Source organism: Punica granatum, chromosome 2 (genome assembly GCF_007655135.1).
Source record: "Punica granatum isolate Tunisia-2019 chromosome 2, ASM765513v2, whole genome shotgun sequence".
Taxonomy (NCBI): Eukaryota; Viridiplantae; Streptophyta; class Magnoliopsida; order Myrtales; family Lythraceae; genus Punica; species Punica granatum.
This window is the reverse complement of record NC_045128.1, coordinates 23,297,208-23,441,386: the sequence shown is the minus strand read 5'-3', so window position 1 is coordinate 23,441,386 and position 144,179 is coordinate 23,297,208. Positions and strand designations below refer to the sequence as shown.

At 38.8% G+C, this 144,179-nt stretch overlaps 6 protein-coding genes and 3 long non-coding RNA genes across 17 annotated transcripts; 3 read left to right on the top strand and 6 right to left on the bottom strand.

Annotated features, from left to right (window-relative positions):
* Positions 1-10,734: 10,734 nt before the first annotated feature.
* LOC116194399 lies at positions 10,735-13,239 on the bottom strand. The gene is made up of 2 exons (XR_004154424.1): positions 12,883-13,239; positions 10,735-11,114 (listed from the first exon to the last, which is right to left on the bottom strand). It is a non-coding gene; the product is annotated as an uncharacterized LOC116194399 (long non-coding RNA).
* Positions 13,240-15,405: 2,166 nt separating this feature from the next.
* LOC116194397 (probable LRR receptor-like serine/threonine-protein kinase At3g47570) lies at positions 15,406-16,749 on the bottom strand. The gene is made up of 2 exons (XM_031523213.1): positions 16,055-16,749; positions 15,406-15,955 (listed from the first exon to the last, which is right to left on the bottom strand). Exons 1-2 carry the CDS (start codon positions 16,680-16,682, stop codon positions 15,555-15,557), a joined length of 1,029 nt encoding a protein of 342 aa, XP_031379073.1. The 5' UTR covers positions 16,683-16,749; the 3' UTR covers positions 15,406-15,554.
* A 3,639-nt stretch (positions 16,750-20,388) lies between these two features.
* LOC116194398 lies at positions 20,389-22,705 on the top strand. Its single transcript, XR_004154423.1, has 2 exons — positions 20,389-20,568; positions 20,751-22,705. It is a non-coding gene; the product is annotated as an uncharacterized LOC116194398 (long non-coding RNA).
* Positions 22,706-65,199: 42,494 nt separating this feature from the next.
* On the bottom strand, positions 65,200-71,716 carry LOC116196869 (endonuclease V). Of its 5 annotated transcripts, none has more exons than XR_004154909.1 (9): positions 71,455-71,716; positions 71,094-71,373; positions 70,492-70,554; positions 70,357-70,423; positions 68,551-68,615; positions 67,894-68,007; positions 66,781-66,909; positions 66,062-66,517; positions 65,642-65,782 (listed from the first exon to the last, which is right to left on the bottom strand). XR_004154909.1 is itself a non-coding variant. In XM_031526783.1 (8 exons), exons 1-8 carry the CDS (start codon positions 71,502-71,504, stop codon positions 65,732-65,734), a joined length of 819 nt encoding a protein of 272 aa, XP_031382643.1. In that variant the 5' UTR covers positions 71,505-71,712; the 3' UTR covers positions 65,200-65,731. The 5 variants fall into 5 exon arrangements, 3 of the variants coding, with proteins under 3 accessions (XP_031382643.1, XP_031382644.1, XP_031382645.1); XR_004154910.1 differs by having other exon boundaries at positions 70,357-70,396; positions 71,455-71,714; XM_031526783.1 differs by lacking the exon at positions 66,062-66,517 and having other exon boundaries at positions 65,200-65,782; positions 71,455-71,712.
* An 11,317-nt stretch (positions 71,717-83,033) lies between these two features.
* Positions 83,034-83,895, top strand: LOC116194897 (alpha-amylase/subtilisin inhibitor-like). The gene has a single exon (XM_031523805.1). It carries the CDS (start codon positions 83,131-83,133, stop codon positions 83,713-83,715), a length of 585 nt encoding a protein of 194 aa, XP_031379665.1. The 5' UTR covers positions 83,034-83,130; the 3' UTR covers positions 83,716-83,895.
* An 8,614-nt stretch (positions 83,896-92,509) lies between these two features.
* Positions 92,510-94,025, top strand: LOC116195882. Its single transcript, XR_004154722.1, has 2 exons — positions 92,510-92,780; positions 93,779-94,025. It is a non-coding gene; the product is annotated as an uncharacterized LOC116195882 (long non-coding RNA).
* A 341-nt stretch (positions 94,026-94,366) lies between these two features.
* LOC116195881 (DNA topoisomerase 3-beta) lies at positions 94,367-108,704 on the bottom strand. 2 transcript variants are annotated; one of them, XM_031525275.1, is made up of 15 exons: positions 108,565-108,704; positions 108,412-108,468; positions 107,503-107,609; positions 106,596-106,689; positions 104,863-104,962; positions 102,013-102,259; positions 101,587-101,749; positions 101,305-101,424; positions 100,810-100,889; positions 100,004-100,282; positions 96,962-97,130; positions 96,468-96,596; positions 95,970-96,182; positions 95,386-95,565; positions 94,367-95,192 (listed from the first exon to the last, which is right to left on the bottom strand). In XM_031525275.1, the coding sequence occupies exons 1-15, from the start codon at positions 108,586-108,588 to the stop codon at positions 94,581-94,583; spliced, it is 2,574 nt and encodes an 857-aa protein (XP_031381135.1). In that variant the 5' UTR covers positions 108,589-108,704; the 3' UTR covers positions 94,367-94,580. The 2 variants fall into 2 exon arrangements, with proteins under 2 accessions (XP_031381135.1, XP_031381136.1); XM_031525276.1 differs by lacking the exon at positions 108,565-108,704 and having other exon boundaries at positions 106,596-106,684; positions 108,412-108,474.
* A 5,981-nt stretch (positions 108,705-114,685) lies between these two features.
* On the bottom strand, positions 114,686-116,032 carry LOC116197623 (S-protein homolog 18-like). Its single transcript, XM_031527803.1, has 2 exons — positions 115,895-116,032; positions 114,686-115,222 (listed from the first exon to the last, which is right to left on the bottom strand). The coding sequence occupies exons 1-2, from the start codon at positions 115,971-115,973 to the stop codon at positions 114,876-114,878; spliced, it is 426 nt and encodes a 141-aa protein (XP_031383663.1). The 5' UTR covers positions 115,974-116,032; the 3' UTR covers positions 114,686-114,875.
* Positions 116,033-124,436: 8,404 nt separating this feature from the next.
* LOC116196600 lies at positions 124,437-130,651 on the bottom strand. Of its 4 annotated transcripts, none has more exons than XM_031526399.1 (7): positions 130,498-130,651; positions 129,928-130,020; positions 128,687-128,821; positions 128,419-128,508; positions 128,010-128,159; positions 126,039-127,630; positions 124,437-125,449 (listed from the first exon to the last, which is right to left on the bottom strand). In XM_031526399.1, exons 1-7 carry the CDS (start codon positions 130,561-130,563, stop codon positions 124,546-124,548), a joined length of 3,030 nt encoding a protein of 1,009 aa, XP_031382259.1. In that variant the 5' UTR covers positions 130,564-130,651; the 3' UTR covers positions 124,437-124,545. The 4 variants fall into 4 exon arrangements, with proteins under 4 accessions (XP_031382259.1, XP_031382262.1, XP_031382261.1 ...); XM_031526402.1 differs by having other exon boundaries at positions 128,687-128,755; positions 129,960-130,020; positions 130,498-130,576; XM_031526401.1 differs by lacking the exon at positions 130,498-130,651 and having other exon boundaries at positions 128,687-128,825.
* Positions 130,652-144,179: the final 13,528 nt, after the last annotated feature.

Here is a 144,179-nt window from a genome sequence, read left to right as displayed (position 1 = left end):
AAAAATTTTGGTTGCCCAAATATGAAAAAAAGATAAAAATAAAAAAAAATAAAAAAAATAAAAAAAATAAAAAAAAATAAAAAGAAAAACCCTAAGATCCAGTATGAGGAGGAAGGATAAAAATTTAAGTTTTTACAATTAAAATTTTTTTTCTATATTTTTTACTATTTTTCTGTATTTTTTATTATTTTCTATATTTTTATTGGACTTTTTCAGATTTTATATCATCTTAAATGATGTAGCTCACTATGATTGGTCCCACGTAACAAAAGTGACACATAATATCTGCCACGTCAGCAGTAACTGACGGCGTCAAGCGCAAGATGATGGAATGTACTACATTGAAACGATTTTGAAACTTAATGTACCAACAAGTTATCAAAAAAATATTTTGGATCAACTGAAACATTTATGAAACTTTTTGGACCACCTGTGCAATTAACCCTTCAATAAAAGAAGTTAAGTACTACAACAACGGGACATGGATATCCACGACAAATCACATCATTAGATGATCTAGCCCAACCAGGCATAGATTCAACTAATGAACCCCAATCACAACGACAAAGCATAATTAGACAATCAATTCACACATGAGTTTTCCTAAGTATGACGTTCTACTACCTACCAATGTCTCGCAACATAAGCCTGCGAATGTCTTGAACAATAGCACCATTGCACCGATAAGTCTTGTGTCGAAGATAACATCTGCACAATCACTTTAGAATCTACCTCAAGGACAATTCTGCGATAGTCTCTATGCAAATTCGAGGCCAGGTTTCGCTACCCATAACTCAGCCAACATCGAGGTCGCAATCCCAACATTCTGAATGAACCTGCCAAGTCAATGTGCCCACCCATTCCGGAAAACACCTCCCACTCCTTCCAAACTCGGATTTCCCTTCCACTACTAAAAATACTAGGATTACGGAGGGAACTACAAAGAGATTGCGTCCCTCGGTAAAATTTCTTTGGTAATACCTCGGAAAATTTACCAAGGGATTACCATGGGATTTTTCCCTAGGTAATTATCGAGGTAAAATCCATCGAGAATTCCCTCGGTAAAATAAAAAAATTCAAAAAAAAATTACCGAGGGAAAAATCCCTCTGTAAAATTTTAAAAACTTATTTTTTAAAAATAATTTACAGAGGGAAAATTAATTAAAAAGTATAATTTTTAATAAAAAGTTTAAAAAATAAAATATCAAATGAGAAATTTAATATTTGTTTTACAATAATAATTGTAGAGATATATACCACATATAAATTATATTTCTTGAAGAGAATATTATATTGTAAAGTAAATATAAATTAATTTAATTTAGAATTGAAAGTGTTAAATATTATAGTAAATATGAAATTAAATAATTTGAATATTTAAAATTTTGAGTTTTTGAAATAAAAAATATAGATATTAGTATATAAATATAATGTTTACGCTTGGAGCGCGAGTCATAAATAGATGCATTTTATAGTCACTTACCATTTTAATTTTACATTAATTTTTTTTTAAAAAAAGGAAAGATTGAAATAAATAGTATTAGAAATAAAATGTCAAATAGATAGTAGTGGAAAGCATGTTCAAACTCATAAGGGAGAGTCTATAAAATTCTCGATTATGTTACGTAAAATATATTTAGATCGGTCAAATAAACTATGTGGTTATTTTCAATTAAGTATCACATGCAGTGTATAGATAAATAATGTTGAATTTATTACTAAATGTATATATTATCAATACAAATTTATTAATATTACAAGTTTTTGGTTTTTTAAAAATAAAAATATAAAGACAAATAATACAAATATAATTAAGTGTAGAGAAATAATAAGAACAATGTTCGTACCTCAACGGTTAAGGAGATGGCAAGAGGGGTGGGAGGTCTTGGTTCGAGACTTCAAAACTGCATCAAGAAATCGAGAGAGGTGGGAGGGGTTCGTACCATTTTAAAAAATCCGGTATTTTTAGTAGACTTCAAAGCTTTGTTGATTTTGCGTGGCAGGGAAGGTGTATTCTATTTTTCGGAAGTCTGCCAACCATCACATATCAATCTCTTTTCTTCTTTCAATGATTCTCCCCAACTCTGACTTACAGAACTACATTACGCATGTTCCGAGCATATTAAATTGAATATGAATAGAGAATTCTTAAGGTCTCGGATTCAAATATTATGAATAAAGAAAATCCTTAATTGAAAGAATTTCACCCACAAATGAGCCGATTCAGTTCAAATTGGCTTAGTTAGGATCCAAAAAAAAAAATCATATTCTGGATGTAATGGTCATTTTTTATGCCTTGTGGCTATGCAATTTGGATCAAGTTTTGCCAAGCGGCATAACTGCGACCTAGTTCACGACAACCCAACTTACATTGGTGTGTCGATTGCCCACAAGCATACAAGGTAGTTGCTTTCTGATTTAAAGTTGAAAGAAAGCATTTATATCTATGTATCCAGTCACTTATCTCGCATGGCAGACTTTGAGTGAACTTACCTTGATGTATGTCGTCCACTATCTAATTCTGTCACTTGCAAGGGAGAATCTCATGACATTATCCTTTCAAAATGGAAAAACGTTTTACTTTGTAGTCCGATTATCTGATTTTGTCCGCAAGCCCGATTGCGGATGCAAAATACTAAATGTGATCGCTGGCCACTAACCTTGGAACTGATAATCAAAAGACCAATATATATATATATATATATATTATTGAAACTAGACAAAGTGTACGGAAATCTTCGTTCCGAAGTTGTTAACTGAAGGCAAGAATTGGAAAGGGTGCAAGGGAGCATCATGGCAGGAAGGCCTTTTTAGTACCTTATCAAGCAGGAATTGATTCTTGTGACTCAATTGAATGAAGAGAGTAAGGCTGACGAAGCTAACTTTCAAGTCAGTGCAAGCGAGAAATGCTTGAAATTCCATTCGAGTGTTATATACAACTCAGTGGGGAAAAAGCTGAACAAGATCAAGGGAAGCTAACTTTCAAGTCAGTGCAAGCGAGAAATGCTTGAAATTCCATTCGAGTGTTATATACAACTCAGTGGGGAAAAAGCTGAACAAGATCAAGGGAATTAAGGCTCAAGCGGTGCAATTCTACAAATGCCAATTGAAGACTGCTGCATCAAATGCATATCATGATATCAAGCATCGAGCCCGTGCTTCTCATAATATTGGATTTCTAACTGTTGATATATTTCTTAAAGGGAGTATAGGAGTTCAAACTCAGGAGATGTACTTGTTGGGAGGGGGAGAGTAACCGTTAATGCTCCATCCCCCGAAATTATTTTCTATGAATGGCAATAAGGCACCTGGGCCTGAGGGTTGCTCTTCTGCCCATTTTCTCAAAGCATGTTGGAGCACAGTAAGGCATGATTTCGTTGCTGCTATAATCTATAAGAGGCTAATTCTACAATAATCAATATATATATAACAACAAATAATTTGTTCATATCTCACGTAGTCACCTCTAAAAAATGAAACGTGGGAAAGCCATGTCATCTTTTACAGTTTCTCTCACGAAACCACGTTGTCGTCTTAATTATGTAAATATCATATACATGAAATATTTTTTTTTTTTTGGATAAATGATGAAACTTCATTGATAACAGATGAATTTACATCAGAAACCAATACCATTTTCCTCTATACGGAGTAAAATAAAAAATACCCAAGAGCTACTCCCAAGTCAACTAGTTGCAGTATCAAAATGGTGAAACATATGCCTCGCAATGATAGAGTGTGCAATTTTGCATGAGAATCGAGGGAGAACAGACAACTTTGCTTTCACATCCGAGAAGATCCTTCGTATTATAATTGTTGGAGGCGAGACTTGATTCCGGTAGAGCCTGGCGTTCCTCTCCCTCCAGATGCAGTAAATGTAGTGAGTCCAGAGAAGTTTAAGACAAATAATATCCAGCTTCTTTCCACGGAGAGAGGAGACCCAGCAAAGTTCCGTATTCCAGTCGACATTGTGTTTGTTCATTCCAACACGGTCTAATAAACTTCTCCAAATCCCTTGGGTGATAGGGCATTCAAAAAAGAGGTGATTTCGGGTCTCCAATTCCAAACTACAGAATTCGCATTCGGGTGCAGTAATCGAGATTCTCCAACTCATAAGCCTATCTTTTGTACTCAATCTATTATGAATACAAAGCCAGCTAATGAAAGAGGATCGAGGAAACTGCCCCTCAAACCAGATTGCGTTCCTCCATTCCATCTTCTGGCTTCTGGGACTAAAGCATTTCCACGCACTAGCAACAGAAAATGTCTCGGATTTGTGAGCCGTCCATGTGACCCTATCACGATCAGAGAGTTGAATTGCATTAGCGAGATCACGGAGCAGGCCAGCTTGCAGATCCGAGCTTCTAGGCCAATGCCAGCATCCATCAACCAGAATCGAACTAACTGTTGCGTGCTCCCTAATCGACGGAAAGCACTGGAGCCCCCTGGTGCAATAGTTTATTAAAGAACCGACCGGTAACCACTTGTCATACCAAAAAGATACATTCGTACCAGGGCCAACACAATAGCGGATATAGGGAGACATCAAAGTCCTCAGCTGCAAAAGTTTTCTCCAGTTCCAAGAACAATCACCAGGTATCCTTAAAGACCAAATACTTCGGTCTTTGATTAAATATTTAGCAACCCAGGCCACCCAAAGAGACCCTGAACGCACGAGGAGAGACCAAAGGTTTTTGAGTACGCATACCTTATTCCACAGGGTTAGGTCCTTGATACCGAGTCCTCCATCAGACTTTGGAAGACATAGAGTTTCCCAGCCGAGCTTTCCTCCTCCTATATGCTGCTCAAGGCCTTTCCAGAGGAAGGATCTGCACTTCTGCTGCACCAACTTTATGACTTTCTTGGGAAGAATGAAGTGGATACACCAGTAGCTGGCCATGCTGAAAAGTACTGAATTGATCAACTGTACTCGTCCCGCGTAAGACAAGTGTTTCACAGACCAACTCCTTATACGCTTTAGGATTCTCTCAGTAAGAGCCTCGCAGTTCTTCGTGGAAAGCTTGCCCGAGACAAGAGGGAGCCCCAAGTATCTCACAGGAAGAGTACCTTTCTTAAAACCCGAGCTATTCACCAATATAGAGATGCCTTCCTCAGTGATGCCTCCCGTGAAGATTTCAGATTTCTCAGGGTTCAGCTTGAGCCCAGACCAGTTGTAAAAGGTGTTCAACACTTCCAGAATGGCAACAAGAGACTCTTTGGACCCGTTTGTGAACAAGAATAGATCATCAGCAAAGCAGAGATGGGTGAGCTTGATAGACTTACATCTAGGATGGAAGCCGATTCTGCCTTCGTCTGCAGCAGTGTCCAAAAGCTTTGAGAAGACCTCCATGGCAATAACAAACAAATAGGGTGATAGGGGGTCACCTTGTCGCAATCCCCTTTGGCCGGCAAAGTAACCACATAAGGAGCCATTGACAGCCACTGAAAAGTAAGGAGAGGTAATACATCCCTTGATCCATCTGAGAAATGATAGGGGAAATCCCATGACCTTCAAACAGTTAAGAATAAAATCCCAGTTCAAGGAGTCAAAGGCTTTCATTAGGTCAATTTTGATAGCACAACGGGGGGTTATTCCTTGTCTATGGTAGTTTCTTACAAGCTCATGAGCAAGCAAGACATTGTCAGATATTCTCCTGCCCTGCACAAAAGCTGTCTGGTTTAGGCTTATAACATCAGGAAGGACCCCTTTCATTCTGTTGGTGATCACCTTGGTAATGCATTTATACACCACATTGCAGCATGAGATAGGGCGGAAGTCCTTCATGCGATCAGCTTTCTCCTTCTTAGGGACAAGTGCTAATATTGTAGAATTCACCTCTCTGCGCAGCTCGCCTGTCGAAAAGTAATGTTGTACAGCAGCAAAGAAGTCTTTATGAACAATTCTCCAAGCATGCTTATAAAAATACACCGTGAAGCCGTCTGGGCCAGGTGATTTATCATTTCCCATTGAGAACAGAGCTGATTTGATTTCCTCTTCTGTGATAGGAGACACAAGCAGTTGTTGTTGAGCCTGAGAGATCTTCTTTTTGAGAATAGAAGAAAGTTGCGTCGTAGAGGTGCCCGCTACGCTTACATCCTTTTCTCCTAGAAGGCTTTGGTAAAAGTTGACTGCTTCCGCTTTTATTTGATGTATATCTTCCAGCTTGGAACCTGAGTTAGTGTAGAGTACTCGAATGGAGGTTCTTGCATTTCTTATCTTCACTGCCTTATGAAAGAAAGAAGTGTTCTGATCCCCCGCTTTTAACCATGCCACCCTTGACTTTTGTCTCAGTAGCTTCTCCTCTTTATCCATGGCTTCTAATAGCTCAACCCTTATAGCGATTTCCTTTTCCATAATTTCAGAAGACATGCAATTACTTTCAAGAATTTCAGTTTGGATCTGAGCGAGTTGAGTTTGCAAGGCGTCAACTTTAGCATGCACATCCCCAAAGTAAGATCTATTGAAATCTTTCAGATGTCTCTTTAGATTCCTCAATTTCTTGTAAAGCACTGCCATAGGATTACCTTCCTGGACCTCCATCCACACACGTTCCACAAGTTTCAAGTACTCTGGATGCTCAGTCCAGAAATGGAAAAACTTAAAAGGCTTTGGGCCCGCATTCTCTTTGGCACCAAATCTCAACATGATAGGACTATGATCAGAAATTCCGGGAGAAAGAAATTCCACTGTTGAGGCAATATCTCGTTGAAACCATAAGTCATTAACCAACGCTCTGTCAATCTTCCTAGCTTGAAACCCCTCCTGTCTTTTGTTGCTCCATGTGAAAAAACAGCCGGTATAGGGGTGATCCTTAAGCTCCGATGTGCTAATGAAGTCTGCAAATTCTCTTATACTTTGATCAACAACAATTTCCCTCCCAACTACTTTGGCCTCTTCTAATTCTTTAATTGCATTGAAATCACCCATCAACATCCAACTATACCTCATACCCACTGTTAAAGTCTGCAGATCATGCCATAACACCCTTCTTTCCGACAAGTCATTTGAAGCATAAACAAAAGTCAAAGCAACCCAACCAACTCCTTTGGGAACATTTACCAATAAATGGATATATTGACTAGTTTTGCTAAGGAATTGCACCTGCAAGTCCTCTCGTATCAGAATCCACAATCTGCCATTATGGGCATGCTGATAATTTTCCATCAACAACCAGCCCTTCCATTTATTCACTATCTTTAGACAATTGTTTTCCTTTACCCGTGTCTCAATGAGAGCAAAAATCCCTATATCGTGTTCCTTCGCAAACTTAAAGACCATTTTCTGTTTCAGAGGGTCATTTATCCCTCTAACATTCCAAGAGGTAATTATCATGATAGTAATTTAGGAGGTTTACCTCCCTTGCCCGTTCTAGGTTTCCTTTTGCCTTGAACTTTCTGGGTTGATTTCACCTCCTCCACTGTAATGCTCTGATTCTGTGTTGTAACTCCCCGATGCGAGGATACCTCCAGCTCATCATCTGAGCTGATCGCATCAGAACGAGACTTCACATCTTCTAAGAGAACTTGCTTGCTATTCACCTGTGAGGACTCTCCTTTGGAAGGGACTTCGATATTGTCCCCGTGCAAGTCACTCCATTCAGCCACTTTTCCTTGCTCTGATGCAAGGGGGGGAGTGGGAGTAATAGAGTTGGGGACCTCCAACTCGCAAACTCCCTGTCCAGCGAGCATTCCAGCATCAGGAGGGGACAGTTCAGCACGTTCAGCATCAGCTTTTTCACCAGCCCGAGGAGAACTCCCTTCCACAGGGGTTGGTGTCAGTATTGCTGGAGTGGCTGCAGATGGGTTGCTGCAACTGTGACCGAAAACTTTGCATTTGTCACACTTCTCAGGCAGCCATGGGGTGTCCACAAGAACCTCTACTGTGTGTTCATTTCCCAAATCAACATTCAAAACACTTGGAATTTTCTTCCCAAAGTCAATTTCTATACATACTTTAGCATAATCCAGTCTCGAGCGTAGGGCAGTAGCTCTATCCATGTAGAGTGGTTTACCAATCGCACTTGCTAAAAAGCTGATGCCTTTAGGATGGAAGTACTGAAGGGGAATTCTCCGCAATTGGGCCCACATCGGCATCTTCTTCAAACTCAGTTCCTCTTCAGTGAAAGTCGGACTCCATTTTTGCAAGATCAGAAAATTGCGCTCTACATGCCACGGTCCTGTTTCTAGAACCCATGTCATGACATCCTCATTAGGAAACTGGAAAATAAATAGGGAGCCCATGGTGCTAACCGTAACCTTCCCTTGTTTACCCCATAAACCGTTTACAACAGCAGCAATCTTTCCAAATTCGGGAGTCTTGCCCAAGAATCGACCAACAAGAGTGTAGCACCATTGGTCGAGTCCCATCTGCAGGATCTCCGATGGAGGTTTTACATTACAGTGGTCGACTCCTTCAAAGTACTCAAGATTTTGGTTTACCTTTGGAAAAACTTTTCTCCAGTTTAATGGCCCTTTCGGTGCCAATTTCTCACCGGAGATGGGTTGCGGAAGACTCTGGACACCATTTGTTACTGATTGAGGAGCCGATTCCGCCATTGCTGGTGAAGATTTGGCCTCCCATAGGCCTCTCAGCGGCGGAACCAGGAATCAGGCAGGCAGGAAGCAAGCAAGCAGGAATCAGGGGACGACTATTCCACAAGTGCACACTTCTCATGAGCATATCATCGAACACCTTACTTGCACGCAGAAGCAGCAAAATCGAGCTCCCGAACACTGGAAAGAGAACGACCAGACTAAAGCAGAGACGGAACCACCGACAGGAAGACAACACTGGAGACTGAACGACCAGACTGGAGACGACCGGAGAAAGAAACTTCGGATTGTACTCAGTGAGGCATTTCGTCGAACAGGTTGTCGGCAGTGGCTATGGGTTTCTCCTGACTCGTCATGTTTGGCTATTATTTGGTCCAACGTTTGCAAGGCTTTGAAATATTTTTTTGATGTTCAATGAAATGTACAATCTTCCTTTATAGGAATATATATATATATATATATATATATATATTTAATACAATGGAATATATAATGTAATTTTTTATTTTGACAATCAATTTTAAAAAGCAAGGAAAAGTCTTTCCGAAAAGTACATTCCAGCAAATTTTTAAGTCAATATATATATAATCTAAAAAAATACGTACTTTTTCATTTTTATTTTTAATTTAGCACGAATTTAAAAAAAATTTAATAGCACTTTATTTTAAAATTATCTCAAATCTAGCACGCCATACATTCCATCAATAAAACTGCCTTATTTGCTGATGTGGCAGTAAAAGTTTGTTCAAACTAGCCTTCCTTTTCCACGTGACGGCCATTAAAACCTATTAGTGTGCCCGGGCTGCATTTCCCTCCAAAATCTCTTCCTTTTCTCATGTTCTCTCTCTTCCCTATTGTTAGCCGAGAAGGTGACTGCTATTAGGGCAAAAAACCGATACTCCCTTGTTGCATAAATTGAACCAATTAGGGTAGATTGGAGCTACGATTCTCTTGCTTCCTTCAATCTAGGTAATTTTAACCCTGCTGTCCTCTAGTAAAATAACCTAGACGTGCTTCGATCTGGCCATTGGAGTTTCAGCCAAATGAAGATGAGCATGACCGTTTTGGCCTTTTATGTTCTAAGTGAGAACGTGCACAAAAGTCACTAGGCTGGTCCTCAGAGAATGTCGGTTTTTCACTTGGGAGTTTTGTTGCTTGCTTTTTTGGTTGTTGAAGCTGCAAGCTTTGTGAAGGGAGGAAGAATTGGAAACATAAGCCATGACTGTTCCTGTTCAAAGGATAAGATATGGCGTTTTTCTTCCAAAGATTTATGTTGGCTTTCTTATGCTCAACCCATACTTCATTTCTGACCAAGATGATAAGAAGCAGGAGAACATTCTTCAAATTTTATAGATAAACAAATCACATCTTATGCCTCTGCACTTTTTGTCAGCTAAAGAGATGGGCAGCCTCAATTTCCATAACTCTCCTCAATACAAAATTGCTCAGATGCAGACTGAAAATGAATGGTATTTTCTTTAGTTTCACAGGAAATTGCACGCAATATTATCACAAATTGAGTAAAAATTTTCAGACCATAGAAGCGACAAAAGACAATTATGATGCACAAGTAATAGGACAGATATATGGAACAAGAAAAGATGATATATCAATTTCATAGTTTCAATTATATTGTCAAATTAATGCAAAAGTGTAGGCTTCAGAACACGGTTTGGAGCAACACAACACGGTTCGCCCCAAGAGTGAAGGCTTCCATCCGGAGACTGCAATTGTAGGTTTGGAGCAATAGCACGCTCTTGATATTGTGGAAAGCTCGAGTCAGTTAGTCGATGAAGGAAGCGAGAGAATCGCAGCTCCATTATACCGTATTTGGTTCAATTTGTGTGACAAGGGGTGTCTATGTTTTTGCCCTAATCGCAGGTCACCATCTCGGCTAACAACGGGGGAAGAGGGAGAACGGGGGAAGAGGAAGAGATTTTGGAGGGAGAACAGGGACAATCTGCTGTTTCTGGAAAAGATTGTGCACCAAAAATTTTCTATATTTGCTACCATTTCTCCTACATGAAGAATTTTATCGAGTTTCAAATCGTAATGAACCATTTGGCTTTCTGAGGTGACGATAATTGTGAATTTTGAGTCATATTTATATTCCGTCGGGTCCAGCGGTCCTATGGCTATAATTAAACAACAACATAAGCATAATCAATTGCAACCATACCATCTTACCTCATATATCATTATACACAACCATAACCTCAATCACATTACAATGGCAGCATGTTATTATAACATATCTCATACACAATTAGCATACACAATCATACTGCATATCTCAAATCAAAATGAAACATAAAAGAACAATATCTCTCAAATCAATTCATACAACATAGCAAGATCGATTTCTTAATCTCTAACTATCACAATATTTTTCTTAAATAATTTATATAACTATAATACATCATTTTATAAGGGAATAGAGTATTCACATAACGTGTATATATATATATATCATTTCACAATGAAATGAAGTACTCACATACAATTCCCAAAATAATAACGAATCGAGCCCTTTGGGTGCTTGCTTTCGGTTTCGTCAACTCCTATAAATCATAAAAGTAATAATAAAACAAATTATAAAGCATACGTATGTTGTATATATATTCCTTATAGTAAAACATGTCTCATTTGGTCCCGAAAGAAGGAACTTATTCATACTTAATTGCCCTTGAGAATCTCAAGAATTAATAAACTTCAATCGTTTACCATAAACAATGAATAAGTTATTCCAATCAAAGATAACTGAGGGCGGCAGTTAGCTTTCCTTTAACAAATAACCAACCTTATTCCAAAATCCATTGTTTTAAAATTCATAAATTTACCCAAACTAATATAGTAACTAAGACTTCTTAACATGCATTTGACTCAACTAGCAAGATTTAACCAACCAAATAATGTAGAATATTAGGCTGAATATCATTCATAAAAGGTTCCATGGCCAATCAATTACCTAGAGGTTGCGACCTTAACCAAATAAAAATCCAATTACTCGAACCTAACTATTGAACCAACAGAACAACCCTTAGACAAACTGAATTAACCAAGAATAAGCATAAATTTAGAGGTAACTCCAGTGAATAAGCATGCCAAAACCATAGATAACCAATTCACAAGAATACCGCACTCAAACTACGAAGCTGACAAGACTTAGGTTGAGCTGAATTGAATAGAAAATGGGCTCAGTTGGTACCGAACTTAGAGAATAGTTATGTTTAGGAGATGGAAAACCAACTTACTTCATCTTAGTCTCAAAAGAAAAGGATTATTTAGACTCAATTGCCCTTACAAATTATGGATACTCAAACACGCTATTTACCAATGATCTTCAATAAGAAAACTAAATCCAGTTGAAAACAATTCTTAGACTACCAGTAAGTTTCTCCTATCAATGGTGTGCATATCATTAAATAATAAACAACCAACTGCTTTAATCCATTGCTTACACAAACTCTCATTTCACCATTTATGCCAACTATGAAAAAAATTCCAATTCAGCTACTAACAAAGCATTTCAACAACAACAAAAAGAAATAATTTGAGCTATGACTCTATAAAATCAGCTTCCATATTCATGACTTCCACTCAAGAACCTTAATTAATTATCACCCTAGGCTTGTCAACCTAATTGTTTATTCAATTACGATTCCAAATCATCAAATGATATATACATACATACATACATATATATATATATATATATAAGCAAAATGACACTTAACCATTTGCAAAATCAATGTTATCTATCAAAGCATACACTGACCTAATCTAATGTACTAACTCTTCCTATTTGGTTATTTAATTAGCTCATACTTCCTAGTTCACAAAAGGAAAATGGAACTAGCTAGAAGAACCTCAAAAGAAGACGAGTTAAGCTATACCTACCCAAAACATCAATAATCTCAAAGAGTCTAAGCTTACCCAATTCCTTCACCATCAATCCAACTTACCCAAACTTCTATGCCTTGTTGGATTTTTAAATCCGATTTTAAGATTTTAACTCTACTCACTGCACAACAAAAGTCAACAACACAATTATTATTTTTTTCATTTTTCTTCAATTTTTTTAACCATTCAATTCAACTTTTAATAATAAATTCTCTCAACTATTCATTACTTTTTCACACTTTTTTTCATATTTCAACATTACAATCATTACAAACCAATTAAAATCAAAATTCAACTCAACTCAACTCTAAAACCAAATAGACAACTAATTTCACAAGAATAGCCACAATTTTTTAATAAGTAAAGCTTGAATAAAATCAGTTACATAACCTAACTAAGCTCAAAAGACTTTCCCACATGAATTACCTATAGCCCGACGCTCACTCTCCGTGTTTGCTCCTTCCTCCCATTTCCTCTCCCCTCTCCCTTTTTCTGAACCCCCTCCATTGAGCTCAATCCCGAGCTCCCTGCCACTCGCTCGCTCGCTCCCTCATCCTTGAGCTTAACCTCGAGCTTAGCCGCTTACCCTCTCTCTCTCTCTCTCTCTCTCTCTCTCTCTCTCTCTCTCTCTCTGTTTTCTTTCTTGCTCTGTTCCCTTGGTTCCCTCCGTCAACCGAGCAAAGAAGAAAAGAAAAAAAAATGAAATGAATGATAAGGCGGTGGAAGATGAGGGGAGGAATTATGGGCCACGTGGAGTCCATGCCTCCATGCTCTTCTTCTTTCTTCTTTCTTCTTTTTTTTCAGCAAAGTCCACTATATATATATATATATATATAAATAAAGCATATGTGTATGTATGCACATTTAAAAAAAAAAAAGATGTTGGGTCCTACAATCAGCGGGTCTATTACATCATCCTACTTCTCAGTCTCTTTGTCAATGGTTCTCTTGCAAGTTATTTCTATCTCCTTATCTTTTTTGTCAATGCAGTGGGAGGTACTGACTCAGATGCTCACCAAGCTAGCAGTTGAGGAGAGCTAGGTTATCACTCTATACGTATAGCTATCAAGTTTGCCCAGCTTTGCTTTGCAGACAACCTATTCATATTCACTAATGGTTCAAGAAACTTTGTTGATGATGCTTTGATAAGTACACTTTGAGAAGGGAAGGAGGCCTGGGGATTTGGAATCTAGAGGCATGGAATAAGGTTTATTAGATAATCAAATCAAGAATATAGGGATATCCTTTTGGGCCAATCTAGTTTGCCTGGGTCCGAAGATACTTGATTAAAAATGGATGTTTCTGGTCTTTCAAGACACCAAGCAATTGTCCTTGGAGTTGGAGAAAGTTACTGCAACTAAGGGGCCTCGCTACGCCACTGATCTTCAATGGGTATAGGGGATAGTAGCTCTAAATCTTTTTGGTATCATAATTAAATGTCGTTGGGTCCATTGGTTTCTTATTGCATAAGAGGTTTTAATTGTGTCTTCCTGCCATTGATTTCCCTGGACCATTCCTTTTTTTTTTTTTTTCCTTTTTGAAGAAATAGATCATCCTTTAAAGCTTGGTTGTGCGTCCTGGATTGATTGAGTACAAAATACGGATCAGTTTCCTGGGGTATTCAGGTAGCTGTGAAGAAATGTTGATTAGAGGAGAAACCACTTTCTTCCATATGATGCAGCATCTAGTTGGTATTCAGAAAGGAAGAAGCGTCTGCTGAAGGCAACTCTTTAAAGTTCCAAACTCTTATTTAGGCTTTTAACATTTTGTTTTCTGCTGTAATCTTTTGATTGGTAGTTACTCTGTATAAATGACAACCTCAGACAAACTAAAAATCTACTATTGTATATAATCATGAAAAGATGTAAATAACTGTATTTCATGGGAAAATTATTTATTCAAAATTCAAAATTCAAAATTTATTTGATAATATTATGAAAAAAAAAATTAAAAACAAGAGTTTACCTGGAGCAATAGCCTTAATTGTCAAACGAACTTGAGTGATTATTTTGCAGGGACAATATGCTGTTTCTAGAACAGATTGTGCACCCAAAATTGTCTATATTTGCTACCATTTCTCTTACATGAAGAATTTTATCGAGCTTCAAATCGTAATGAGCCATTTGGCTTTCTGAGTGACGACAATTGTGAATTTTGAGAGTACTATGAGGTAATCCAATATGTGATTTTTTATTATTTTTTTCCCTTTAACATTTCGAAGACAGACACAAACAGCTCACAACCAACGTGGAATGAAACGTTCAGTTTTTTTTAACAGACTTAGGTCTATTCATGTTATAGAGAATTTTATGAGAGTTTCCACATTGTGGAAGTAGCAAGTGTTTTCCGACATCGGTTTTCTTCACTTCTCTTGTTGTTGTGTTTTGTTTTATAGAAACATTATCAGTGGCCACAACATGAACTTTCAATTTGCAACTAAAATATTATTTCAAGAACATTTGGCATGAAAATATTACCTCGGGACAAGAATTGACCCAAAAGCTTGGCGTGGTCCAAAAGCTTTTGTGGCTGGGGTTGCTCAAACACACAGCGAAGGCATTGTCTATTCATAGTGTGCACTAACCATTATCTATTCATGGTGTGCACTAACCTCAACAGCTTCGCCCTTACAAGCTGAGGCCCAGGCTACACTCCTCGCCACTTCTTTGGCTCTTAGTTTTGGCTGGACAAGGATTTGGCTTATTTCCAATGCTTTAATTTTAGTTAATGCTCTGTCCAATTACCGGAATGCTCTGTGGTAGATTAGGAATTTTATTGTAGACATTATGAACTTTCTTTCTTGTTTCTCGACTTGGCGTTGTACTTGGGCTCCACGCTCTTCGAACCCGCATGCCCACGATCTATGCCAATAGGGCATTAGATTGAATTTTGTTTTGCTATGTATGTTTGTAGGATACCCTTGTACCGCTATTAACCCCTGATTAACAAATTGATGTTTGTATAGCATAAAAAAAAAAAGAGGACAATAATTGACCCTGAACCATGAAGTTCTTATTTCTCTCCACACAAATTCAACCAAAATAAGATTACGACTATTTAGTAATCAAAGACCATCTACAAAGAAACCTCCTCCTTAATCATGTCCGACCTCTCCTTGGCACAAGCTTGTTTCTGATTGAGCTCAGCTCAACCACTACATCACAGATATCCATTCGTTCCTTTGGTTGTTCATTGGAGCAAGCTAATCCGACTTGAAATACCGAGATCAAACACTCGATGACTCTGCCATTTCCACTGCTACTTGAGGCTCGAAAATGTGTCTTCACTCTCTGCTCTACTGCTTGTCCTTCCTCGAGAAGGATTGGATCTACAATTTCTTCAACTCCACCAAGCAAAGCTTTCTTCACATAATTGTGAAGGTTCAGATTTTCATCAAACATCTCATCAGTTGGCCTCTTCGCAGTAAACAGCTCTAGCAAGACAATACCGTAACTGTAGACATCGCCCCATGTTGACACTTCACTTCCCAGTCCATACTCTGGAGCACATTATTTTGAGTGAAAAGATAATTACAGTAAATTAATGGGCTGATAGTCAAAATAAGAATTACAACCAAAAAGAGATCAATGTCAATTACCTGGTGCAACATAACCTGTGGAACCTCTTACTCCCATAGAACTTGATTGATTGGTACAGAGTTCATCGATGCGTCTTGGAATAAATCTTGCGAGGCCAAAATCACTGACATGTGCAACCATTTGCTCGTCGAGAAGAATGTTGCTTGGCTTGAGATCACAGTGAACTATTGGGCATTCAAACTGATGATGAAGATAATCCAAAGAACAAGCAATATCAATCACGATATTCAGCCTCAGCAATAGACTTAGGTTCCTCTTTGTTTCAGTCACCCCATTTTCTTCGAGATGGGTTGGATGTAGCCAATTCTCTAGATTATCATTGACCATAAATTCGTAAACGAGGGCCTTGAAATCATTACCATTGCTATCGATCCCCGAACAAGCTGTCAGTACCTTGAGGAGATTGCGATGCCTGATGTTTTTCAGGGCCTCACACTCAGCCATGAAGCTCTTGATTGCTCCTCTCCTCATCATGTTCAGCACTTTCACTGCAATAATCTTTTGGTCCTCACCTTCTCCAATGATTCCTTTATACACGGAACCAAATGCACCAATACCGATCAGCCTTGCCTCTGAGAAGCCATCAGCAGTGTGCGCACCCGAATTTCGTCTCGTCGGGGCACACATGCGCGTGCCTAAATGCAACGCGGCTTGGGAGTGTCCACCTTCCCGGGGATGCGCGACGGACGCACGTGAGAAGGAGTCGCCACTACTTGTTTACGACTCGAAGGTCGAGGGCCGGTGAGTCGCCCGGGTCTAGGGGTACGGGGTACACCTAAAATGTTAAGGCAATGGTCTATACGGAACCGAAAATTCCGAATTCAGGGGTTCTATTACGTGTGGGCCTATATCCCACACGCCCTTTCGGTACTCTAGCTTGTCTAGGCTTGCCATTTTAATTTAATTACCGCATAATTAAGTTCCGCTTGTCTTATGCGTTTTGACACCGTAAATTCGAATAAACACTCTGACCGTCCACTCTCCGACCGGGATTTTACATGAATATATGTATAATATAAAACCTTACATTGTTCTCTCAAATAAATAAAAGGCAAGCTATAATGACTAAATCTCGGTCGGTTCGCATTCGGCCATGATTTCACTCATGCTCACCGTATAGTTTTGGAAAAGACCGAAAATTAAATTAAATGCGCACTCGGTATATGGGGGATATTGGACTCCGTGATCGACGGTTATGAGCGTTGGACCCAGTGTGAATCGAGTCCTAAAGGATCAGGCTCGATCCGCATAACAATCAAGTGCAAAAGATGTAACAAGCAAGCTCAAATAAACAATCAATGGGGTTTTGTTATCGCCGAATTTACGTGAATTAACTGATTATTACCCGAACTATCTTGGCATACAAATCCTACCTTAAAACAAGCAAAAAGGGGTGATGGATAGGGTATGTAGCATCCAGCATTATTTTAACGGACCCGACAGACGTGATGTCCATAGTCAAGTCTCGAATGTGTTTGTTGTTTTTTAGATTATTCTGTATCGTGACAATATGGCTTTTACAGATTAAAAGTATTTTCACCTAAAACCCAAAACCTAACCCTTCTACTTGACTATTTGCCCATGTTTGATTAAGCCGAGTTTGTGATTAATTTATTTTCCCATGTTTTGACCAATTCTATGCACAAACATATGCTAGGATCACGGCAGGACAAGAACCGGTAATCATGCCCTTAAATCGGTAAATATGTGTGTACATGAAAATCAAGATTACGTTGTACGTATCTCGGTGCTTTTGAAATTGTGAATTTTGAAAAGGGCATGACTAACAGTTTTTTGAACTGTCGACGCGATTACAAATTATTAGTCAATTCGTGCAATCCATTTAAAGAAATCAAGTGATTTAATTTAGCCAAATTTAAAGTCCCGATTATCCCGTATGTAGAATTTTAGGTTAATTAAAAAACTTGCCGAATGCTTTAGTCTACGGATTTCGAGCTATCGAGATAGCCATTAGTTGACCGCCCGATAAACTCTAATTTTCGACATGGTCACATAATTACAAAAATAAAATATTTAAATGGGGCACATACATTGTCGGTGGGTGATCCAAGTAGAAAAGGGCCGGATATTTTAGAAAGTGTCCAGGGGACTAATTTGAACGATTTTAAAAGAGCAGGGACTGATTTGAATATTCGGATGAAGTTTTAGGGACCAATTTGAAAATTATGAAAAATTGGGGACTGTGTAAAAATTACTGAAAATGTCCCAGGACTTGTTTGAAACGAATTTGAAAATCTGGACTGATCTGGAAACGAAAAAATGGCCCCAGGACTAAACTGAAATAACTTGGAAAGTTCCTTGGGATGCTTGAAAAATTCTGGGAATTCCAGGACTGATTGGAAAATAATAAAATGACTGGGACTTGATTGAAAAGAAATTTTGAAATTCGGGGCAGATCTGAAAAAGGTGAAAAATGGCTCCGGGACTAAACTGAAACAACTTGGAAAGTTCTTTGGGATGCTTAGAAAAAAATTCTGAAAAATCCAAGGACTGATTGGAAAATAGTAAAATGACTGGGACTTGATTGGAAAGAAATTTTAAAATTCGGGGCAGATCTAAAAAAAATAAAATGCGTCCTCTGGACTGAAATGTGACAAAATGAAAAGTTCGTAAAATCGAGTTCGGGACAAATCCGATCACCCACGCGACCCGTGAACACTCATTTCACATCATATCTATCAAGCAATTATTAATATTCAGGAAAGGACCCCTAATCATGCCACTAAGTCGAGAATTTACCTAATTCGGAAAGTTGAGTGGTGATTCTGTAAATAAAAAAAATCGCCGGATCTGTTGGGCTGCTGGGAGAGTGGGCCGAACTGGGCCGCTGGATTCGGATGCTGGTGGGCTGCTGGGCCGAACGGACTGCTGAACCGAATCGGGCTGTGATCCGGGCTGGATTGGGCCGAACTGAATGGGATCTGGGCCGAGTGCTACCTGATTTCGACAAAAAAAAGGAGATTATGGGAAGTCGGGTATCCGAATGGTCTAGACAGACCCGACTGGAATGGAAACGCCTGGAACGGGAGCTCGCTGGTTCGTGCGGCTCGAGCGGCTGGCCCAGACTGACGACAATGCTTCGGGCTTTCGAGAGGCGACCAAAGGTGGTCGAGGGTAGTTCTGATCCGGCGTGTATCTGCTTCGACCCGGCAAAGACAATCAGACCCGGTTAGAAATTTTTTTAAAAAAATGAAACGAAGCAGAGAGATGAAGATGGTCTTGGCGGCTCTGGTGGTTCGGGTGTCGCGACTTCAAATTCCGGGTAGTCGTTGGAGACGGCCTCGAGATCACCGGTTGACGTGCCAGTGGACGGAGGGAATGGCACGAGTCGAAGAGGGAGGATAAGCTGAGGAAATCCGGGCGTTATGGGCGTGGGAGTTATCGGGGAAAAAAATCCGGGTGAGTTGAGGGAGAAGCGGCCGAGCTGTGGGGTTTTCCGGAGTTCGAGCTTCCGTTTTTTTTTTTTTTGAGCGAGCTCCGGGCGAGAGAACTCGAGCTGAGGTTTTCTTTTTTTTTTTTTTTTCCGCGAGAATCCCCGAATCCAACTCAAGCTCCCCCCCGGTTTCCTCCTCGGCTCCCTCCTGAGCTAAGAGATAGCGGGATTCTTTTAACCGAAAATCGAACTGCGAGTTTTTTTCGAGCGTCCGTGAGCTCCGAGATTTTTTCTTTTCTGCCGTTTTCCAAATCCCGAGCCGCGGGTTTTTTTTGTTCCAGAAAATCGAGAGAGAGAGAGAGAGAGAGAGTCGGCGTGCACGAAATCCGTTGGCGTGTGTAGAGGAAGACGTTGGCGTGTGCAGATGGAAGTCAGGCTCGGGTTCAATCGGCGCCGGGGTCATGGGATCGCGTCCCTGCCAGAAGAAGAAAAAAGAAAAAAAGAAAGCAAAACGTGAAGAGAATAGAGGAAGAAGAAGAACAGGAAAAGGGGCAACAGGGTCAACCCCGTTTGACCATTCTTTTTTTTTTTTTCGAATTCCACGCGCGTACAAAATTAAAAATTATGTCTTTTTGATCGAACGTCGGAAAAATAATTCGAAACCGCCCTCGTGCTCAGAAAAATTCGTTGATCGATATTATGCAATGAATTTATTTTCAATCCCGAATTTTGTCCCGAATTTTGAAAATTGACGTCGATGTATGCGAAATTCGAAAACGTCCCAAATGGTATTCTTTTTGAAAAAATCATAAAATTGGAGTTAAATTAAGAAAATTTGCTATTTTCAAAAAGTCGTGAATACTCAAGTAATTAATTAGAAATACTTCCCTCACAGGTGGCAAAATGATAATTTTGTCTCTCTGGAGCCGGTGGATTAAAATTGGGTGCCGACAAGCAGCCTTCAGAAGGGTATGATATGAGACAGACAATAGGGACATATTAGTGGAGCTGCTTGAGGAAGGACCTCTTTCTTTCTTCTTGACCCAGTAAAGGAAAACAAAGAGGGCCAACATTGACACTCCCAAGAGCGCAGATACGATTGAGACGGCTAATCTCAAGGTCAGGTTTTTTGGATTTCGCTTCTTGTACTCGTTGAATCTGCATTTGGGTAGATGCAATTCATCTGTACCCCCACAAAGCTTGTTATTCCCTATCATAAAAATCGCACTTGCATTCTTGAAAACCCCATTGACTGGTGCCATGCCCTCGAAATGATTGTAAGACAGGTTCAATATTTGCAGGAGGTTCAGGTTCTCTAAGGATCTTGGGATGTCACCTGAAAGATTGTTCAAGGAAAGATCTAATTTTTCTAAACCCATCAATGAGCCTATAGACTGTGGAATTGTACCTTGAAATCTATTCCCCCTCATGCCGAGCTCCTCCAATCTTATACAAGCTCCTAGAGTGGCAGGAATATTGCCCAAAAATTGGTTGTCTGAGACATTAAGGACTTCCAAATTTATCAAATTTCCAACTTGAAAGGGCAGAATACCTACCAAATTATTTCCAGAAAAGTCCAATGCATACAACGATGGAAGGCCAAAAATCTCAATGGGTACGGGACCAGTAATGTTGTTATTTGAAAGATCAAGAACGACTAAACGTTGCAGCATGCCTAGACTTGTGGGTATTTTCCCCTCCATGAAGTTGGTACCTAGATACAAAATGCTCAGTTGGGTCAGATTATCGACGGATGATGGAATTCGACCAGTCAATTGATTTTGGTGGAGGTACCAATTGACGAGCTTTTGGAGCTTTCCTAAGCTCCTGGGAATTATACCCGAAATTTGATTGTTCGACAAAGAGAAGAGTTCCAAATTGACAAGATTGCCAATTGCGCAAGGGATCTCTCCATATATCTGATTGTTTGCCATAGAAAACTCTGTAAGGTCCATCGAAAAGTTGCCGATAGTTTCTGGTAATTTTCCACCGAAGTAATTTGCGCCTGCAGCGACAGATCGCAGCCCCGTTGCATTGACTAATGAACGGAGAAAGTTTAGGTCATTGGCTCCACCAGTTCCCAGACAGTTGGCCCCAATATATAATTGCTGAAGCTTATGCAACTTTGATAAGGAAGGAACCGACCCCGAGAACTGGTTGGTTGGAGCCTGAAAACTTAACAAGTTTGATGCGTTTGATATTGAAGTGGGGATCGGCCCAGAAAAATTATTACTACCAAGAACTATATGCTGAAGATTTGGGAGAGTGATGAACAGGTCAGGAGGCAGACTTCCTCGGAGTTCATTGTTTGCACCTAAATCAAGAATTGTCAGAGTCGATAAATTGAAAGTTGAGAGAGGAATTGTACCAAACAGATTGTTCGAGGAAAGCCCAAGGAAACGGATATGCTTGAGCCGACCAAGGGAATCTGGGATGCTTCCATACAGACCATTGTAAGCTGCGGAGAGCACGTTCAGAGAAGACAAATTGCCAATGGAAGCAGGTATTTTTCCAATGAAATGGTTTCGGTGAATACCGAGGTACTGAAGCTCTGTTAAAGAGCCCAACTCTTTTGGGATCTCTCCCACAAGCTGGTTACCACCAATACCGATGAAGATAAGGCCAGAGCAATTGGATAAGTAGGGCGGAATCGCACCATTCAGCGAGTTGTTAAACAGCTCTAACATCTGTAGTCTCTTCAAATACCCGATTACCAGTGGGATTTCACCGGTGAACTCGTTATTTGAAATATTAACAATTCTGAGGAAGCTTAAATTCCCTATGTGAGGTGCAATTGTGCCGGCGAGCTTGAGGGATTGAAGATCGAGAACGGTGACCCTCTGATGCCTTCTGCCGCAAGTGATCCCTCGCCACTCGCAAAAGTGGAGGGTGTCATTCCAAGAATCGAGTGCCCCAAATGGGTCATCCCTTATCAGGGATTTGCATGCAAGCAAGGAAAGCCTGTCGGTTTCATTTCCTCTCATCGAGCAAGTAGACAGCCCAATGACTGAAAAGAGAAGAATAAATCTCATATAAAAAGAAGATGATGAAAGCATTCTTGGAGAGAAAAAAGAGAACATGTCGAGGAAGTTTGATGGAAAGGGAAAGAGGCGGTATACTTTGTTGTATAGGAAGTACTTGTATAAATAGGCTTATTGACAGTACTGGGGATGGAGCTGACCTTTCATGAAGTTTCGATATTGTATTAGTTATTTCATTAGGAACAAAAAGAGAAAATATCAGATTTCATTATCCATATTGCATTGTCCAACCAAAACAAATGAGTAAGGACGGGGTCTTCCTTTTAGCAGATGACGATGAGAGAGCACGACAAATGGCGGAACAAGAACAGTGCTATTGGACAAATTATCTGGGAATGATATTCCATGATGTTACGACAACGTTTGCAGGCTTAATGCAGAAGCTTAATGACTCAATTAAAAATAATTTAAGTGCCAATTGGATTGCTATTATTGAATGTTCAGTTTGCTCTCCCCAATTAAATAAATCAAAGTAAAGTAATCAATTAATTAATTAATTAAAGATGATCCCAAAATATTTCTGGTTTAAAGAAAACCCAACATGCCTCCATTATCCAGAATTTCTCTCTAGTGGATTATGACCTTCTTAACGAGTACGTCAGCATCCCCAACTCCGCCTGCAACTTTTTTTTTTTTTTGTTGAAGGATATAATAATGTGATATACTTTGATGGTAAATATACCTCAAAGCACCACAATAATGAATAAATTTCTAGAGAAGGAAGCATGCCAACCAACTGGTGAAACTTAATTTGGTATAACCATATAGAAATGTTTCCCATGGTTTGAAAATGTTACAATTGCATCACCAATCTCAAGTTATTATTTTTTATGTAAAAGAATTTTATTGTTATAGCAAAACCAATCTCAACTTATTTCATAAGAGGACCAAGTGTAATCAGATCTTTCTTATTCTTTTAAAAAACTATTAAAAAATACCATCATGATTATTTTTCCTATCACAATTTATCTTGTTCATGATTTATAGTCTATTTAAATCACACCGGGTTAATCTTCACACCACGTCATTGATACTTTTATTCTCATATTTTCTGTTACAAAATTACCTCAAAAGTTTTCTTTAAGAAAAAATAGAAAAAGATCTTCGACTTTATAAGAATATTTTAGAATTTTATTATTTATATATATCTTTGACCAAAAAATCTATGATCAAATAAAAATTCATAAAATTTACCTCCACAAGATCAAAGTAGAAAACACGTATTGCCCGGCGAAGCGGGACTCTTGCACTAGTGTGTGTATATATATATATATATATATTAAAAGCCTATATTGTTGTCCACTTTTGGAGCATGTGGGGGAGAGTAGGGATCAAATTTCCTAATCTCACTGCGGCTCTCCACTATAAAATATTTTTCTTTTTTCTTTTTTCCTTTTTGGCTGAATTTATCAAACAACAATATAAGTCTGAATTTACAGAAGCCCATCTAAAAATGATTGTTGAGAATCTGCTTAAATCAATACTATTCTCTTCTGCAGAATTTTCGTAAAAAATCAAAGGCTTAAAGTTGAGAGAGACATACAAATAAGTTCTTCACTTTTGGTAATTTTTGTTGGAAGGATGGATCACTCACTGATCCATGTTAATGTCTGTCTGTATTTTTTCTTTCTGTTAGTTATGTTGTCTGTAGGTTGGTTATTGGAAGTCAGTTGGTCTCTTGTAGACAGTTAAGTGGATGTTGTGTTTTTTTTGAATTTTAAATGTAACTTGCCGAGAGCAGTTACTACCAAGTGTGTTATCTTTATATGTATGGGATATGTCAGACACTGTGTTATGTATGTTCTGTTCATGAATGAATCAGTGTTCATCATCTTCTGACTTTATCTCTCTCTCTCCTTCAGTATGTTGATCTGAGTTTCTGCAGATACCAAATCTGCAGAATTCTAGTGTGCATAGAGACCACAGATCTCTGAGTGCATTTGAGTGTGAGAAGTAGACTTATATTACACAAGAAGAGAGTTACCTGTTGAGGGAGAGTTAAAGTTCTTAACAGTGGTATCAGAGCATTAAGAGGATCTTAAGGGCAGGGTTGATGGATGCGACAGTGGCAATGCCCAGTTTCTCAAGTATTACTCCACCAGTTTTTGATGGAGAAAACTACCAAACATGGGAAGTGAAGATGAAGGCTTTCATGGAGGGTGCAGACCTATGGGATGCAGTGCTGGAAGATTACGAAGTTGCTCCCTTGCCTGCAAATCCTACTCTCAACCAGATCAAGATTCACAAGGAGAGAGTTACTAGAAAGGCCAAAGCTAAGTCATGCTTATACTCTTCTGTTTCTCCTGCCATTTTTACTCGCATCATGAGGCTTGAATCTGCAAAAGCCATATGGGATTATCTGAAGGATGAATATGAAGGAGACGAGAGAATAAGGGGCATGAAAGCACTGAATTTGCTGAGGGAGTTTGAGAAGTTGCAGATGCAGGAAGGGCAGGAAGTGAAGGAATATGTGGAAAAACTGGTGCAAATTGCGAACAAAGTGAGAATTCTGGGATCCAACATAAGTGATGAAAGGTTGGTCCAGAAAATCTTAGTGTCTGTGCCTGAGAAGTTTGAGGCAACAATTGCCTCACTTGAAAATACTAGAGAATTGTCAGATCTGAAGCTTTCTGAAGTTCTCAGTGCGTTGCAAGCACAGGAGCAGAGAAGAATAATGAGAAAGGAGGAGCCAGTTGAGGGTGCCCTGCAAGCAAAAGTGAACAGGAATGCTGTTGAGAAGCAAAAGAAGTGGCAGCAACAGAAGAAGTTTGGAAGTGAAGCTGGGAAGCAAGGAAACACCAGCAATTGGAATCAGGAGAGGAAGTGGAGTTCTGGTTCCTGCAGGCATTGTGGAAAGAAAGGTCATGCTCACTTTAGGTGTTGGAAAAGGCCGGATGTTAAGTGCAGGAAGTGTCACAAGATTGGACACATGGAAGCCATCTGCAAAGAAAAACACACTGAGCACCAGGGAGACAGTCACAATGCTGCAAGTACTGAGGTAGAGCAACTCTTTGTTGTGACTTGCTTTATCTCAAATGCTATAAAGGATGGGTGGTTGGTTGACAGTGGATGCACTAATCACATGACTAACAATGAAGCTTTGTTTAAAACTCTGGACAAGTCTGTAAAGTCCAGAGTAAGGATTGGAAATGGAGAGTTCATAGCTGTTGAAGGAAAGGGTGATGTGATGCTCGAGGGCCCAGCATGCACCAAATTGATTTCTGGTGTGCTACTTGTGCCAGAAATAGACCAAAACCTGCTAAGTGTAGGTCAGTTGGTCGAGAAAGGCTACAAAGTTGTGTTTGAGAATGAGAAATGTGTGATTGGTGATGCTGAAGGACAGGTTCTATTTGAGATCCCCATGAGGGAGAAGTGCTTCTCGTTCAACCCTCTAGAGGAGAGACAGGTTGCTATGTCAAGTCAGGAAGATGAGGAAGCGATTTGGCACAGGAGGCTTGGTCATTTCAACAGCAAAGGGGTGAAGTTTATGCAGCAACATGGAATGGTCGAGGGGCTGTCTTCACTGCACAGAGAACTGAAGAACTGTAAGGTGTGCATGGAAGGAAAGCAAACGAGATTGCCTTTCAGGAAGAACCACTGGAGGGCTACTGAGAGGCTTCAATTGGTTCACACTGATGTTTGTGGGCCAATGTCAGTCGAGTCTCTGAATGGCAGTAAGTACTTTGTTACTTTCATTGATGATAAAACCAGAATGTGTTGGATATTCTTCATGAAGGTAAAGTCAGAAGTTAGTATGGTATTTCTGAAGTTCAAAAGGCTCGTGGAGAAGGAAAGTGGATGCAAGATACTAGCTATAAGATCAGACAATGGAGGAGAGTACATCTCAGCCAGTTTCAAAGAAATCTGTGAACAGGCTGGTATCAAACACCAGCTCACAGTCCCATACTCACCACAACAAAATGGGGTGAGTGAAAGGAAGAATAGAAGCATCATGGACATGACCAGATGTCTACTGCAAGAAAAACATGTGACTAAGAGTTTTTGGGCTGAGGCTGCTAATACTGCAGTATTCCTGCAGAACAGGTTGCCAACCAAGGCAGTGGAGATGATGACACCACTGGAGGCTTGGAGTGGAGTTAAGCCAATTTTGAGCAACCTAAAGGTATTTGGCTGCATTTGCTATACTTACATTCCTTCTGTCAAACGAGATAAACTTGACCAGAAAGGAGAAATTGGAGTGTTCATTGGGTATAGTGAGCAGTCGAGAGCTTACAGAGTTTACCAGCCGACAAATGGGAGAGTGATCATCAGCAGAGATATAAAGTTTCTTGAAGATGAAGAGTGGAATTGGAATGCAGGTACTCAGTAGAAGTCAGTGCTGAAGAAAACTCAGTTGAGTGTGCCACAGATCACACCTACTGAGACTCAAACTGGAGAAGCATCAGTAGAAGAAACAGGTGATGATCCACCAGTAAGAGGAACAAGGTTGCTGGCTGATGTTTATCAAAGGTGCAATGTAGCTGTGCTTGAACCATCCTGTTTTGAGGAAGCTAATGCAGATAGGAGATGGGTTGCTGCAATGCAAGAGGAACTCAAAATGATTGAAAAGAACCAAACATGGGAGTTGGTAGAGAGACCTCAGAACAGGAAAGTCATTGGGGTAAAATGGGTTTATAAAACCAAATTCAACTCTGATGGCAGTGTAAACAAGTATAAAGCAAGGCTGGTAGTCAAGGGGTATGCTCAGATATGGGGAGTGGACTACTCAGAAACGTTTGCACCAGTTGCAAGACTTGACACAATAAGGCTTCTCTTGGCTATTGCTGCAGAAAAGAACTGGAAGATATACCAGTTGGATGTGAAGTCTGCTTTTCTGAATGGGGTGCTCGAGGAAGAAATTTATGTTGAGCAACCAGAGGGGTTTATAGTAAAAGGAGCAGAGGCAAGGGTCTATAAACACAAAAAGGCCCTTTATGGTTTGAAGCAGGCACCTAGAGCTTGGTATAACAAGATAGACACTTATCTGCAGGACTTGAAGTTTAAGAAGAGTCTGAGTGAATCCACACTGTATGTGAAGAAGGAAATGGACAGTAAAGTGATTCTCTCGTTGTATGTTGACGATCTTCTAGTGACTGGTGACAATGAGGATCAGCTGGTAAAACTGAAGAATGATCTGCAGAAGGTGTTTGAGATGACAGACTTAGGAGAGATGTCCTATTTTCTGGGAATGGAGGTTCAGCAAAAAAGGAATGGGGTGTTCATCTGTCAAAAGAAGTATCTAAGGGAGATTCTAAAGAAGTTTCAAATGGAAGAATGCAAGAGTGCCTCGACTCCCATGAACTTGAAAGAAAAACTTAAGAAGGATGATGGATCAGAAGCCACTGATGCAAACAGATACAGAAGTTTGATAGGGTGTCTGATGTACTTAACTGCCACAAGACCAGACATCCTGCATACAGTAAGTATGCTCTCGAGATATTTGAGTTGTGCAAGTGAAATTCATATGGTGGCAGCAAAAAGAGTGGTCAGGTACTTGAAGGGAACTCAATCATTGGGAGTGATGTTTTGCAAGAGTGACCAGTTTAACTTGCATGGTTACTCTGATAGTGACTGGGCTGGCTCAATAAATGATATGAAGAGCACATCGGGTTATTGTTTCTCTTTGGGATCAGCATGTTTCTCATGGAGTTCGAAGAAGCAAGACATCATTGCCCAATCCACTGCAGAAGCAGAATTTGTTGCAGCAACTACTGCTGCAAATCAGGCAATTTGGTTGAGAAAGTTATTGAATGATTTAGGTTGTGATGCAGAGGAGACTACTACATTGTATGTGGACAACCAAGCTGCCATTGCAATCTCACAAAACCCAGTATTTCATGGGAAGACAAAGCACTTCAAAGTCAAGTACTTTTACTTAAGGGAAGTACAGCAGGAAGGTGAAGTTAAGCTGGAGCATTGTAGCTCAGAGGACCAATTAGCAGATATGTTCACTAAGGCTTTTAGTGTTGGTCGATTTAATCATCTCAGACAGAGTATTGGTGTTTGTATCAGCTCCTGATCCAAGGAGGAGTGTTGGAAGGATGGATCACTCACTGATCCATGTTAATGTCTGTCTGTATTTTTTCTTTCTGTTAGTTATGTTGTCTGTAGGTTGGTTATTGGAAGTCAGTTGGTCTCTTGTAGACAGTTAAGTGGATGTTGTGTTTTTTTTGAATTTTAAATGTAACTTGCCGAGAGCAGTTACTACCAAGTGTGTTATCTTTATATGTATGGGATATGTCAGACACTGTGTTATGTATGTTCTGTTCATGAATGAATCAGTGTTCATCATCTTCTTACTTTATCTCTCTCTCTCCTTCAGTATGTTGATCTGAGTTTCTGCAGATACCAAATCTGCAGAATTCTAGTGTGCATAGAGACCACAGATCTCTGAGTGCATTTGAGTGTGAGAAGTAGACTTATATTACACAAGAAGAGAGTTACCTGTTGAGGGAGAGTTAAAGTTCTTAACAATTTTAGCGTACAACTAAAGAAAATTTGCTCAGAGAAGCTGATTAACGTCACCACTCCAGCAAAAGAGGCTGAAATAATAAGAGAACACATAGTCCCAGCAACTGAGATGAGAGATTTACTGGTAAGCTCTTAAGTTCTATAATTTCATTACAAAGCATTGCTCCAAGGAAAACGTTGTTACCTAATGTTATTGTTGCTTTTCTCTGCTAAACGTTTTTAGACACTTGGAGCTGGAGCAGAGGGTTAAGGCCGGAGAGATTCAACAATAATATCTCCAATTCAGTTACAATTTCAACCCCTTCTGTATAGATGAATACAAATGCATATTGCGAACACCGGCAAATACAAAAATTCCCAAAGAAACTGAAATGATAAAAGAAGAGACAACAATGAAGCCTTCGGGCTGAGAGAGATTTAAGGGTAAATTCCTCACTTCCGAAATTTTATTGCACAATATTGTATTTGTTTTTAAAAAAATGTTCATAGGTTAGCTGCTTGACTATTATTTTCTTCTCTGCAGAAATTTTAAAGAAGCTGGAAGTTTTACTACAAAAGCTTACAACTGGAGAGACTTACCAAGAAATTCTTAGTGTGCAGGATTTAGGAAGTTTTTGTGATATTTAGCCTACATGATAGTTTATTTATTATTCCCAGAGGCAGTGAAGCTCTTATATCTCGCGAATCTTTTTGGATTAACAGTGGTATGTAAGTTATAAAGCATGTAAAAGCTTTTGCATTCATGGAGAGCTTTAAGCTCTATAAATAAAAGTTTAAGCTTTGAGATAAACGTTATACTTACTCACTGTACAGCGAGAAACTTTTTATATGTCGCTCAGTTTACCTGATTGTTCATTATTTCCAGAGATTATAACAAATGGACTCAAAAACTCAGCACACAGTGAAAAACTGCACTATACCTAAGGAGAAATCGGAAGGAAAAAGGGGAAAGACAAAGGGAGTTCAGTTTGTGTGCGCCTGGGCGGAGGTGTTCTAGAAATAGGGATGGCAACGGTGCAGTTATAGTACAATTACTACAAAAACCATGACTGCACTGCGGAACAAAATCGCACACCGTAACCGCACCGTATTCGTGGCAGCATTCAAAAAAGCCAACCGTATCCGCACTGCCAAAAAATCGCAATTAACCTTACTGCACTGTACCACGAAAATACATTAAGAATTTAATTAAAACTAAAAACAAATGATGACACAGTGAAACCGAAGGAGGACATGGAACTCATAAATTCTTCACAACTCTCAAATTAATGAAGAAAACAAGAGATCTATCCTAGACAAGCTCGGACAACTAGTAAATCGATATGAAACAACCACAGCAGCTGAGCTCCGAGACGGCATTGCTTGTACGAGCTCGAGTGCTAATTCACCTCCCCACCTCTACACTCGCTCTTATGCCAGAATCACTGTGCACTTCCAAGCAACACTATCTCGGAGGCAGACAGTCAAGAACTTCCAGCGATTGCTTGTTAGTAGCTGGAGATGGCGAAGAACGAAGAAGGAATAGTCCATGTTGTGTTTTCTGTCAGAGATGGCGATTCCTAATTTTAGGGTTTGTCGAGAAAGAATGAGCGGTCGATCAGATTTCTACATCATTTTAAATTTATTTAATCTATTAAGGTAAAGTAAGAATGATCGGCTTGATGTGTGATGGACTGGATTGGGAAATGGGCTTAATAATCCAGTATAAAAATTATTGAGCCTCTATTAATAAATATATATATGTAGGTCTAATGCAGTTTTAATCCGTTGTGTTTTTGTGAAAAATCACAACCACACCATAGCCGTTTGGTGTAGTTATATGGTACAAAAATCAGTACGGTTATCCACGGATATGTTTTTTTTTCCGACACCGTTGCCATCCGTATCTAGAAAGATTAAGGAATTAATAATTGTTATATTAAAGAAATTTAATTGCTAATATTATTAGATTATAAAATGCGAGTCCCACATAGTGCTTGGGCTGCATGCCTTGATTGAGAGTGGAATATTTTATAGGCCCAATTAACTGCTTCAACCTATAGAAAGACTAAAATAAACGATGGGCCGGCACGCCATATTATATATTAGGATCAGAAAATTTTTTTTGGCTGAATATTACATGTTATGATGATTGATTCTATATTGTACATATTAATAACACCATTCCACGTGCATGCACGGGAATCCTGCTATATATATATATATATATATATATAAACATTAGTTTTCTTGGCCGCACATTGTGCGCTTTTTAAAAATTACTTTGTAACACGCTGCAGCATAATTCAAACAATTTCACCATATAGCATAGTAAACAAAAAAATTTCACGTTTTAGTACAAATCAAAACGATTTCACCATGTAGCACAAAAAAATAAAATTTTTTCACGAGACAAACGCCATCTATATTTCCTAAAAAAACGATAAACTAGGGTGATAGTTTCTCATGGATGAAAACTTGACGGCCTCAAAACAATATAAAATATATATACGACATTTAAAAAAAAAGATAGTAGAACGGTCTAAGGGCATCGCCACTAGCCACCACTCCGAAATCGACGTCGCCGACCGGTCCAGACACACCTGTGAGACTAGGATCTCTCGAATTGGGGGGTGGGGGCACCCCTTCCAGCCACTCTACCCCATATGGACATCGTCACCATGGTCTGAGCCAATCAACAACGTAGATCGAGGGATAGGTGGCAGGCTGGGATACCCTCACCTCCTTCTCCTATCACAGTCCGATTTTTTTAAAAAAAATTTATGTTAATTTATATTTGTTGTGACAAGATGTCCAAAGTACGAGATGAGATAATAGAGAAAATAAATCGATCACCGAATACTCTTGCTCTGTCCATGGATATTTTCCTCCGTCTGAGGGTTTTACCACGTATGTTTGGTGTCATTTATTTTTCAATTTCTCGTTATTCTAATCTTATTTGGATGTCTTTGGAACAATAAGTGGCATTAGAGCACAGGTCTCGAAGCTATTGAAGAGGTCAATAGCGAGATTCGAGGTGGACAAATTCGATGGGACGAACGACTTCAAATTGTGGCTGATAAAAATGAGGGCTTTGTTAGCACAGCATGGCCTAGAGGGGGCACTAGTAGGAGAGGACAAGCTGGATTTGACTTTGACAACAGATCAAAAGAAGTCGATCATGGCTAAGGCTCTTTGCACAATCCAATGAGCCTATCAAACAAAGTCCCACTAGAGGTGTGTGATCCGAGCTCGGCATCGAAAGTGTGGAAGAAACTAGAATAGTTATGTCTGCAGAAGTCCCTGACGAAAAGGTTGTACTTAAAGTAGCAGTTGTACCAGTTGAGATTGAGTCCGAAAACCTCATAGGTAATCACATGGATCTGTTCTATCAGATCGTGATAGATCTCACCAGCGTAGATGTCAAGATACAAAGAGGAAGAGTCGATCGAAGAAAAGGAAGGAACAATCAATTGTCATGAAATGTACCCAAATTGTTGCAACAATTTGTATAGGGGTGAATTCAGTAAGATTGTTGTGGCAATTGTTGCAATTTGTTGTAACAACGTTGGCCGAGAGAGAATCTCGCGATTCAATTTCCATTTTGGTTAGATTTCGTTGCACTGCAGAATCTATTTAAATGAGAAATCTTCTCATGTGGTTTGGGAATATTTTCGATATATTTTGGAGAGTATTTGGGACTTATATCTATATAAATGGAGTGTGTCTTGTACTCAAGAGAACAACGTTGCAAGGAATGGTAACAAAAGATGTGGGTAAGATCTTTCGAGAATTCTCTCAGGTTGATTACTCTAGGATTTTAGAGTGGGAGAATTGAGAGGTTAGGTAGACTCTTCTCGATGAGGAGCGTGTCAGTAAGGAGGCTTAAGAAATACGAGTGATATCTTTCTAGATTTTTCATTTAGTGGATACTCCAGCTCTATCCGTGAATGTTTCCCTTCCTTTGAGAGATTTGCCACGTTCATTTGATGTCAATTATTTTTCGATTTCCGGTTATTCTAATTTCGTTTGGACGTATTCAGAATAACAATATTTAATTTAATTTGTTTTGAGTCCCACAAGTTGCCATATATACGAAATTTCACGAAACAAAAAATACCATTTCATCTTTTCATTCATTATTTAACATAATATAAACCGCATGTTGTGCCGTAAAAGAATTTATTATTTTGTGCTATATGGTGAAATTATTTCAAATTGTGCTGCAACGTGAAAGAATTTTTCTTTTTCGTGCCATATAATTAAATTATTTTTACTCTAGGGTTTTAGAGTGGGAGAATTGAGAGGTCAGGTATACTCTTCTCAATGAGGATCGTGTCAGTAAGGGGGCTTGAGAAATACGAGTGATATCTTTTTAGATTTTTTATTTAGTGGATACTCCAGCTCTATCCTTGGATGTTTCCCTTCCTTTGAGGGTTTTACCACGTCTATTTGATGTCATTTATTTTTCGATTTCTGGTTATTCTAATTTCGTTTGGACATATTTAGAATAACAATATTTAATTTAATTTGTTTTGAGTCCCACAAGTTGCCATATATACGAAATTTCACGAAACAAAAAAAACCATTTCATCTTTTCATTCATTATTTAACATAATATAAACCGCATGTTGTGGTGTAAAAGAATTTATTATTTTGTGCTATATGGTGAAATTGTTTCAAATTGTGCTGCAACGTGAAATAATTTTGCTTTTTCGTGCCATATAATTAAATTATTTTTAATCTAGGGTTTTAGAGTGGGAGAATTGAGAGGTTAGGTAGACTCTTCTCAATGAGGATCGTGTCAGTAAGGGGGCTTGAGAAATACGAGTGATATCTTTTTAGATTTTTCATTTAGTGGATACTCCAGCTCTATCCGTGGATGTTTCCCTTCCTTTGAGGGTTTTACCACGTCTATTTGATGTCATTTATTTTACGATTTCTGGTTATTCTAATTTCGTTTGGACGTATTTAGAATAACCATATTTAATTTAATTTGTTTTGAGTCCCACAAATTGCCATATATACGAAATTTCACGAAACAAAAAATACCATTTCATCTTTTCATTCATTATTTAACATAATATAAACCGCATGTTGTGGCGTAAAAGAATTTATTATTTTGTGCTATATAGTGAAATTGTTTCAAATTGTGCTGCAACGTGAAATAATTTTGCTTTTTCGTGCCATATAATTAAATTATTTTTACTTTAGGGTTTTAGAGTGGGAGAATTGAGAGGTCAGGTAGACTCTCCTCGATGAGGATCGTGTCAGTAAGGGGGCTTGAGAAATACGAGTGATATCTTTTTAGATTTTCCATTTAGTGGATACTCCAGCTCTATCTGTGGATGTTTTCCTTCCTTTGAGGGTTTTACCACATATAGTTGATGTCATTTATTTTTCGATTTCTGGTTATTCTAATTTCGTTTGGACGTATTTAGAATAAAAATATTTAATTTAATTTGTTTTGAGTCCCACAAGTTGCCATATATACGAAATTTCACGAAAAAAAAAATACCATTTCATCTTTTCATTCATTATTTAACATAATATAAACCGCATGCTGTGGCGTAAAAGAATTTATTATTTTGTGCTATATGGTGAAATTGTTTCAAATTGTGCTGCAACGTGAAATAATTTTGCCTTTTCGTGCCATATAATTAAATTATTTTTACTCTTGGGTTTTAGAGTGGGAGAATTGAGAGGTCAGGTAGACTTTTCTCGATGAGGATCGTGTCAGTAAGGGGGCTTGAGAAATACGAGTGATATCTTTTTAGATTTTCCATTTAGTGGATACTCCAGCTCTATCCGTGGTTGTTTTCCTTCCTTCTGGTTATTCTAATTTCGTTTGGACGTATTTCAAATAACAATATTTAATTTAACTTGTTTTGAGTCCCACAAGTTGCCATATATACGAAATTTCCCGAAACAAAAAATATCATTTCATCTTTTCATTCATTATTTAACATAATATAAACCGCATGTTGTGGTGTAGAAGAATTTATTATTTTGTGCTATATGGTGAAATTGTTTCAAATTGTGCTGCAACGTGAAATAATTTTGCTTTTTCGTGCCATATAATTAAATTATTTTTACTCTAGGGTTTTAGAGTGGGAGAATTGAGAGGTCAGGTAGACTCTTCTCGATGAGGATCGTGTCAGTAAGGGGGCTTGAGAAATACGAGTGATATCTTTTTAGATTTTCCATTTAGTGGATACTCCAGCTCTATCCGTGGATGTTTTCCTTCGTTTGAGGGTTTTACCACATATATTTGATGTCATTTATTTTTCGATTTCTGGTTATTCTAATTTCGTTTGGACGTATTTAGAATAACAATATTTAATTTAATTTGTTTTGAGTCCCACAAATTGCCTTATATACGAAATTTCACGAAACAAAAAATACCATTTCATCTTTTCATTCATTATTTAACATAATATAAACCGCATGTTGTGGCGTAAAAGAATTTATTATTTTGTGCTATATAGTGAAATTGTTTCAAATTGTGCTGCAACGTGAAATAATTTTGCTTTTTCGTGCCATATAATTTAATTATTTTTACTCTAGGGTTTTAGAGTGGGAGAATTGAGAGGTCAGGTAGACTCTTTTCGATGAGGATCGTGTCAGTAAGGGGACTTGAGAAATACGAGTGATATCTTTTTAGATTTTCCATTTAGTGGATACTCCAGGTCTATCCGTGGATGTTTTTTCTCCTTTGAGGGTTTTACCACATATATTTGATGTCATTTATTTTTCGATTTCTGGTTATTCTAATTTCGTTTGGACGTATTTAGAATAACAATATTTAATTTAATTTGTTTTGAGTCCCACAAGTTGCCATATATACGAAATTTCCCGAAACAAAAAATACCATTTCATCTTTTCATTCATTATTTAACATAATATAAACCGCATGTTGTGGCGTAAAAGAATTTATTATTTTGTGCTATATAGTGAAATTGTTTCAAATTGTGCTGCAACGTGAAATAATTTTGCTTTTTCGTGCCATATAATTTAATTATTTTTACTCTAGGGTTTTAGAGTGGGAGAATTGAGAGGTCAGGTAGACTCTTTTCGATGAGGATCGTGTCAATAAGGGGACTTGAGAAATACGAGTGATATCTTTTTAGATTTTCCATTTAGTGGATACTCCAGCTCTATCCGTGGATGTTTTCCTTCCTTTGAGAGTTTTACCACATATATTTGATGTCATTTATTTTTCGATTTCTGGTTATTCTAATTTCGTTTGGACGTATTTAGAATAACAATATTTAATTTAATTTGTTTTGAGTCCCACAAGTTGCCATATATACGAAATTTCCTGAAACAAAAAATACCATTTCATCTTTTCATTCATTATTTAACATAATATAAATCGCATGTTGTGGCGTAGAAGAATTTATTATTTTGTGCTATATGGTGAAATTGTTTCAAATTGTGCTGCAACGTGAAATAATTTTGCTTTTTCATGCCATATAATTTAATTATTTTTACTCTAGGGTTTTAGAGTGGGAGAATTGAGAGGTCAGGTAGACTCTTCTCGATGAGGATCGTGTCAGTAAGGGGGCTTGAGAAATACGAGTGATATCTTTTTAGATTTTCCATTTAGTGGATACTCCAGCTCTATCTGTGGCTGTTTTCCTTCCTTTGAGGGTTTTACCACATATAGTTTATGTCATTTATTTTTCGATTTCTGGTTATTCTAATTTCGTTTGGACGTATTTAGAATAAAAATATTTAATTTAATTTGTTTTGAGTCCCACAAGTTGCCATATATACGAAATTTCACGAAAAAAAAAATACCATTTCATCTTTTCATTCATTATTTAACATAATATAAACCGCATGCTGTGGCGTAAAAGAATTTATTATTTTGTGCTATATGGTGAAATTGTTTCAAATTGTGCTGCAACGTGAAATAATTTTGCCTTTTCGTGCCATATAATTAAATTATTTTTACTCTTGGGTTTTAGAGTGGGAGAATTGAGAGGTCAGGTAGACTCTTCTCGATGAGGATCGTGTCAGTAAGGGGGCTTGAGAAATACGAGTGATATCTTTTTAGATTTTCCATTTAGTGGATACTCCAGCTCTATCCGTGGTTGTTTTCCTTCCTTCTGGTTATTCTAATTTCGTTTGAACGTATTTAAAATAACAATATTTAATTTAACTTGTTTTGAGTCCCACAAGTTGCCATATATACGAAATTTCCCGAAACAAAAAATATCATTTCATCTTTTCATTCATTATTTAACATAATATAAACCGCATGTTGTGGTGTAGAAGAATTTATTATTTTGTGCTATATGGTGAAATTGTTTCAAATTGTGCTGCAACGTGAAATAATTTTGCTTTTTCGTGCCATATAATTAAATTATTTTTACTCTAGGGTTTTAGAGTGGGAGAATTGAGAGGTCAGGTAGACTCTTCTCGATGAGGATCGTGTCAGTAAGGGGGCTTGAGAAATACGAGTGATATCTTTTTAGATTTTCCATTTAGTGGATACTCCAGCTCTATCCGTGGATGTTTTCCTTCGTTTGAGGGTTTTACCACATATATTTGATGTCATTTATTTTTCGATTTCTGGTTATTCTAATTTCGTTTGGACGTATTTAGAATAACAATATTTAATTTAATTTGTTTTGAGTCCCACAAATTGCCATATATACGAAATTTCACGAAACAAAAAATACCATTTCATCTTTTCATTCATTATTTAACATAATATAAACCGCATGTTGTGGCGTAAAAGAATTTATTATTTTGTGCTATATAGTGAAATTGTTTCAAATTGTGCTGCAACGTGAAATAATTTTGCTTTTTCGTGCCATATAATTTAATTATTTTTACTCTAGGGTTTTAGAGTGGGAGAATTGAGAGGTCAGGTAGACTCTTTTCGATGAGGATCGTGTCAGTAAGGGGACTTGAGAAATACGAGTGATATCTTTTTAGATTTTCCATTTAGTGGATACTCCAGCTCTATCCGTGGATGTTTTCCTTCCTTTGAGGGTTTTACCACATATATTTGATGTCATTTATTTTTCGATTTCTGGTTATTCTAATTTCGTTTGGACGTATTTAGAATAACAATATTTAATTTAATTTGTTTTGAGTCCCACAAGTTGCCATATATACGAAATTTCCCGAAACAAAAAATACCATTTCATCTTTTCATTCATTATTTAACATAATATAAATCGCATGTTGTGGCGTAGAAGAATTTATTATTTTGTGCTATATGGTGAAATTGTTTCAAATTGTGCTGCAACGTGAAATAATTTTGCTTTTTCATGCCATATAATTTAATTATTTTTACTCTAGGCTTTTAGAGTGGGAGAATTGAGAGGTCAGGTAGACTCTTTTCGATGAGGATCGTGTCAGTAAGGGGACTTGAGAAATACGAGTGATATCTTTTTAGATTTTCCATTTAGTGGATACTCCAGCTCTATCCGTGGATGTTTTCCTTCCTTTGAGGGTTTTACCACATATATTTGATGTCATTTATTTTTCGATTTCTGGTTATTCTAATTTCGTTTGGACGTATTTAGAATAACAATATTTAATTTAATTTGTTTTGAGTCCCACAAGTTGCCATATATACGAAATTTCCCGAAACAAAAAATACCATTTCATCTTTTCATTCATTATTTAACATAATATAAATCGCATGTTGTGGCGTAGAAGAATTTATTATTTTGTGCTATATGGTGAAATTGTTTCAAATTGTGCTGCAACGTGAAATAATTTTGCTTTTTCATGCCACATAATTTAATTATTTTTACTCTAGGGTTTTAGAGTGGGAGAATTGAGAGATCAGGTAGACTCTTTTCGATGAGGATCGTGTCAGTAAGGGGACTTGAGAATTACGAGTGATATCTTTTTAGATTTTCCATTTAGTGGATACTCCAGCTCTATCCGTGGATGTTTCCCTTCATTTGAGGGTTTTACCACATACATTTGATGTCATTTATTTTTCGATTTCTGGTTATTCTAATTTCGTTTGGACATATTTAGAATAACAATATTTAATTTAATTTATTTTGAGTCCCACAAGTTGCCATATATACGAAGTTTCACGAAATAAAAAATACCATTTCTTGTTTTCATTCATTATTTAACATAATATAAACCGCATGTTGTGGCGTAAAAGAATTTATTATTTTGTGCTATATGGTGAAATTGTTTCAAATTGTGCTGTAACGTGAAATAATTTTGCTTTTTCGTGCCATATAATTAAATTATTTTTATTTGGGTTGCAATGTGTAGAAGATCATCAGAGTATATTGTATGGTGTAATTTCTCCATTCTTTTATATGTTTTAGTTACTCCTTTGTAAATTATATTTTGAGATTTAATGAAAATGATCACTTATAATTTATTGGTTGATATTTTTAGATTTAATGAAAAGTGAGGACCTCTTTAGGTTGTCCATAACGTGCAAATGAGTCCTGTTACATCAAAGACCTGATTAATTAAGTCAATCAAAGGATTTTGAGCCACAAACTTTTATGGCCAACGCATTAATGTCGTGAGTCGAACAAGGATGGACCGAGGGGCAGTCACCTCTTTTAAAATTTTGACATTATAAAAAAATTATTATATATATATATTTATTTATTTATAAAGGGAAATTTACCTAAAATGGTTCATGGTTTACCCATTTCGTCAAATCTATCATATGTTTTTTTGTCAAAAAATCTATCACATGGTTTACTTTTTGCATCAAATCTATCCCGGCGTTATCTTTTCCGTCGACATGTAACGGCTATGCTGACGTGGCGCCCACGTGGCGAGTGTGACCCACTATCTTTCCACGTGCCACATCAGCACGGCCGTTAGATGTTGACGGAAAAGATAATGCCGGGATAGATTTGATGCAAAAAGTAATTCATGTGAGAGATTTGACCAAAAAAACATATGAGAGATTTGACAAAACGGGTAAACCATAGGCCATTTTAGATAGAAACCCTTTTTATAAAATACATATGTTCGCCCTCCCTTAACTTTGAAGATTGATCTTCTTATTCAGCCCCTAAGAACTTGCCCCACCCCCCCCCCCCCCCCAAACCGAGTGACAGTCAAGGACATATGCGACCGGCTTCCACCCAGAAATTAATTAGAAGCAATTCCCTAAGCTATGGAGAGATAACCTCATATCGCTCCTTTTCTGAATCGAATTTTCTTGGTGTTTTGAGTTTTTTTAAAATCAAATATACACTTTTTAAATTTATAGATATACATTTGTGGGATCATTCTTTAATTTCTTTATTTTTTAGATTTCTTTAAATTCTTCCTTTAAGTTTTTTTAAAGATATGAACACAGATTTATGAGACCAATCGTTATTTACTTGAGTTTTATGCTTTTATTAAAAAAAGATTTTCTTAATTTTATAAAAACACATAGATATATTGATTTATATTGAATTATTATTATTATTATTTTATTATTTTTTTAATTTTATCTTTCTTAGTTGTAAATTTTTTATGAGAAAATCTTGAGAAAGCAAATCATGTAATATGCTTTAGAAAAATTAACATTTTCATAGATATGATGTGTTATATATTTGTTTTTTAAAAAACAAATCAGATTGTATTCTTTTCAGATATAGTTATGATATGTTATTTATAATATATTATGTCCGATATGTTATAAATAGTGGAGGTATCATACGTAGACTGTGACCAATGCGCCTCTAAGAAATATTGCTACCAATAGGTTATATAATTTTTCGCATGTATGACGTGAGTTTATCTTGGTACATCTATAATTAAATTTTTGAATGTGCGTTCTTCAACTTTTTACTTTTTTTTCTCGCAGATAAACTTTTGTGAATTTTTTGGGTTCTCCAATTTTATGTATGTGTTAGCATAAGACAAGATGTAAGATCATATGAATCATGACAATATTGGAGACAAAAGATCATCTTTCTGTGATTGAAATTTTTCTTTTTAATTATCTATGCATAATCTTCACATTAATATTGGATATTTCAAGACTTATATGACTTTCTTCTTTTATATAATTTGTTTATTTATCTTATTCGTGAAATTAAATTGCCAATAGTATTATTGATATCTTATAGTATGATTCTTTTTTCAATGTGCAATTGTAAATTATGATTTTCACAGATTCATAACAAATATTTTATATAATAAAATTTGCAAAGAAAAAATAAAATTTTATCCCCTGCAATATACAGGCTCTATAACTAGTATATCTAGATATTATAGAACACAGTGGTAGTACACTCGACCAGATGATCTCAGAACGCTTAATTACTGAATGGAATTTTCTTTCATTTTTATTGAAAGACAAATTTTAAAAATTTTAAAATAGAGATATATAGTTTTGTGCAGACCGTTTTTTATTTTCTCGATTTTGAGGGTTTTTTTAAAATATTTTTTTGCTTTAAATTCTAAAAATTTTAGAGTGGGTCGAGTTATGGTTGTGAAAATCTATGCAAACCCTAAGTTGCCAAATCTTCCTGCGTACGTGAACAATATTAGACAGCCATTCTGTTAGAAATTATAGATTGCAAATTCATTGGATTTTATTAATGGGTCACTTAGTGTGATTCATCAGTACTTGGACGAATTCGGGTTACGAAGTGAAGGTTCATTCATTCAATGGATACATTTGAGTGCAATAAAAGTAATGTATATGGAAGTGTCTACATTAACTAAGTGTTCATGTAAGATCATTAATTGCTTATCCATGGGTGATGTTCCATCTAAGAGTCACGTCCAATACGAAAGGTTCTAACTCTTTGATAGTATCCATTGAGTGCATATAAATAGAGATATTATAGTGCTCAAATTATTATTAAGAAAATTCAAGAAATCAGAGTGAGAGTTAGGGAATTCCTTGATTTTGCTAGTTGAAGGAATTCATAAGGCTTCGTTGTATCCCGGGAGGACCTTTGCCTTAACCCTCTAGCAACTTTGTGTGGGGGCAAATAGTTCCCTTTGGAAAGCGTCATTCGCGTCTCGAATCCTATCATGTTAACCCCACATCGCCTCCGGATCGATCGTCTCCACCCACTTCCCCAACAATCAAAGAGAACTATTTTGAGATGGCGACGGAGGCTACCACCGCGTTCAAAGTGATGAACCAAGAGTTCGTGAAACTCAATCGATTTGATGGCACAAACTTCAACCGCTGGAAGGACAAGATGTTGTTCCTCCTTACCGTCTTAAATGTCGCGTACGTTTTGGACTCGAACCTGCAACCCTTGGAGGATCCCGCCCCCGATGCAACCCCCGAGGAAATCGCAAAGGTGGCCGAACTCAAGAAGAAGCGCAAGGAAGACAAATTCACATGTCGTGAACACATCCTCAACACTTTGTTCGATCGACTGTACGATCTCTACATGTCGATGCAGTCCCCGATGGAGATATGGAAAGCTCTTGAGGAGAAATACAACACCGAATGGCAAGGTACAGATAAATTTTTAATGATGAAGTATTTCGAATTCAAAATGCTCGATAGTATCCCTATCATGGATCAAGTCCATGAACTACAAATCCTTGTAAGCAGGCTTCGTGACCTAAAAGTTATTATTCCGGAATCGCTACAAGTCGGGGCTATCATCTCAAAGTTACCCTCGTCTTGGAACGATTACCGGAAGAAACTCCTGCATATGGTAGAGGACTTCACTGTGGAGAAAATACTTAGGCATTTGCGTATTGAAGAGGAAAATCGGAAGCGCGATGCGGTGTATCTTCCCCAAGGTTCTAAAGTGAACCATGTGAGTGAGTCCAAGAACTTTCGGAAAGGCAAGCGAAAGGCTACGTCCGAGACCGAGGACATGCAAGACAAGAAGAGAAAGTCTCGCAATTGCTATCATTGCAATAAGAAATGGCACTACATTAAGGATTGTAAACTTCCCAAATAGGAGAAAGATGCCACAACTTCCAAAGCCAATATGGTTGAGGACATGGACTTAGTGGCCATGGTTACGGGAGGAATCGAGAGCTTAGAGATTGGTATGATTACTGAACTCAACATAGCCATGACCGATGTGTGCACCTGAATTTCGTCTCGTCGGGACACGCATGCGCTCGCCTAAATGCAACACGGCTTGGGAGTGTCCACCTTCCTAGGGACGCGCGACGGACGCACGTGAGAAGGAGTCGCCACTTGCCATTTTACGACCCGAAGGTCGAGGGCCAGCAGGTTACCCAGGTCTAGGGGTACGGGGTACACCTAAAATGCTAAGGCAATGGTCTGTACGGAACCGAAAATTCCGAATTCGGGGGTTCTATTACGTGTGGGCCTACATCCCACACACCCTTTCGGTACTCTAGCTTGTCTAGGCTTGCCATTTTAATTTAATTATCGCTTAATTAAGTTCCGCTCATCTTATGCGTTTTGACACCGTAAATTCGAAGAAGCACTCTGACCGTCTACTCTCCGACCTGGATTTTACATAAATGTATGTATAATATAAAACCTTACATTGTTCTCTCGAATAAATAAAAGACATGCTACAATGACTAAATCCAGTCGGTTCGCATTCGGCCATGATTTCACTCGTGCTCACCGTATATTTTTGAAAAGACCGAAAATTAAATTAAATGCACACTCAGTGTATGGGGGCATTGGACCCCGTGATCGAAGGTTATGGGCATTGGACCCAGTGGATCGTATCCTAAAGGATCGGGCTCGACCCGCATAACAAATAAGTGTAAAAATGTAACAAGTAAGCGCAAATAAACAAACAATGAGATTTTGTTATCGTCAAATTTACGTGAGTTAATCAATTATTATCCGGGGTATCTTGGCATACAAATCCTACCCTAAAACAAACAAATAGGATGGTGGATAGGGTATGTAGCATTTGGCATTACTTTAACGGACCCGACAGACGTGATGTCCATAGTCAAGTCTCGAATGTGTGGGTTGTTTTTAGATTATTCTGTATCGTAACAATATGGCATTTACTGATTAAAAGTATTTTCACTTAAAACCCAAAAACCTAACCCTCTAATTGACTATTGCCCATGTTTGATTTAAGTTGAGTTTGTGATTAATTTATTTTCCCATGTTTTGACCAATTCTATGCACAAACCTACGCTAGGGTCACGGCAGAACAAGAACCGGTAATCATGCCCTTGAATCGGTAAATATGTGTGTGCATGAAAATCAAGATTACGTTGTACGTATCTCGGTGCTTTTGAAATTGTGAATTTTGAAAAGGGCATGACTAACAGTTCTTGAACTATCGACACAATTACAAATTATTAATCAATTCGTGCAACCCAATTAAAGAAATCAAGTGATTTAATTTAGCCAAATTTAACGTCCCGATTATCTCGTGTGTAGAATTTTAGGTTAATTAAAAAACTTGCCGAATGCTTTAGTCTACGGATTTCGAGCCGTCGAGATAGCCATTAGTTATCCGCCCGATAAACCCTAATTTCCGACAAGGTCACATAATTATAAAAATAAAATATTTAAATGGGGCACATACATTGTCGGTGGGTGATCCAAGTAGAAAAGGGCCGGATATTTTTAAAAAATGTCCAGGGGACTGAATTGAACGATTTTAAAAGAGCAGGGACTGATTTGAAATTTTGAAAAAAATTGGGGACTGATTTGAAAATTTTAAGAAATTGGGGACTGATCTGAAAATTTTTAAAAAATGGGGACTGCGTAAAACAATTTATTGAAACTGTCCTAGGACTTATTTGAAATGAAATTGAAAATCGGGACTGATCTGAAAACAAGAAAATGGCACCAGGACTAAACTGAAACAACTCGAAAAGTTCTTAGGGATTCTTGAAAACTTCTGGGAATTCCAGGGGGTGATTGAAAAATAGTAAAATGAATGGGACTTTATTGGAAAGAATTTTTGAAATTCGGGGAAGATCTGAAAAGGGTGAAAAATGGTCCCGAGACTAAATTGAAACAATTTGAAAAGTTCTTTGGGATTCTTGGAAAAATTCTAAAAAATTCAAGGACTGATTGGAAAATAATAAAATGACCGTGACTTGATTGAAAATAATTTTGAAATTCGGTGCAGATCTGAAAAGGGTGAAAAATGGTCCCGGGACTAAACTGAAACAATTTGAAAAGTTCTTTGGGATTCTTGGAAAAATTCTGAAAAATCCAAGGACTGATTGGAAAATAATAAAATGACCGGGCCTTGATTGAAAATAATTTTGAAATTCGGGGAAGATCTTAAAAAAAATAAAATACGTCCTCTGGACTGAAATGTGACAAAACAGAAAGTTCATAAAATCGAGTTCGGGACAAATTCGATCACCCACGCGACCCAAGCACACTCATTTCACATTATATTCATCAAGCAAGCAATAATATTCAGGAAAGGAACCCTAATCATGCCACTAAGTCGAGAATTTACCTAGTTCGGAAAGTTAAAGGGCTTCTCTGTAAAAATAAAAAAAATCGCCGGATGAATCGGACCGGATCGGATCGGACCGGACTGCCTGAAGGAAAACCGCCCGGAAGAGCGCTGGGCCGGACTGGGGAACCTTGGGCCTGAATGGGCCGAGCCGGCGCTTAATCAGTCTGAATCGGGGGGAAAAGGTTGTAGTTTTCCGGCGAAAACTCCGGAAACTCCAATTTCAAAATTCGCCAAATTGCATTTCCCCCGAATTGTATTTATGTCCATTTAATTGCAATTTCATCCCCTTTTCCGTTAAGATTTCGGTCGATTTGGCCAAAAATCGCGGAAATCGCGATTTGGGCGTTCTGGGCCGGCGGGAATCGCGGGCAGCCGGCGAGCGCTGCCCGGCCCCTGCCCGGCCTGCCCGAATCTCTCTTTTTTTTTCTTTTTTTTTTTTAAAAAAGGTGATAAATAGAAAAATGACAATTTTGCCCCCCTGGAGCCAATGGACCGAAATTGGGTGCTAACAGCTTGCCCCTCTTTGGTTGCGTGCTCGGATAGAGGATGTAGCCAAAGACTATGAGAAGCACCTCGTTTGATCCTAGCGATCGTTTGGCCTGTTGCAAAATAGTACAAACCATAGATTAGTAAATGTAGACGCATACTTGAAGGACATTAAATGCGGACACGAAGTCCGAAAAACAGTATATGCGGACACGAAATACGGAAAGCAGTAAATGAGGACACGAAGTCCGAAATGCAATAGACACGGACACGAAGTCCGGAATGCAATGAATGTGGACACGAAGTCTAAAATGCAATAGATGCGGACGCGAAGTCCAAAATGCAGTGAATGCGGACACGAAGTCCGGAAAGCGGTAAATGCGGACACGAAGTCCGGAAAGCAGTATATGCGGACACGAAATCCGGAATTGCAATGAATGTGGACACGAAGTCCAAAAAGCAGTAAATGAGGACACGAAGTCCGGAATGCAATGAATGTGGACACGAAGTCCAAAATGCAGTGAATGCGGACACGAAATCCGAAAATCAGTAAATGAGGACACGAAGTCCGGAATGCAGTAGACACGGACACGAAGTCCGAAATGCAATGAATGTGGATATGAAGTCCAAAATGCAGTAAAGATGTGGACGCGAAGTCCGAAAAGCAGTAAAGATGGACACGAAGTCCTGGACGCGAAGTCCGAAAAGCGGTAAAGATGGACACGAAGTCCTGGACGCGAAGTCCGAAAAGCGGTAAAGATGGACACGAAGTGCTGGACGCGAAGTCCGAAAAGCGGTAAAGATGGACACGAAGTGCTGGACGCGAAGCCCGAAAAGCGGTAAAGATGGACACGAAGTGCGGGACGCGAAGTTCGAAAAGCGGTAAAGATGGACACGAAGTCCCGGATGCGAAGTCCGAAAAGCGGTAAGGATGGACACGAAGTCCCGGACGCGAAGTCCGAAAAGCGGTAAAGATAGACGCGAAGTCCTGGACGCGAAGTCCGAAAAGCAGTAAACATGGACACGAAGTCCGGAAAGCAGTAAATGTGGACACGAAGTCCAGAATGCAGTAGATGCGGACACGAAGTCCGGAAAACAGTAAATGAGGACACGAAGTCCAAAGAACGGTGAATGCGAAAGTAAGAATCACTGTTATGGGGTAGTGTAGGGCTATCTGTTCGGTGTTAAGCCGGTATTGTGCTGAAATAATGCAGTGATAACCGCGCCCTGTCGCTAGTTGTGCGCCCATGGGTTTGTTTGGCGAAATTGACGTGTGCTCCTTTTTGGGTCCTTCACCCGAATAGGGACTGCGACTTGTCGAACGAGACAGACATATGCTCGCTCGGGGGGACACCTCTCGGGACCTGTACACTCAGACCTGTATGCAGGAAAACGATAACCAACGATCGTTGTCAGTCGCGCAGAACTTGCTAAAATTGCGATATGTAAAGAAATCTATGTAATGATATTCCGGGAATTTAAATTCAATGGCCGTTTGAGGGGTGGCCGCGTCCCCGAGTATGACATGTATTTGACTTGAAGGAATGGCCTTTGCAAGGCGGGCATGACCCGCAGAGTTTTTGTATGAAGGTAAAAGAAAGGATCTTTAGGAATCCTCTAAATTAAGGATATGACGATTCGAACTCATTTCGAGGCATGTCTTGAACCCGAAGAGTCGAAGAGAGTTTGCTTGCGTTGAAAACCGCTAAACCACTACTTGTCATAGCTCCACACGAGGTGTCGCAGCTCTTTCGTGGTTGAACCGACAATTTCCCTTAATTTTTGCCCAGGCCGCAAAACGCGTGACGACCTGACGGGGTATTTTATTTTGACTTTTCTCTCATGAATGCTCTCCTTTTGCTACGACCGCCCAAGATAGGGTCCGATCGCATCTCTCGGTTCCTTTAACTTTTGCCTAGACCGCCCTTTGTGGGTTTTCAGCCTAGCAAGGATATAATTCATGCTCTCATTTTGCCACGGCTCCCCTTTGCGGGATTTTAAGTCGTGCCCCTCATTCCCTAATTTTTGCCTAGGTCGCCTCGAGGAGGTTTTCGACCTAACGGGAAAATCATTCTTTTTCTCTCAGAGATGTCCTTATATGGAAAGATTGGATGGAGATGGCATAAATGCTGATAACAGAAAATGCGCTGAAGTAAAACGGGCGCGAAGCCTGAAGAATACGGAAGAAGACAAGTGTTGGAAGTGTGAGTTGTAGCTGCAGGGACATGCAACGGCTGTAGAACGACGAAGCACCCAATCAGGGATAGTACTTCTTAAGGGCATCGGCATTGACTGGGAGCGCATTTTCGGTCCCGTCCATGTTGCTTAAGATAATTGCCATTCCGGAAAAGACTTTCTTGACGACAAAAGGCCCTTCGTACTTGTATGCGAACTTGCCCCGAGAATCAAGTGTAATATGTAGGACTTTCCGCAGGACGAGGTCACCGGGTTTGAACTCGCGGTGGCGGACACTCGCGTTAAACGCTCGGGCCATTCTCTGTTGGTAGCATTGGCCATGACAGAGTGTTGTTAGCCGCTTCTCGTCAATGAGATTGAGCTGTTCACAACGTTGCTTCGCCCATTCTGGTTCTTCAAGTTCGGTCTCGGTGAGGACCCTCATGGAAGGAATCTCCACTTCGATCGGGAGGGCGGCCTCCATGCCGTAGACCAAAGAATACGGGGTTGCCCCGATTGAAGAGCGGATAGATGTTCGGTATGCCAAGAGCGCGAAAGGAAGCATCTTGTGCCAATCTTTGTAAGTCACCGTCATTTTCTCGATGATCTTCTTGATATTTTTGTTTGCAGCCTCCACTGCACCATTCATTTGGGGACGGTATGGAGTGGAGTTGCGGTGATGCACTTTGAATCGCTCACACAGCTCGTCAATGATCCTGTTGTTTAGGTTCTTGGCATTGTCAGTGATGATCGTCTCGGGGACTCCGTATCGGGCGATGATATCACGCTTGAGAAAACGTGCCACGGCATTTGCAGTGACTGCAGCAAGCGTTACGGCCTCGATCCACTTGGTAAAATAGTCTATCGCCACCAAAATGAATTGGTGTCCGTTGGATGCTTTGGGGTTGATAGGACCGATCACGTCGATACCCCACATTGAAAAGGGCCATGGGACTGTTATCGGGCGCAACTCGTTAGGCGGTGCTTTGATCTGGTCGGCGTACACCTGGCACAAGTGGCAATGCTTGACGTGTTTGACGCAATCGGCTTCCATGGTGGACCAAAAGTAACCCAAACGCATGAGTTTCTTGGCAAGCATAAGCCCGCTCATGTGGGGTCCGCAGCTCCCTTCGTGTATCTCTCCCATGAGACATTGTGCCTCGACTTCGTCAATACACCGGAGTAGTGTGGCGTCGAAAGAACGGCGATAGAGAGTTTCTCCACTCGGGAAATAATGTGCAACGAGTCGCCGAAGTGTTTTTCGATCACGACGGTTAGCGAATGTAGGGTATTGACCAGTTTGCAAGAAATGCTTAATGTCTTCGTACCATGGCTGCTCATAGGTCGCTTCAATTGCGTCGCAGTAAGCAGGGCCTTTGGCGATCTCGATCTCGAGTGGTTCAATGAGGTTTTCTTTCGTGATGCTCACCATGGATGCGAGCGTCGCAAGTGCATCTGCAAATTGGTTCTTGATGCGAGGTGTGTATGTGAATGAGATTTTCTCGAAGTTCTCCACTAACTCCTCAAGATACTCGTGATATGGCACTAGCTTTTCGTCCTTCGTCTTCTATTGCCCTAGAGTCTGGAAGATTGTAAGCATAGAATCTCCGAACACTTTTAGATCCTTCACCTTGAAGTCGATCGCCGCTTGCAGGCCAAGGATGCATGCCTCGTATTCAGCCACGTTGTTGGTGCAAGGAAAGTCGACTTTTGTTGCAATCGGATAATAGCATCCGTCGGGGGATATCAGCACTGCACCAATGCCGGAACCGGTGGAATTCACTGCGCCGTCGAAATACATCTTCCATGCGAATTTGTTCTCCTCACTATCCACTTGGAGAATCCCTTCGTCCGGAAAATTAGAGTTGATTGGTGTATCGTCTTCGATTGGGAACTCCGCTAAGTGATCTGCAATTGCCTGCCCCTTAACTGATGTGCGGGGCACATATTCAATGTCGTATTCCGTCAGCTGACATCGCCACTTTGAAATGTTCTTCATGGAAGATGGACTATCGAGCAAGTACTTCAGGGGATCCGCTTTTGACAATAAGCGGATAGTATGGTAGAGAGTGTATTGTCGAAGTCTCTGCATAACCCACACTAGCGCGCAACATATCTTCTCAATCTCCGGGTAGTTAGACTCCCCTTCGGTAAACTTCTTGCTCAAATAATAAATGGCGTGTTCTGCGCGCGTGGACTCGTCTTCCTGCCCTAACATGCATCATAGGGATTGCCGGCGCACTGTCAAGTAAAGGATCAGCGGACGATCTGGTGTCTGCGGAACTAGCACTGGTGGCTGAGCCAAATATGCCTTGATAGTATCGAAGGCCTTCTGACATTCCTCGTCCCACTCAATTGCCGCATTTTTACGAAGCAGACGAAAGAGTGGTTGACATTTGTCTGTCAAGTTTGCGATAAATCTTGCAATGTAGTTCAGCCGTCCCAAGAAACCTCGTACTTCGCGGGCCGTCGATGGCGGACGTAACTCCCTGATTGCCTTCACCTTGTCCGGATCAACCTCAATGCCTCGCTCACTGACCACAAATCCTAACAGTTTCCCTGACTTAGCGCCGAATGTGCACTTCGTCGGGTTGAGTCTGAGCTTGTACCTCTTGAGGCGGTCAAAAAGGCGTTTTAAATTAACCAAGTGGTCCTCTCCTTCTTTAGATTTGGCAATCATGTCATCAACGTAGACCTCGATCTCTTTGTGCATCATGTCGTGGAATAGCGTGACCATCGCCCTCTGATATGTTGCCCCGGCATTTTTGAGGCCGAAGGGCATGACTCGGTAACAGAAAGTGCCCCACATTGTGATGAACGTCGTCTTGATCTTGTCCTCTTCGGCCATCCGAATCTGGTTATACCCGGAGAAGCCATCCATGAAGGAAAACAACGTGTGGCGTGCTGTGTTGTGGACTAAGCTGTCAATGTGAGGCAGGGGGAAGTTATCTTTGGGGCTGGCTTTGTTGAGGTCTCGGTAGTCGACGCAGACTCTAACTCTTCCATCCTTCTTCTCCACGGGCACAATATTCACTACCCACTCAGAATAATTGCAAACTTCCAAGAACTCTACGTTGATTTGTTTGATAATCTCCTCTTTGATGCGGAGGAGAAGGCCGGCACGTTGCCGCCGTAAGTGCTGTCGCTTGGTTGGAAACCTCTCTGTATCAAGCGGTAGGAAGTGCTTAACTATCGATGGATCTAAGCCCGGCATGTCAGCGTAGGACCAAGCAAAGACCTCTTGGTAGTCTGTTAGAAATTCGATCATCCTGGCTCGTTGTGTAGGGTCGAGACCTGTCCCGATCTTCAGGATGCGAGGTTCTTCTTCGGTACCCACATTGATCTCCTATGTCGGCTCCACGGAAGTGAGTTGGCGGTTCTCAAGGCGGCGCAAACTCTCTTCTATCTCGGGCACTCGACCATCCTCGTTGAGTCCTTCCCCGAAGTATATGGGTCGGGACTCTTCAAGGAGCTCCTCGGATGGGTTCGAATCGACGCGTCGAAGACTCAGATTCGAGTAGAGCCTGGCGATTTAAATAAATTGTCTTAGAAAATTTAAAGTGCTGCAAATAAGTGAGAGAGAAAGAAAGAAGACGAGAGAATTCTGAAAAATGCATGTAGGGATTTTATTAATGATGAGGGCGCAATGCCATAACAAGAATCCCTCTTCCGTCGTGTGGCTTATGGCTATGCCGACACGCGGGGAATAACAAAACATAGATGGCCTTACACATCGGCGATTACAGCCAAGTAACGCGGGACTGAGGTCCAGTTGTTGAGTTCCTCATTTTCCTACGCGAGGCGGATGTAAGCCCCTGGAGTCGTCTCCTCGGTGACGGCGCATATGTTTGGCAGGTCAACAGGCTCGTTGTCTGAATCCAGGAGAGACCGTTAAGAGTACCTCCGACGATGTGTGGAGGCCCAAGAAAAAAATAGGAGAGCGGCTGAACCGGGATGCCCCTGTTGATCTTCCCATAGCGTGCAGTGAGACGGTGAAGGTGCTTGCCCCTGCGGGCCTCAATAATCTCGTGACAGGAAGGGCGAAAATCGAGTCCCCTCCTGTTCTTGTACTCTTCGACCTCGATAGGGCGGTTGATCCCCTGCCCATGTGCTTCGAGTCTGGTGCCGGGAATGTAATTGTGGCGCAGCAAAACCTTCCCCACCATGCGGTCAGCGCGGGTTGGACCGATCTCTCCGTAGTCTCGAATGACGGAGATTGTTTCAAATGAATGGAAGGGGAGGTTTTGATCGTCCCCGATACTGATGTAGGGGACAGTTGTCTCCTTGTAAATGGCGTAGTCCTCCTCACCCTTGACCATGATAAGTCGATCTTCTGCGATGAATTTGATCCTTTGGTGTAGGGACGAAGGAATGGCGCCAGCTGCATGGATCCACGGTCTCCCAAGCAACAAGCTGAAAGCATTCGGAATGTCTAGGACTTGGAACGTAACAGCGAATGAGCAGGGACCCACCTCGATCACCAGGTCGATCTCTCCATTTACTTCCCTCTGCGAGCCGTCGAAGGCTCAAACCGCAGTCTTGCTCGGACGGATGCGGTTAAAGTCCACGTTCATCTGCTTCAGCGTGGAAACCGGGCAAACATTGAGTGCCGAGCCATTGTCGATCATGACCCGACCGATGATAAAGTTATTGCACTTGCAGACAATGTATAGTGCCCGCGAGTGTGCCCACCCTTCTGAGGGAAGTTCATCATCTGAGAATGAAATGTTGTTGGAGAAGATCGAACTGATAGTCTCCTCAATCCGCTCCGGAACCGTCTCTTTGGGGATCTGCGCTGCTGTTAGGACCTTCAGAAGCGCTTCACAATGTGGCTCTGAACCCAAGAGGAGGGCGAGTAGCGAAATATGGGCCGGAGACTTGGCCATTTGCTCTACCACCTTATACTCGCTCGCCTTAATTATCTTCATGAAGGCCTCAGCTTCTTCTTCAATCACCTTCTTCTGGGGAATGGACGAGGCTTCCGGGGCGACTTCGGGCATCGCTAGGGCTTTCCCTTTGTTTGCGGCCTTCGGATTTTCATAGACTCGACCCGAGCGCGTCACGCCCATGACGCTAAATTGACGCTCGAGGTTCCCAACACTTCCTTCGTAGGTCCATGGGACCTTGCTGTCTTGATATGGCTCTCGTGTGGGGACTTCTATCACTAATGGGGCGGGCGTGGCATCGAACCCTGCGTACCCTACACCAGTTTCTGCAGGAACATATTCGATCACAAACGGGGCCGGTGCCTCCTGTCCGGTCTCGTACTCCCCTATAGCGCAAATACCGATCATGTTAATGCTTGGTCTCGAACTTGACCCGTGATCGGGAAGAGGATTTAATTGCACGTTCGGGGGTTTGACAGCGTTGAACGTGAGTTGCTTGTCATCAATCATCTGTTGGATCCTCTCCCGTAGTTTCCAACAATTGTCGGTGGTGTGACCGGGTGCGCCCTGATGGTACTCGCAGTGCCGACTCTGATCCTGGATGGTTGGGTCGAAATCCGGGTTAGGTGCTATTGATCGGATCTTGTTACCCGCGAAGAGTTGTCGGTATATGTGGGAGAGCGGAGCCGGCAGAGGTGTGAGCTGTTTACGCCACGTTTGTGTTGCGATGCCCTGTTGGTCCTGCGGAGCCGGAGCCCGTTGCACCGGCAAAGGAGTTCTCGAAGCCGGGGGCCTACTTTGTTGAATCGGAGGAGGAGCAGGGGCATAATTATTGGCGTATTGCTGCGGGACCGGCGACGGAAAGGAAGCCGGCGGAGCGGAATAGTAAGCTTGCTGCGTTGGGGGTTGTTATTGATAATGCATCAAAGGTGGGGCATACGCTTGAGTGGCCGGTGGTGCGGCGTGTAGCTTATGGAATATTGTTGGGGGGCCTGGCACCCTGAGTTGACAGCATTGACGGGCGTGTCTTTCCCTCTTCTGTTTCCCGCTGTCCCAGTGGCGGCCCTCTTCGAGGACTCTCCTTCCCTTTTCTCGGCCGGACCTTCTATCTTGCCGAGTTTAATGCCGATGTCGAGCTTCTTTCCGGCGTCGATAAGGTTGGAGAATGAAGACGTGTGGGCCAACAAGTGCAAGTAGTAGGCCCCTTTAAGAGTGGAGTAGAATAATTGGATCTGCTGTGCCTCACTGATCGGAGGGACGTGCTTCGCCGCTCTAGCCCGCCACTTCACTGCATAGGCCTCGAAGCCCTGGTCCTCGGTCATCTCCATCGTGCTGAGCTCCAGCAGAGTCGGGGGCATCTCCGCACAGTACCTGTACTGGTCGATGAATTTGCTTGAGAGGTCTGCCCACGTGGGGATATCCGCAGCTTTCAGTGACATGTACCAATCCAGAGCCGCTCCTACCAAACTATCCTGGAACGTATGGATGACAAACTCTTCGTAGTCCTAGTACTGCAACATTTTTCCCCTGTAGTGACGAAGATGGTGACGAGGGTCGGTCGTGCCGTAGTACCTCTAGAATTCAGGCACCTTAATCTTTGGGGGTAGCTGCATACTTGAGAAAAGACTCCAATCGCCGTCGCCGGCATCGAGGCGGGAACCGCCTGATTGTAGGGCTCGGATATTCTCTTCCAACTTCTCCAATCTCTGTTCCAGTTCAGTCCCCGTTTCCGGGAGAAAATTTGTGGGTGGAGCTCTAGGGGCCGCGTGGTTCGGCGTGCCCGGTTCAAGGTAGGCTATATTTATGGGAGGTAGAGCTTGGTAAGAAAGGCCGATATGGGGTTGTGGAGCTTGGTACGGGGGAGGTTCAGCAGTGTGAGCAGGAGCCTGGGCAGTTGTAGGCAGGAATATGATCGGCGGTGGGACAGCGGAAGTTGGAGCTGGGACCGACGCAGAGACCGGAACCGGGACTGATGTGGAGATCGGTGGAGGTACGAGCGTAGGTGGTTCCAACACTGTCGCTGAAGCAGGTGGTGCTGGAAGATTGTTAATCGGATGGACCGCCGGTGCGTTCACTATCGTTGGGGCAGACGTATCTCCATTATCGGGGATCAAGGTCGGCTGGGCTCATGGGCTTGGATCGACCGCTGGCCCGTACCCAGGAGGTGGGGTGAAGCTCGAAGAAGCGCGATTTGGGCCTTTGAGTAGGGCCATGAGCTCGGCCATATTGGTGGCCATGGTGGCAGCCAGTTGATTGACCGTGCTCTCAAGTACTGCAATACGTGCACGATCGTCAGTTGCGGAAGATGGCTGCCCTCCTGAATATGCTGGGTGTGGGCCCGAAGATACAGGTGGCGGAAGATGAGTCGGGGAAGTTCCCCGATGTGCTGGTGGCACGCCTGCAGGAGACACGTGTGGTGGCGGCGCATGCATAGTGGGTGCTTGAGAATGAATTGGGGTGATAGGCGTATCTTCCTCAAAGACAGATAATTGATTTTCTTCTGCCATTCTTTGCTGGAAACGAGTGGGATATCGATGAGGTGCCGCCAGTTGTTAACACCTGGATTCCATAAGTGCGTGAGTTTAATGTAAGAAATTATTTCTAAAATAACATGCAAAGCAGTGAATAAAAGAAGAAATGCATGAGATGCAAGAGATGCATGAATTTTCAAAAACTAATGCTGTCATTCATATTAACTCTGAATGGTTCAAAGTGCAATACAAATTTTGAAAAGATAGTCCTAAGTCGGTCTTCCAACGTGCCCGAGGTGCAAGCGACCGTCACCATGGAAAGCACCGGTGAGGGCCTGGTTGATGTGTCTATCCTAGGATGTGCGTGGACCTACACGGGCCCTCTTTCTGACCCTTTCCAAAGCAGCGTTCACTTGCGCCAACTCCTGGTCACGCTTCTGGAGTTGGGCGCGAGTCTGGGCAAGTTCTTTCTGTAGTTGGTGCTGATTGCCCAGCTGCTCATTCTTCTCGGCGATCTCTCGGCGGAGGCGATCCCTTTCAGCCCTGAGATTGGCGAGCTCGGCTTGGATGGTCATGTCCGGTACCGGTGCCCCGGATGATGTGCTACTTTCTACCGGAGGGGAATCTGTGAAATCATCATTCTCTGATGAACCCCATCGATAAAAGCGGAGGATATATTCCTCCGTGGCTTGAAAGTCCCATTCATCTTGGGTTGGGTGCTCGGGAAAGTAAAGATGTTCGATGACCGTAGTCCGCCACGCGGTCATAACCCGTTCGATTTCACTTAGGCGATCTATGGACGTCTGGTCCTCCCGCCAAGTATGTTCGAACTCGGTTCGCGCCGTACCTTTGGGAACTGTCTGTAAGCCACCTAACCACTACTCGCGCCGGAAAATAGGTGCTGGACCCCGCATGGCTCACGAGTGGTACTCCGTTAAAATCAGGACATTTAATGGTCATGGGTCCGGGTGGCATCCACGCGGCGCGCCATTTAAAGCCCTTTGGTGCTATTTCGTGAAAAATTTTGATCCACTCGGAGACCTTGCGTTCCTCCACACGCAACAGAGGTAGTAACCGCGAAATGATAGACTCCGGACGTGTGAAAAACATAACCGGACGAACAAGGCCGAAGGGGTTTGCATGGCTTTGGAGCCAAATTTGCAAAAGGATTGAGGATCCTCTCAACCTTCGATCGGTCTTTCTTGTAACGCGATCAAGGGACCGTATGGTCTCGGCCAACAAGGCCACCTCGTATTCGCGGCCTCCAACCACTTGGAGGACAACGCTAGCTAAGGCTGCGTCAATGTGACCGGCCGAGCGAGGGAATAATAGAGTCCCGAAAATTAAGATTAAGATTGCATGACAAAAATTCTTTTGTAAAAGATCCCCTTGAACATCGCGCGTTCGTATTTCAATAAAACAGAGTAGTTTCGCTGTGACTATCTCTGTGCCACCGAAATATGCAAGTTCGGCTTCTAGCTGAGAGCTATGCACCCCAAGTAGACGCGATACCAAAACAAGTCAGGTGGTGTGGAAGTTAGGTTCCACAATGCCGCGGGTGGCTGCAATTCTTCCGACGAGAGTGCGATATTCCTCGATGGTAGGTGTGAGCTCGGTACCTTGGATGTTGAAAACGGCGTGGACTAGGTCCCAAAATGTCACCGCTGCTCCCAAGAAGTTCCAATCCACTCGACACATGGCTAGCATTGGTATATCCCCAACAAAGGTATTGATGTAATCGCGGTTGACTTGATGTAGATGAGCCCAGATGTGACTGATTTCCTCGAGTGGTGGCGTGACCCTGTCGAGGTGTGGAAAGGAGACCGAGCGCGCCATCTCTTACCAAGATGAAAGGAAAACCGATTTAGGACTAGTTAATACAAATGACGCCTAATTTTGAAATTAGATGATGCATGGGTACAGAAAATAAATGCCCACGGCTTAATGTATACAACGTACATCTCTCTCAAAAACAGAAAAGGACTCAAATGGCGCGCAGGCCGACTTGATGTACTGTTACTGAAGTCGGGTTGAAATATGGCGTGGAGCTCCTGCAGTATGCATGGTTTTGGCACTACAAGGACCGTGCTACCTAAGGATGGGGGCCCCCGACTCAAGGGTGTCAATTCCTTGAAATCGAGCGGGATTCTTTTCAAGGCCTAAGCGACAGTTGAACTACGCGCCGTACCCCTACTTCGAACCCCTATCTAACCTATGCTCCTATTACCGGTCGTGGGACGCGACCCATAGGTACCTAGAAGCTAGTATAATATGCAATGTCTGTGCGGGAAATAAAAATGCATAAAGTAGATAAGCGAAAAATTGCAAAAAGCGATAAATAAACAAGCAAACAAAGCAAGCGGAAACGAGCCCGAACCCTCTAAGTGTCCCCAGTGGAGTCGCCAAGCTGTGCGCACCCGAATTTCGTCTCGTCGGGGCACGCATGCGCTCGCCTAAATGCAACGCGGCTTGGGAGTGTCCACCTTCCTAGAGACGCGCGACGGACACACGTGAGAAGGAGTCGCCACTTGCCATTTTACGACCCGAAGGTCAAGGGCCGGCAAGTTACCCAGGTCTAGGGGTACGGGGTACACCTAAAATGCTAAGGTAATGGTCTGTACAGAACCGAAAATTCCGAATTCGGGGGTTCTATTACGTGTGGGCCTATATCCCACACACCCTTTCGGTACTCTAGCTTGTCTAAGCTTGCCATTTTAATTTAATTAGCGCTTAATTAAGTTCCGCTCATCTTATGCGTTTTGACACCGTAAATTCGAAGAAGCACTCTGACCGTCTACTCTCCGACCGGGATTTTACATAAATGTATGTATAATATAAAACCTTATATTGTTCTCTCAAATAAATAAAAGACGTGCTACAATGACTAAATCTCAGTCGGTTCGCATTCGGCCATGATTTCACTCATGCTCACCGTATATTTTGGAAAAGACCGAAAATTAAATTAAATGCGCACTCAGTGTCTGGGGGCATTGGATCCCGTGATCGAAGGTTATGGGCATGGGATCCAGTAGATCGTATCCTAAAGGATCGGGCTCGACCCGCATAACAAATAAGTGTAAAAATGTAACAAGTAAGCGCAAATAAACAAACAATGAGATTTTGTTATCGTCAAATTTACGTGAGTTAATCAATTATTATCTGGGGTATCTTGGCATAAAAATCCTACCCTAAAACAAACAAATAGGATGGTGGATAGGGTATGTAGCATTTGGCATTACTTTAACGGACCGGACAGACGTGATGTCCATAGTCAAATCTCGAATGTGTGGGTTGTTTTTAGATTATTCTGTATCGTAACAATATGGCTTTTACAGATTAAAAGTATTTTCACCTAAAACCCAAAAACCTAACCCTCTAATTGACTATTGCCCATGTTTGATTTAAGCTGAGTTTGTGATTAATTTATTTGCCCATGTTTTGACCAATTCTATGCACAAACCTACGCTAGGGTCACGGCAGAACAAGAACCGGTAATCATACCCTTGAATCGGTAAATATGTGTGTGCATGAAAATCAAGATTACGTTGTACGTATCTCGGTGCTTTTGAAATTGTGAATTTTGAAAAGGGCATGACTAACAGTTCTTGAACTGTCGACACGATTACAAATTATTAATCAATTCGTGCAACCCAATTAAAGAAATCAAGTGATTTAATTTAGCCAAATTTAACGTCCCGATTATCCCGTGTGTAGAATTTTAGGTTAATTAAAAAACTTGCCGAATGCTTTAGTCTACGGATTTCGAGCCGTCGAGATAGCCATTAGTTTACCGCCCGATAAACCCTAATTTTCGACATGGCCACATAATTACAAAAATGAAATATTTAAATGTGGCACATACATTATCGGTGGGTGATCCAAGTGGAAAAGGGCCGGATATTTTTAGAAAATGTCCAGGGGACTGAATTGAACGATTTTAAAAGAGCAGGGACTGATTTGAAATTTTGAAAAAACATTGGGGACTGATTTGAAAATTCTAAGAAATTGGGGACTGATCTGCAAATTCTAAAAAAAATGGGGACTGCGTAAAAAAACTTATTGAAACTGTCCTAGGACTTATTTGAAATGAAATTGAAAATCGGGACTGATCTGAAAACAAGAAAATGACTTCAAGACTAAACTGAAACAACTCGAAAGTTCCTAGGGATTCTTGAAAAATTCTGGGAATTCCAGGGGGTGATTGGAAAATAGTAAAATGACTGGGAATTTATTGGAAAGAATTTTTGAAATTCGGGGCAGATCTGAAAAGGGTGAAAAATGGTCCCAGGTCTAAACTGAAACAATTTAAAAAGTTCTTTGGGATTCTTGGAAAAATTCTGAAAAATCCAAGGACTGATTGAAAAATAATAAAATGACCGGGACTCGATTGAAAATAATTATGAAATTCGGGGCAGATCTGAAAAGGGTGAAAAATGGTCTCGGGACTAAACTGAAACAATTTGAAAAGTTCTTTGGGATTCTTGGAAAAATTCTGAAAAATCCAAGGACTGATTGGAAAATAATAAAATGACCGGGACTTGATTGAAAATAATTTTGAAATTCGGGGCAGATCTTAAAAAAAATAAAATACGTCCTCTGGACTGAAATGTGACAAAACAGAAAGTTCGTAAAATCGAGTTCGGGACAAATCCGATCACCCACGCGACCCAAGAACACTCATTTCGCATTATATTCATCAAGCAAGCAATAATATTCAGGAAAGGAACCCTAATCATGCCACTAAGTCGAGAATTTACCTAGTTCGGAAAGTTGAAGGGCTTCTCTGTAAAAATAAAAAAAAATCGCCGGATGAATCGGACCAGATCGGATCGGACCGAACCGCCCGAAGGAAAACCGCCTGGAAGTGCGCTGGGCCGGACTGGGGAACCTTGGCCTGAATGGGCCGAGCCGGCGCTTAATCAGTCGGAATCGGGGGGAAAAGGTTGCGGTTTTCCGGCGAAAACTCCGGAAACTCCGATTTCAAAATTCGCCAAATCGAGAGCCAATTTTCTGATTTCGTTTTCTGGGTCATGTTCCTCCCCCCCCCCCCCCCCCCCCCCCCCCCCGAATTGTATTTACGTCCATTTAATTGCAATTCCATCCCCTTTTCCGTTAAGATTTCGGCCGATTTGGCCGAAAATCGCGGAAATCGCGATTTGGGCGTTTTGGGCCGGCTGGAATCGCGGGCAGCCGGCGAGCGCTGCCCGGCCTGCCCGAATCTCTCTCTGTTTTTTTTTTTTTAAAAGGTGATAAATAGAAAAATGACAATTTTGCCCCCTGGAGCCAATGGACCGAAATTGGTTGCTGACAACCGATAAGTCCTATAATTGATGGCTCGACTCCGGAGCTACTGTCCATGTGTGTAACGACTGGCAACAATTCAAGAGGTATGAACCAGTGGCAAACCATGAGGTGCTTATGGGCAACCATCAATTGGTCAAGGTGCTCGGTCAAGGGATGGTAGAACTCAACTTTACATCCGGGAAGAAATTGACCTTAATCAATGTGTTGCATGTTCCCGATGTAAGAAAGAATTTACTGTCCGCGAGTCTTTTGTGCAACAAGGGGTTTAAGGTTATATTAGAATCCGAAAAATTAGTCTTGCTTAAGGGTGATATGTATTTAGGAAAGGGATATTGTAGCGAGGGCATGTTTAAGTTGAGCATTGATATGAATAAAGCTAATTCTTCTGCTTATATTGTTGAATCTTATCCTTTATGGCATGTGCGTTTAGCACATTTTAATTTTAAAACTTTACAATATATGCAAAAGAATGGTTACATCAATCTAAGTGATAATAAACTTGTGGATAAATGTGAAATTTGTGTTCAATAAAAAATTACCAAGAAACCGTTTCTCAAAAAGTGTGAAAGAAATTCACAAGTGTTAGATTTGATCCATTCGGATGTTTGTGAATTAAATGGAATTCTAACAAGAAGTGGAAAACGATATTTTATCACTTTTATTGATGACTTCTCAAGATTCACTTATGTGTATCTCATGAGGAGTAAAGACGAGGCTTTTGTTATGTTTAAACGTTTTAAGAATGAGGTTGAAAATTTGTTTAACAAGAAAATCAAAGTGCTTCATAGTGATAGAGGTGGTGAATATCTTTCCAATAAATTTGATGTATTTTGTGAGGAACAAGGTGTGGTACATGAGTGTTCCGCGCCGCATACTCCGCAACAAAATGGTTTGGCGGAAAGAAAGAACGATGCCTTAGTGGATATGGTTACCTCGATGTTGTTAAATGCTAAACTTCTATATAACCTATGGGGTGAAGCATTATTGATTGCATGTCATATCCTTAATAGGATACCATCGAGAAAATTCAAGGTATCTCCATATGAGTTATGGAATGGTCGGAAGCCAAACTTAGATTATTTCAAAGTGTGGGGATGTTTGACTTACTATAGAGTTCCCGACCAACAGAGAACAAAATTAGGACCAAGAGCCATTAAGGGTGTATTCGTTGGATATGCCCAACATTCTAAGGCTTATCGTATTCTTGACTTGGTGTCAAATACGATAATTGAAATGAGAGATGTTGTATTCATTGAAAGCAAGTTTTCCAACGATTCAGTGGATTTGGAACAAAAATATGAACCAATGATCTCAAGTGATCAAAACAAGAGACGTTTTTGTGACAATAAGGATACGGAGCCGAGGAAAAGTAAAAGTATGAGAAAAGAAAAGGAGTTTGGTCTCGATTTCATTTTCTCGCAATTTCTAGCGTATCTCATTGAGAGAGATAGAGAATCCGTAATTAGGAAGATCCCCATAATGCTTAATGTGGAAGGTGATCCACAAACCTATGGTGAAGCCATGGCTTCTAGGGATGCGGCATTTTGGAAAGAGGCGATCAATGATGAAATGGATTCAATATTGTTCAACAATACTTGGGTCCTAGTTGATATTCCTCAAGGATCGAAACCTATCGAGTGTAAATGGGTGTTTAAAAGGACGAATAACCCAACCGGGGGTTCTTTGAATTTTAAGGCTAGATTGGTGGTAAAAGGATTTAGGCAAAATAAAGGCCTAAATTATTTTGACACCTATGCACCGGTGGCTAGGATGACTTCCATTCGAGTCCTTATGGCACTTGCATCTATCCATAAGTTACATGTGCATCAAATGGATGTTAAGACGGCCGTTTTGAATGGTGATCTCGAAGAGGAAGTCTACATGGAGCAACCAGAAGGCTTTGTGCTTCCCGGAAATGAACATAAGGTGTGTAAATTGAACAAGTCATTATATGGCTTGAAACAAGCGCCTAAACAGTGGCATGAGAAATTTGACTCGGTTATTTTGTCATATGGTTTTTCGCATAATTGTGTAGATAAGTGCATTTACACTAAATTCACCGATAGGTACGATGTAATTATTTGTCTCTATGTGGACGATTTGTTGATCTTTGGGACGGATTTGGAAGGTGTTCGTGAGACCAAAAAGTATCTAGCCTCGAATTTTAAGATGAAAGATCTCAACGATGTAGATACAATCATAGGTATAAAGGTGCAAAAGCATGAAAGGGGCTTTGCACTAAGCCAATCTCACTACATCGAGAAAGTATTGGAGAAGTTCAAACACTTGAATATCAAGGATTCAAACATTCCATTCGATCCAAACTTCAAGTTAAGTGAGAATAATGACAGGGCTATAGCGCAATTAGAGTACGCTAGCGCAATTGGAAGTCTAATGTATGCAATACATTGCACCAAACCCGATATCGCATTTGCTGTGTGCAAATTAGCGAGATTTACAAGTTGTCCTAGTACCGATCATTGGAAAGGAATTTGTAGGATTCTTGGTTATATTAGGAAGACCAAAAATTTGGGATTATTTTATGGTGATTATCCCGCAGTACTAGAAGGTTACTTAGATGCAAGTTGGATTACGAGTCTAAGTGACAATAAATCCACATTGGGATGGATTTTTACGATTGGAGGTGGAGCCATTAGTTGGGCCTCTAAGAAACAAACTTGTATCTCACATTCAACCATGGAGGTTAAATTTATAGCCTTGGCGGCTGCCGGCAAGGAAGCGGAATGGTTAAGAGATCTCTTGCTAGATATAAAGTTGTGGCCACAACGTAGGTTCGCCATTTTCGTATATTGTGATAGTGAATCCACCATGTCTCGAGTATACAATAAGGTATATAATGGAAAGTCTAGACATATAAGTTTGAGACATGAGTATGTGAGACAATTGATTATGGACGGTGTGATAACTGTTACCTATGTTAGGTCAATTGACAATTTAGCGGACCCATTGACGAAAGGTTTGTCAAGGGATTTGGTTAAGAGTACCATCGCTAAGATAGATTTAAAACCATTCTAATCGTGTCATTGATAATGGGAACCCTACCTCATTCTAGCCAAAAGTTACTTTTGAGGTTCAAAGGGTAATAACAAGTTATCGAATGACACCGTGCACTAAGAATTAGGATTTAGTGCTTGAGTTTTAGGAGGATGAGTTTTTCTCTTAATGGATGGACATTAGTTGTCATGAAATCCACCTATATGGACATGAAGTGGTGCCACTTCAACGAGAGTTTTCTTTATGGTTTTTTCTCTCGTACATGTTCATGAAATGGGATGAGCACATGGCTATAACGGTGTTAAAGCAAATAAACTCTTACTCGAATACTTTACGATTATGTGTGCAACTTTTCCGATACTGACTTTAAGAGTGATGGTTCAAGCGACTAGCCACCAATCACTTTGTTGATACTTTGAGAGTTTGCACTAAGGAAGGGTTCAATCTGCGGACACCACTTCTTTATGCATGATCTTTGTGTACTTGTGTTCTGGAATTAACAATCTAGTGGGGGATTGTTGGAAATTATAGATTGTAAATTCATTGGATTTTATTAATGGGTCACTTAATGTGATTCATCAGGTACTTGAACGAATTTGGATTACGAAGTGAAGGTTCATTCATTCAATGAATACATTTGAGTGCAAGACAAGTAATGTATATGGAAGTGTCTACATTAACTAAGTGTTCATGTAAGATCATTAATTGCTTATCTATGGGTGATGTTCCATCTAAGAGTTTCGTCCAATACGAAGGGTTCTGACTCTTCGATAGTGTCCATTGAGTGCATATAAATAGAGATACTATAGTGCTCAAATTATTGTTAAGAAAATTCCAGAAATCAGAGTGAGAGTTAGGGAATTCCTTGATTTTGCTAGTTGAAGGAATTTATAAGGCTTCGTTGTATCTCGGGAGGACCTTTGACTTAACCCTCTAGCAACTTTGTGTGGGGACAAATAGTTCTCTTTGGAAAGCATCATTCGCGCCTCGAATCCTATCGTGTTAACCCCACATTGCCTCCGGATCGATCATCTCCACCCACTTCCCCAACACATTCAACATACTTGGCCGTTCTAATGAAGCCGGCTAGCATGAGCTGCTTGAATTCTACTTTTACTTTATGAACGTTTCTACTTGTATATTTGCGAGGTTGTTGTTTAAAAGGCGGAAATTCTGGTTTAATTGTTAGCCGATGTTCAACAATGTCACCGCTGAAACATGCATCTCAAAATAAAACCAAGCAAAGCAGCCTTTGTTCTCTTGCGATATTTCAATAATCCATTGCTTTAATTTTGGATCGAGAAGTTGGCTTTAAAAAGTTATTCAAGGCTACTTGGTTGTGCCTAAGTTGATTTCTTGTAAATGATCTTCCTACATCGTGATCATAATACCTAGCTTCTGCTTTAATGGAGTCTATAACAAAAGGCGTAGGGTCTCCGAACTTTCGGTACATCTTAGCTCCGAAGGAGCAGTTTTTTATGGAGCGAGGATGGAACACACCCTACATGAATCCAATCTCTGTCAAGTAAAGCATTGTAACTAGCTGCCTTGTCACTGACGAAGAATGCTATCAGATGATTTCATAAATCCACTTTGAGTTGACAAAGTCTTGCCGTAGTGGAGGTCGACAGGATGTGAACGGCTGCTCCAGTATCAAAATACAGGGAACATGAACATATGAATAGTAATACGCAAAGGCCTGATGCGATGAGACACGATTTCAAACACATAAATGTCGTCAGGCAACTCTCTGCTTTTGCCATCTTAAGAGTTCTCTTTTTGGACGCTAATTCCTTTTCCTCTAGGGCCTTTGGCGTATAAATCACATTTGCCTTCTACACATCTTCAACTTTAGGCACTGCCTACCTTGCCATAAAAGTTACTGGCAAAGTCAACATAGACACGTTCAGGTTGACCACCATGGTTCCAAAGGTAATTGTACTTACCGATTCGCCTGGAACCAACTGGCCTTCTTCTGTGGCGGTGGATACTTCCTCTAACAGCAATGTTGACCATCTAACGTCCATAACGACCAGCCATTGATGATCGCTAGATAGTGAAGCTGAACTTACCACGATCATACACTCCTAACACTTGATTTGGTGCTTCCGCAAGTATTCCCGTGATCTTATATCTGCCTATAAAACATTATGCAAAAATAATATAAGAATGAAGAATACCCACTGCTGGCCGTCCCAGGTCAGCATACAATTGGGAAAGAAAAAATGAACCGGACAGGGGGAGAGATTTTCTGAAATCCGTACAATGCTTGTTGACTCCGACATACTTTTAAAATGAGAGAAATACAGATTGCAATAATGATTGGGGTCAAGAATCTAAGGATGTGTTTGGTATCTCGAAATGAGAATTATGATTTCTGTATCAGAGTGAGGCTATATAGGAGGTGCAGCTACTACCTCAAGTCAATGCTCAGAGGCAGATCAACAGAGATTGACTGAGTCTTATACGAGGTGTTGAGACCCTTCAGATCACTGTATAGAGGCAGCAAGCTCCCTCTAGGTGATAATTGAATCAGAGGTGGTGCCCTTAACAGAGCCTCCGCCTCAAATTGATGTTTAAAAGTGGTGTCATCTAAGGTGTTCAACATGCCTTGCATCAGATTGACAATGCCTGTAAACCGTCTCCTAGGCAGCACTGAGAACTCCTTTAGCTTGATCTATAGCCAGTGAAGGAGTTGGTAGATAGCACCAGTAATTAGAAGGGCACCAAAACAGCCACGAGGCAATCAAGTTAAAGGCAACACAGTGCAGCTGTTTGTGGCCTTAACAATCTGACTGCTGGAGGGGCTTGTCACAGCCTCCATAATGTTTATTTATGAGCCAAGGTTACATCAAATGCCTTGTAGGTCTCTTCTGTAAGAATATACAAAAAATTTCAAAAGTAGATTAGTATTAATTCTTTCCAACTTTTGTTAGAGTACATCTCTGCCATGATTTTATTGATCCATCCACATCTCCTACCCAAATCTTATTCTCTTGACATCTGCTTGGGCATTAATTATGAAGGCAGAATTATCCAATACCAGAGAATAAAAATTAAATGCATTCTTAATGACTTTGAATATTGCTTTTTATTTATTTTTCTTTTTTTGCAATTTCTTAAAATATCTAATCACCTGTCTTACTGGCTCTGGAACACGGTATTTGCACGTCATCTGGACAATTGCAACAGCAGTATCAAGTGATATACGGTGTCCAGTTGATATAAACATAGGCTTCACTGATATTGGCGAAGATCTCAGCCCCTGCAAAAAGCCACAAGCCAAATGACACAACTCTTTGAACAAAATCTCAACATAAACATCATATCTGCGCAACTTTGCATGTGCATGTAACAAACCATGGGCATCAGTATTACAAAAGGCAGAACCTCATTTCTTCCATCAGACCTAGCCGCTTATAAGGAAAACAGGAAGCATGTTGATAATACTGCTGACATACATCTTACATATTAAAGTGCCTACTTTATTAAATTTCCTCCCTTTTCCTTGTTCAGGTGTATCATGTTGACGAATAGACTTACATGACAGGATAGTTTCACTTGCAGATACCACATCTCTCAAAATAAACATTGTATTTAGTTGATCTATATTAGGCTGGATACAAATTTTCTTGGCAGCATGGTCACATGTATAATGGCCACAAATGAAAGAGAATATTCTTGCAACAACAGCCGTTTAGCTAAAGTACTAAAATGCCAAACTCCTATATGAAACATATACTTCCAAGAGCAGATAAACAACAACAAAGTCAACTCACAATTATCCATATAGTAAGTCACTCGGTGAAAGCAAAATGGACTCGACATTGTGAATTTGCCAACTGACTAGATCCAAATATCAATTATTTTTAAGTAAGAAATGAGAATCTACCATAATATTGTTTGGATAAGTGTTGATCCTACTGTAACTTTAATATGCCTTACTCCATCTTTTTAGTTTTTTGCTCCATGTACATTTGGTTGTTCATCAAACTTGAAAAAGTACGCAAAGAATGTGACAAATTTAGCATTATTAATTAAAAGATGTTAGGAAAAAAAAATGAAAAATAGACCATATCCAATGAAGTTCGGATTATTAGCAAAGAGAACAGTACAAAGGAGACGCAAAAAGAATACTGACGCTCCAAATCTGTCAGAAGATTATAGGCCAACTAGGGGAGCAGATCTGATTAATGCACCAGAGAAACAATGCTATCTTGATAGAGCTGCAAATTTCTCAAGTTCTTACCGCTCCCCATATGATCCCAGAAGAACCCATCAATGTCACAAGATTAGTAAGATCCTGCTTGGCTCCAAGAAGTTGCTTTACACTAGATAGCGTGAGACCATCCACATGATGTAGCTGATAAACCAAATGTTTATTGTTTGCACAATTGTTACACATCATTAAATATGACAAAGCAAATAATCAAAGCCAATACTACCAGGGAAATTAGCTTCCGCAAATGGGTGGAGATTGAACCATCCAAGCTATAAGTTCAATTGGTCCAACCAGATTTCAAAAGTTATGCAAGAAGTGATTATTAAATATAAATTCAATGATTTTAAGGAATAAAAAGAACTCAAAAACAAGAACTAAATACATATAGGTAGAAAGGTTCAGTTCAGGAGCAAGAACTCTTAGGTTCATCTAGTTAAGTTGCATATCGGATCTTGTGCGGAGAGAGCCAGGTTCTGGTCCTGGTTGAACCTGTCTGACTGGCTTGTCTGGTTTGGTCTTAAAAGCTATGTGCATAATAACAAAGAAATTTAAGTGGCTCATTTTGGCAAAAGAATCCTTAAAGTTTTGTAACTCGCACAGTGTCCAGCTACAAACCTAGTGAAACCATGATTTTTTAAAGACTATCATTTTTGTTTCACATGAGAAGAAGGTGAGTCAACTCACATTTTTTCCGACTCCAATTGTAGGACAATTAGCCAAAACACCAAGATGGCAGGCAAGACCAAAACCTGCTCAAGAAAGCTCAATTATATTATAAATTAAGCTATGCGGTGATCTTGTATCAGTAAAACACATGAAAGATAGATAATATTCGTTGTAATGTATATCTCTTTCAATGACAGGTCATATAGTTTAAATAGCACATAAATTGAAATGTCTCATTTGTAGACATTGACATTAATAATGAACATAATCTAGCCCCTATATAGATTGCATCTTTAGAAAACCCAATAAGAACAAGCATAGTTTCCAGCTATGAGGAGTCATTCAAATAATTCAAACAGTTTATTAACAGAAACCAACTAGTATCTCCAGTGATCTGCCAAGCAATATAGTGTATAAAACCTTAACATACCAAGTCATCAATACATTAACACTATCTTTAGGTTGGGTTGTGCTCATTAGTAGGAGGGGTGGGATTGGGTGCAGAAGTAATCTTCTGTCCCCTTGTTTAGACAGCACTGTTAATGGATGGGATGGACAGACCCTTTTCCAGCTAAAAGACAATTATATCCTTTGCCACTTTGTTTTTCAAAAGGATTCGGTGAAAAGGAAAAGAATTTCAAACAACATGCTTCTATACATCCGAAATCCTTCATTGTCCCAATTCCAACACTTTGGTGGAATTGAAAATATCAGCACGATGCTAGTTGTACTCCTCTATAAAAGTTTTCTTCCTAAAAAATGGCAAAGTATCTGCCCTGCCTGCCCCTCCAACTCTCGAACTGCGAGGTGTAAGGCTCTACTAATTCAGAAATGGTATTGATTGTTACATAACTCACAAGACAAGCACAAAGTTTGCCTAAGCTATATAAAAGAAACGGGAAGCCCCTCTCTTAACAATTTAGCCATTTCCAAACTATCTGAATGGTACCAGAGCTACTCCCTGTGCACTACCAACCAGAGTTAGTCCTTGTGCCCTACCAAGTCTATGTCACCCAACTCAGTAAATCTAAGCTACATACTCAAGCCACTAAGTACACCCAAGTCTAGATTCCTCCAAGTTTAGCAAAAATGCGCTGGTATACCTCAGGCCACTAGGTATACCCACATCAATTTCTCAAGTTCAGAATATCTAGACCATGCAGCTGAGGCCAATCGGTAAAGGTGCGCAGTATCTTCAAACCACCAAATTTCAACTGTGGGTAGTGGAGGCCATGGGCACTATGTGAAGGGTCCTACTATGTATCCTATAACAAATAGGCAGTAAGTTTACTTAGGATAGTCGAGAGATATGGATAAACTGTCTTAATAGGTTTGCATTTCAAGTAAAAAGCAAATATCTACAGCTATATCTGGATCAAGTTTCCTCTAGCTTATTCAGAAAATTTTGGCAAAAGCTTCAATAACCTCATATTTTATCCAACTACAGTTTCGTAAACTGTTACCTATCCAACCTAGATTCATTAATCTCTCCTTGTTGCACTCATAATTTGCTCCCCACCTGAAAGTTAGAAGTCCATTAATGTAGTTGGGCTACGTTATATATATATATATATATATATATATATGAGTAAAAAAAAACAAAATAGCTCTGAAACTAAAACAAAATAGCTCTGAAACTAAAGGGGACAGAATAACATCCTATTCTGCATGAAAGGGAAATTTGCAATTATGCTCTGCAACTAAGCATGTGAATCAACATAATATCTTCCCCCAAGAGGTATCATATCCATATAGTAGCCTTATTACCTCTATAAGCTTTTTGTGGCATTCATAGGGAAAAGATAGACACTTGATAGCACTTGCCTCGAGGATGAAGGATACCATTTCCATCAACCATTATCAACTGAGCATGCACTAAAATCTGGTGCAACTGAAGTTATGAGAGTATAAAAACATCTACTATAATCACTAGAAAGTATATCGAAATGCAATTATCACCTGTGGGTAGAAATGTGGAGCATTTTCTTTCACCTTTCCAAAGAGTTCTAGAAGTACCGGAGCCTAGGAAAGGTCAAAAAGCAAAATATTTTTCTGTCACTGTCAAATTACAAACTATATTAATAAAAACGTGATTCAGATTAGTAATTAGAATCTTAATATTGTTGAGAGAGAACTATGAATCCAATCAACCTTAAGATAGTGAAGCAAATGAAAAATAAAATAAAATGTTTGGTAGCTAATGTACATACTAAAGGGTCAGCCGGTGTTCTGTCTTGTTGACTGGGAAGATCTTTTATGCCAAACAAACTTAAGCTAAACATTGCAAAAGATGCTACAGTTTCTATCGAAAACCATACACGTTACAGGTAGATTCGGCAAATTAATCAAATAGAATATTCCATGATACAAACATGTTCAGAATGGTCTAACACCAATGCCGCCAAAAGCCCCATTAGTCAATAAATTCACACGATCCACTCGACAGTTCGAATAAAATCGACTCAGCCAAACTTATCAACTAAGAGTCCGTAGTCGAAATCAAACAAGCAAGCTTTAGCCTTCAATATCTTTAAAAAATGGCCAGATAAAGGTGCGCTCACCTCTCGAAAGGCGAGGAAGCCCGGTATGTAGGGGACACGAGGACGGGCCAGAGTGTATTCCTCATGAACCACTTCAAGAGTGGGAAGGTTCAAAACGACAACAGCCCCACAGGCGAGAGAAGGGTCATCTTTGCAGTAGCTCATGTCGACTCCTCCCACATACTTCAGCACCTCTCCTTCCTCCTCAGCTCCGTCAGCCGCTGCTTCTGCTCCTTGTCTGGGCAGCTTCCATGTGAAGTCGTCCACCGTGATCAACCTCTGCTTCAGCAGATCCTGAACCCTGAAACCGGAAGAGGAAGAGCCCGTAATTTTCTACTCCAGAATTAGTCAAATGAATGAAGCATCCAGGGAAGATACATACTCTACCCATTTCGCTTGAGCCTCGGCTTCGCTGCCGCCGGTGCTTTCCATGATCCTTGCCGGAAATTGAGGAAGAATTTGAGCTTGAAGCCGAAAATCAGGTGGTGCGCCGCGGTTGCCAGCTATGGAAGCAGAAGAATTTCGCCATTGTAGCGGGAAATTTCCTCCTAAGCAAGCAGCAGAGCTAGAGCAAAAGTTTGAAGGGATTGATCATCAAAAGTCCATGGTTTCATCAAATTTAGGGCAAATAACATTAATTAATTAATAATAATCCGCCCATGCACCGATTAAATTGATAAGTTTAAATAAGTTCAACTCTTCTTTCCGGATATCACGTTTCATACCGAAAAAAAAAGTTGAACTCTACCTGATAATTTCCAATTTAAAAATATTTTAATAAGTTTATACTCATTGTACATGCATGCTTTCGAAATTTTACTAAAATCAATAATTTAAGCTTTGCATTCCAACTATAAATAATTATATTTATTTGATATTATAATGATTATATTGTTAAATTATAAGAAAAAGTGGAAAAAATAATGAATAGTTCATAAAAAATATTGATTTTATTGTTGAATTGTGAAAAATGTAATGAATAGTTGAGAGAATTTAATGTTAAAAATTAAATTGAATAGTTAAAAAAATTGAAGAAAAAAGAAGAAGTAATAATTGTGTAATTAAATTGAAGATAAATAAAATTGAGTTGAATAGAATTTAAAAAAAATTCATAACCAAAATGTCCTTAATTTCTAAAATTTTATACTCTATTGAAAATTTCAAGAGTTTTATATTTTAAAATATTCTATTTAATAGAAAATTATCAAGGCAATGTGATGTTAAAAAATGCAAAAAAAATTAATGTAAAGTAGTAAATAAATTAAAAAATAAAAGTGGAGCAGTTTCTTCCTCATGGAAGTTAGAAAGCAGAATTGTCGTAAAGAGAAAAGCCAAGGGAGAAAAATGAGGATTAAAAAATGTTTTTAGTTATTTTTTTGTCAATTTAAATTTCTAAGTTTGACTCAAGGATTCTTATTAATCGAAAAATATACAGTATGGGTATTTTTGAAAACTAAAAGTGAGACGAAACAGAAAAGTTTTGACTTCACATATAAGAGTTAAAAATACTTTATGAAATGAAATGAATTTACCCTCTGATCTTCGAGATTTTGTAAAGTGTCTCTTGACCTAATTTAAAAATAAGCAAGGTGATTCCTGTATTAAATTCCGGCCACACTCCAGACCAAAAGAGCTCACATGCCGCTCACATGCCATTTTAAAAACAAAATTAATATGTCAGTTAATTAATTGATATCTGCAAAAGGGTAATTTGATAAAAAAAAATTGAATTTGGAGAAAAAAATCATGTCTACCACCCCACTGCAGCCCTCCTTCTCAACCAAAAAAAAAAAAACCACCACTTCCATCATCTTGTAGGCAACCCCGCCACCGCAACCCTCTCGTCGGCGACTAGATGAAGACCCAACCAATTAATTAATTAATGATGAAAAACTGTTATGTAATAAAAAATTAATATGAGAATAGCTTTTCCGTTTTGGCCCATTTATTTCTGTTCCTTTCTGCCCAAAATAATCAAGTCTATCATCGAACTTCAAGTTCATAATTTTTTTTCTCCAAGTAATTTCAGTCCATATCTGAAATAAGAATAAAAAAGCTACTATCTTCCATTCATAAAGAAATCATAAACAATCTTGTGGGCATAAGAAACCACCTTAACTGCTTTAACATATAAGTAGAGCAATGGAGCTTAATCATAGGGGTGGAACACACTTTAATCAAAACCATGGTCAGTTCAGGTAGATTTCATCATTTTCGGTCGAATTTGACTAAACATAGATAAACCCTCAAAGGAAAAGCTTAGGACTTGCTTCCCACTTCCAGATAATAACAAGAATCGATTGGAGTGGAATCATTCGGATGAAAGGGAAATTTGGTTGTCTAATTTTTCCCATTTGCAAATAAATTTCATCATTTATTTGAATGACATTTTTTTTTCCTTTTTATAATGGCATGTGACTGGTGTGTGAGCTATTTTGACTGAAATTATGGCCGGAATTTAATCGATGAGTCACCTTGCTTATTTTTGAATTAAGTCGGGAGATACTTTGCAAAATCTTAAAAGTCGGGGATAAAACCAATTTCACCTTATAATTCGGGAAGGAAAGTGCATTTAACTCTATATATTAATATTGGTATAAATATAGATATCGACACCGAGTTTTACTCTGGGGCAAATTGTTAGGACCCGCCGCTGAGTTGTCCCTAGCCGTTGGCAATGGTTGAGAGTTTTCACCGGCAGTACAATTTGCCGGTCTTCCTTCCCGCCCCCTTTTTTTTTTTTTTTCTTTTTTCCTCTGGAAACCTCCCTACCCCTCTTTTCACTCTCTCTCATCTCTCTGTCCCCCTTCATCGTCTCCCTCCTCGTCCGCCCATCTCTGCGGCATTATTGATGCCATCGATCATCCAATTCAATGGAAGATCTGGGGTTCACTTCACTCCCCCTCCGATCTCTGCGGCATCATAGTTTTGTGCTATGCATATAGTTTGTATTGGATCCCAAGGTGTTTGATGAGATGCCTGAACAAGCATTGTGTGACTTAGTGTTTATCTTTTGAAGCCAAGACCTGATTTTACAGTCTTGGAAAGTTGATCTAAGGCTGAAGGCAATCTAATCTATCCATCGTTTGCTTTTCTTGGAATTTCATCATTTTTTAATTTAAAACTGTCATTGTTAATGAATGCCTTTATTTTAGAAATTTAGATTCGTAGATAGCTAATTAGGCAAACTGAGATAAGCAATAATACTTCTGTTTCAGACCTCTTAATCAGATGCATGAGGATGAGGTAATGTTTCTGTCAACTGTGGTGAAATTGTTGTGCTTGTTCACCTTTGTCATCTTACTTCCATAGCTTGCTTGCTGGAAATCAAAACGTAGATTGCTTCTGCTATTGTCCCTCTCTACATATCTAAGGTAGTTCGGCTTCTTTTACTTCCTCATTGTTGACAATTCGATATTGCATTTCCTGCTGAAATTTCTTTTGATTCTCAAATATCAAAAACTGAGACTCGTGGTGCCTAAGCTTAGAAAGGTGAATCAACTATTCACATGAATCGGAGTTCTAGCGGCATTGGTAGCTGGATTACGCTTAGCTATAAATCCTTTACAGTAGTTCCACACTTTTCTCACCCCTCATTTGGCTCTTTTAAGCCAATGCCTGAATCTTAGCTTTCAGGTTTTGGTACAGTATATACAAAATCCGCTGTTAATGATTGTATTCTTTTGGTATACTCTCTTATTTCCAGTCATATGGCAGCTCCTTTTTTCTTTGGCCTCATACATTTTCAGTATCAGAAATATTGTTGCGACATTTTTTCTTTCGATTTTTCTTTGTTTTGATCGTCAATTCAAGCTTATGGTTCCGTTCTCCTTTATCTTAGGTTTGATAGTGTGGCAATGCAGCTTAGTATTACCATTTCTAAGTCTTAGATAGTTGGACCGGGTTGCAGTTCTTCTGATCACTTGAGGTTGCATTATATTGGCATCTTGTTTATGAGATTTTGAGCAAAAGGACTTCCACCAATCTATTTATCTTTTAAGATTTTAAAGGTGCGTCACTTGTCCTGAGTTCTATTATTTTATCTGAACAGTTCGATTTATGAGCACACGTATTTAATTAACATATAGGATTATTTGGAAATATTAAATCAATTTGATATTTAGATAATTACCCTTTGGTTAATGATTACACTTAATCTATGTTGATTCTTTTTTTTTTTTGTAGGTATACTCCTTTGCAATCTACGAATGGTCTAGAACAAATTGGAAACTTTGTGGCAGATGATGCGTGTGCAATTCTATCGAAGGCCGAACGAGCCCTTAAACCTTGTGGCAAATAATGTTACTTATAGGTATAGACATTAGAGCCAAGAAGACACTAATAAAAATGATAAGAGTATCAGGGAAAAAAATTGTAACATATACACATAAAGAGGGGGTCTTCGAGGGTCAAGGCGATCATGTCGCGCCTGCCCACGCCGTTGGATATGAAAAACAAGGGACCATCCAGAGAGGTGATGAATAACATTCTTTCACATATATAAAAGAATATAAGTTTTATGTGGATATCTTTTTTTTTTAATTACACATGTGGATATACTTATGGAAACTTCTAGAGCGGGACGCTAAATAATGTCTCATGGTGGGCAACTAATTTTACCCATTAAATATTTGGTCATTCATAATCTACATTCTTTATTTGCCTCTCAAATTGTAATCTTTCAACTATTCATTTAATGGTTTTTCCCCCACAATAATTTTTACTCGTCCCTCACTCATTCGACACCTGACCCAATCACATCGTCACACTTGTCCACATGGGGACAACCTGTAATCGGGTAATAGGCGAAAACCAATCCTAATCAATCGGACTAATACTGAACCGATAGTTCAATTTTTTGCAAATCCGGTTTGGTCTTCTTTTTCAACCAGTTTTCAGTTTTTCATTGGTTAATTTTCTCATTTTTAACCAGTTTTTCGGTTTTTTATTGGTTCATTTTATTGTTTTAAATTCCGATCACTATGTTCGATTATCATCTGGCCACTCATATAGAGGTTTTTTGCCTTTTCGATAATCAAATTGCTTTCACAAACAATTGGTTTTCGCATTTTTTTATATTTAGTTGAAAATTTTGTTCATTAAAATTGAAACTGCAACTCCCTCATCAATTTTGCAATACATTCAATATGAAAAGAGTCCCCCGGTTTCGATTACGACAGTCAATTCCTATTGACATGTTTTACTTCACATCGTCAAACTGCCATAAGCAAAAGCTTCCCGTAGTATTCTTAGAGAGTTCGCTGGAGGCCGGCCATGTTGATCTTTTTTTATTTTTTTATCCTCCGATTTTTTTTTGTAACGATAATTTCCTTATTTTATTACCTGATATTAGATGAGTTGTTTATATTTTTTAAGGATATTTTGTTCATTTCTGAGTTAATTTTCCTTTCTAAAATTGTTTTGTCTCATTCGCTCACACTAAAATGCATAATATTTTTGAGCTAATAATGGGTGACTTTTAGATTAATCAAATGTGTCATTATCAGCATAATATATGCCTTGGTGGTTTAAATGATTGGCTCAAACTTATTCATCCAAATCAGAAGAAAAAAAAAAGGAGGCTATCTCCCTTGGTATTCTCAGTTCCATGACATAGGCTGGGGATAGGATAGTTCAAGAGCTTAATCATGTCTCAGGTGCAATAGTTTCTTCATGTTCTGCACTATTCTTCACTGCTTGTTATTCACAAAAGCAGTAGGGAAGAAGACCCTGATAAAAAACTAAACATATTGGAATGAATATGAATCATTAAAGATAATATTTGTGTCAGTTTATCAATACCACCAAGCCAATATTAATGATTGCCAGAGCGGTTTCTGCCTGCATTAGCTACGGATCTAAGTTTCTTTTGGCGGGAGAGTAAAATTTAATCTTAAAGAGTTCGAGCAATACTGATTTTGATTAATTGAATGACTTGCCAAAGCCAGCCTTCATATTCTATTCCCGTTTATAGTCTCAGTTGTTGATGAATACAACAATCATGACGACCATAGGATAGAACAAAAAATTAAATAAAATTAACTTTTATTTTGTTTGTTTATATTGGCTCCAGCTATTATAATATCCGGCATAAACCATTTGCTATAAAAGTCTTAGGAATATAAATTTCTTTAGGAGGTAAAACAAAAGTATCAATGAAGAGGACCCTAATGAAAAACTAGTATGTGATAAATATGAAGTATTAAAGTTATTGTGTTTGTACATTTATATATTGTTCCAGGCCAATTTTACGATCCGCTTAAACTAGTCTATCTAAAGGGATAACAATGAGTAATTGTTAAATGTCAGTTAGAGGTAAATGACGGTTAGAAAAATCCTATCTTTCATACTTTTTAATTCCTTAATTTTGGGAACGGTGATCCCCATAAAAAAAAAAAAGATAACATTCCATAATTTTAGTAAGTTAAATTAAGAAAGTTATTTTGTTCCCAAACTTTTTTTTTTGGCCAACGACTGAAAAAAAAAATAGTCGTTCACTATAAGCTTCCATAGTCAACGACGTTTATCATCTATAAAATATATAGAGCCCTGTTGCAGCAATCTTGTTTTCTTTCAGCAATCTCGTTGCCATTTAATAAATTTAAATCATTTGATAAATTTGCATCCTGCTATGCTATGTTAGTCCAATTCCGATCTTCGTCGAACTACACAACAAGAAAACCGCCTATGGCCATTGTTAGTACGTAGGAGCATGGCCAGATGCAAACTATTCATGTAATTATGCATAAGATCACTAGATTCATTTGTTTGTTTCATGTGATTATGTATTGTTTCATATGGTTGTAATTCTCTAGTGAAAACCTAAGCTTGTCTTTCTATTTTCCGGCGATGATGGATGTCATGGTTGGATGTCATGGTTGACAATGGTTTTCAAAAGAATAACTAAATGATTAAACCAAGTCTACGAATCATATCGATAAATTCGAGCCGATTTAATTATGAAAGGCCTTGTATTAAACCGGTTTTCTTGAAAAAACCATTCGGTATGTAGGAACAATTAAAAGATTGGACAGTAATTGTGACACGTGTTGATATACGACACATCACCAATCCAAGATATTTGATTTTTTTTAATGTGATCCGGTGATATTATAACGCGAATGAAAAAATTGTGAGTTAAAGTGCAAATTTTTAATATTTGAAGGATCTCTATGTCATACAAAACTATGTGTTCCACCATAGTACATTATTTAGTGCTCCGCTCTAGAATTTTTCTATACTTAGTCTTGGTTTCAGAATGTTGTGACTGAAGTAAAAGCACTGAAGTATAATTGCTGAAAAATAAGTACTGATTTTACAATAAGCAAAAGTGTTTGGGAAGTAACAATTTCAAAATGCTGAAATTGAAATTAATGATTAAAATGAAGAATATGTAGAAGAAGTTTTTACAAGTACTAATCAATTTGCTAGGAGAAAATCTTGTTTCCAACTACAAAAATAGTCAAACCATGGTTTTGAAAGAATTTACCAAACATCGCTTATGCCTAATACTCAATAAAATAAGCACTAATCTAACTACTAGCGTACTCCCAAACGAAGCCGTAATCATGGTTAGTTATAGCACCTCATGTTAACAATATACAAAGGTCACATCATTTTTTTTCAGTTACAAGAGAGGCCATAGATCTAATACAATGACATAAAAATTCTAATAATTAAAGACTCTCTTCGTTATAGGACGACCGGCTGCACGACTGTGTTATGTCCCTTTTGATGATCGCGTAATTTTTTATTTACTAATTAATAGCCCCGTCAAACCATATAGTAGGGACGGACTAATTTTCCAATCTAAAAATATAACTTTTTGGTTATTGCTCCCCTAAAATTAATTCTGTTTCATTCTCATTCCATTTTATCATACCAAACATAACATGAGAAGAGACAATAGATATTTAATTATTTTCCAATTTCAAAGCCGTCTAACTTAAGCGAAGGGTTAGATGGGCGATGGACCATCGTATCTGAACCCACGGGGCCAAAATTTTACAATTAACAAGTCTAGGGGTAGATTGTTAATAAAAACAAAAGAAAAAAGTTAAAAAAGGGAAATAGTCGATCCCTCTGTTGGCACCAAGGATCAGAATTGATGCAGTGGCAGGGGGACTTAATGCTGTTGGCATTATAAATAGTTAGAGCAGAGAGTCCAAATGAAGGTGTAATGAATTTGGCATCACACTGCCTCCAAGGGCTCTTCCTATAGTCTTGCTTGTCCTCCGAATAGTTTATGGTCAAGTTATGGTATCACATTCCGCAGCTTCCCCTCCATGGCCAGCTCATAATTTGCTTTAATTCTCTTCGACTTTCATGCTCATATCCATTCCCCAAAACCAAATTGTCATGCTGCAGGTTTTTAATTATTGACTATTCTGATCATGTATCAACTATCAATATGTAGGGAGGCAGAGTCATCTTCAAGAAATCGCGGTGGTAGGCAGAGGTCTAGTAAGGGGAAGCATTCATCGCATTAGCCCAGAGAAGAATATGCACCCACCGTTTCACCTATTGAGCATTTAGATTCATTCTTCGTCAAATCTTTTGCTATAATATCAGTTCTCGGAAAAGGGTGAGATTGAGATCAGTAAGTGTACTTTTTGATTTGATTGTATAAACACCAACATCATCTGATGCAAATGTTCTTTTTTATTTTTTTGTTTTTCCATCCATTATTAGTCGGAAACAGAGATCTGTAGAATCCTATGCATACTGTAGTATATGAAATGTGCACCATATCGAAAATTATGAAGTGGAATGCGCTAGGATGATACTATTAAAGTGCTCATTCTATTTTAGAATTCTTGGTGTGTTTAGTTTTAGAGTTGAGTTGAGTTGAGTTTTGACTTTAATTGAATTGTAATGATTATTTTGTTGAATTATGAGAAAATGTATGAAAAAGTAATAAATAGTTGAGATAATTTAGTATTAAAAATTGAATTGAATATAATGGAGATGTATGTGGATTTATGTATAGGCTCCACCTTTTTTACTTTGAATAGTTGATTTTTGTTGTGTAGTAAGTAGAGTTAAAAGTTATAATTAAAATTTTAAAATCCGATTGCGAAACCAAACAAAGTAAATATTTTTCGTCTTGTCTTTTTTCTTCTTTTTAGGACGAGCTGTTTGAGTATTTTGCAGCTCACTTGCCGAAACTAAACCCTGCTCGGTATTGGTTTATTCTTGTCAGGAAATGCTTCGGGTGGCCATTTAGATCACATATGCATATAAACCATTCCGTAATGTGAGCCTACCTCAAGCAGTTAATCCAATGGCTTGGAAAGGAGGTGGATAAGCGGAAAAGTTCTCATAAATATCTAAGTCGCAAATGTGTGGGAGGGAGAAATTTACATCAAACTGTGTGTGCTGTGTAAGGGATGGTTGCCACGCAAACAGATTTATACCGTTTACTTTTCAAAAGGGTTACTTTCCCATAGCAGCTATCGATCATTCCAAGTATAAGTCCAACAGAGCAGCAACTGGAGAACCTATAATCATGCAGTGAATGCACTGGTGATCGAAAGGGCAATCTGACCCTATGATGCTTCAGTTAGCGTCGATTTGAAGATTTCTAAACTGTAGTGTTGCTAGAGCTGTATACCCCGCCTCTGTTATTAGTTTGGAATAATAAGAGAGCTTCACACATATAAAATTAGCACCACACATGTTCCTCGAACACGAAAGTAATTACCATACATAATTCTAGCTGTGACTGAGAAGATTGACTCAAGAACAAATTTCATGAGGGCTTTCTCGGTGAGATCAGGGTCACTCTTAGTCTATGAGACTAATCAGGTTCAAGCGTTGGTTTGGCTTGATCACGAAGTACCTCTAGTAAGTTTTGTACCTTTTCAGTGCCGATATAGCCTGACGTGAACATTTTACTATAGATAAAGTTCCATTTACTTTAATTATCAGTTACAAACCATACAAATATATCATTGGAAGAGGTGCATAATTAATAATGGAACTGCGGATGCTGGAAGTGATGGGGACAGCGTAAAGCAGTGTGAAGGGATGCGAGGGAAGTGTGTCAAGGGCTTGAACACAAGTACTCATGGAAACACAGTGTAACTACAGAAAAATATCGGTTGTCTAGCATGAATTTTTCTTATGCATGCAACAAAATGTAAGCTGGAAATAATTTACTTTCTTTAAAAAATATTAAACTGATGAGAAATCATTGATGATATAAGTACATTTAAGAGATCATAGCATCCTATTATGGGGACAAAAACATCAGCAATGGAAAGACTATGAATGAAAACAAGGAAAGAAAGGAAACGAAAAGCTAATTAGCAGAGACCAAACATCACAGCTAAGTAACAAAATTCATAGCTCTATTTACTCCTGATTTGGCTGAATAATCCGCAAAGGCATTTAACTCCCTAAGAGAATGCTAGTGCCGAGGTTGCACAAAGTGACGGGAAGGAATTGAATGTCAATGAGAATACTTCAACATTTCCATGGCAAACAAGATGATTTAATAAATGATCAAGAGATGACATTTGTTGAGTCGGATCCAATGATGAGAGAGAAGGACAAAGGTGAGGGATTTGATGCAAATAGTTGAAGAGCTTGTGCCTAATGGCAAGCAAACTTGATTAGAATACGAGTCAATAATGTCTTAAGGACAAGAAAAGATGTATGACATATATATCCCATAGAACCACTGACTACTCCTCCAATGCCTCAGGTACCGGGCTAACCAAGAAATGAAACATCGGTGTTGAACTATATAAGCCAACCAATTAACAAGAGGCGCAGACGACAGACATTGCGGACAGAGTTTTTCTATAATTGACCATCTATGGATCTCTTCTGAAGAGCCTAACAGATTCAGAAGCATATACCAGGAAAAATATCCTCGAATGGCCTAGAAACATGCATTTTGATAACTGAGAAGATAATCTTCATAATATCATCAAAGACAATTTCCGGTATTGAAGATCTGCTTCATTTCACACTAGATATAAAATATTATTTATTCTCCAAAAGTTTTTTTGGCGATATTATATATGTGTGTGTGTGTGTTCTTTTGGAGCTTCTGCTGCATATTGCTTTCGCCATATGACTATAATAAGACGCATGTATTCTATTTGGCTTCTATCATGGAACCATTTCAGGATATATATGATGGCAATGAAATTATGAACAATGGGTTCGAACAAAGAAAAGAAAACGAACAGCCTTGTGGTTTGCCCACGAATTGCCCTCGCCGAGTAGGTTTCTAGCTAGAGAGCAGCCTCCCTTTTTTCCCTTCTTTTTCCAGGTTTATAACGAAAATCCATGATCTACTATTGAGATTTGTCAATCTCACATCGAAAGAATTGAAAGAAATCATTGGGTATATATGAGATTTGATACAACCTATTAGGATCAGGCGATTGGAAGACAAGTGAAAATTTTACATGATATCAAGGTGAGTGTTTAAGGACGTGTAGCACGTGATTAGATCACACACTGTCACGTGATTGAAAGAATATAGTGAAACTACCCGTATCATTTATCGGTTGATATATGTATTTTGCTCTTTTTGTTGATTGTATGGGTTTACGTCATAGGAGACTGGTTGGCTGCGTACGCGGATTAGGACTAATTAATTTTGCTCCTTTTATTTATTTAATGGAATAATATGCCCCCTTGCGCTAAAAAAAAAAAAAAACAAAAACAAAAACAAGGAGTTTGAATAATTCCTATAGCTGGATAGGAATCGTTACAGCAGTGTAAAAGGTGAAGTGGATTTTTCACATTTTTCGGGCATGTTTAGGATAAAATTTTCTTGTCAACTGTTGTACAAATTGGACTGTTCCAACATTTAACCCTTACGGTACAAGTAATACATATAAATCAAACTGATGATAAGAACAAATGGACTTCTGCGTACGCACAACGATGAAACGTAGGTCTCTTCCCCAGTTCCAGAAATCTATATATAGCTGAGATATTGCTGCCATAAAGATATCCATCACACATTAATTAGATCAATCGCTTGAGGTGCTATATATCTTACACAATTTCAGCGACATTCATCGTGAGATAAACCATGTTGAGAGTGATGAGGAGCTTGGTGACCGTTGTATTGCTAGCTATTGCTATTTCCTCACCTGCTGCATCTCAGAACCCAGTGCTTGACACGGATGGGAACCCTGTCCAGAGCGGTGTGCAGTACTACGTACTGCCTGGCGTGACTGATGTTGCGGGTGGCCTTACCTTGGTCAGACGAACTGATCAATGCCCACTTTATGTCGGGCAGGAGCCCCTAGCGCCAGTAGTCTCCAGTGGACTTCCGGTCATCTTCACGCCATTCGCAACTGGAGAGAGTATAATTCGGGAGGGCAGGGACACTGGTGTACAGTTTGACGCAGCAAGTGTCTGTGTCCAGTCGACTGCATGGCGGGTTGGCCCTGAGGATCCTGACACCAACCGGCGATTCATCGTGACTGGCGGGGAGAGAGGGTACTTTAGGATTGACAACAACGGTGGTATCTACAATTTGGGATGGTGCCCTAGCGAATCGTGCCCTAACTGTAGGCCGAGGTGTGGGTCCGCTGGGATTTTGGTCCAGAATGGGACAAGGTTTCTGCAATTGGATGGGGATGCCTTTCCATTTGTCTTTAGGAGGGCTTAAGTGCAATTAACGTGAAAGCAGTCGGCTTTCCTGTATAATAAGTAAATAACGGATTTCCCTAATCCCTTCGTATGATCACTGTGTTGAATATTAAATTTATCGTTTGTAAACCTCGTTGCTACTTAGAGGGAACGAAAATAAAGTGTAACTATATGCTTCTGCTTGACAAAAATTTGGTGATGTCTGGAGTGATACGTTCTATTTATTACTTTAATAAATTAAAAAAATTTAATTATCACCGCGTTTACACCCACTTTTTACACATAACGGTAATTGCGGAGCTCAAAAGACACGTAACAAGCACGATGAATTCCATAGACTTAATTGGGCTTAATTAGAGGCATCCCATGACCGATTCAATTGGGCAAACAAAGGCCTAAGCACAGGAGGGCAGTCCACAACCCAATTCGCGAAGAATCAACCCAAGGACCCGCGGGCAAACATTGCATTTTTTGATAATTTTTCTCCGCTCAAATTTTCTTTAAAATATCGACAATGGTGAAAATGCAATGTTTTTGAAAGTTTGAGAGTAGATATATAATTTTTGCCCTACCAAACCAATTCAGTTTAATTGGTTCAAGCTCCCATCGAGGTGGAATTTTAGGACATGGGTACGGTTAGTTCCCCCATCCCTATACGGAGGCCACTTGTCCTAACAGATAAGTTCGAACAGCTGGACCCATCCGGATCTTTCAAATTGTAAAACTTAAATTGCATTTTTGTCCCTATACTGTCGATTTTTGCAAAAAGACCCCCCCTTTTGCCTATAAATAAGAGGTTCATTTTCAATAAGAGTGGAATTTTTTGGCAATTAACATGCTGAAACTCTGCCAAAATAGCCCTAGAAATCACTAAACAAGCCTTACTTCTTACATATATAGTAGGATTTTGTGAGCTTGAGAATGATTTTCATCGATTCCAAGCTCGTGAGTCCGAATCGCGTCGAACTAAGGTGAGAAGGATGATATTTCGCCTCTATCCAGAACCGGGATGGAGCTCTTTAGCTTCCATCTTGGCCATTTTGTGCTTAATTAGCCCAGATATGTGTAGAGTAGATGACTAGGTTGATAAATTATGTGAATTGGAGCTTAATTATGATTAATTGAGTAGTATCTTGCTTAATTAGGGGCAAACTCAACTAATTAACTTTGATTGTCTTCGGAAAAGACTAATTTATTTAGTGTTAATTGAGTTGATTCTTGTGTAATTAGCCGAAATTAGCTTGTATGTGTGCTAATTAGGTCTCAATCAGATTAAATCGTGCTTAATTGCTCATGATAGCATGCTGGTCGTGTGATGATTTGGTCTAATTTGGGGCCAATTGGGTATAATTAGGCTTAAATCATGTGTAATCAGCTTAATCGCGAACTTGGATATGAGTAACTAGGCTCGAATTAACTTAATTAGGTGAAATTAGCATGAAAACGGACTTGGTAACATTCTGAAATTTTTTGTAAAATGGGCTTAGGGGAGTCATTTTGATGATTTGTCGCTTGATTAAGTCTAATCGTATATAATTAGTTTCTCATTGCTTGAAACCGCTTTATTAGGCCTAATCATCTTTACTTAGCCCAAAATCGACCATTTAAGTATGCTGAAATTTTTTTGCTGAATTGATCCATGTCTTAATTGATGGAATTAGGAGTTGATGTACCTAATTACGTGCTAGCTAGATTGATTATTCATTTCTAGTGTGTAATAACGTCTAATTGTGGCCAATTCTTTCAATTTGTGCTTTAATTAATGTATGGAGCTCATGAATGAATGAATAATATTCAGGGCCGAGTGGATTAGGGTCCAATTGAGTCCGATTTCGTCTAATTAGAGTCTAATTAGGAGTGATTAGATCAATTTAGGTGATATTGACTTAATTACTATTTTGGCCTTAGGAATTGGAATCCCATTGAGTCTAATTGAGTGTCTTTAGGCTTGACTAATGTGGATAACTACCTTTTTGAGTGTCGGCCAAACCTGTGTGTGTATAATTGAGTCAAAATTCGTCAAACAGTGAAAATTGCATGTTAATTTGTAATAATAATGTATATTTGACTTAATTACACGGGCTTTGGTGTAATTAGATATAATTAGGATTTAGGAAGGTCTTTGTTACCTTGAGGGTGGGTCATTAGCAACAGGGTTCCCTAAGTCAGATTAAAGTCGATCACTTGGTTTAATCATATTAGTAATTCGGTTTCTTGTTGAAAATGAATAATTATGTACATTGATATATGCCGTGGGGATTGAGGGTAATCAACCCACTAATTGAGTCTTAGGATTCAAATTGGAGGTCAATTTGACCTTGAGGGATTAAGAGCACTTTTTTTTAGAATTTTGGGGATTAATCGGCTAATTCAAGTAAACATGGCTAAGCGAATAAAATTGGGAAACCGTGAATAAAATAAGTAGGTGTGCGCACCCCAATTTTATCTCTTCGAGGCACGCGTGCATGCGCCTATACAACGCGGCTTGGGAGTGTCCATCTTCCCGGGGACGCGAGACGGACGCACGTGAGAATGAGTCGCCACTTGCCATTTTACGACCCGAAGGTCAATGGCTGGCAAGTTACCCGGGTCTAGTGGTACGGGGTACACCTAATTGCTAAGGCATATGGTCTGCGAAACCCGAGGTTCCGAATTCGGGGGTTCTGTTACGTGCGGGCCTATATCCCGCACGCCCTATCGGTAGTCTAGCTTGTCTAAGCTTGCCATTTTAATTTAATTACCGCTTGATTAAGTTCCGCTCATCTTACACGTTTTGACACTGTAAATCCGAAGAGACACTCCGACCGTCCACTCTCCGACCGGGATTCTTACATGAATAAATATACAACGTAAACCCTTACATTGTTCTCTCAAATAAAATATAAATTACAACAACTGAATCCCGGTCGGGTCGCGTTCGGTCATTATTCCACTTGTGCTCACCGTGTGGTTTGAAAAGATTGAAATTGAAATTAAAGCAACGCGGGCTCAGAGAGCCAGGGGTCGAGTCCAACCGAACCAACGGATGGCGAAAGAGTCACGTGACTCTCTTGATAGCCGTAGGATCGGTCGAGCTCCCGAGTCATGTTCGGCCGCGACTTACTTACCCGATCCGAGTCGTCTTCCACATAGACACTCCTAGGAGCGAAGCAGTAAGTCGAAACGAGACCCGATTCCGCACTCGGGTTGTGCACGCTAAGTGTGTAGAGACGTTGGACCCCGTGATTGACAAGAGAGTGTGTTGGACCCCGTGTATATCGTATCCTAGAGGTTCGTGCTCGACCCGCAATAAATAAACAAACAAAACAGACAAACAGCGAAAACAGACAAAGTAAATGAAATCCGATGAACGTGTGAATGCAAGAGAATTGTGTCTTTTGATGTCATGTTTACGTGATTAGCCGATTCGTGTGGGATTTCGATCAAAGTATATCCAATTATTCACATGTGCACATGAATAAGCAAAATTAGTCACGACGGAATTTAATTTTATCAATTTTTAAGTCCGAATAATTAATTAAACCAATTTTGATGTATTTAATCGATTTAATTCCCTTAAAGCCGAGTGAACATTAGATTGATTCGTGTGAATTCGTTCTTGCTTCAAACAACCGGTTTTAATGTCGAGTAATTAAAATATTCCAATTCGTGCTTTTGTTGGTTTAATTAAAACAGCAATTATTTTATTTTTTTTGTCATTCTTTTCTTTATTTTCAAATTTCTTTTTCAATTTTTCGACACGATAATCACAAATTATCATCGCAATCATCAAATTTATTCACGAATTAAGACATACGCATGCCACTAAGTCAGAATAATATACCTAATTTCGGTTTAAACCAGAAAACAGACGTTTGGACCGGACCGGGCGGTCTGAACAGTGCGGACCGGCTAGAAGGGGTGCTAGGCTTGCGAGTTGGGTCGGGCATGCGGAGGCCGGGCCGGATCGCGGAGGACTGGGCCGCGCGCGTGGGAACTGGGCCGTGGGCGAGGAAACTAGGCCGCGGGGAGCGCTAGCCCGCGGAGGGCTGTGGGCCTCAGACGAATTGGGCCGAACGGGCTGGACCCGTGCATTCCGGGCCGAGTTCCAAGGTAGGCAGAACGGGTTGAGCAGACTGGGTCGGATCGCCTCTACTGGATTGGGCTGGGCCGACTCGACTGGGCTGGACCTGCACAAACCGAAAAGATGGGCTGAGCCCGTGAGAGGGAGAACGCCGGAGAAGACGAAGAAAGGCGGAGAGGGGGGTTTCCGACGGCCAAGAACGGCGGTTCCCGCCTCTGGGCGCCTCAGCGACGACGCAAGTGGGCGCGGGAGACGGCGGCGAGCACCGCTTAGGCTACACCGTGCTCGAGACGAGTGTCACAAAGATCGGGCCGGTCCGGATTTCGATTTTTTTTCTACAGGGTTTTGAGTTTTTTCGGCGAAGGGTTTAGAGCTTAATCGCCTGAAATCCGGGGAATTTGAGAGGAGGAAATGGAGGGGTTTTGTATGGGGAAGTGTCGCGGATCGATTGGGGAAAAAACCGAGAGTGAGAAAGTGAGATTGGGCTTCGATTTTGCGAGAGATCTCCCCCATTCTCGAGCAGGAGCCGCGGGGTTTTTGTGCGAAAATCGGGCCGGAGAGAGAGGGAAAGCGGCAAGGGAGCGTGCCGGGGAAGCGAGCGGTGGCGTGTCGGGCGAGCGTGTCAATGGTGGCAGGCGGTTGCGGTGGGTGGGCAACCGCGGTGTGTCGGAGATGGCATAGGGACGTCAATGAAAGAAGAGGAGAAGAAGAGGGGGGAGAAGAGAAGAGAAGGAAAGAATGGCGGGGCGAAAAGGAAGAAGAAGAAAAGAAGAGGGGGCGAAGTGGAAAGACAGAGAGAACAAGGGCGAAAACGAAAGGGTCAGAAAGTTCGGACCTGCGTCAGAAAATTTTGACCCGCGTCAGACCGGTCTGATGCCGATCTGACCGGTCTGACGCCGATCTGACCGCAAGAGATTTTTTTTTTAAACAGATTTAAGAATTTGAATTTGACGCGCATAAGGCTCGAAACGTCCCGTAGAGCATTTTTTCTAAAAAAATGTCAAATTAAATTAAAAATCCCCCTAGTTTAGAAATCGTGAATGCTTGGACAATTAATCAAAATACTTCCCTCCAAAAGTGAGAAATGATGATTTTGCCCTCCTTTTGCTAAGGTGGACCAAAATGGGGTGTTAACAGTAGATATAGGAAATTAACTTATATTTTTTTTGGTTATAGGCGCTAGGCCCATTTTCCTCTTTTAGGCCTTAGGCTCATTTCTTGGTCCACTCGGCCCATTGTATGAATGTCGGCCTGAATGTGTGGCCCATGTATGATCAGCCTGAAGGTATTGCCCTTTTCATTCTTTCTTGGCCCAAATGTGTGGCCAATTTTGAGTCGGACTGTATAATTATATAAACACGTATATCATGCGAAGTCTGTAATTCATTCTTTAATTTCCTTGTACATTCACAAATGTAGACCCGACCCTAGGATTAAATAACTCGACTTTAATGAATAAAAAGTGTTAGAATTATTAGAAGCCTAGAAGGGTACCGAAATGGCGAGTTATTAGTTTCCGAATCTCTAATCTCGTAACAAAACCCCCGAACTCATTTCTTTAGTTAGAAAGACTGAGTCAAACTAAAAATCCTTAGACAGTTAGTATTCTGACATCGTAGGTGACTTAGGTGGCTCACTGGCCAAATAAACAGTATAGTAGCAACTCTAATCCCGAATTGGGTCCCAGGCCATGTGTACTAACAAAACACCCCAAAGTAGCGGCCGAGGCCTAAAAACCATGCCTGCGCGACAATGTGCAAGAAATATCTTTGGTAGTTAATTAGAAAGAGACAAGATTGCCACATGCAAGGATATATATATATATATATATATATATATATATATAATATGGCAAGAGAATGTCCATAGAAATGGAAGCTTGCTTGGGTGCTTCTCTGAATGTGCATGGAGGATGGAATTCATTTCCTTGTGTTATCATTATAAATAGGAATAGTTGGAGATTGCTCTACAAAACTAGTTAGAATATTATCTCTTTTTTAGTTTTAGCAAGTAGATTAGGCAATTTGTAGATAGTTGCTTGCTCTATTTATTTTCTTAGAATAATGTCGAATATTATTCGAATTAGGTCTCCTAGGTTCGGCCTATGTGGCCATTCATTGTAAACTCTCCCTGTGACAAACACACAAACAGCTCAACACCTCTATCTTTACCCTTTCGTATCTTTACATTCCTTACAACATCACCTTACATATCTATGCTTCTGGCATTGCACATTACATATCTAACATTCTCGCACTTTAATTCCGCTCGCGCACCTTACATATCTTACCTTTCACACACCTTTTACTACAAAATGCAATAGCTTTCCGAAGCATCCCACCGCCCATTGGCTCCACCTTTTCTACCCATCTCGAGGCTTCCAGGCTAAGAATGGTCTCCACCGATTCAAGGGTTCCGGCCTAAGACTCTTTCTTTTCAGGTATCTTTTGGTTTAATATTGGTAAAGATAAAAGAGGAATTTTTACATCGGGGAACTATATATATATCTACTCAAAGCATTGTATATGAGTGTGTGAGTGCACATAGGATGTTGAGAGTTATTAGTTGATTTGAGAGGCCATTTGAGGGTTCAGATTTGGCTCTTTTGGTTTAGGCTTCATGCCTTGAGCATAACTCCTATCTTTTGTACTCAGCACCATTATTAATCAATGCAAAATCACCGACGAGCTTCCTTTGCTTGTGGATATTTCCTTCAAACATTTTCACTGCATTTGAGAGTTCTACCACGTATATCTTGTGTGCAGTTCTTCTCTATTCCGCACTATCTTTATTGATATTGAGTAGATTCCCAACAAATTGGTATCAAAGCTATCGTTAGGGTTTCTTTGCATCGACTCCAGACAAATACGATGAAATTCGACATAGAGAAGTTCGACAACAATTCCATTTTCAGCTTGTAGCAAGTCCGAATGCTTGCCATCTTGGTGCGGAACGGTCTCTAGAAGGTACTGTCGAGCAAGAAGCGCGAGACCATGTCAGAAAGTGACTGGGAGGAACTGGATGAGAAGGCGTTATTAGTGATCCAGTTGTGTCTCACCAATAACGTTGTGCTGGAGGTTCTCTCGGAGAAGAAAGCAGCTTGTCTATGAGCAAAATTAGATACTTTATATAACACGAATTCACTGGCCAATCAGCTTGTTCTGGAACAACGACTATACATGTTTCGTATGGCCGAAGGTACTTCAATCAAATCTCATATCAGTGAATTCAATTGCCTTTCAAGGCAAGTATTATTATTTTCGTTACATCCTTCTCACAAGACTTTTAGGGAAACCATGATATATGGTAGAAAAGATCTTACCTTTGAGGAAGTTAAGACTAATTTGCTATGTAAAGAACAATTGAATAAGGAATTGGGGTCTAGCATAGATCAGATGATAAGGCCTCAAGGTTAATTGTAAGAGGAAGGAAGCAATCTAAGAATTCCAGTAACGGGTCCACGTCCAGGTCCAAGTTGAGGAATTGAGGCAAGTCTTGCAAATACTACAAGAAAAAAGCCCATCTTGTTGAAGAATGTTAGAAGTTGTAGAATAAGAAAAAGACCGATCGAGACAACAACAAGGGAAAACAAAAGGCCAATACAACAAATGTTATTGTAGTTGAGGAGAAAGACAAAGATTGAGGACGGGAAGTCCAACTTCAGGGATGAGTGAATTCTCGATTCCAGATGCTTGTATCATATGTGTCTTGATCGGGACTCTTTCTCCACATACAAGTCCTTTCAAGGTGGAACTGTTCTTATGGGAAATAACGTTGTCTTTAAAACCGTTGACATCAGTACAATCTGGATCAAGATGCACGATGGCGTCATCAGGACTTTAACATATGTACAGGTATGTGCCTGACTTGAAGAAGAATCTTGTCTCACTCAGTATTCTGGACTCGAATGGCTATAAAACTATCATTGAGTCTAACGGCAAGAAAAGTTATGGTGATGCTTTTGTCTTAATTAAAGGAACAAAGATCGGTAATTTATACGTTCTTCAAGGCTCGATAGTGACCGGCTTAGCAAAGCTATGGCTTATCCGCTCGGGACACATGAGTGAGAAGGGCCTATTTATATTGAGCAACTGGGGCCTTTTTCCGACATGAAGTGTCGAGAAACTCGATTTCTACGAGCACTGCATATTTGGGAAGTAGAAGAATCATAGTTTCACCAATGCAGTACCCTGAACAAAGGAAAACTCTTGATTACATCCATTCAGATTTATGGGGTCCAGCACAAGTCACTTTGAAGGGAGGCTGCAAATACCTTCCAACTCTCGTCAACAATTTTTCCCGAAAGGTATTTGTTTATTTTTTGAAAAATAAATCTGATGTGTTTGATACCTTTAATTAGTGGAAAACCCTCACCTCGTAACCAATACGTTCCAGGTTTCATACTCAATGGGGACTATCCATGCCCCTTTATTAGATATTTAAGAAATTTATTTCACTGTACAAGGCCTATGGGCATTCTTATTGTAACAAAAAAAATTTAGTAAAGTTCTCTCAAATTCATTAAAATATTTTCCAAATTAGTATAATTTACTTGAAATTTAGTAATTTGTTAAAAATATGCGTGAATATTTTTAAATACGTGTAGTTTACATAATATTGAGATACGTTACAATAATTTTTAAGTAATATACTGCATTGATAGGCACTTTGAAACACAGGAAGAAAAAAAAATCCTTATGATATGTATAGCAGCACTTAGCAGGCTCCTCGTCTTGAGTGGACCCGACATATGCAATAAAAATCTTCTACGTCTATCTGTATCTCTCTTCCTCTCTAGCTCCCCACCAAATATAATTATATATATATATATATATATATACATATATATACAGCCAATTGAATTTAATCAGTAAATCTTAGACAGCCAGAAGAAACAATGAAATCGGTTATCAGAGGTTCTTCATCATTTATTGTTCTCATCATCATGATCATGACCATCCTCCATGCTCAAGTGATCCTATCAGATGATCAGTACTTGAATGATTGCCCATGGCGCAACAGTAAGTTCTCTTCTGCTATTTCGTTTCTGCAGCTTCTGAATTATCTATCATGTTTAGGGTTAATTGTTTTCTAGATGGGAATTCAGGCGAATTTGATCCTCTCTAGTTGTATGAGATTGTCAAGGGTCTCATCCATAGCTGAGATGCAGATCTAAAATGATTTTACACTCAAAACTGGCTTTAAGAAAAAGACTTTCAAGCCCAAGGCTTGCTTTTGGGACTGTTGTTTCAACATTCAGATGGAAAGGTACTGAAACAAAGTTGTCGAAAGATAGTTGTTGATTTTAGATTAGACCAATGTACTTGTAAGAGGCTAATTTGAAATTGTTGGAATAAATAGATAATTGGTTAATAACTATTAATCTAGTGGAGAAAATCACCGTCATTACCATGTCAAATAATGTATAGAAATTTTCGAGAAAAAGAGTATAATGGAAATGCTCGCACAATTTTCAAAGTCATATCAAATCATATATTTTGATATCCTTGATTTTCTTCATCTTAAATTTAATGAAAGAGTGCTTAGAATCTCCAACCGCACTCCAAAACAGATCTTTACCTCTATAGTACTACGCGAAACCAATTACGAATTTTCAAACTCATCTCAATTTGCAATGCATGTCTGGTACAACTTCAAAGTAGTTCAAGCTGTTTAAGCATTGTCCTAAAAAGTTGGACGAAATTGGCTGGTCATGGGCTTTCTGGGCTGGCGAGATCACCTTTCCCTTTTTTCAGTCAGATAAAAGAGACTGTTTCCTCATGAGAAATTTCAATGGAACTCAAGAAAAGAATGTACCCGCCTTTAGATTAAACCCGATACGCGAAAGCGAAGTCGCCCGAATTGGCTCTGACCCTTTTAATCTAAATTTTTAACGGTGAAATTGACGGTTTTAATTACAAAACTCCGGGGGCGATATTGTTGAATAAATTTAAACTGCATGAGGTAGGGTCCATTTCGAGATTTGTCCCTAATGCTAATTTGTTAACATCAAATGCAGGGAAGCTGCAAAATGTTGGTGGAATCACAGTGAAGAGAATACGGATATGCCGGAGTCTTCCACGGCACAGTCCAGGAGGCGCGGTGCCAGCGCCCTGCATTCCTCCCAGGCTCTGAGAACATAAGTGTGCGCGTTTTTTATTGATCCAGTCTTTCAGATGTGGTGCTATCTAATCGGATGTAATCTAGACAGCAGTTGCAGATGAAATATATCCTAAGTACTTATAATATATACACACATACGTGCACACATGCTTATATATATATATATATATATATAAGCAATCCTATAGCCTAGTTCTTTTTGGTTTTTGCTGTGAAGTTGTGTAATGCATGAAATCACAGCTGTGACCCATCCATTTCTACAGAGGTTAAGTGAGGAAGTTCCACCTACTGGCAATCTAACTTAATACAAGATTAAATTTATGATTTTAGAACAAAATACTTTCTTTTTTTTTGTTAATCATTATTCATTTAGGATGATCAGTGAATTACTTTATTTTATTGAAAGAACAATTTTGACCGAAATATTTTATAGAGGAAGTACTAAAGAAATTTCAAATGTTTACACGGGGGAATTTCACCAGCGGATTTTGAAAAGTAACCACTAAAATTCCAGTCACGTTCTGCGAGCACCTTAGTAACGCCATACCAAAAGCCAAACTCATACAAATATCCGATCCCATGAACACAACAGTATATGTAATTTCGGAAACCTTGAAATCTCATCCTTGGAACAACCCCAAACTCGATACAGAATCCCAATCGCATGGACATGAACATGACAGTATATCTACCTAATTTCAGAAATCTCGAAAACTCATTTTTGGATCAACCATCTTCCTGGCACCCCTTCCCCTTCCTGAGCCTCTCCCCCTTCCGCGTCTCGAGAACATCCTCCCGTGCTTCACCATCACAAGCGAGTGAAGCAACTCGTCGCACAGAATGCATCCCACATGAAGAGTGGCTCCATCTGCCAAAGGAGTCGTCTTCTTGTTGAAGTCCACTTCCATTATTGTAGAATCGCAATCAGGACACCGTTCGTGAGTTGTTGAGATCCGGTGGGCCCCCTGAGGTAGGAAGACGAGGCAGTTGCACATGTTGCAGAAGAGCTTCCAGTTCGGGGCACTGACTGGGTCCAGCACAAGGGTCCCGCTACACTCAGGGCAGGCACAGACTCCTTGGGATATAAGCGAGTGCCGGCACGTGGGGTGAGGGCAGAGGAAACAGGGCATCCCCGATCCTTTCTGGGGATTACTGTGGGCTTTAGTGGAGCCAAAGAGTCTATCCACGCCTTCAAACGGGGGGCTGTTGTAGCAGTATGGGCAGAGAGGGAAGGACTTGCCTTCTGGGCCGGGCATGGATAAGAGCAAAAGTTCAAAGTTGTCGAGAGGACACGGAAGCTCCTTGTACAGCTGTAATAAAATCCACAATGTTCAAAGTTGATTCACAATGATTCAAGAAAATGAATCATGCAGAAACAATATCGTAAAGCAATATGAAGAATTATAGATATGAGGATCTTCAAGCTAATTATGCACAGCGGGGAAAGCGGAGCACTCCACAATGTGATGAAAATAATGTTATACAGGAAGTATGAGAGATCACCTTGATGGCTCCTTTCTGAGGTAGATCGTACACTTCCTCACAAGTATTACAATACAATCGCGGTGGTTTGGTAGAGATGTACTTCATGTATCTGAGGCACTTGCCACATTTGCTCAAGGGACGGCCCGAATCAGCAAGGGAAGAAAATTGTGCTTCAAACAATGTATCCATGCTCCCTATCTAAGAGAGGATTTGAGATTTAAGGAGAGCTATAGCAATATATGCAAAAACAAACGCCAAATGTGAAGTCTGACAAAAGTAAAAACTTCTAAAATATCTAAAACTTTTTTGTGCATCACAAAATCACAAGATTTCAATTAGAGATTACCACTTCTCAATTTTATAAATATTATGTATCCATGAGATAAAGCCTTATCACGCAGGAAGACAAAATGGAAAAAATTTGGACATCCACACACATGAAAATATTCTCTATGGAAAGAACCACAAGACTGGGAATCTAAGGCTTCCCCATTAAACCATAGCTAAGAGACAGTCCTATGCCCCAACTCAATAATTTACTTTATAGAGGTATTTACCCAAGCATCATGATGCAGAAGTGGAAAAACCACAGAACTTATTACCTGCTTGACAAAATAAATGAATTTCTGTTTGAACTGCTGTAGCACATGTCGTACAACTTGAGAATGCTCCACTTGACCCTTTGCAACCAAAGTAATCTGTTGCTCGATGAAGCTGCGAATGTCAGGCAAACACAGGTCGGGATCAATACACTGATATCCTCTTATTAAGCTGATACCTAGGGCAGTTGGAACCAGCTTCCGTCCTGGCTGCACCTGCACTTTCAAGGATTATTAGTCATCAATTTGATTGTAGATTACCTGTTTCTTGCAAGACTCCCAAAACCAAGGTAATAAATGTTAGATTACGCACTTTTAAAAATGTGCTTATTGATGAAAGCAATAGTTTTATTGAAATCGTAAAGGCAGACCAGATCTAGATGCATTCCTTCACACCCAAAAACAGAAAATAGAAACTATCATCCCAATAAACTTCCAATGAATTCTTTATAGCATAAAAGACATTTATGGTTAATCGACAAAAACAGTAAGATTTCCAACCTGAACATAGTTCCGCTCGCAAATGTTGTTGATATGAACTGAGATTGAGGCATCTGTGCCTATTCCATTCTTCTCCATCAGGGAAATCAGCTCACTTTCACTAAGATAATCCGGAGCACTGGTGCAGCCCTGCATAACTAATAAAATTTAGCTACTAGTCATGCAGCATGCTTCAGCACATCATGCAATCAACTATGCAGTAATTTGCAGTTTCCGTTTTTGTTTTAGTTTTAGTTTTTCTCTGTTGGTTACGTCCGTTATATCAAAACAATTAACGCGTAAACTCTTATCATGTGATAGGCTAACCTGTTTGGCATATATGTTGGGTTTAACCAATGTTACATTCAGTACAATGTTTCAAAATATCTTCAGAACCATGCATTCAGACCATGATCAGAGGTCAACGAGAAGATGGGAATTAAAAGTAAATATCTACACAGAACAAATGCGTACAAAAGACAGCAGATTATCTTGTTTGAAGCTGGAAACTCAACCTCATAAAGCTCCACTTTCGAAACTTCCAGCTTCTCCCCTTTGGTAAACTGTGGCAGAGTTTTCTCGCTCACAGCCAGCCATGGCATAATGGATGTGAATCCTTTGGCAGTAACACGCAGTCCTACACAATGGAACGATTCACCACCAATTGTAAATTCTACCTTTGTCCTGCAAACAGACAATAAACAATCCAAGTCCACCCTGTAAGAGATTCTCCAGTCTTCTTAAAATATTTCCAAGGCCTACAAAGAAATGATTGACAGAAGAAATGCGAGTTTACAGTTGTCAATGTGCTTATTGTGTGAAATGTGCTCTGCCAAGAGACAGAAGGCAAAATCGAGTCATGGCTTTTTCAATCAACAAAAAGCTTTACGATCAAATAACAGGCTTGCCATGTATTACGCCTGCTTGATATAAACAGTTCAGTAACTTAACAGACCAACAAAAGCACAGTTTTTCTAATCCACTTTTTGGTTGTCCAATTAATATCAACTAGCATTCTATCCTCATAACAAACCTTATCCCATATCAGTAGCAATTCGATATTCGTTATTCATAAAAAACAGTGGTGTAGCAGAATAACTGGTCCACTTCAATCGTTTTATAACTGAAGTAAAACCTATGATTATATTAACTTTGAGATGTTGAAAGGAGAAAAAAGAGAGACCTTTCCTTTTACTTGCTCGATTTTTTATGTTCTTCAGATTCTGTGGATACCCATCTTAAAAGAAAATTCAAAGGGTTTGAAGAAATAGAACTTGAAAGACAAACAAAAAACCAAGGTAGCCATCATCAATGTGTGATAATACAGCCTCAAATTTCCTTTTATACACATTGATCATACCAAATGAAGCATATAAGAAGGCATCCAATGTTCTATATGAAATCATAAAGCTTTCTGATATTCAGCCCTTGATCTGTCTTTTCAATGTGGAGGCCTCTCCTCTCCTCCTCTATTGCTTTATTTTTTATAAGGACAACTTATTCCCCTCAATCTGTCTAAATTATTAGATCTTTGTGTTTTCAGTGAAAATTATTTTTAAAAATTGACCTGGAAATAAATAGATGTCAATATAATTGGCAAATTGTCTTTTCTTTTTCATCTCCAGCCGCAAGCATGATGATCTGACTATTCTCTTGCCATCATGGCCAAATTTTAACAAAGACATTTGCACAAGTATGGTGAATTTCACGACATTTGCACAAATATGATGATCTGACTATTCTCTAGTCATCATGGCCAAAATTTAACCAAGACATTTGCGCAAGTATGGTGAATTAAAAAACTGACTTATCTTGGTAATGTGGTGTTCTCCTCTACTACAGAGCTAATACAGTCCCATATATAGTGTCTCATTTGTCTAAAGCCAGGGCTTTATTATGCAAAGGATAATGATGACCACTCTCATTTTCAGTCAATATCTAGATACTCTAAGGTGGTGTTTAATAAATTAAGTGCTTAAAAATTAAGCACTTAATTAGTTAAGAAAAGATATGTATAGGAAGAGAGGAGGAATAATTAGGATGAGAAGATATTTTGTGACGGGTGAAGAATGACTTAATTCATTAAGTCAAATTTTGTTACTTACTCATTAAGTGGTTTTAAGCACTTCTTTGATTAAGTTGAAACAAATACATGCTAAGTTCTAAGAAATTTTAACCAAGACATTTACGCAAGTATGGTGAATTTCAAAACTAACTTATCTTGTTAATGTGGTGTTCTCCTCTACTACAGAGCTTACGCTGCTATATATAGTGTCTCATTTGTCTAAAGCTAGGGCTTTATTATGCAAAGGATAATGATGACCACTCTTATTTCCGGTCAAATTCTAAATACTCAAGTTCTAAGAAATTTTAAGGATAACGCATTATATTTTGGTCCACTATTTACCCATTTGACATTGATTTTGTAGAATATAGCCTTTACTAATTTTTATGGGTAAATTACACTGGTGGTCCAAAAAGTTTTAATAATGTATCAGGTTGGTCCAAAAAAAATTTTTTGTTACTTGATCGTACAAAATGTTTCAAAATTGTTACATGATAGTACAAACCGTTATCTCACCATTGACACTGTCAAGCGAAGCTGACGTGGCCGACACGTGGCTCTGATATGTTTTTAGGAGTTGGTGGAACGTTACATAATGGTTCAAACTCTTTTGAAGTTGTCACTTAATGGTCCAAAATGTTTTACAGATGTCACATAATAGTACAAAATGTTTCTTTAATTAACTTAAAGGTCCACCCATGTCAATGGCGAGATGACGGCGTCAATGGTGAGATAACGGTTTGTACTATCATGTTATAACTCCGAAACATTTTGTACTATCAAGTAGCAAAAAAAACTTTTTGGACCAACCTCATACATTATTAAAACTTTTTAGACCACCAATGTAATTTACCCAATTTTTATTGCATAGTTGGTCAATATATTTCTCTTTTTTGTTGGTACTCGTAAGTACTTGAATGGGATAACAACGATGGACATGCATGTTTGACATTTAATTATATATTAAAGCATGGCTATACTCCATTTAACCCATATTGTTCTTATATGGGCCGTAAATAATAGTATCATCTTTAGAAAGGAAATCAATATGCCCAAAAAAAATAAAAAAAAATTATACTGATGTAAACATGCAATTATTGAAACCCCTTAAGTTGATCTTTATGCTACTTCTTCCAAAATTGAATCTTGCTTAATGATCAATAAATATCTTAAATTTGAAATCATTCTTTCTCCATCTTCTAGCACATATATGTATAGAAAATTGTATGACTTTCAATATTGTGCTACCATGCAACACGCGTATTTCTATCCTATTAGCTGTTATATCTTAACACGCGAAGTTGGAATTATGAAACTTACAGACGACTCTGGAATAAACTTTGGAGGTAAGAATTTTTTCGACCAAAAAAAGCTTGTTAATTTGTAATGAATTGTTGAACATAGTAAGAAAACGCTTTGTGCACAGTTGTAAGGGAGAAAGCAGTTAAATAGCAGCAGTGGAGGTCGAGAGCAAAAATAACAGAGTTCTTACCTAACATACTTGCAGTCAGGGGACACACTACCCAAAAAGTGTTGGCAAACATACTGATAAAGTCTCCAGGCATCGTTTCCAAGCATATCCTCTGTTGCAGAATTGATAGGGGTAACAGGAGGATGATCTCCCACATCTACTCCTCCTCGTGGCTTGTGAAAACCTTCAGCGAGCAGTTTCTCCACATAATTGCCACTTGTTGGGTTGTTCACAAGTGCAGCAAGAGTACCTCTGAAGTCAAATGAAGAAGGATAGGCTGTACTCTCTGTGCGTGGATAGCTGATGAAGCACGTGAAAGGTGGAAGATACAAAGACTTAGATATGATATGACCAATGATAAAGAAAAGCAAACCTCAGTTACCACTGAAGGATTAATTAAAGATCTCAAGCATGTTGAGATTCCTCACTATGGTGCGAAGTCTTAAATTTTAAAACCAATGTACTCTTAACTGATGCAAAAGGAAAATAAAAGAAAAGCAAAGGACAAAACAAGTATCTTTTTAGTCCATATTAGTTCTGCTCTTGGGTGTGGTCAAAAAGGAATTAATTTTCTTTCCCTAATTTTTTTTTTTTATTGGCAGGACCAAATAAAATGCAGCAGAAACGTAGGTTGAACTCACCAAGCAAAACATCCAATGAAAAGATAACACCCTCAAGAAATTACTTTCATAAGAAATGAAGAAAATACTAGAACTTGTCGACAGTATTTAGGCAGCCAGCGCTATTATAAACTTAAAAGTTACACAAAGAAGAGCCAATCGCACAGGAGATAAAACTGAAAAATTGGAATAAAGCAAAGGGAAAACCTGATGAAGCCTTGCGTATACAAACGTTCAGCTAGTTGCATGGCCAATTGAGGTCCCAAACCCAAGGCACTTGATGCAACCTAAAATAGACTAATTATAAGTATATTTATTCAATTGCAAGCACCCGCAACACTTTAAAAATGGTTTTGGCTATAAGAAAACAAAGCCACTATTATTTTGGCCAAACAAAGCCATTATTTAAAAAATAATTTTAAGACTAATTTGAGTAGATCATTTTGTTGGCTATTCCAAAACAAATCATTTTGGTGAGCTATGGCATTTAAAAATTATTCTGCCGAACTCTTGTTGAATGCCAAAAAATGTTGAGGTGGCTTCCTTATGTCAGTAAAAATGAAACTCTGCAGGCACAGATTGATCTGTACAGCGGCAAAAGGATTAAAAGAGCACATACACCACTATCAACCTGGCAAGCAAATTATTCGGTTCTAGAGCAATCGAGATATTAATGACATTAATTCTATATTTTCCTATTACCTTTAAAAGATTCACTGTATTAAGACCGAGAGGACGACCTTTAGTCTCCTGCTTTTCAGATATATCAGTGACTTCTAAAATTCCATCATCTATAACCAGATTTTGAAACATCACTGCCACCTGCATGCGCAGAAGTATATGTAGCTGAGAAAATGCTTTCCATAAAGAGGATTTTAAGCATGTCTACTTCTGAATGATAATAAATGGAAAGAAAATTTTCCACCTGAACCTGATAAATAAGAAAAGGATACAACAGAACATCAAAAGGATAGAAAAACTCACATCGGGGTCAAATAGCTTTTGACGTTCCCATTCGAGCTTAACCTCGTGACCATTTAGATATAGGTAAGGATGCAGGGTCCAAAATTTTTCTGGCTTAAAAGTAGTAATTTGCAAATACCTTTGTACACAGAAACCGAGTGTTGGAGTTTGGCAGGGCCCGTATCTGAAACAAGCAACTAACAAGGATGAGTAAGAATATATAATAACAGCATGAGATGAAAAATCATCAGAATAGTGACTCCAAAAACCAAATTTTGAAAAGTAACTATATCAATCATTCAGCCTCAAAAAGAAAATTGTGAATAAGCAGAATGTGATAGCCGCACATGCCATGCAGGAGAGAAGACCTAAAAGCGAGGATTATGAGTTTATGTGGAAGGCATCAGTGTGGAAATCCGTAAGGTAGAGAGAGAGAGAGAGACTGACGAAATAACTCTAGCATCAAGGTTCCCATATTTTCCTTGGAAATAATTCGTCTGAAAGCGTGTAAATGCAACTCCCACTTTCAAATCTATCTCCTGACGAGCGTCTACAGCCAACGCCTCATTTCTGTTGGGCCCAACTAGGTTGTCCATAGCCTTTAGGATGTCTTTCTCAGTAACAGATGAAAACCGTGCACGATGAATCCTTCTTCTTCTTTCCATGTCTATATTGAAGCCAGTGCATTCAATAACTGGGGAGAAAAAGACAAGACAAGGTAAAGCACATGTAACAACATGTCAATATGCAAAAGAATTTGGATCTAGAAAATGATAATATTACTATAACCTACAGAATCAAAAGTAACACATTCCACTGCTCTGCATGCCATAAAACGAAGATATAGTTTTCCAATCTACTAAGAAAAACACATCCTACTCATTCTCCATGAAGGACGCTCACAGACTATGTTACACCTAATAAAACAACAGCATAGATCCTCTGTCACCAAAGTTAATCATTTTACGTCATTTCGATGCCCATCACCTTAGGTCTCATTATAACTTCAGAGCGAACCACGTGTCATAACGGCTGCCACCTAACCGATGCTCACACTTCACCACATACACCAAATTTATATATATTTTAATTTATGTATTAAAAAAAGGATCCACACAAAAATCCAACTAAAATTCAATTGGAAACAAGAAAAAGAACTGGCCCATTCCAATGTCCACTACCCCCAAAATGTTTCTGCCCCTAAAAATATGCCAGATAATTTTCTGAAGTTTAGTTGAAGAAACAAGTCCTATATTTTTCACCCTTCCATACAACAAAGCACCGCCTCTGACCACCTTTTACAATTCTTCCCAATGCCCATAACTGCCAAGCAAGTCACTTCAAATTATGAAGGTGTTTGAAGTAATATAATGATCTTGCTAGGTTAAAGCATGACTATCATCTATCACTATCACTGTCACGACATGGATGCTGCTGATCAATTGAAGTTTGCATTAAAAGACAAGTTATCACAAAACTCCAATATTTATTCTTGTGGGAGGCTAGGTCTCATCAAAAAAAAAAAAAAGAGCCATTAGATAAAGGATTAAAGATCACAAATTAAAGGGAGAAATTGCAACTCCCTGACCACACTCTCTCTACCAAAACATCAAGAATTGACAAAGCAATCCCACAAGAACCTGATATTGATTAGACCACCACCTTGATAATTAGACTTCAATTGTATTATAGATTTTTTTTTTCCTTATATATGTGAATCCATACTGATTCAACACCATATTATCATAGTCTACGTTTGCTGCAGGTCAGCAATCCTATCCCCATTAAAAGACAAATAGGAAAGGTAAAAACAATTTACAGCATATCTTCATATATAATCATGTGAAAATCATTGACCGCATCGTTCTTTAAAGTGCCCACTAAGAGCATTTTCTTTTTAAGTCCTACAAACTTAACAAATTCCTATTATTTTTAATAATTCTGTGGCAGTCATTCTCCATTTAGTAATATATATCCATTGTCCATTCTTCCAGTTACCTTTTCTCCGGTGGTCCATACTTTTGGTAAAATGATGGAGTATACCCTCCATATACAAAGTACAAATGACGAAAAGCCTAAGAATGGTCTGCATTCAATAAAATTTGATCTTGAAAGTAATGCTCTTCAAGACACTCAACTTGGCAGAGCAATTTAGGCATACAACTTCTGTTTCTAGTACATATTTAGTTACTCATTGGAAAACTGCCATCCACAATAATTAACAAGAGAAAATGATGAATTAAGCAGAAATGAACCAACATGAAATGAGAACCCTTAAGTTTGCAGATTTCAATCCCTAACAGTGGATGTTATTTTCAGTAAAACATAATTTTATACTTATATATATGTGAGTTACATTCAATCGTCCTGAAATTTTGGAATTCAATTTGGTCAATACTCAGCATTCAAATCATTTACAAACGGATAACAACGAGAAATTGATATGTAGCATCATTTAAACACCAAAGTCGTCACAATCTTTACTCACTACATTGATATCCAAATTATATTAGAAGGAATCTTCGGACAAAGTCCCAAAGCTTTACTTTAATTGATCTGGGGTGCCAAGAATTTCCAGAGATGGGGAAGGATTCATTGTGGCTTTTATGCAATATGGGGAATAAGCAGGGTACAGAAGCAACAATTAAAAGGGAATGGACGCATGACATAGGATTAATATAAAGTGCTCCCATAGCTCCAACTCTCCAAATTTTAGATAAATGGAGAAGCAAAGAGCCATGGAAGGGGTTGACAGCTGCAGTTTCTTTTTTAATTGCCCTGCATCTTATATTTATATAAGCACACACACATATATATAATCAGTATATCACCCTTTCATAACCTACCTTAACAATACATCAGTTTTCTCATAGCTGTTAGCAATTGTCAACCATATAATATTACAAAACATGTATATATGTTTGTGTACTCGGAAATTATACATAAAAAAGACTAAAAATTGACATAAATGTCAAAGCACTCCATAGTTTTTATTAAATTACCTTCAATTGCTGCTTAAAAATTTACAATGGGGGTAAAAAAAGAAAAAAAAAAGAGTAAAACATGAAGAAGACGTTGGAAAAGTTGGGAGGGAGAGGGAGGGCAGGGAGAAAAAATAGGATTGTGAGACAAGTGGGAAAGAGTTAGTGAGAGTTATTATTAATCAATTCACTATAATGACCTCAATCTAATGGTTCTAATTTAATCCACATAAGCCTAGGCGAATTGGGAAACTAAAAATGCGATGAAAGAGGGCATAGGCCTTTATAATAGTAGAGAAAAACAAAAAAGAATTACCTTCAAAGCATATATTTTCTCCTTCACGATCACAATCTAACCATAATACTAAATGAGCACATCCCCTTGCTTCTTGGCTTAAGTGCCTTTGAACATGAGCCTGGATACAAGATTAAAAGTTGAATATAGTTAATATTAAAAAAAATGGCAGATGATAAATGGAAATTGACATCGATGAATCATAATTATATAGTAAAAATACTTCCATAGACAATTAAGCCTCTGCGGTTAAAAAAGAAAAAAGAAACCACATTTTACATTGTCTTAACTCTTAAGTACCAATTACTTGACAATCATCAGTTCTATCAAATTTATTTCTTCTACAGTGCAGCATTTCTCCACTTTTAGTCAGTAAGTAGTGCCCCGATTGGCTCTACGGGCGGCTTAAAAATGAATTGGGTCAACTTTCAAAGGATATGAACCTGAAGCAAAGGGATGGAAGTAGTCTCCTAATAGATAAACATAAGAAAAGCAAAGATATATACGACTCAGGTGGAGTTATCCTCCAATCATCAACGCAGGTAACAAATGATTGAAGATTTGTCATTGAAGAGCAATTTCCAGACATGCTTCTTCATTGAAAACATTAGCCGATACTGTTCTAGAAGATCATCAGGTCGTCATAACTATAACTTAGCATTGCTGCAGTTTCTTAATTGGATTATAGAATAAATTGCAATAATGCCCCTGCACATTCGCCGATGGAAGAGGCACAGGGTTTTAGAAGTGATCAACGAGATATAGCATTTTCAATGGTGGTGATTATTTTGTCATTCAGTATAAATACATACTAAGTAATATCAATGTTCTCAAACCGGCCATGTGTCGGTGAGTCAACCAGCACCATGGGCAGATCAACTTTCAACTGGTCAACCAGTTGAAAACTAGTTCAATGTAGTGAGTCAACCAGTTGACAACTCATGATACTTAGTTTTTAAATTTCCAAACAAAAACAGAACATAACTGTAGTTTATAAATTTCCAAACAAAAACATAACATAATCGTAGTTTTTAAATTTCCAAACAAAAATCAAACATAATTGTCAATTCTTCACCTCCCTTTCCTTCTCTTCTGAAATTTTACTCTCTAAGAAAGTTGCTATTGCAAATTTTCAACTTTCCAAATCCAGGAATTTAAGATAGTGGCACTATCTTTCCTTTAACCTTTGGTTTTGCAAAGATTTCAATCCAAATGGATGCAGTTTCCAAGTTAGATAGCCATATATAGTTAGAAATTTATAGTCGCTTTCAGAACTGTTATTGCTGTTAATTTTGAAATTAAAAATTTCACGTTTGAAAGAGATACATTTGAAGAAGATTCATTTAAAGCACTGCCATCTAACTCATCCAGTTCTACTAACTACAGTGTTTGTCTCTAGTTCAGACATAACTCCTGGCTAAAGTTGCATCACAACAAATAGGCCCTAGTCTCAATTCAACCAGTTAAAGTAGCTATTTTTCTTAATGTCCCCATAACCTAGATTGAGAAAACATTAAAAGTAGAGTAATTGACTAAAGAAAAGAGTTTAAGGAGAGAATATAAAGGCTGGTACAAGTTCAGAAAATGAAGTTTATTTCTCCAAATTGTAGTCAATTGGTTAACTAGCCAAGCAGTAAGCTCCTTTTTCTTCACATTTCTTTGGTTTTTACAGGATGACTGCACTTTAGGGCATTAGATATCAAGTAAGAAACAAATATGAGAGAAGATCAGCAAATAATATGAGAACAGCTTGCCTTTGGATTTGCCTCTGTTTTAATAACTTGAGCTTGGAAGAGATCCAAAGGATCCGTGGCAGCCCGATCTTGATATGCTGCTGGAAAATCTACACTAGATCAGAAGGAAAAGACGAAAATTCAGGACCGTTTAAGATACTGGAGGCAATGTGAAGCTCAGTCTAGCTGTGTGACAGTTTCAAGATACTGATGTAGAAGCTAAACAATAAAAGGTACTTTACGCCATAAGCTGCTCTGGTACCAAGCACAGTAACTTCTGACTCAAGCGGCTTAATGAAACGATAAATAATGGCATCTGAGTGACTGAGTATATAGTAAAACTAGCGACAATAATCACACGCAGACCATTTCTAGTATAAAAGTGGATGTCTCAAATGGATGTCTCAAATACATATACGAACTCTTGTTTGTGCATGAGTACAAAGAGAAATCTGTAGGCTTTCATGGATGCTGCAAAATTCAGTAGATTGTGGAATTAGTAGAGGTCAGCGATACTCAGAAACTTAAATACAGGCACGGAGTGCTCTAACTCTGTCCCTTAAACCTCTAAAAGGCTGATTTTTAGCTCACTAACAGGGCCAGCCAAATTTAAAACTTCAGAGTAAGACTGAATGCATTGATCACGGCTTCCATGCATCTGAATGTTGATAGAGAGCATGCAACTCAAGAAAACCAAACGTAAAAGCAGCACATCCTGAGACATATGCTTAGAGTCTGCTTATAATTTTTCTCAACATGGTACTTAGGAACATAAGATAATGATTACAGAGAACGACCAGTCTTGACAATGCGAAGAACTTTGACCTATAGCATCACCAACAGTAGGATGATGACATCTTCAACCTTGATCCACAAAAAGAACCCGTGCCATTGACAATAATATGTCACCAAACAGAGCACAACGCACCTGAAGACATGTCCAATGACCGAGGTTACTTTGTATTGTGCATGAAATCCAAGAAACATCCCATTAAATTCATGGACATCCGTTGTAGCACCCCTTCGAGTAGATAACTGTATTGTTCACATGATTAATAGTTACATCATATAATCAAATCTAGAAACCATGCAGAACACTCAAAAGATAAAACAAGCGCAAGCCCATAAAGATGTTTCTTAAAATCTCATAATCGAGCTTTAATACCCAAAATCTGCTCACTGCTATGGAACCAAAACCAATTTTTCTAGCAGGCATGCATTTGTAAGACAATATGCAACTTGATATGCAGTATTAACCACTAGACTTCAAAGTTGTGCCCGATGGAAAAAGATACAATTTTTCGTGTAAGTCTCAAACTTCCTTATGGGATCTGGAAAAAATAAAAGCTTTCCATTGTTGTGGACACATACCATTAATATGAATTGTCGCTTAAAAAAAAATAAAGAAACATTTAACTTACAAAAGAAAGCCCTAACAGAAATGAAAAACTTGTGATCTCAAAAGATTAGGAACTCCTCCAAGACTAAAGAGATTCCCTTAAAGAGACCAAAGACCTAATGTCTGTTTATTTCTCAAAAAACTCAAATTTCTTGAAAAGCTTAGGCACCCCAAAAACCAAATGCTTCAATCAGTAAGAACAAAATGCCCGGTCAGTGGTCGATGTTCGCATTCGTGGGCAGAGATTAACCAACTGATTGGACTCATAAGCAGAATTAAACTGCATTCCTCCATCATCAACGGGCCAAAACGACCAACGCGTAGTATTACTGAATTTCACCGACTGGGAACATCAGCAATCATGGGAGTGACGCACAGCAAATCCAAATTAGGGCTAATTAAGTAAGAGAAGGGCGAGTATGGGAGGGAGGAAATTACTTGGTCTCGTGAGAACGCGGAGGCTATGGAGGCAGCTATGCTCGGCTTCTCGGCTACCTGGAGCGGAACAGAAAGCGATACGCAATGAGAAGATACTGATTGGAGTGAAAAGAATCTTATGAACATGGAAGGGATGGATGGTAACTCACTCACCATGAGAACCTTCGGAGGAGCCATTGGGAGCAGAATGAAGAAGAAGAAGAATGAAGAAGCCTTCGCAGTGGAAATTGAGTGTGAGGAAGGGAAGGGCTCACTCGCAAGGCGCCTTTTTTTTTTTTTTGGCCTTTTTGTTATTACCTATTCATTTTTATTTATATTTTTTGGTTGAACCTTTTCTATTTGGTTTTTGTTTTTATTATTTTCTTGTTATTTTTCCTCCATGGTAAAATCGAATTCGTCCTTTCTCACATCAAAATCGTTCCTGGGCACATCGAATTTATGTCTGGTCACATCAATTCGGTCCTCCGTCACGTCAGTTTGGTCCTTGATAACATCAAATCTATCCCTCCGTCCTATCTATCGTTAACACTTGACAGAAAACATCGTATTCATCAATATCGTCCTTCTATGTAACTGTCCAATTTATTATCAAATTTGAAACTGCCTTAATTTATTCCTTTTTTTTGTCTTCTCTTTTATAGTTCGTCTCTGGTTCATAACTCCCGCTCTCTCTGCTCTATCTCTCTCTCTCTCTCATAACACCCTCCAAGCACGAGCTAAGCGACGTTGTTTCCTCTTGGAGAAAGATCAGTTTCGCTCTCTCTCTGTTTCGTCCTGATCATGGATGGAGACTTCAAATTCGTCCGCGAGCCAAGGTATGTCTCCAGCTAACTGTGACAAGCTATTGTTTTAAGCAAAAAGATGACATTTTTGTTGATGATCAGAACATGCATTACAGTTTGGTTACTGTTTACGCATTCGAATTAACAAAACAAAAAGGGGGGTTTTCTAAGTTTTGGTTTTATGTTGTCTCTGGCAGTGGAAGCACGTTTAGGACAGTCGATGTGGTTATGCATCATGGGGGAAAGTTTGTTAGAGACCCCGTTTTATGATATGAAGGTGGTGTTGTGGAAGTGAAGAAGGACAAAGACATAAATAAGTTCACTACTGTAGGGGTTTTAGACATGCTTGACAACACATATAAGACTAAACCCACTGCCTGCTTCTATAAAAATCCAATCTTTAGTGATTTGGATGTTGGACTTGAACCTCTAGCTAGTGATGATGATGCAAGATTGTGGTTTAATATACTTGCAGAAGTTAATGAGCCTTGTAAAGAGGTTCACTTGTACTTTGAGCACAATGTAATAGATGATCCTGAAGAAATTTCTTTAGATGAGGTTCGAGAGCTTAGGAGAAAAAGAATGCAAGAGGAAAGTCATCAGGGAGAGGAAGCTGATCAGGAAGAGGTAGGTGATCAGGAAGAAGATGATGATTAGGGACAAAAAGATGATCAAGGACAGGAAGATGATCAGGAAGAAGAACGTAATCAAGAAGAGGAAGGTGATCGGGAAGATGACACCACAGAGGACAACAGCTACAAGCTGGGACTAGATGACAATAATTCAGAGGAGTTTGATGATGGAAGAGTTGATTCAGGTGGAGGCGAAGGAGTACAAGGAGGTGAAAGAGAAGTGCAGGGAGGTGAAGAAAGCACACTGTCTGGGAAGAGAATGAAGAGAAAGTACAAGGAGAAATTAAGCTATTCTACCTCAAAATCCATTAAAAAAAGAGGATATAAGAGCAAAGCAAGGTTCAAGGACAAGACAATTGCTGAGAGGGAGCACATGTTTGCAGGTACTTTCAGCTTTGCACAAGAGATGGAAGGAAGCACTACAGATGGAATATACAGAGGTCTTGCTACATTCTCATCTGCTGCTGCTAGTGCTACTGCTGGTGCATCCACATCTGATGCCAACCTTGAAGAAGAGCAGGTATGTGAGGGCTATGAAACAGATGAGATGAAGTCAATCCATGATGAAGATTCAGACAATGAGGTAACCAGTATCCATGTTTCAATCCAAAAGATGAAAGCAGTATTGTTATCACTAAGTCAATGGAGTTTAAGAGTTTGGAGCAATTCAAGAATGCTGTGAGAGATTTGACTATCTCAATTGGGAGTGAAATTGATTTTGTGAAAAATGATAATGAGAGGGTCAGAGCTTTATGTGTTGAGAGGGATGTGGGTGGTAAGGGCAAGGGATGTTCTTGGGCCATACTATGCTAAAAAAAACAAGGTAAGTAAAGTCTTCCAAGTGAAGACTTTCCACTATGAGCACACGTGCTAAAAAGATGACAAACAAGCTTGCAACAAGGGAGTGGATAGCCCCTAAATTGGTCCCACTTGTCAGGATCCAACCAGACGTAATTGGACAAGTAGCATATGACTACATGATCCACAGGTATAAGGTAAAGATGAATGATGCCATGGTATCTAGGGCTCTGAAACTGGCTCATAAAATCTGTGAAGGCCAAGAGAAGGAGCAATATGCAAAGTTGCATGATTATGCTAATGAGCTATTAAAGAGAAATCCTAGATCAACTATTGGCTTGCAATGTACACCATATACTCATGAGTTTTACAGAATGTATATCTGTTTGGAAGCTTGCAAAAGGGGCTTTTTGACTAGGTGTAGACCTCTTATTGGCTTGGATGGCTGCTTCCTCAAGGGATATTATGGTGGAGAATTGCTATCTGCTGTGAGTCAGGATGTAAACAACTCTTTTTATGTGATAGCATACGGCATTGTGAATGTGGAGAACAAGGAAAACTGGATTTGGTTTCTTGAAAACCTAGTGAATGATCTAGGGGATCCAATGAAGAAGGGGTTCACTTTTATTTATGATAGACAAAAGGTAACCAATCTTGTCCTTCACATGGAAATATAATAACATCCTTTAGGTTTTCCTACTGATAACTTATTTGCATTAATTCATTCATTTCTGATGCAGGGACTGGATAGTGCTTTGGAGTTAGTTTGCCATGGTGCACCACATAGATATTGTTGCAGACATATCTTTGCTAACTTCATCAAGAAATTTGGCAACACCCCAGAGTATGAAAGAACATTTTGGGCCTGTGCTAAGGTAACAACACAACACCATTTTGTTGAAGCAATGATTGTTGAATTGAAAAAAGAATAATGAATAGAATTGGATTATATTATGTAACCAAACAATTAATTCGTAACTCCATTTTGAATGCACCATTATTCATCATCACTCTAAATGGGAGACTAATGGCGGCCAATGCATTGATTTTCGAGGAAGAGTTGGGCTCAAATTTGGGTCGGGTTCAAAATTCGGACCGAGATGAGTCAGTCGGGTTCCTCATGGACAGACCCACCCAAAACTCAAGAAAAATAAAAGGCGTTGCAAATTTGCGATAAAGAAAAATATGGTGGGTCTGTGAAAAAGTAACATCAATAGATACGAAACACGAACCAAAATTTCCATCCTAAGAGCTTGAGATGGAAGCGTCAGTCCAAAATTTCCATCTACTTTGTTATAGATGGAATTAAGGACGTAATATTCCATCCTAGTTGTGGGGACGAAATTTTTTTGTTCCAATTTCTCTATCTTATTGTTATATTAAGAAAATTTCTAATTTTATGGGTGGAGAGTTCATCCATAATTCGTCCATAATTGAGACGAAATTTATGGACGAATTTTTTTCGTCTATGATTTCAATTTTGGGATGGAAACCAGCCCATAATTCCATACATGTTATTTGTATAATTTTCTTTCCGGATACAAATGGACAAAAAAATCGTCCCTAATTCGTTCCAAATTGGACTGAAAATATTCCGTCCCAACTTTCCGTCCATGTGGAGTTAATTTCTTGTAGTGTTGTTCTCGCGTGTTTACATAAAATCAAGGCTTGCTTTTGACCCAAGCTATTAATTCTTTTAGAACTTGTTTTTGTTTTTTTTTAAAATACATAGTCAAGGACCTTCATGTGCTTAGGGACTGCACCTTCGCGTGCAGCCTCCGAACGTGTTTTATTAGCCCTTCGGCCATGGCCCAGTTCCCCTCAGAGCCTTTGCATGAGTGGTTTCTGTCCAACTTAAGAATGTCTTCCTCCGTGTCTTCTACTCTAGACTGACTTATCTTTTTTGCTAATGTTGCTCAGTACATCATTAGAACTGCTCAGGAATTTATTCATGCTTGTTCTCTTGCTTAAAAATCCGCAAATATACCTATGAAGATGTAATGTTGAGAATTACAAAATCCCACATGGAAAAGATGAAAGAATATCTATGAGTTTATATGAAACTTGAGTACCACTACTTATAAGTTTGAACTTTTAAGTGGATATGAGCCCAGGCCCGTATAAACACATGAAAATTTAATATGGTATCAGAGCGGGTTACGTTCCTGCGTGTTTACGTGGGCTCACATTACGCCGACGCAATATCCCAAAAAGAGCGCCTCATGTTAGTCCCCCCTCTCCCAAGCACGGAAGATAAGCCCGGCTCGAGGTCAGTTATTGAGGGCGGGTATTTAAGGGCATGTGACAACGTGTAGGCAGAAATAGACCACACGTTGCACGTGAGGGCGGGTGTTGAGAGTTACAAAATCCCACATGAAAAAGATAAAAGAATATCCATGGGTTTCTATGAGATTTGGGTACCACCACTTATAAACTTGAGCTTTTAATTGGATATGAGCCAGGTCTGTATAAGCTCATGGAAATCTAATAGAAGAAGTGTTGTTACATCAATTGGTTTAAGCCGGGTAAGGGATGGGTCAAGCTCAACAAGGATGGAGCTTTTCGAAGTAATCCAGGACTTACAGAAGTTGGTAGATTAATCCGTGATGAGAGAAGTAATTGGATTAGTGGATTTATGTAGAATATTGGCATTACTTTTAATGTTGGGAGTCATCTCTAGCCTTGATTTAGCGTGGTCTCCGGGCATCCGTCATGTTATAGTGCCATTGTGTTGGAGTTGATTACGTCCACAATTAGCACCAATTCGATCTTACGGGGTCTTTTTCTAAGAGTGCGGAATTATTCTGATGGTGACTAGGAGATAGAGCTCAAACATACTTATCGGGAATGCAAACTCCTATGCAGATTGGGTTGTTCAGTGTTTATTGATTATTCTCTTGGAGTCCATGATGTAGCTCCTAATTATGGGCTTAGCCATTTATTGTTAGGAGATATTTTGGAAGTCCTTACTCCCCGTCTTTGTATTTATTTTCTATTTTAGACTTTGACCCCTTCTTCACCGAGCAAAATGCATATATAGTAGGGGAGATATTGGAGGAGATTTTGAGAAAGTAGAGTTGTAGGTTATCTCAATATTTTGAAATTATGAGAGATTTCAGTAGTTTATGTACATAATAGAACCAAACCCGCACTTTGTGCGGAACCAATTAGAAAGTATGATTTATTTGTTTTTTACGATATTATTTGAAATTAATATTCAACTATAAATTAAAAAAATACTGGGAATATGCTACCTCAATTAATTTACAATATTAATTACTACATAATAAATATAATAGAATTATTATTATAAATTATAATAAATTGCTCAGAGATTTATTTTAAAAGAAACATGAGGGAGGAGAGAGAGAAACAATAGGGACTATAAGAGTGAATAGGTAATTTTTATAATTAATTTTATCTTACTTATTTTAATCCTAATTTAGTCATTTTCATCAAGTCAAGTATACCTAATGGGGATGAATTGGAAAGGAGAAAGTCAGACGAAAGATCAAATAAGAGTACAGTGCAGTTGTGCACTCTCTTACCTGATAATTAAGAGGGTTCATATTTGATATTTTGTGGGACCACCCGTGCCTTTTTAATATTAGAATTTCTATTTAATTGTACTATATCCATATGCATCTCTTTTAATCTTAAAAAAAAAGTTAGACAGAAGGTTTTATTTTCCTTTTATATTAGTTTAAATAATAAAATTTAACTTTAAGAAAAGCGGGGTTAGTTACAAATATAATTTTTCCTTTTTTTTTTTGCTGAATAATTTTTTTTCCTTAAACATATTACATAGATAGATAGATATTCGGTAAGAATAATTGATTAGTAGCAATATCCTAACTGAACCATTTAAATTTTTCTAATTTTTTATCCAATATTACTTTTTTTGGGTAAAAAAATTAGTAGTTAAATATTGAAAGTAGTAGTTGAAAATTCTTCTTGGTCTTAAGAAGCAATTTTTTTTCCCAAAAATGTGAATAATCTTTTTGGTGCATGCCTAGGTATTCGAAAATTCAATGGACCCCCATTAATCAAGTTCGAGTCATTTCAACTCACAAAATGTGAATAATTTACTTTTAAGAAATGATCACATATGATGTACGGCGCATGGAACACTATTATTCTTGTACTTCCTAACTGGACATCATCGTCCTTGGTTGCGTTTTCTGGCTAGAAATCCACATCGCTTACGACATTGGAGCAGCAGATGCATCATGTCAATTTCCCGCAACACAAATTACTGCGGCCAATGATATTGGAGCACCCAGTGTTTATGCAGGTTGTCGTGGATGTAGATTGCATCTTCATCGACCCTCCAGTAGCATTCCGCACCTGTGCACAGTACAAAATCCCTCGTCTCGTTGTATATATTGAAGGTGGCCCGGGCGCTATTCGGTTTCGTCATATCACACCAGTATGTCGTGTTTTGCCATGGATCGAGCGGCGACACCCAGGTGAAGTTTTGGGAGAACTTTAGCACATGAGTGCCCAGATCCCTTATGCCGGCGCGTATGTTATCATTTCGGCAATGGGCGGTCAGATCCTTTCCCGGTCCGAGGTTGTTCGTCAAGTACATCATGTAATCTTTCAAAAAAGAAAACAAAGAAATTAAGAGAAAAAAATATTACAAAAATTCAAAGAGTTGCTTCCATATAATTCTTTTTAGATTTTTAGGGTCCGAGGTTTTTTTTTTTTTTTACTATGTTTAATTTTTGGAGAAAGGAACTAAAAGGTATTAGGTTTTGTAAAAAGGGTCTGCCTTTTAGGACCTGGGTTGCTCCAATTTTATAATGAAGTGATTTTTAGGGTCCGGGTGCTCCAATCACTTCTCAATACATATATAATGAACCAATACATATATTATGAAGTGACACCGCTCTCGACGCGAAACAAAAAGATATTTTAATCAATTTTCACCCGTAGAACTTCTATACTCATTTGTTTTTCCCTCTCATATCTTCTGCTAGGCACGCATAGGCCCTTCCCTACCAATATATATATATATATATATATATATATATATATATATATATATATATATATATATTTCGAGAGGGAGTTATATAGGCTTTTCTTTAAAATTTAATGAAAGAATGCTCATACCATCCAAATTAGGCTGAAATCGCGAATTTCATTGAACTTACTAAGCAGACTGTAAGATAATACATAATATGTGTATTGATATATGTACTCTTAGAGAATATTGAAATATTTAAGGATCATATGTAGTCATGTAATATCAATTGCGATCTATACCTGCATGAACTTGGAAGATCAGCAGTGCAGCAAGAGCAAAGAGGAGGACGGCATTGACATGGCTTCCAATCCCACCCATTTTCTATGGATAATAATGGAGATGCACTCCCATACAAACGTGCCTCTGTATGTGTGTATATATGAGCACCAGAAATGGGAATGTAAACTATAAATACGTTACTTAAAATATATATATATATATATATTTACTGATATGAGTTGGTTGAAGCAGTTTAACACTTATTCCCATTAAGTAAGTTCTCGAATTTGAGTCTTGTGAATGAAGAAAATCCACGCCGAGAGAGTTTTATTCCTTAGTAGACTGACTTAGTTCGTAATCAAGACCCACTTACCTTTTGGAATATCTAAAAACAGAAAAAAAAACTTTCGCATATAAGTATATTAGGTATGTACTTTGTAGTAATGTATACAATAATTATCTTACTTACCTTAATATATTAATAAAGCCCTCTAATATTTATTGGGGGAATATGTATATATGTGTGTATATATATATATATAGGGTGAATAGGGCTCTTGAAGTAATTTGCCTCACATAATTCCTAATAATCTTATTTTACCTTATTTGTATTGACTAACCTACTATAGCACATCTATATCTATATTTATCTATATATTTAGTAAAACAAACTATATAAAATTACTAATGCGCATAATAAATGCTATAAATATTATAATGAATAAAATATAAACAAGTATATCAATACAATAAAGTTCTCATATTATATATATCTACAATTCCACATATATATTTTTTCTAAATAATTCCACATATATGCAGAATTAAAGTATAAGTTTCTAAAATCATTTTTAACCAAAAAATATCAAAAGATTTAAATTAAGTATTTAAAATGGAAAAGCCACAAAATACTATTACAAAAGTTGTCACTAAACCATTATAAATAAATCTAAAGTTTAAGGTATGAAAAATTATTGTTCAGAATTAGAAATTAATTGTTGAAATTTCTTATCTTTTATAAGAAATAAATCCATCTTTAAAAATTGTGAATAATTATTACATGTAAATAAACCCATTAAATGCACAGGACTGAAAACTAGTAATGTATTTATTATAGTCTCTGATTTTTCTATCTATCAACCTCCCTAACTTACTGCTCATTTTTCCAATAATCTCTATGTCCATCGAAAAAAAAAAGCAATTCAATAATATCAATTTTTCCGATCCTCTTTTGTCCAGATTTTTCATTCCTATGTAATGATCCTTTAGTTAATTAGTCATTGAACCTGTGCGTTACACGAAATAGAATGTAATTTTTAACACTATAAAAGATTATCAAACTCTTATCATAAAATATTCATCACAATCTAAAATTCAATTCGTTATTTATTGAATATTATATAACTAATTATATCTTATCAAGATATTAGAAAAGTATTATGTTTTATTTGAATCATAAAAATATCCTTTAGATATTTTAAAATATTTTTAAAAGTATTTTATTTTTAATTATTATCACAATTAAAAAATTTAAAATATAAGAAAATACTATTTAGTAATCCAGGCATTTTGAGGCTATTAGCAAGACCCACCATAGCTCCTCCTAACCATTCTTTTTTTTTCCGGGATTACCTGCCATTTTCCTTTTTTTTTGTCCAATTTTCAATTTTTCCTTGTGGTTTTTCTAAACACTTTTACTTTTATTCTTCTGGGCGATGCCTACAAAGAAAGAAAGAAAAAATATTTTAATTTTTGGAAAATGATTGAAGAATTAAAAACATTGCGAAAAAGAAGAAATCGATTGCGAATTTTTTTAACTATTAATTTTGCAAATTAAAAATTTGCGGGGGATGTTCAAGGTTAATTTGTACTTTTCATGTTAGTGGAGGAATCAGCTATATTAGTCATATAGCCGGTGCATCGCATAGGTTGTCACATATGTGTTTTAGTTAATTTGTTTTAAATTAAAATATTGTAAATAGTTTCAATATTTAACATCTATCAGGTGAAATTAAAGTATGCAAAATTTATTTTTATATAGGAGATTATAACAGAATCTTGAAATGAGGACATTTCATTTATCCAAGGGAAAGAATAAAAAAAGAGAGTTGGAGTTAGCCCAACTAGGTTGGGTTTCTGAATACTTAAATGAGACATGCACTTGATAGAATAAAGATAAAATATTAGCACTTTAGCCATGTAATCTACATGTTGCACGGGCGTTTATATTTTTTAGTTTTAGTTAATCTTTCGTAAATTAAATTCATAAAAATTAATATTTAACTTTAAAAGTAGAAAAATTGAGTTGTATTAAATATAATGTGTTACGTAAAATACATTAATTAAGTAAAATGAGTGTTTACATTTTTTTATTTTTGCTTAATCTCGTAAATTGAATTTATAAAAACTAATTTCAAATTTAAAAGTAAAAAATCGAGTTATCTTGAAATAGAAAGTCTTACGTGAAATGCCGGAATTCAATAAAATGACATGGGAGTGTGTGAATAAAGGATCTATCAATAATTAAAAGTAAATTTCCATTGCTACCACATACATTACAAGCTTTATTTAAAAGTAAAATTTCACAGTTATATATAATTTTTATAATATAAGTAATTTACTTTTTTATAAAATAATTTTATAATTTATTACTATGTTACTCCAGCTAGAAAAGTAAATTTTCACAATTACATATAATATTAGTAATTTATTATTTTTATAAATCAGTTATTGGTAATTAATTAATATGTTGATGTGTCAAAAAAATTAAATTTCCACTACTATAAGAATTTTTTATAAATTTTATAAATTGTTTTTATAAAATATTTTCTTAGTAATTTATTTGCAATTTATTAATATGTCAATGTGTCAGTGTGCCACATGGTTGTCACATGGCAGTGACTGACAAATGGTAGAATCTAGTGAAACAATCTGTCAAGTATATGAAAAGTCTCCGATGCCATATAGCAGAATCTGGCAAAGTGTTGTACCCGTTATATATACAAGAGAGTTTTTATAATCGTACCCTATTTAAATATTTGAACCATTGTATATATAGATGATGACTAGCCATCGCTAATTTATTAATTAGAAATATTAGAAATTTACTAAAAGTGAATTTTCATGGTGTCAGTGGACCAAGGGAAGGGAGAGATCGTGTAATTTTTTGAAATATTAGTAACATTGGCGCATTTTTTTTGAATATTAATAATATTTTATAAATTTTCATTTATCAGTGTTTCAACCATTATAGCAATACATATTAGTATCTCATGAATGCCATATTATGGGTGACTGTGGGTGAAGGGGAAGGAGAAACCATATTTTTTTCTAACTTCCAATTTCTAGAATTGTATGAGGAGAAAACTTCATATACATTTATAGAGGTTATAGTTCATCTACATCAATCCCCATAAGCCCTTCACCGAATCGTTGCGATCGATGCGTGATCTTAAAGAGAAGGAAGAGATCTTCAAAAAGTGTGTACTTATGATCCGATAAAAAATCAAACCTATTTAAATATCTCCAATATTCTATATTTTCTTGAAAATGCGCCTCGTTTACAGAAACTGTTTATGATATTTAAAAAATTTTAGTCAAACGAAAGTCGATTAATGAAATAAATAAATAAATAAATAAATAAAGAGACAGAATAGGATCGGGGTGATTTATATATAACTTTATATAACTTTTTTCTACTATTCCCCAACTTTTTTTTGAAGTTATAGCATTCGTGTATTTGTTTTTCATATATTAGTATTAGTTTTTAACTTTTCACTTATAAGTGTTTGATGTATGCCAATACGTGTTAATACCCCATGTCTGTGTAATTTAACGTATTTTTTCGACATTAATAATTTTTTAAAATTTCTATTCATAAATGTTCCAGCCATTATACCAATATGTATTAGTACCTTGTATTCGTGTAATTTTGTGTATTTTTTAAAATATTTAATGTCAGTAATTTTTCTAGAAAAAATAAAGTCATATATCACAACATTTATATGTTATCTTAGTTTTATTCTAACGTTGATTTTTTTTTCCTGAGGTATCCTAAAGTTAATATTTTTTACCTCTTTTTGTTAGTACAAACTTTAGTCTACAGTGGATTTATAATTTTTTTTAATATGATATGGACTTTTTTTCCCCTCGGAAATATGATATGGCCTCATTCGGTACGCAAGAATGGAATGCAATGAAATGGATTTTCTATAATGAAATGTAATATATATTGAGAGAAAAATAGTTATTATTTTTAACATGATAATGACTTTATATAATATATATATTCTTAGCAAGATATTAAAATAAAACATATGATATTAAAAAAAAATGTTGATATAGGAGTATGACCATTATTTTTTTTAACGAATGCTCATTTATCTTATTTAAGAAAAAATATTATTACATAAGAATGCCCTTTCCATCTCACATAAGTGAGACCAAATAAGTAAATGGAGTATAAGAATGAAATATTTATTCCATTTAATTACAATCCCGCATATCAAATAGAACCATATAGAGTAGGAGAACAATAACAATGGTTCAAAATTGGACAGGACAGACACCTGCAATTAAAAAAAATAAAAGGAAGGGTAGCCATGTACCAGCATTTTTTTTATTATTATAAAGTTGGCTTATGAGCTTAATACAATGAAACATAAATCCTATTATTTAATAAAGAGGCACAGGTAATCCTATTGAGTATTGAACATGTAATCTATTAATACCAACAAAATTTTTTACTTAAATATTTTTTAAGGTGAAATTATTATCTTAGACATATTTACTGTCGTGAAGTTCTCATTTGGCTAACTAATTTGGTTTGTTAGTATATGCCAACTTTTCTTGTGTATCTGTTTTCTTTTTTCGGTAGTATGTGTTCTTGCTTTTTAGTCTAAGTAAATATTATGTGAGTATTACTCTTTCACTTGGATGTGTAACACCCAATTAGAATATTTGAAAGTGAGAAACTGACCCCACAATGAGTTCACAGATTCACACTTACAAGCATTTTGATTGGTCCTTACTCGTCCAAAATGAATAAGTAATACTCATTGAATATTCTCTTTTAGTCTTAAAACAATAGTTGGATAATTGTCAACTTTGAAAATACATATATATATATATATATTACATATATTACATGTACATATATATGTATTTACATGTAACATCAACTTTAAAAATTAGTTAAATAAATAATTTGAGAAATGTAATAAATTTATCAATTACTTTGTGCATATCAAAACTCATATTATGTTGAGATTGATATAAAAAAATTGTAAATTAACATATACATGTGCTATTTCACTAATTACAAATAAAAGTTAACGAACTACCATTTAAATCTTAAATCTATTACGTCTTCAATATTTTTGTCCATAGATGATGTGGATGTAATTTTTCAATATCATTGTTTACATGGCAATGACACATCATTAAAAATAAAAGATAAAAAAAATTTAAAACATAAATTAAAAGGTTAGATGGGAGCAGGGGACGTCTTCGCCTAGCTTAGATGGTGCTAACACCCTGACATTGAGAGATCAGAATTGGGTCTCTCAATGTCGGCTGTGGCAATGCCAGCGTCCCCTTGCCCTTGGGATGAGGGTCGACGCTATCAAAGTTAGCTGGCAACCTCTACAAGAGGGATGAGGGCCTCCGACATTGAGAGATCCCAATGTCAGGGCAGGATCTCTCAAAGTCAACCATTTTTTTGTCAGTAGTAAGTAGATTTTAGGGAAAATGACACTTGTGGTCTTATATATTTGTCAATTTTTGACATCGAGTCCTAAATGTTTCACTTCAGAAAAATAAGTACTAAAAGGTTTGTAAAAGTGTCAGCGTTGGTCCTAAATCTGACTGACCGTTACCGTCACACTTACGTGGAAATAACACCGTTAAGGCCGCCCACGTGGCCGTTAAATGCTGACGTGGCGCTTCGTGAGTGGTCACGAGTTGGTTCGGGTCTGGATGTCGGGTCCCACCCAGAATCGAGTCGGTTTGGGTCCGAATGTCTTCTTCTCCACCCGAAATGTCGCCCCTGCAAACCATGCTCTCCACCCCGGTGCCGCCCCTGCAAATGGGCACCATAGCACCACGCAACCCAGCTCCGTTCTCTCCTCCTCTCTGTGTTGTGCTTTGTGTTTTTTGAATTATCCGGAATTAGCTCAGTTTTCAGCTTGGCAATTTGCAATCTTAGGGTTTCTGGAAATCATGAACAAACGAATCAAAGGCCATTGCTGGGGATTCGGGATGTTAGAGATCCGTTGTTCTTGTTCCTAGAGTCCTCACCCAGTCAATTAATTCAATCCATTAAGCAGAGACATGCATATATAATCACTCAATCAGAGGGATCACCTCCATTAACATCAAAATATTTCTTTTCTCAACCCACGAACAAGATCCAAGAATAAGATGAGTTGATGAACCAAGAGGAGTAAGTCTGGCGAACCACTGATATCGATAGAAGGGATCCTTTGCTCCTTGAATAATCCTTTTTCAAAAAATGAATCTATCTGATTGATGATTCTTAAGGCAATTCATGTGATCTATATTTTAGCTGGCCTGGAAATGGTTTTCTGGTTTGGGGTTGAGTGATTGACTTTCTCGATTAAAGAAGAGAAGGAGGGAAATAAGAAGAACAAGAAGGAAGGAGGAGGGAAGAAGAAGTCCAAGACGCCCCGTGCGACTGAGAAAGGGGAGACTCTATACAGGAAGAGGAAGATGGGGAGGAGGTTGCGGGTGGGGAAGAAGAAGAGGGCTCGGGTTGTAAGGATGGAAGTCAGGTACAAAGGGAGCAAGTCGGGTCGGCCGTGATAAAGTCGAGTCGAAATTTGGCGTCCAATAGTAACGTGCCATGTCAGCATTTAACGGCCACGTGGGCGGCCTTAACGGCATTATCTCCACGTAGGCGTGACGATAACGGTCAGTTAGATTTAGGACCAACGCTAACACTTTTTCAAACTTTTTAGAACTTATTTTTCCAAAGTGAAACATTTAGGACTCGATGTCAAAAATTGACAAACATATAGAACCACAAGTGTCATTTTCCCTTTTATTATGAGTAAACATAATGTACGTTCGGGTGCCGAAAGACAATATGCGACGACACGAGTCTTGCTAACTCGACAGGATATGGACTAGAGTTACCCAATCACAAATTAATAGGATCGAGTAACCTCACGATGAATCCTCATAACTCCAAAGGAAACCACAGCACGAACCCAAGAACTGCGCCCGGCCACGTTGATAAGGCATCGACGATATCAGCCCTAACAACCTATGATTTTACTAATGGGAAATGTGGAAGGTGGCCATACCAGCGCCCAACACGGGTACTTGTGAGCCGCCTGATTGAAGAATCAAGCTTATACAAATAAGAAAACACACCAACAACAAGCATAAGGATCTGATGTTATTTGAATAAGGCGAAGCCAAATCCAGTCGGGTCTGTCCGGATTTGACCTAGATCCGGTCAGGATGAGCAAGATTTGACTCTATTGGAATAAGTTGGCTCAGATCTGAGGGGGGCGCCATTGCAATGGTGAAAAGGGGAGCAGCAATGGATGGTAGGCGATGGAAACGGCAAGTGACGATGGAGGAGAGGAGCCTTGAAGGTGCACCACCGGCGACAAGAGTAGCGGTAAGGGATGGGGAGCTGGGCTGGCATATAAAGTAGGAGCAGGGGAAGCGGTAGATTGGTGGCTGGGTGCAGTAGGTGGGTGGCGATGGCGATGTGGGGTTGGGAGCAGGGGAAGACGGCAAAACGAGTCGGAGAAGGATGAGAGACACTGAAGGAGGAGGAGAAAGACTAAATCGGATCGGGGAAAGGTGATTGCCATCGGATGCGTCCAGCTCAAGCCGACGCGTCGGCGATAGGGACTGAAGCGTGGGGGTGGGTTTACAGGGGTAGGGTTTCTTAATGTCAACCATGGATGCCTCACCAGTGATCCACACCCTCGAATGAGGTCGCTAGTCCTCTATGATGGCCCTAACTAAATCTGAAGGCATCAGCAACCTCATTCCGGGGTATGGGGTCCACCGACAAGGCCTCCCCCGCCGGCAAGAGCCCAATTAGATCAGGGGATTTTTTTTTCATTTTTCTTTTATTTTAATGATGTGTCATTGCCATGTAAGCAATAGCATTGAAAAATTATGCCTACATCAGCTATAGAACAAATACACTGAAGACATGCTAGATTCGATATCTAAATGAAAATTCATGCCTTCATGGATTTACCTGAAAAATAAATTATTGATGATATATCTGATGTGAATATGAAGTTCATTTTTTTATGTGTAAGTTTTGCAACCCCTCTTGCCACGCCATATATCTCAAGCACGTAGCAAACCTGGATGGGGCCTCGCCTGCACCCACCACACCCTTGGCGAATTCCCCGATAGCCTCTAAGTCCAGCATATTCGGCCTCCTAACCCCTACATAGGTAATTGCTTATCTATTTTTTCCCCCCCTTCTTTTCTGGGTTAAGAGTGGGTGCCTCGCCGGCATGATATTGATAAGTGAAGCCAACTTTCAGTAATAGAGGGACAGCAAGGTAAGAAGCTACGGGTGGTCCTTTCAGACTTTGAAAGATGATAACTGAGAAATATCATTCGAATCTCCTGATTTAGTGATGCAACTGCAAGTAAGCATGAATACGAAAACTCAGTTGCTCCCACTACCAGCGATGCTAGCTAAATTAGTTATCGCATCTTCCAGGCAAGAAAAATGGGTCAGAAGCTTATCGTGAAGGTCCAAGGAATTGGGCTGAGTTTTCTGCCACTGGGAAAGGCCTTCGCCGATGACCTTCAAACCACTCTGCAGCAGCTCGACTCCCTTGCTGATTCCATCAGGCATCTTTCTCCTCTTGCTTGAGAGCTGTTCATGATCAATTTCCACGACCTCACAGTCCATTTCCTCAGTCTCCAAAGTTTGAATCTTCTTCCTGACAGCTTCTTTAAGCAACGCAGCTTCTTCCTGAAGCAGCAGAATTTGCTCGGAGCTTGGCGCAAGCTCAGGTAGCGCTCTTTCTTTCTCAAGAAATGCCTTGAATTCGCACATAAACCTTTCCTCGCTGACCTCGTATCCACCTAGTATATCATAAGACAGTGCCGCATTATCAGGCACAAATCTCCACAGCTGATTGCATGAACTCCGTGCAGCAAAATACCCGAATGATGCTATGGCCAAATGTATGAGAGCCCAGTGGCGTTCTCTCAACAGCATATGATACAGACCGCACACAGCAGAGCCCTTTTTGCATTCCTCTGTCTCAGACATATCCATGTGGCCGAATCCTGCCATGAAAAGGGCTAGCTCAGCCTTGGACCTTTGTTGTTGGGTATCAGAAGCTGCCTTGGAGATGAATAGTTTGTGAAGTTGTAAGATGATAGCTTCCATTTCATTCGATTTGTAAAGGCCGTTCATGTGAGAGAAGATCCCTAACGTCTCTGCCAAGAGCCTATGACAATTGTATGATACTCTCGTGTCTGAGGACTCGGAGAGGGTGCCTAGAATAGCAAATAAGAACTGCAGGGTCTTCTTGTCAATACCAGATTCATTGACCTGACTACAAGAATGAAATAGCTGTTAACTATTGCTGAAAAATTGATGTTTCGTGCATTTAGAATTAGGAGTCAACTTTTCTTAAGAATCTGAATTTTTATCGTCTATTAAAATTTCAATCAAATGGCAAAGATGGAAAAAAAAATGAGACTAATGTAGTAATGATAGAGGATAGCTAGGATTACGAGTCAAACTTCTACCAAGAAAAGATACATAAGAAATCATAAGAAAATATATGAATAATGTGGCTGTTGCAAACCAATAGAGAGCGCCGGCTGTAACTTCTAAATCAAAAGAAAATATTACAGTTTTCTTCGCAAGATATGAACAGGATCATCAGAAATGGAGGAAATAAGTCATCCATTATCTGAAAAAAATGCAATAAGAAACAGGACGTAAATTTATTAAGTTATTTTCCAGCACAGACCAATCGAGGTAAAAAAAAAGAAAAAATAATGCTGATAGAAGTTATTTTAGTTGTATATTTTTTGACGTGTAATAAATCCAGGAAATAAACCTTCTATCGTTGACATGGAAGAAAATTTTCCTTTTAACCTAAAAGTGATCCCAAAAAATTAGTTTAGGAAACTTACAGTGATGGTAGAGAGGCAGACAGAGCAAACACTGGAGCCCCAAACAGACTAGAACCGCAAGCTCCCAATAATTTGCCATGAAAAGTCTCTATGAAACCACAGTAGTCGGTGATTATTCTCTTTCTAACAATCTCCCTGAAGTTATCTGACAGCAATTGCAATGAGAAGCCTTCCATGAGCAAAGCAACGAGCATAACTGAAGACAGCTGTGATCTATCTCCACCAATAAGAGAACTATGTACTCGATCTGCCACAGGTTGAGCACCACATTTAACTAGCATGGATATGGATCTCGCAATTTTCCTCACAGCTGAATTAGGATCAAGAATTGATCCCAAGCAAGCCACTGATTTAAAACAAGAGCAGAGTTTATCAATAAGGCTGCTGGCCACATTTTTCTCAGCATACCGCATCAAGAAGCACAAGAGTTCCATTACAATCTCCCAGCAAAGGAGGTGAGGATGGAAGATATTATCGAGCAAGAACGACACAAGTTCTCCCCAGGCAAGACTAGAGGAAGCTGCAATCATGAAGGTCTTCAGTGATTCCAAAAGAGAGAGAAACATCGGTTCCCAGACGAACTGAGTTTTCTGTTTGGTTCCATGCGAAAGAGGAATTTGCATGGAAAGGATGCAAGCATACACTTCTTCATCAATAAGCATGTTAAAAAGCCATCCGAGCTTTCGGGTAATCACGATCTTCACATTCTCCTCAGCATCAATAGAAGATCTCAGAAGGCACATGAATAAGAGAACCCTGCCTAGTATTAGTGTCTTTGTACAAGAAATAGAATCACAGGTAAGTGAAAAGATTTTCTCCATTTGCATTATATTATGTCCACATGGGTCTTCTTGAGAAGAACTGTGGCAACCTTCACTTGTGAACAAACGGTCCATAATTTCGAACTTCATCTGCTCTTCCACTTCATCTGGATTTAGTATAGAATAAAGTAAGCTCATGGACATTTGCTCCAAAAGTTCTGATGACACTTCACTCGCAATCTTAAGATTCGTTTCTGTGCTCAATGAAACTCTGAAGGATGAGATCATCATAACACATAGGATTATCTCCCTATGCACAAGAAATGCTTGAGTAGGACAAAAGGAAGATATCTTCACAGCATTAACCAGGTAAAACTTGACAGGGACGAATGTTCTTCTAGCTACTGCTACAGAAATAGGTTCTTTTAATGAGGATGACCAAGACTCAGCTGCACTTCTGAGAGAATGATTAGCCAGTGAAATTAATTTTAGGATGATATCTGACACATCAAGCACAGCTTCAAGTGATCCATTGTCTTGTTGAAGAAGCGTAACAACCCCCTTCCATGAGGTGTTAAGGATGCTTACAAGATGTCCACCTTTAGCTGCAACAGTCCCCAATTCACATAACCTCTGAATGGCATATTTCCTTATGTTGATGATAGGATTCACACTAATAGTTCCTTCACAATCCATGATCCCTTCTTTGTCAGGATTTTTTGAAAAGCTATCCCAGCTTTTAGCTTGGCATTGCTCTCCACAGAATCTTATAATAGAATCAATCACCAACTGAGAAACCTTTAGTACTTCAGAACCATAGGATTCTAGTCTCTGGAAATAACATAAAAAGGAAAATCCCTCCAATATTATAGTATCTAGACAGAAAAAAAATCTTGCTTGGAAAAAGAAAAGAGCACAAGACAGAGACTGATATCATGGACTCAAAACTTAATTCAGTAAATTCCTCATGTACCACCTGTGATCATAATCTACTTTGTGACAATTATATCTCAATGCTAATCAAACAAAAAGGTTACTTTCATCAAGCTGTGAGCATCTTTTTGCCTTTTCGGCTAAAGTATCTGAAACAAGGAATATGAACCGTCTGAAATACAAGGAATATGTGCATCTCATTATAGACTTGGGAATAAAATATAGGTTTCTCAGATAAGAGAGATCCGGATAACCATAAAATGTATGGTATAAGTACCGTGATATGTTCCAGTAAGTCTTTCATCAAAGCCAGTTGTTCTAGGATGGAGTTCTCGACAATGCCCACCAAATTATTTTCTTCGAAGGCATAGGAATCAGTGGGAGCAGAAAAGCTTGCAGCAGAGAAATTCAGCACATCCAGAAGCAGCTGCAACACAAATTTTCGTAGTTTCAAACATATGCATTGGCTTAAAAGCATGCTAACAATCAAATCATGTCGCTCCTCGAAACGTAACACCTAACTTTATTAAATTAAACAACCTGATTACATCATTTCTCTTCTACTCTAAAAGTAAGCAGCCAGTTGGCTAGGATAGGTTCCATCATTAGATCATATTCAAGCAGGTTTTCTCCACCGATGAATTGCTGAAAGAGACAATGGTAAATTATTTCACAGATAGTATTACCTGATAAAAGACTTTGGAATGTTCTTCTTCGTGCGAATCTTCCATAGACATAATTGTCATCTTGAAATGCTTTCTAGACCAAAGGCTTGCCTATAAAATATAAGTCGTAGAATTTCAAGGTATTGAACAAATGAGGTCCAAGCATGCACATCAATCCTGTGGCTACAATCTACATCCACTAATGCCTGAGACTGAGTAGGTGCGTGTGCGTGCACACGCACATGGATGGGCCTTCAGAGACAAAGACGACAGACAGGGTCGGCAATACCTTGGTTCCAAGGACCAGGAACAGTGAAAGAACACCAGATTTCCCAGACACCACATAGTTAGAAGCCACCTGCACAATAGATTTGTTTAACGTGCACTGGCTTACATCCAAACAAGTGAAATCCTCCCAAAATGCCGAGCTTGTTGTTAAGGTAAAGATCATTGCCAATCACAAACTGTAGAATACCTTTTTCTTAAGGTAAAATTCATAGTTAATCCTCAATTATAAAAGAGATAACACTAAAATCGAGCCAAAAGAGGAATAAGATTGAGTACTCAGCTAAAAAATATGAAGATCAACTGACATATGATGTTCACATATCCATTATGGGAACTCAAAATGTTAAAGAGGCAGTTTGTACTCCCAAAAAGTCTAGAGAGGAGCTACAAGAACTGAAATATATACCCCCACCTATTAATTTTGACATTCCAACCTTAAGAAGGCTAAGAGTTTCGAGTCCATTCTGAAACTAGAGCATGAATGTAGAACCATGAAAGCCCACAAAGACATCCAGTCCATACTTCTCACACTAAGTTTTTACCGGGATAGCATCATAGTTGCAATGACAAAGGATATCATACTTAAATTGCTTGTTAAACTTCAAAAAAATTTAGCAGTGGCCAGCAACCATACAAATGCAATTACTCAGGACTTAATTCTTAGATTTCAGCTCTTGTGCATATGCAGTTTGCAAGTCCATGAAGATAAAAACAAAAATCACAGGAAAAACCGAGTGAACTATGATGCTCTTGGACAACAAGAAATGAAGAGAACATACTTTTTTTTCCCTAAAAGTAATGCATACACAAGCAAAATACAACTTTGGGAAAACTTCTTGAATTAGGATTTATATGATCCTATAACCAAAAGTAAATTACGAGTAAAGTTCCTGACAAGCAAGATGAAGAAACCAAAACTGATATCATTACATCAAGAGAAGTCCTTTCTATATTTAGAAGCAACTCATATTTAAGATGTGATTTATCTACATCTACATCCGTAAAAGGTGCCTGGTAGAAGGGTGGAACCCCTCTAAAAAGCTATCAGCAGCGGCGACTTTCATAAACAAGACTTGAAATGATAGCCCACAACTCGGCTTCGTAGCTGACAGCAGACATGTTCCAGGAGTCATTTTTTAAGAAACGACAGGCATTGTTGCAGGAAAAGGAAATTATGCAGCGGACGCAACGGAAAACAAGAATAAAGCACAACAATTAATAAGAGATAGCATGTTAGGATACTATTAAATTCTCAAAGAGAAAGCAGATGTCACATTTTTTTGAGATGACCAAATCACCGAGCCCGGAGATCAGCTCAGTGCGACTCTCCACCACCTGCAGTGATACATATATCAAAACTGAATAAATGAAACAGAGAGAAAATGCACGCGAACAATGTCTACTTAGACATCGTGCATTCCGAAGACACAGTTTGCAAATCGACAAACATATGAGCAGTGCATATGCAAACCTAACAGTAACAACTCAAACTGAAACCGAGATGTTCTAAAATTGATTTCGACCACAAAACATTTCCTAGTTCCAACCGATTGATCAAATCCTCAAGATATACGAATAGAGTTTTCCTCTATACCAATTCTACTGCTCAAATCCACAACTGCACTTGAAACGGAGGTAAGCTATCACTGTTTCGCCGCATGAAATCGGAACGATCGGGCCAATTTGGATCGATCGAAGTTGATTTCCTACTTCTAGAGGGAGACGGAAGTGCATAACTGAACTGAATAAAACTCGACTCATCATCAGAAATGAAGACAGAAGAACTCAGCAGTGGGGTTCGGAAATCCGTACATCGGATGATTTGATGGCCTCCACAGCCCTTCGCAGAACCTCGTTGGATGAAGCTTCTCCTGCCATTCCCGTCTTCTCTCTCTCTCTCTCTCTCTAAAATGAAGGTTTCTGTGGATATGCTCGCCATTTTCCCGCCACCACCACGCACTGAGTCGACTCGGCAGATAGAGAGCAAAATCGTAAATTTACAGTGAAGCCCTTCCAGTATTATCTTTTTACAATGAAAATTTTGCAATTTAGTTCCCGTGGTCCGGTTCGTAACCGTTTTGAGCCTTCCGCCTTGTATTATTGTAGCATCCACCTCACCTTTGCTTCTTTTCTTTTCCAAAAATGCTAAATCCACTAAAATGTGCGCCTAAATGGGGATTTTTCTACAACTACTGCTGGAAATCGGCTCCATAGAGAAAAAAGCATGAGACGGAAAATGACATCTCAAACTGGACACGGATTTTTTTTGGAAAATAGACGAGAATATTTGTCTCCACAAGGAGAGACGAACATTTCCATCTACAATTTCGTCTCTTTCAATAGACGGAATTAGAAATGGAATATTCCGACTCTTATAAATAAGAGATGGATATTTTCACCTCGTCCTCCATCTCATGTGGTCAATGAGACGAATAAGTTTGTCTCCCACTCCGTCTCTGTTTTGAGACAGAACAGTAGACGAAAATTTCTGTCTCTTCAGGCTGTGAGACGGAAATTTCTGTCTCTACACGTCTTTATATGTGATACGAATACTTTCGTCTCTTTCCATCTGGATATTTAAAATACAAAATTATCTTCTTTCTCTCTTCTTTTCGGAAGCCTAACCTTTCTAAGGTTTGAAAAATCTTCAATCCCAAGCTGTGAGAGGTCCCAAAGTTCCCAAAATCAAAGGTTTATCTTCAAATAGAGAGACTCCATCATCATTTCATCCACTAATTTCTTAATGTAGTGTATGGACAATTTCTGAATGTAATGTGTGGTCAATTTAGACTATTTGAGTTATACAGGTGGTCCGATCTCAGAATCAGTAATTTTTTAAAATCTTTTTTTTTTGGATAGGGACGAAAAGTAAGACGAAAACTTATGTTTCATCGCTTGAAAATAAAATATATAATCTATAGCTTGCCCAAAAAAAATGAAAAGCTCAGCCAAAGAAATCCCTAAAACCCAAAAAAATGAAAAGCCGCTCGATCGTATTGCCCGTCTGTTCTTTTCCCTTAAATCAGAACCCTAATTTCATTTCACTAGTTTTGCCTTTTTCTCTCTCTCACTTGTTCTACCTCTCTCTCTCTCTCTCTCACACACACACACATAGTCATTTTGCCCTTCTCTCTATCGACATCAGAACGCTCATAAGCTCCTCATGGCACTCACCGTCTCTTTCTAGGAGCTATCTTTTTGGAGGGATAACATACATCAACACAACTTAAACGTCATGCATATCGGGAAAAAAGTCTTCCATAACATATTCAATTTGGTTATGGATGTAAAGGGAAAGACGAAGGATAACGAGAAATCATGGTTGGATTTGTAGGTTCATTGAAGATGATCTGAGTTGCATTTGCAACTAATGCATAATCAAAGATGGGTGAAGCCAAATGCAAAGTTGACATTGTTACCTGTGCAAAAGAAAGCTGTCTGCAAGTAGATTCAGGGTCTTCACCTACCATATAGGTATTTATAAAATCTCGCTCGTCGTGTCAACCCTTTCAACGTGATGATTTATGGATGAAAGGGCAATGATTGTCACGTTTTTATAGAACAGTTGCTTCTAATCACATTTAAGGAATTGCCTGATCACACGTGGAAGACAATTGACTGAGTTAAGTAAATTCTTTAAAGATTTGTGTTTCACGATACTAAGACATAGCGACTTGGATAGAATGGAGTTGAATATCCCTATCATTCTTGGCAAGTCAGAAAGGATTTCCGTTCATTCATTATTCGATGTGATGGAGCATTTGCCTATTCACTTAATAGAACAGGTTCGCAACGGAGGTCAGTTTAATTTAGATAAACGTACTCATTCGAGAGGTAATATTACTTTTAATTTTGTTGCAATCAAATAGATATCATTATATGGTCCGGTTTTATGTATGTGATTACATGAATTTATTTTCAAATGCACGTATGTGCCTTTTTAGGTTTCTCGGGAAGCTTAAGAGAATGGTAAGGCATGTAAAGGGATATGAATGAGCTGCATGAAACTATTACACTTGGGAGAGCTCATGACCATGTTGAGCATGATAGTGGAGACGACGATGATGACCCCAAATCCGATGAAGATGATGATCAAGCCAACAAGAATGAAAGTCCAAGCGAGAGTGACCGCGATTGAGTTCATAAGTTATGTAACATGGTTATTTCACTATATGGTCAATTTCGAGACGTCATGTTTAAGTTGTAGTGTATGGACAATTTTTGAATGTAATGTATGGTTAATTAAGATTATTTGTGTTATCAAGGTTGTCCGGATCTTGAAATCAATAATTTTTTAAGATATATTTTTTCGAATAGGGACGGAAAGTGGGATAGAAATTTATGTCTAATCACTTGAAATCCCTAAAACCCACTTTTGCCCGCCCAAAGAAATCCTTAAAACTCAAAAAAATGAAAAGCCCACCCAAAGAAAACCCAAAATAATAATAATAATAATAATAAAAGCCCCACCTTGTTGGATACTCGCCCGGCCTTAGTACCCCCTCTTCTATTTTCCCCCAAATCAGAACCCTTGTCTCTATCACGAACCCCTTTGTCTATCTCTTGTTCTGCCTCTCTCATGACCTCTCACGATGAAGGTCACTCATGGCACTCTTCAGCCGCTCACAACGTTCCTTAGCTCCTGTGCTCCTGAGCTCGCTCACGACACTCATCAGTAGGCTGAGCTCCCTTTTGGCCAGCTCACTACCTATCTCTCTCACGATAACTCTCTCATGGTGCTCCCTTCTGGCCAACAGTGTCGCTCCTTAGCTCGTTGCTCAAGCTTGCACCATCGGTTGCCTCTTTCGTTCCTGGCGTCCTCCTCTCGATTAAGCTTGGCTATCAAGTCCAATGACCTTAATGCGGCAGCCCATGAGTTATCTCCTCCCTCATCGCTCCAACGCAGACATTTCTTTTCTCTCCTTGGTTCTGCGAGCTCAACAACCACCTTCTTGTGGCCCCAACTCGTCAAAATCAGACCCAAGCCCCTTCTCCTTCGATGGTAGTAATGGTTGCGAGAGCTCACCTCCTCCACCTCGATCCTGGGCCCTACTAACATCTTGAGCTGAGCCATCTTCCTCCTCTTTAGGTCCCTCAAGCATAGCTTTGCCATGAGCCTATATCGGGTTTCCCTCTTTCGAAGCTAAGTGTCACCGTCTCTCTCTCTCTCTTCCTCCTCTATTTTGATCTTTTCTATTTCTAAGTCCTTTCTCTCTTTTCTATATCGTTATTTGTAGCACATCAAAACTCTAGAAGATCTCGTCTCAACTCAGCTTCGTCCCTTTCTCGGGGGCAGCACCAAACCCAGCCACAAGATCCCTTTCTTGAACCTTCCACACACTCTCAGGAGCTTCGACGAGCTCTCCCAAAGTCTCGACCTTGCTAGCTCCTTTTCTTTGCCCTAACCTACACATTGATCCCCTAGCCTTGAGCCCGACCCGTGGAGCCTAGCTCCTCATCACATCTTCTACTCGATGAAGGCTCGAACCTCTGCCACTACCTCAAGTCACTCAGCCCCGAGCTCACTATTTTTGCTGCTAAACTTCCTTTCAAAAGCTAAGTGATGTTCTTCCCACTTCTTTGTGTTTCCCATTCTCGTTTCCCCTCTATTTATTTCTTTGTGCTTTTTTTTTTTACAGCCATATGCTTCATCCTCTACGATGAATAGCTTTTCACAATGCCCTTGGACCACCCGACAAGAGCAAGTGAATTCAAAAGGGAGTCCACTGTCTAGAGAGTCCACTGTAAGTAAAACATGCAGCTTCACTTAATTATCGTTGTTTCGAAAGGATTAGCCATTTTAATAAACCTTGTTTGCTGAGAACATTTGTTAAAGTTTCAAGAGGCTAGTGGCGTGAATTTAGCATGGTGTAACGTTAATGAGGCAACTCTTGCTACACTTATGGTTGACATTGATCGGATTTATTAGTCATGTACTCTGCCCATTTCTTTTATTGCAACCAGCTTGTGTGCTTTCGAACATTGTTAAATTTTGCTAGTTTTCACCTTCCATTCGACAATAAACTAATCATTCGATGAGCCTTTACTCAAGCTTACTCTCCAAATTTTTAGAATTAAAAGATGGAAGTGAAATGATTATGCATGTGTGCTCTCTATATTGACTTTCGGGTATTTTATTGAGGATCTGCTCGGCATGTGTCTTATGTATATTCTTCCTGGGAGTTGCAAAACTCTAATTTGCTAGTATAAAGGCACCAAGGGTATTGTACTTACGTGTGATATGAGTTCACCAATTTTTGTGGCTTACCATGAGAGGTTAAGAGGGGTGGTTAAGATTCTAAATATGCTTATGTACGCTCCTTTCTATGCTCCATGTTCATTTGTTCTGTATGCTTTTCCCTTTTCTTAATATTATGTTTAAATGCTTTATGGCCCTCTTCTCCCATTTCTTATCTCCTTTTGCATGTCCCACCGAGCATCATTAATGGTGATGAAGTGAGAAGATCAAGAGAATGAAGGAGGAAATGAGCATCATTACTGGTGAGGAACTGAGCATCATTACTGGTGAGGAACTGAGCATCGTTAATGGTTAGTTTTTTTTTAAGATTTATAAGTTGCAGCCAATGAATGTGCTTTGCAGGAAATTGAGCCGAAATTGCTGAATTTTCTTAAGTTTTAGAATTTGCTTTGATCGAAATTAAGCTGAAAATTGTTGAATTTGCTTGAGCTGAAGTTGATGAATTGTTGGTCAATCTGATTTATACAGATGTCTCCTCGGAAGAAGGTAAAGCGCAAGTAGATGGCCCTTTCAGCCATCCATACACCCACACCCACCATCCAAGCTCTATCATCTATTTCAGACTACATTTTGAAACTTAGAGCTCAATCTTCCTCTTCAAACCCCAGTGGAACTATTTTAGCGACTTGCTAAGGGATTTATCTTATGCTCCTTAAGCCGACTATGGTGACAAGGATGATAACGAGGTTGATGGTGACTACGATAAATCTGGTTCTGGCTCCGATGACTTCGGTGACCACCTTGTGGTGGAGGATTTATTCGAGGGTGAAGTTTAGGTGTGTTCAGTTTAACTTTAAGTCGGTGTGAGACTTGGTTTATATTTGTGGAATATCATTTTGTCGTTAGTTTTTATGGTGTTGGATTATGTTTGCAGCATTGGATTATCGTTTTATGGATCAAACTTAGATATGTTCGGGACATGGATTTGTGGTTTTTATGGATTTGGTGTTGGATTTGTGGTTATGAATGAAAAGCAGGTTATGTATGTGTGGATTTATGGTATGTATGTGGATATATATGTGCTTGTGGATGTGTGAAAGCAGGTTCCAATTCTGATTCTATATATATTGACATTTTTCCTTTGATTTCCAAAAGAGACGGAAAACTCTGTCTCTTATCTCTTTGAATCCATTCCATGGGTGGGATGGACAAGAGACAGCAAGTTTCGTCTCCGTCGGGGACGATCTCTACAGATGAGACATCCATGGATACAAGAAAGTTGGTCTCTTCAGTAGGGAGACGGAGATGTCTATCTCTAACATTGAGATAGAACTAGAGACGGTATTTTCTGTCTCTTACCGTCAAACGGGTCTGGAGATGAAAAATTCTGTCTAATGGATAGAGTTGGAATTTATTGTCTCAATTTTCCATCTGTATCCTAGGCAAGGCGGCACACTCGTCTCTTAATTTGCAATGCAGTTTTTATAGACGAAAATGAGAGATGGAAATTTCCAACTCTATAGGCCGATAGAGATGGAATTTTCTGCATAGAGACAGGTATTGACCGTCTCTATAGAGCCGATTTCTAGTAGTGAATGAGACATTAAAAATGTTTCATAGTGGGATACTAATCTCATCCATTAAATTTTTTCAGTATTTAATCGTGATCATCCATAATTTACATATTATGTTCGTCATACTATAGTATTCCACATTTTCCTTTTACGCTTTTCGTTTATAATGTCATCGAGTCGTGCCCGATTTATCCTCCCATGTGGAATAGTCACAATACCATCAATACACTAGCTTAATGACCAAATTAATCTAGTTAAGGTTATACATTAAAAAAATTATGACAAAGGCTGCAAACTAAGCGGAAGAAGAGAAGGGGGAGGGGTTTGGGGTTGTGGTGGTAGCTCTCCAACGTCGGCCATCACTCCCTCAGATAGGGTCATCCACGTTTTCAGACGCCTCCGACAACCTCATATGGCAAGTGAAGAGAGAGCGGGGAGATCCTACAATAAGGACAATGGCGCCCTCACCTCCCCGTCCTCCCCTTCCTCCCCTTTCCTCCCATGGACATGGTATTTTAGCAATCAATCGTTTTATCTTTGGCTTTTTACACAACAATTTCATTTTCTCCCTCAAACAAATAAAGATATATGCCATGAATTTCTCAATCTTTTGACACCACAACTCATGCAAGAAGTAGAATCACGAAAGTCACAATCTATCTTTATCTATATATAAAGTAAAACAAACTACACTAAATAATAAATATCCTTAATAAATGCTATTAACATACTAAAAATAAATACTATACTCAATTAACATAAATAAAAATAAGTATATCATACAAGAAAATTCTCATATTATCTATACACTTTCACACATAGATTTGATACATAAATTACTAAAAGTCACTTTTTTTTATCAAAACATTGTCAAAATATTTAAATTAAGTATTTTAAATGAGAACATCACAACATACTATTGGAAAAAAAATTATATAATAAAATTACAAGTCATGTTTCTATATTTGGACCAAATATATATAACGATCTCGGATTATATACAAATGATTAATTGATTCTTGATGGTCATATGAAGTAATTTCATCTTTAAAGATTGCAAATAATTACCATAGACAAGCAATTAGTTCCAAGAAAGGAAGTCTCAATTCAAGAACATAAATCTAAAAATTGGGAGAAACTGTTTGGTGAATACATTCTAGCTATCAATCTAATTAACATTTTCGGTTGTTCAAAGCAGTCGGACCAGGTTATAGAGCTGGTGAGGATGCAATGCAGAGGATCAATGAAAGATCAAGTTCTGGAACTCGAACTGTCGAGAAGGAATTACTCTGTTTAGGGTAACGCATGGAGGCAGAGTTGATAAACAAAGGGACGGAATCCCGGTGGCATTTCTGCTGGGAGAAGAGGATCAAGGCAGCTAGGGCTTGCTCTCAGATGAATTCAGACTCATCAAATTTTCCTTGTTAGCGACAGAGAGCGTGAGTTGGAGAGACGATGCACATGCTACGGGATCGGTTTACTTTGTCGATGGTTTGGCGACAAGGAGATAGAGTTATATGTGAGGCAGAAATGGATATCTCAATTGATGAGTAAGAGAAATAGATCGTACAAAATATTCTCTCTCTTTAACTAATCTTTCTGTTGGTTTAAGCTCATATCATCGAACCGTTTTATTTTGAGTAAACCGGTCTAGCCAAATCTATTTAGGCCCATGTGGCAACTTATGTGATGGGTCAAGAATATGTGGGGTCCAGCCTTCTAAATTAACGGTCCTGCTAACGGGAGGACTGATTGTGGTAATCTAAGGGACAAAATCGAACAAAACAAAATAATGTTTTTTGTTTTTTATAAGTAAATAAAATGAAAAACTTGAATGACTAACCAAACATGAAGGATTAAAAATGTAGTTTTTCTTTTCTTACTTTATTTATTGTTATTTTTAGGTGTGAACCTTGATATTCGGAAACCCAATCAGGCTCCGATTAATTTAGTAGAGTCGGATCGGCCCACTAAGGGAAAAAGCTTTCACAGCGTGAATTTTCTCCATTCACAACACTCGAACTCGAGACCTTATTTAAAAGGAATAAGGGTGGAATATGGTATTATTATATATTATAGGTATTTAATTTTGACTACCTAATATTGTGCAATGGGAAGTCTCAATTCATGTAATAATATTATGCCGCATCAACAGTTCACAATGATGGACTCTTGATAATCTTGTATCCAATATATAGGTCCCAAAAGTATCAATAAAAAGAAAAATTTAAGGAAGTGAAAGGAAAGCATGACTTTTTTTTATACTATGGCAAATTACCTCATATATTCCATGGTTTCACATTTTATTCAAATCTATCCTATAGTTTTAAAAGTGTCAAAAATATTTCATGATTTACATTTTTTTTCCAAATCTATCATGCCGTTATATTTTCCGTTAATGAAACGTAAGTAGATTCCAAATCTATCCCATGATTTTAATTTTTTTCTAAAATTTATCATATGGTTTTAATCCTTTTTTTCTCAATCTATCCCATGATTTTAGATGTCCCTTGTACCACCAATGTACTCAACTGGTGGTGTTAGTTTCATGTGGTCTCCGTAGTATGATTGCATACCAAACTTAGTTCCCACCGTACAATAGCAAAACACAAGTTCACTAAACTAAAGACTCAAAGTAAACACCACTTAATCCTCCGTCTTCTAGCAGCAAACAAGAAACCCATGCCAAGTTATGATTTTTTAACTTACATTGTCTTCAACTATGGGATGAGAAAGACACCATTAAACTAAAGACTCAAAGTACACACCACTTGATTCTCAGTCTTCTAGCAACATATAAAAAAATCATGCCAAACTAGTCGATCAAGTTGTGATTTTGAACTTACATTGTCTTCCTCTGTTCGGATGAGAATAACACGATTCACTGGCTTTACTTTCACTGCACCACCAACTGTTCCAAGTCACCAACTTTATCCAAGTTTTACCCCTCTTACAACCAAAGAAATGATTTTATATACCATCATGAACATTAATGCCAACATCAACACCAACTCTGATCATCCACATGCAAATGGAATAAGACAGTACCCGTGATTGATCCTTCTATTTGCTCCTGCATATACCAGCGGTTGCTCCTCTTCTCGCAAGTAGTCGACACCTTTCAACAATCGACATCTTTCTCCTTCGGAATTCCATCGATCCTTCCTGTGATCCTTGAAGATTTACGGTTTTGATCAACTCTGCTTGATTTGTGAGAAGAGATCAAAAGACATAGTATGTTTCAGAGAAGGGCGGGAAATACAGAATTGGGGGCAGGGGAAAGCAGGGAGTGAGACCCAGATGCTGAGTAAGCGCGGCCACATGGACACCATTTGTCCAAATAATGTGTCATGTCATGTTTTCGTCCATCACTTGACCGAAATGATGCACGGAGAAAAATTAAAAGAGTTTCGTGATGCATCGTGAAAATTTTTCAAAATATGATGCACGGAGAAAATTATTTTCAAACTATAATATGTAGTGTTATTTTCCCCTATAAATTTGCAAGAACAAGAAATTGAATGTCGACTGCAAAATGCCCGTACAAATGAAAAAAAGAAAAAAATAAAAAAAAAAGGTCGCATAGGGGTCGGCCCCAAGTGGCCAACTTGGCCGACCCCCATGCGTCTAGTCCTGCCCGCTCTTTCTTTTCCTCCTTCTTTGCAATTGCCCTTTGCTTATCCATCTCCTGCCCTTTTTCCCTTTCCTTTCTTCTTCTTCTTCTTCTTCTTTTCTATGCAGCTCCCATCAAGTTGCTCTGCAACTCCCGGCAGCCTATCCAATCTTCAGCTACGCCCATCCCCTGCAATCCTCATCTTATGCTTCTTCTTCCTCCTCAGAACAGACCATGACCTTTGGCTTCTTCTTCTCCTCTGCTGCTGCCACCTTCTTCCTCTGCAACAGACGACTCAGGCCCCTGCCATCTCCAACTCACCATCTCCTTCCAGCCCTTCTATCCTCTGCCTTCCTTCTCCTTGCTCAGCTCCATCACCAAAAAATAGACCATCTCCACCAGCATCATCTTCCTTCTTCTCTCCTGCCATCACAGTCACTGTCTCCTCTTCCGTCTCTCCTTCCTCATCTTCTTCTTTTCTTCTTTCACGACTATACAAACACACACACAGACACAGACCAGCCCTTCCTCTCTTTCACTTCCTCACCATCCTCAGCTTTCTCCTCTTCCTTCTCTCCTTCCTCATCTTCTTCTTTTCTTCTCTCACGACTATACGAACACACACATAGACACAGACCAGCCCTTCCTCTCTTTCACTTCCTCACCATCCTCAGCTTTTGGTCCCTTTCTCTCCTGCCCCCCTTGATAGCAGCAGCTCACATTCCATCTCTTCCTCTTCTGGGTCCCTGCTCTCTCTCCCTCTCGGTTCCACTGAACCATCACCATCCTTCTCCTCTTCCCTTCCCTCACCAGTTCACCTTCTTTCTCCCTCTGATCACCACCAGCCCCAACATCATCACTTGACCGACCATCATCATCATCTTCAGCTCACCACCTCCTTCCTCGATCTGTATCACTCCCAGCCTCCCTCGCTCTCAGCTACACCCACCACAGTACACAAAGACCCTCCTATGGTCAGCCTGCCATCCTCCTTTCTCGGCCCCAACCAGCCTTCCATCACCATCATGATCCTCTCTCCATCTCTCTTTCTCCCTCTCTCTTTCTCAGCTGAGAAGCAGCAGATGCACATACAACACAAGACAGACAGATCAGCCCATCTCCCTCACTCTCTTTCTCTTGGGCCGCAAATCACAGAAACATCACAGCCACCATATCCTTTCCTTCCTCCTCCACTCTCTGCTTCTTTCATCACCATGTTCATCTACACAGCCGACCTTCACCAGCCATCGTCATCAATCTGATCTTCTCTCTCTCACTCTCTCGTTTTCTCTTGGCCAAATCAGGAGGCATCGACATCCATCATCTCCAGTCTTCTCTCGAGACCATCACCACCATCCACTTCTTCTTCTCTCATTCTCCTCTTGAATAAGAACGTTAGCTGTTTTTTCAATGATGGTGCAAAGAAAAGTGAACCTCAACTAAAAACAATAAAAATAAAGATATACTTTTCCTTTTCAAATATTATATGTATTGTATATTATGAAATTCAATTTTACATATTTTTAACAAAAACGAATCATTATTAATTTTTGTTCAGTTGAGGACCCCGGGGACCAACTTTTTCATCCAACAATTTTTTTATTATGAAAATTCGGCCTAAATTCATTTTAAGGTCGAAATTTTCCGAATTTTCAATGACAAGTACGGATAGCTTTTCCGCTTCCATGTCTCCCTCACCCCTACATGAACGACAATGGAACATGAACCTACTAAAAAGTGGCTAAACGAGAGAACAAAAATCACAAGCATAGTCCTCGTATGAAATGGGTAATAAGCACCACCAACATCATGATTACCAAGTTCAACTTAAAGCCATAATGCTTAAACAGTCAACTGCACAATGACAAGGCGGCTGACTGCCTTCGAACACTGCAATTTTAGAGCACAAGCATATGCATGGATCGATGAAATCCACAAAATAAGCAAGGTCGTCCTACATTATATAAGGCACTACCGAAATAATGACCACCAACCATAATGTCACCAAATTACATCAGCTGTACAAAACTAAGCACATGCCATATGTCTTAACTTCGCTTCATTCATTCCCTCAAGTTCATCAATATGTCATGGATGGGGATTCATGGCATTGGTTGACCAGTAAGTGAACGGAAAATTAGAGAAGGTGCCGCCCCTATTGGTAATAGATAAATAACAATTGAAATTACAAAATTTTCACACGCTCGTTTCAATGATGCTTTGTTCTTGGTGGACGAGAAATTCACTTACCGATTGTGATGATGTCCCAAAATAAGACTGCGATGTCAATTGATTTCCATAAAAGGACGATGCATCTTCACCATATGATTCCATCATTGCTACCTGTTATCAGCATGAAGGTTCCAAGGTTCCACATCATATCACTTCCTTCAAAAGTCGGTTCCTCAACTTCCGCATGAGCTTCCTCTGTCTTTGGGCCTTGTGGATCAATTTTCTTTTGCTTTCCTTCACCTTTCGGACAACAGGGCCGTGTGTACCCACTTTGCCTACACTTGCTGCACCGTTTCAATTTATTACTTACATTTTGACGTCGGCGGAGCATGCCCTTTGTCCATGCATTAAGAGGATCCAATATTCCCTTTCCATCATCTCCTGTAAATGGCTTCTTAACTTTGAGTTGTTCCATTCGTCCAGTAATGTCCTCTATTCCCCTATAAATCTCATCAAACATAGGCATTGACTGTGACCCCATGTGACACATTCGTTGGCATGCCGCATTTAGGATGCCATGCCGTTTCGCTTCTAATAAACGCCTAATGCCAGAGGCCGCACCTGATTCCAAATGCGGTGCCAAATTCTTCGCCTTTTTCGTCCAGAGAGGAAGAATATTCGGTCCATGTCATTCACTTTCATTATGTGAAATGCATGCCTGCAAGGTAGGCCTACCTTCTCCAAATGCAGGCATGAGCACTCTACGGTGGGAATATGTAGCTTGTAAATGACTTTGAACCTACAATCTGGCATTCTATATCGCACTACAACTATGATTGTTAGAATCGCGATTCGAATCTTAGAATCTTACGATTTTACGATTCAAGGGGTGTCTACCGATTCCGATTCCATGGCATGAATCGAGAAGGTAGAATCGTGGCTGAATCGCGATTCGAATCGCAGAATCGTAGAATCGAACTGATTCTACGATTCTAGTTTCAACCCAAAGTCATATGCCCCCTCTCTCCCTCCACATCTCTCTCATTGTGCAATAGTATTGTTGATCGGTTCTCTTATTTTATGAAAAATTTGAAACTTGTCTCCTGGCGGTTAGTGATACAGACTTGGAAAATTTTGGAACTGTTTCGAATTGGGTTCCGGCCGATTCCTGATTGCCGTCTTGTTTGAGATGATTTTAGGTTGGAATTTTTTCGACTTTTGTAGGTGCAAAGATGATTCCAAGAAAGGATAGACTAAGAAATTTAGCGAAAAAAAATAAGGGACAAACCAAGAAGAAGTTATGGAGGAAAAACAGTTTCGTCTACAGGATCCGTGACCACGGTACTATATCAATTTTCATTTGAGGTTGTTATAGTGGGAGCGCTCTCTTGTGAAGACTAAGCACCATCTGATTTTGACGAACGATATAAAAAGCAGCAAGATTTATCATTTAATATTTATTTCTACTATTTCTGACATGATATTTGGTGTGTATATATATATATATATGTATTTTTTTAATTATAGGTAGAATCTTACTATTCATGAAGATTCCATAATTTGATTATACGATTTACGATTTTACGACCCTTGATCGATTCTAGGTAGAATCATGATTATGACAACCTTGATCACAACATACTGCTTGTGATTTTGCCCTTCCTCAAAGTTGTCCACGTGCAAAAGTACTTTTTTAAGGATCTCTGCCGAACTCTCTTGAAGGAAGCAGGGGTGAAAATTTCAGTAGCATGCGCTTCAATCTTTTCAAGCATGGAAGTAAGGGCGGGGGATGATTGTGTGCCATCATATTCCGCCTAGGATTCACTGTGCCGCATACCGATTAGGATACGGCTAAAATGTTGCACAAACTCATACAGCTTCAACTTCTGGAATATAAAGGCCTTTATCTTTCGATTAACACTTACTGATCTTTGAG

Coding starts and splice junctions, on each gene's coding strand:
- LOC116194397 (XM_031523213.1), bottom strand. CDS start 16,682: ATGTGTGCCCCGACGAGACGAAATTCGGGTGCGCACACTGCTGATGGC. Junction 15,956..16,054: donor CACAGGTTATGTTGCACCAG/GTAATTGACATT, acceptor AATGTGCTCCAG/AGTATGGACTGGGAAGTGAA.
- LOC116196869 (XM_031526783.1), bottom strand. CDS start 71,504: ATGGAAAGCACCGGCGGCAGCGAAGCCGAGGCTCAAGCGAAATGGGTA. Junction 70,555..71,093: donor GCTTCCTCGCCTTTCGAGAG/GTGAGCGCACCT, acceptor GACCTTTCCTAG/GCTCCGGTACTTCTAGAACT. Junction 65,783..66,780: donor TTCCAGAGCCAGTAAGACAG/GTGATTAGATAT, acceptor AATGTTTTATAG/GCAGATATAAGATCACGGGA.
- LOC116194897 (XM_031523805.1), top strand. CDS start 83,131: ATGTTGAGAGTGATGAGGAGCTTGGTGACCGTTGTATTGCTAGCTATT.
- LOC116195881 (XM_031525275.1), bottom strand. CDS start 108,588: ATGGCTCCTCCGAAGGTTCTCATG. Junction 107,610..108,411: donor CCGCGTTCTCACGAGACCAA/GTAATTTCCTCC, acceptor TGAACAATACAG/TTATCTACTCGAAGGGGTGC. Junction 104,963..106,595: donor AAACAGAGGCAAATCCAAAG/GCAAGCTGTTCT, acceptor TCTTGTATCCAG/GCTCATGTTCAAAGGCACTT.
- LOC116197623 (XM_031527803.1), bottom strand. CDS start 115,973: ATGGGTGGGATTGGAAGCCATGTCAATGCCGTCCTCCTCTTTGCTCTT. Junction 115,223..115,894: donor GATCTTCCAAGTTCATGCAG/GTATAGATCGCA, acceptor CTTTTTTGAAAG/ATTACATGATGTACTTGACG.
- LOC116196600 (XM_031526399.1), bottom strand. CDS start 130,563: ATGGCAGGAGAAGCTTCATCCAACGAGGTTCTGCGAAGGGCTGTGGAG. Junction 130,021..130,497: donor AGGCCATCAAATCATCCGAT/GTACGGATTTCC, acceptor GTATCACTGCAG/GTGGTGGAGAGTCGCACTGA. Junction 128,822..129,927: donor TTCTCTTTGAGAATTTAATA/GTATCCTAACAT, acceptor ACAACAAGCTCG/GCATTTTGGGAGGATTTCAC.